Source organism: Larus michahellis, chromosome 9 (assembly GCF_964199755.1).
Source record: "Larus michahellis chromosome 9, bLarMic1.1, whole genome shotgun sequence".
NCBI lineage: Eukaryota > Metazoa > Chordata > Aves > Charadriiformes > Laridae > Larus > Larus michahellis.
In genome coordinates this window covers 15791692-15935870 of record NC_133904.1, presented here as the reverse complement: position 1 = coordinate 15935870, position 144179 = coordinate 15791692, and the positions used below count along the sequence as shown (strand labels likewise).

At 38.1% G+C, this 144179-nt stretch overlaps 2 protein-coding genes and 1 long non-coding RNA gene across 7 annotated transcripts in view; 1 reads left to right on the top strand and 2 right to left on the bottom strand.

Moving 5' to 3' along the window:
- The window catches only part of MYZAP (myocardial zonula adherens protein), a 63706-nt gene extending 30875 nt beyond the window's left edge, over positions 1-32831 (bottom strand). Inside the window, exons 1-11 of the mRNA XM_074601594.1 lie at positions 32653-32831; positions 26405-26494; positions 21627-21722; positions 16076-16234; positions 13337-13429; positions 10757-10870; positions 9727-9879; positions 6702-6827; positions 5695-5823; positions 4344-4429; positions 1383-1488 (exon numbers count right to left, since the gene is read on the bottom strand). Coding sequence (XP_074457695.1) covers positions 1383-1488; positions 4344-4429; positions 5695-5823; positions 6702-6827; positions 9727-9879; positions 10757-10870; positions 13337-13429; positions 16076-16234; positions 21627-21722; positions 26405-26494; positions 32653-32736 — 1236 coding nt within the window. The 5' untranslated portion in view covers positions 32737-32831. The remainder of the gene's footprint in view (positions 1-1382; positions 1489-4343; positions 4430-5694; positions 5824-6701; positions 6828-9726; positions 9880-10756; positions 10871-13336; positions 13430-16075; positions 16235-21626; positions 21723-26404; positions 26495-32652) is intronic.
- An 18243-nt stretch (positions 32832-51074) lies between these two features.
- CGNL1 (cingulin like 1) lies at positions 51075-117696 on the bottom strand. 5 transcript variants are annotated; one of them, XM_074601862.1, is made up of 20 exons: positions 117553-117664; positions 101711-101847; positions 99258-100857; positions 98637-98731; positions 97524-97617; positions 96403-96504; positions 95535-95683; positions 94883-95018; positions 92715-92927; positions 77904-78110; positions 77477-77581; positions 70981-71133; positions 70151-70321; positions 64628-64789; positions 64084-64173; positions 58263-58346; positions 56109-56233; positions 55436-55544; positions 54342-54505; positions 51075-53736 (listed from the first exon to the last, which is right to left on the bottom strand). In XM_074601862.1, exons 3-20 carry the CDS (start codon positions 100836-100838, stop codon positions 53589-53591), a joined length of 3888 nt encoding a protein of 1295 aa, XP_074457963.1. In that variant the 5' UTR covers positions 100839-100857; positions 101711-101847; positions 117553-117664; the 3' UTR covers positions 51075-53588. The 5 variants fall into 5 exon arrangements, with proteins under 5 accessions (XP_074457963.1, XP_074457964.1, XP_074457962.1 ...); XM_074601863.1 differs by lacking the exon at positions 101711-101847 and having other exon boundaries at positions 117595-117696; XM_074601861.1 differs by lacking the exon at positions 101711-101847 and having other exon boundaries at positions 117553-117676.
- Positions 117697-142640: 24944 nt separating this feature from the next.
- LOC141748972 (uncharacterized) overlaps positions 142641-144179 on the top strand; it is a 9073-nt gene continuing 7534 nt past the window's right edge. Inside the window, exons 1-2 of the long non-coding RNA XR_012589178.1 lie at positions 142641-142754; positions 143105-143191. This is a non-coding gene — a long non-coding RNA (uncharacterized LOC141748972). The remainder of the gene's footprint in view (positions 142755-143104; positions 143192-144179) is intronic.

The window sequence follows — 144179 nt, the reverse complement described above, 5'->3', positions numbered from 1 at the left end:
TAGAGGTCAAGTTATATCCAATTGTTTAAAATATATTTAGTAATAAAAGGCAAAATTTAGGCCACTATCCTCTTAGATATTACTAGAATGATCTGGGTTGCCACATGTATCACAAAGTGACAAGTCCTTTAGAACTTTTGGTTAGAACAAAAAAAGCTTCTAATATGATGGTTGTCTTACAGGGATACAAAACAGATTAAATAATTGTTCCCATAATCCATTAATTAGATGGATTGGATTATTAGATTTGAGTAGTTTTCCTCAATAGGATACCATGGTGTAAAGATTGTTAGCTCAGTTTTAGACCACCTGCTGTAACACTTGAAAATAGTGAGAATGGCAAGCTGAACTAGAAACAAAACCTCAATACTTCGTATCAGTCTTCTATACTGATGATACAACAGAAGAACTTTAATGCAGAGAGACAGGTACTTTTGCATCCCTCTGCATAAAAGACACTTAGTATCACACATTTGATCATACAGCAGGACTATATCAGAATCTTATAAAATAAAACAGATATAGTTTAGTATGTATACAAATATGGGGTGGTTATATATATATATATTAAAAAAAAAAACCACCTTGATAAAAGTGGAAAAACTCCATGTGTAATCAGAAGTCCTATAATAGCACATTGTGAATGCAGAATGAATACCTTAGATTAGAATGGTTTCCAAACATTTGATTTTGTGAATGTGTGATGTCCAAATACAAATAAAAGGTATTTCATGAATGCCTATCCTCTGTACAATAGCAAGGCTCAGCGTAATAGTGCTGTCAGTCTGCTTTGTAAAGCTCCAATTTAAACTCAATTTACCTGTTTCCCATGTCATTCTTTCATCCACTTGGAGAAACAGAAATGTTTGCAATCATAGCTTTCTGACTGCTAAACAGTTTCTTGGCACGTAGGTACCCTGTAACTTAAAGCAACTTCCCAGCAGAAAGCCCCTTAAAATTTTACAGGAAGTTATATCAGCTATGATGATGTCCCCAAGACCAGGTAAAAAAAGAGATAAGTGGAAAAAACCTGTGTTTGCCCACCTATTTCTATGAGAAACCACATTTAAAAAGTGTCTTCCACTTCTGTATAGGAAGGAGACCTTTAACAACTAGTCTGCGTTGCTTCTGCAGTTACCCTCTGAATGCTTCAAATTAAGTTGTATGTTGTATTTCCGGGACTACCATGAAGAGTCCCAGAATTAGTGTCAGCCTAAACATCCCAGTATATAATCCCCAGCCACTGGATTAAACTGCTGTTACCTGGTCTTTCTACTTCACTAGCTCCACATACTTAACTCATCTTCCGTTGTGTCTTTGGATTATGTACTAAAAGAATCAAGTGTTCCCAAAAGACTCAGAATTGTTTTACTAGACCTCACCTCCTCAACCATGTGCTTGACTTTCTTCTGTTGGCAGTGAACCATATCATCCAGATGTTTGATTCGCTCTCTTAGGCTAGCTGCTACCTCCTCCAAATGCTGTGACCTGGCAAAACATGGAAGAATTAAACATGTAAGCGGGGAGCTCTCTGCAGTATGAGCAAAACAAGAACAACGCCCACAATCCCACCACAAATCAGACTAGGTTAAGAGGCAGGCACATCAGATTCTACTGACAGATGTCAGTTTGTCCAAAGTACATTTTAGTGGCAGTCTTCTAGTCAAAGTGGCTGTCTCCGCCCAAATTAACTCACCTTTGTCTTGCATGCTGGCATGCTTACTCAGAGCCTGAAGTGCTGACAATTAAACAATGTGACAAAGCTCATCTCCGTAAGATGTCTGTTTTTCCTTGAAGGGAAAGGCATTTAGACACCTCGATCTTTATCATCAGAAAGACATATTTATCCTGACTTATTACCACCTGTAAACTTTTTGGAAATACATACTAAATCAAAGCCAGGAAGCACATCTGCTGGCGTCCTTTTAAAAGTTCTCCTACGACAGGGAAGCCCTGAGTCAAGGATTTGGCACAGTTGCCAGCAGTAGCAGAATGCTAACTGGAGTAGTATTAACTCATCAACAGCCAGCAGGAATTGTTGTGGATGTTTTAAGTTTGCATGTATGACTCTCTAGACAGATTCTGCATTTCTTCAAATCCGTTTAACACAGAAATTGAACGCCCACAGAACTCCTGCCACAAGCTGGTTTGACAGCTTGCCAGAAAAGCAGTTTTAGAATATGCAAAGAAACAGGAGGGAACGTTTTTAATAAGTTTTTGGCACATTGGCCATGGGAGCCTCCATTTTTATCTGGACAATTCTTGAAATTCTTCAAAGAATGCAACTGCTTGCTTACAAAATAAACTTCTGTACTCCTAGATTCAGGACTAGACAGAATTTGAGAAGTGGAGGAGGAGAATCAAAAACAAAAAGGCTTTTTTTCATCTTGGTCTGTGCACAGCAGAAGAAACAGTTGAAGCTGCAAATAGAACAACCATTCTAAGGCAAAGCAGCAGATGGCAAACTGTATGACACGATTCCAATAAATGACTGAATTGTATGCCGTTTCCCCCCAGGAAGAGTCCCTATTAACAGTGAAGTACTCTACAGAACTGTAACTGCAGCACTTTGACAAGGACTCACAAAATCAAGACATTGCTGCAGGTTTTTCAAGCCTGCATGATAAGGTCTCACAAAACCACAATTTACATTTTGATTGCAATTGTAACACGTATTTGGTCTCTCACGGAAAGATTCAGAATTTTAAGCACTGATAGCAACGAAGCACTGGAACAGAGGTCCTTCCTCAGGTGGAGCTCAAGAGTCTGGTCAGGTACAGACAGGTAAAGAGAACTTAAGAACAGACTTCAGCATCTGAACACAGATTCACTGGTTGCATTGCAGAGATTGCAGCTGTGTGCTTGCTTGCATTGCATGAATTCCTGTCTGAACATTGCTTTTACCCTTTTCACTGCAGCATAACTTTTCATGCCGAGTGGTCAGGGCAGGATTCACTGAAGTGAGGAGAGTATCTGTTATCCAGAGCTAAAGGAAGAAAGCAGTTATCTTTCATCTCCATATTCTACGTTGTACATGACATCTGTTCACTTTAAGTTATTATTTTAACAGGCTGCTGTGAAAAGCCATTATTACCCTGAAACCGGATAAACTGGTCACAGATCAATACAACTAGGCAGCGAGATGCTCTCGGCAGGGACTTCCTTTTATGTTCATGCTTCCTACAGAACAGCAGGATGCCAAAACCTTAAAACCGAATTTCTGGGTGCCACAGAAATACAAGTAGTAATCAAGTACAATTAGTCGGTCTCTGCTTGTAATTCGTCTTTACCCACTCAAGTAGTGTCATATAAACCTTTGAGTGGCGGATGCAATTTTCAGTTACGTTATTTCAGTGCTGGATAGATTTCTTTTGAAACTTTGCCTCTGCCTTTGCTTGAAGCTTTCTTTTGCCTGGTCATCGTGTTTTGTCAGTCTCAAAGAAGTAGTAATGGATGCAGATGCCACCTGTGGGCAGGAACAGCACACCCAGGTGCCACCACACCACTCGATCTTTCTTCTAAGCCTCATGCTTTAGAGAACAACCATTCACAGAGGTCTCACTGCCAATAACATCACCCTCACTTTCCCCAAATAACTTCATAGCTTATTTCTGCACTGTGATGCTACGTGACAGATTTCTTCCACGCCTTCATTTTGTTCACATGCATATGTTAATGTGTAGACCTGCCCCTCCAAGCCTCAGATATATTCAAGGCCAGGCTGGATAAGGCTTTGAGCAGCCTGGTCTAGTGGGAGGTGTCCCTGCCCATGGCAGGGCGGTTGGAACTAGATGATCTTTAAGGTCCCTTCCAACCTGAACCATTCAATGATTCTATGATATATTCCCTGCTTTCCCTCTTTTATACAAAAAAGACACCTCTGGCAGTTATATGCAAAGCTCTTGCTGCCTTCAAGAGTTCAACTTTTTGAAGGAGATGTCCTACAGCTTAATACGGGATACAGAATGTCTTTTCTTTTAAAACTGTGTTGGGCAGTCAAGAAGGAGGTAATGAAAGTATTCATAGTCAGGATCATATTGTGCTGAATTTGGGAATGAAGACCTAAAAAAAATGCAATCCTCCAATATGTCACAGCTTGTTCCATCTAAAATGTACTCTGCGTGATTGCAAACAATTCTTCAAGAAAGATGCATAGTGGGTTTTGTTGCAAAAATTAATCCTCTTGATACTTTATATGTAAATAAACTTACATTCAGATGGACAATCCCTTCCAGACTGCTGTTTTAAAGTTAGAAAAAGTAAAACTCAGGTGTCTTCAAAAACAAACTCACCCTAAAGTTTCCTAGCAATACTAGAAATTCCACAGACAAGACATATCTCACCTTTCACTGTCAGAGTTGTTATCAGATTTTGCTCCAGATATTTGTATTTCATTTAGTTCGAGTTGTTTTTGCAGCTGGTGACGCTCCTAAACAAGAAATATTATTCTTCAGTTCTCCACGTGTCAAAATGTAAAGGCTTCACAAAGCATACTTCATTGCAATTCAAAAGATCATTTGTGAAATTAGAATAGAAACTGATTAAACAAAATCCATACATTTCCTATAACTGAGGAGCACAGAACGCATAATAATAAAATCAAATTCCCAGCTCTGCATGGAAATAAGATCAGAGTTTTCAATTTCCTATTCAAAGAAGTAAGGTTGTACTTGCACCGGAATTTTTTTAATAAAAAGATGAGTCATCACAATCTTTACCTACATAAATGTCAAATTTTTCATGTTATGCGTCCAAAACAAAAAATCTCTCGATCCAAAGCTGAGACAAAAGATATTGCTCTATTTTATTCCCCAAAATATTCCTGTGTATTTTCAGGTGTCCATCAGCACAGTGCTCATGAAGATCTGGGAGGATTTTTTTTACAATAGTTCTACCAGTGTCATAAGAGGTAAAGATCTCAAAACATTTCTGCTTTCAGAGCTTTAAAAGTAAATTGTCAAAAACCTGCTCTCAATTACGGTTTGGTAGGGAATGTTTAACCAGGGAGAAGAATAATTAAAAGTTTTTTAATGCTAACAGGAAAGGAAGAACCTAAGTTTTGGATTAAAAGGCAGTAAAACTCGATTTTTTTTCTTTTCTCCTCAAAATATTCTGAGTCATAATTTAAATAAGATATATATCTGCATGGAAGATTAAGTGGCTGCTACATAGCCACAACAAACGCTCAAAACATTTTAGTCTGAAGCTTTCAGTTTAGCATTTCATCCACATGTGGAGAAATACAGAGATACAATTCCAATCAGGACTATAAACAGCTAACTAGTAAGGTCTATTCCAAACTAAATCACATTTTAATGGACCTACCAACAGCATTTCTAAGAGACTTTGGATCATTTATGATTGCTACTTCATTTGGCTTAGGAGACCTTGCACACTGAAGGAAGACTGAATGGTCTTTTTAAACTCTTCCTTTAAAATAATGGTTAATTTACTAAATAAATTTTGACACCTTAGGCAGCTCTGACTGTAAAGACCACTAGAAAGATAGAACCACCACTTAATCACAGTGTTTCTACCATAGTCCAGGTCCATTTACTTAAATCGATACAATAACTAAGATGCAAACAGTGGTGGTATGTCACTGAGCAGGGGACTGAGCAGCAGGAAAAAAAGAAGTTTCCTCCACGCATTTCTGCATTTCCTTTCAAGGCAGCGATCAGCTAAGTCTCATACCTCTTCCATGCGCTCAATCAGCCGGTCCAGCTCACCAATTCTCTGGTCTTTTTCCTGTATGCTTGTTTCTGTAATCTGCATTTTCTTATTTGCCTCTTCAATAGCCTTGAGAAGCCGATTTGTTTCCTCCTTCAAATAAGAGGATTTACAGTCACATTAAGATCCAATTTATTAACGAGGAATTACTTTTTTTTTTTAAGCCACAGAGCCATGCTAATAGCTTTTAAGCAGAGCTCAAAGCTTTTCTCTACACCTGCCCAGAAATGTGGAAGAGCTGTGACCCTAAATGTGAACTGTAGACAACAAAAGATTTGGGAGACTTTGAAGTGCATAGGTATTTGTAAAGCATCACTATGAAAAATCTGAGATCAACTTTTACCCATTCCTTAGATATTTGTTTTCCCTCCTGGGGATGCTGTGAAGAGCGTAAACAGCATAAAAAACATAAATATGCTGTTGCAGAATATAGCATTTTGAACACCAAAGTTTGCCATGTTCAGCTTTGTACTTTTCTCACATATAAAACAGTATGAATGGAAAGAGACTGGGGAAATCTACCTTCAGTCTCAGTTATTATCTGTCTTTACCAGTTAGGAAAGTGCAATGACTGACTGCTCATAGAAAGGTTTTACTTGAGAGTGGAGGGAAACCAGGGGACAGGAAGAGTTCTGGCTCCAGCAGCATCCAGTGAAGTTGCTCCCCCTCCCCTTCTTAAGCTACCACTAAAACTGGACACTGTATTTTCCTTTTTTTTTTTTTTAAATCAGAAGTTAAAAAACCCAACTTACACCATTTCAAATTTTAAACTCTACATTATCATAACTGTTACTGTGTTTGAACACATTATTTTCTCAGCCCTACAACCCCAAAAACTTGGAAAGCTTAGTATCTGTGGCATGACTAGTCACAGAGGTAGGAGCGAAGGAACACATGTCACTCTGGAGTATGAAGTGACTGAGAAACAACACCCAAGCTAAGCACTGCTCTTACAGACTGGCTATACGTACTAGGAGGATTTCTTTTTCAGCTTTATGTTTTTGTTCCTCTTCTCGCATTTTTTCCTCATACTGACTGTACAGTTTTCTTGTCATCTCTCTCATGACTTCAGCATTGGCTTCCTGTGATGATTCCACCTATGAGAGGGGAAAGTTGACCCATCAGTCAGTACAGTACTGCTGGCGGCAGGAAAAACAGAGTTCACATGATGTGAGAATAACACTTTGAACTTCAGCTTTACCTTGTTAAGAATTTGACATGGCTGAAGCAGATTTTCATTTGCATCAAGACTATTTACAACATCCTTACAATATATATGTCATTTGACTCTGTAGAAGTTACCGTTTCATCAAGTTTCACGTTGTCTGAATGTAACTAGTCATTGCTTATCCATGACCAGGCTATGCCTCTTCACTGAGCCCTCCATAACAGCCTCTAAAACACTTGATTTGCTTCCCCATTGAAAATATATCGTCTCCCTCTATTTTACAGAGATGGTCTAGACTCAACTCCTGTTTCTAAATGACCATGAGCACTCAAAGCAATAATTACTTTAAGCTGGACCTAATATGTGTTGTTAACTAGATGACACAGCTGTACCCTCCCTCCTCTCTCTTGCTTTTTCACATACTGCTCTTTGTGTAGGCACAAGAACTGGGGTGACCTGGAGCAAAGCAGATCAGGGAACAATCAGACATAAAATCAATATATTCAGGGGTGTGGAAGGGTTAATTTTTAACCACAGGACCAGAAACTTTACTACTGCTACAGGGAAGAGGGCAGGAATGGTAATTCAGAGACAGGATTTCCCCCTTCTGTTGGCTCTGTGAACCACACCCTCAGGGATTAAACACCCCATACGACGTTCACAGTTTAAACCCATCTACTCTGTAAAACCACAATAAAAACAAAGTAAAATAGCTAGTCCAGGACTCCGTTCTCTTACTAGCGTTGCTATAAATCAGACAAGGTTATAGTGAAATGCCGTGGGTGCTACAAAAAGGTCAGGAAGAGGAGGAATATACTGTCACATCTGGGAGAAGAACAAAGTGCTGACCACTACAGTTTACACGGCTACAAAATACCCGGTTCTGATGATTAAGGTTTTGGGGCTTGGGTTTTCTTTTCACTTCAAGGACTGAGAGATTTATTCAACCCTTGTGTTTATCTTGCATGGCGAGAACAAACTGTTTTACTACCCCACAGGAGAAAAACCATGTATTTCACCCTTTGAAAAGGGACTGAGCTCTGAAGGACTCCGCTTGTACTGCAGTTGCCCCCTGTGGCGTCTCACCTCGGCCAACACTGGGGCAGAGGTAGTAACCTGCACTTTGTGAGAGGGAGTGGAGTTAAATTAAGTTGCAGTACAACATGAAACCTTCCACATTTCAGGAGGCCTGAAAGAATCGTATCATTCAGAAAAAGCCAACAACCAAACCCCAGAGTCCTTAAGACACATTGAACTGGAATACGATCTCTGGCACTGTCTCTCCATCATTCCTTTGCCTATAGCTTGAGCAATGAGGAGAATAAAAACAAGCACAAAAAGGTAGATGCATCAGGGCATCTGTTCTAGTGCTCTTAAGCAACATCTCCAACCTCAGCTATTGTTATGATTGTATGAATAAACCGAACCTACTTAATAAACTACATGGGCGTGCTCTCCTACACAGAAGATAATCATGGCATATGGTAGTTCCTGCTTTTCAATGGCTAACCTCCCAGATTCCACACCATCCTCTCACATTCACTCCTGGAATAAAATCCCAGATGTCTTGGCATCTTTGATATGCAATTTTATGTTTAACTTTCAAAGAAAGCAATGAGGTATTTTATCCACTAACTTTGTAATAAAACTATGACTTTGAGGGCAAAATTTAAACTTTTTATTCATTAGGGCAGGGCATGTATTGTGCAGACCTTGACATGCTTGAAGATAAACAAATCCTTAAGCATTCAGTCGAACTGGGATTTAACCTGCGGTTCTCTGCCCTTAGAAGCAGACATACCTTTCCCTGACTTGTTGGTGCATGTCCTTAAGATTATAGTAAAGTCCAAATTTCTGTTTGGAAATCTCAATTGCATCAGCTTTGCTTTCTTCTTTTAATTGTTTTTTCCCTCTTTTTATTTCCTGCTGACAGTAGCAGGTACAAAATACAGTTACTGTTATAGCCTGTAAAGCTTCACTATGAGAGGAAATTAGAACATGAATTTTAAATTGAAATACACTTACGTTAATGTTTTCTCTTTTAACCATTCATCACTAAGTATTAATGCAAGTTACTGGAGAGCCAAAATGAAAAATCTTCTCTGACAAAATTAAACATGAATAAACAGCAGTCACCTTAATTTCACAGTGACAAAATTCTGATACAGTACCATATTCAAATTAGTCTATTTTGAGCAGTTTTAAGAGACACAAAGGTTTCCAGAAGAGGTTTCATTGGTTAGGGGTTTTTTGGTTGTTGTTGTTTGGTTGGTTGTTTTTTTAAAATTAGATTGAAGGAATATATTTGGCAGATGAGAGGAGAAAACAGTCAAGCTTTCTGGCATATAAAACCTTCCAGTTTCTGTTTTATTCCCCTGCATTTCTTTGAAAGAAATAGTTTAATTCTCTTTCCAAGACACTTGCTGTTACAGCATGTATCTGCTGACCATATGCTCATAAGACTTAACAGATTACCTATTAAAAATTGTGCAATACCAAATAAACAAATTTAACATCAAGAAATTCCTATAGCCCTGTGTAGAGTCATAGTATTTCTTTACTTACAGCAATGGACATTAATAACCATTTAATGGTTTGAATTGTTCACCTGCCAACATCCCTGAATGGTAATCCCATGTTATGGAAAGACTGACTGCTGCCAGCTGAGACCCTTTGTTATTAAAACAATATTGATTCACAGGAGTATGTCAGCTCTAGGGAATGATGAAGGCATGAAGAACCCTTTACAAGTAAGGCCAAGGAATTCATTTAACACACTCCTAATGCCCTTACTGGGCAATAATTTGGGGGGAGTTTATATACCACACCTTTAATTTCAGTAACTGATTTTCAATTTGTGCTGTTTCCAGTTGCTTTTGCTTCTCTCTCAGCTTTTCCATAGATTGCTCATGTGTATGTTTTAAATTCCTTATTTGTTCCCTTATGTCGGTGTTCTCCAATGTAACATCCACTAGAGTTTTCTAGAAGAGAGAGGCAAACCACATATTAAAAATCACAAATAATTTGGTGAACTAATATAGTAAAAAACTTATGGAACACACAGAACATTTAAGAGTTTCTGGATGTATCAATGCAGTGTGAACAGTTTTGAAAGTTTTAACATTTAAAATTATGGGTTTTGTTGTATTTAGTTTGCTAGAAGAACATGAAGAACATGCTCAGTGAAATCAAGTCCTGTGCCATTATATAAAAAAAAACAAAACAAAAAAAAAGGAACATGGATACATTTCAGTGTGAATGCTACTCCCAGCAATCTTCCTTTCTTCTCCCCAAGGGCCATGCTGTACAGATTAAATGCACTAGACTGAGAAAAATTGAGACACACAAGAAAGCTGGAACATTAAGTTGTTCAACTGAGATATGTGAGAATTCGGAAGTCTTTAAAACAGAAAATTCATTCCCAGCTTCTCCCTCCCCCAACATTTCACAGGTATGTAAAGTCTCACAACTGTTTAGCATCCAAACATGCCACTTCCATTTCTGTTAACCAGTGAAGGTTGAAAAAACTCAGGAGATGTACTGTTTTACACAATACAGAAAACAAATCACATTTTCACCTTAGATATTTTGTAGAGACATGACTAGTGGCATTAGTCTGCTGCTGATCAGTGTCTCTTTATTGTACGCTATTTTTAACAGGTTTTTTAAAAAACATAGGTATTGGAATTTGTTCTTTTTTCCTTAGTTTCCTGAATCAGCTGTCTTAGATATCCAAGACAGTACTTTACGGGCTTTGTTTAGTGTTAGAATCTTATTTGCCATCCATGTTTTATGTGTGTTTTTAAATCCATGTCAGAAAAGGAAGATGTCAGCTGTGAAACAGCTATTAAAATGTACCTGCAAGTCTATTGATGCTGATGTCAAGGAGCTGTTCATTTCACTAAAGCTATCTAAGGCTGCAGCCTGCACTCGCACATGATTCTCTAAGGATTCCTGATGAGCATTTGTCACCTGAGCAAGAAAAAAAAAAAAAAAAAAAAGATTTTATATAGAATAATGATCAAGTTTACCTATTCTTTCAAAGGGAACTACAGAAGCGAAAGACCCCATGGTTAATTTTCACAGTACTAGGATGCTTACAATATACAGGCCTCGAAGCATATTCTTGCACCTCAGAAACAAAAAAACAAAACTTAAAATCCAAATATGCTAACAGAAATAAGGCATAAGTACCAATGTTTATTGCTAGTCTGTAATCACTGTATAAGCTGTTCTTTTGGAAAGGACAAGAGGACACTTAGCAGATATCTATTCGGAAAGTTTGTGTACAGAGTGGGCAGATAGTAAAAAGTCACCGAGTGAGAAGCAGAAGAATGCAAGAAATTAAGAAATCTAGAAAGGTTTGGGTGAAGTGTAGAATAGCCTTAATTAAGAAGGAACTGACTAATAAGGTACGTAAAGAAGCAACATCAAGAAGGCTTAAGGATGAAACAATACGAAGCAGGTAGGAGAAGTCAGAAGAGAGCATTGTTGTGTGAAAATTTGTCGTCTTTATTATGTACAGGCAGGCACTTAAGAACTGGAGGGAAAATAAAAAGGCAGAAAATTACATTATTTAGGAAGAGACCAAAATCCAAACATTGTAAATAATTATGTACCATCCAATAATAAAGAGAAAAAAATGTTACTAATGGAGGCCAGCCCAACTCACATTCTTAGATGGACCAGACTTGTTTCTTGATAAAAACTGAGGAACACTAGGGACGGATACAGAGAACAATGAGTGTTTAGAAATCAAGCCACACACAGATTAGGTCAGCATAGGGAGTAGAAGCCAAGTAGTTACTGTTAACCCTATATAAGCGTGTGCTCATGTAAAAACAAACAAACAAAAGCAGAAATGCTTTGGATGGATTAAGAAAGTTACAAGATAAGAACTTGTGTGAAGAAGCATTACTGCCCAGGGCAGGATATTGGAAGTACAAATTTCAAACAAACTTTATGAACAAAAAGTAGTCCTGGAAATTGATGGGGGGAAAAAAGCATCGTGAGAGATCCAAAGCTGAAGCAAGGAGTATATAAAGGATTTTAAACAAGATCCACAAATAGCATGAAAGATGGCAGTTGTGTAAAACCAAAACCCAAACAGACAAAGAAAGCATGTATTAGAGGTAGAACAACACTTGCGCTTTCTTTCAGGCACTCTAAAGTATTAAAAAAAGCAGGGAGGGCGTCTCATAATGTGCCATTATGTCAGAAGGAGTGCTTCATAAACATTTGCTGCAGAATCATAGAATCACAGAATGGTTCAGGTTGGAAGGGACCTTAAAGATCATCTGCCAGAGCTGGTCAGAAACCCTTAACTGAGAGATGTTCAGACTCATGCAGGATTTCTACTGGCCTGACAGAAGATCTGGAAGTGCAGAATATCACCGCTGCTGTTGAGTAAGGATCAGCAGCACAGAGGACAAAGCTACATCTGATTCAGCATTTGCCTACATGCATACTGGGTGGGAGACTCACCTTGGTGGCATCATTAAGACGATTTAACAGTTTACAGAAATTCAGTTTTCTCTCCCTCCTCCCCTCAAGTCAAGGTGATTTTTGTTGTAGTTTTTTTTTTTTTGAGACTAGTTGCCACAGAATAAAAGTAATTGTTTAACAGCAAGTTCTGATCTTTATACATAATACAGCAGGCAGGGAACTGGCAGCCTCCAAATGATGGCAGAAGGGCCCAAGTCAGGGTCCCAGTCCCTTGAAGTCAGAATAAGTTTAATTGCCAAAGTGTCATCTGAACCAAGGCTGTGAAAATCAATGTTGAATATAAAATCCACAGCAAGTTTTCAGGGAGATTTTTTTGGACCAAACAACTCAGCAGTTTAGTATGAAGGATACTTCTACAGACTGCAGCAACTTTTATTGCTAAAGCAGCATGTCAGAAGGAGGAGAGGTCATCGAATGACCATCAAAAGGTTCAATTAAGAACCAAAAGGTAAGTAATTTTTGGAGACCTGTCAAGTACTTTAATACTAAAGTATATTTCTACTTCTTTTACTACAGTGTTTAAACAGTAAAGTCAGTAAAACAGAGTAAACGGAGTAAAACAGTAAATCTGTTGAAACGACAGCAACTAGGTTGCACATTACTCCTAATTATGTAAGTTTTTTTATTAAATTCACCTGGTAGCTTACTGGTACAAACATCTCCAGTAATTACCAATACACACAGACAATCCTATCAAGATCATTCTTTTATTTCCAAGATGCAGGCAATTAGTAATTCCATAGCAAAAGCAGCCCTGTCCTACTTTACCTTCCTGGATGGAAAAATAAATAAATAAATAAAGTATAGATGTCACATAAAACAATGAACTGGAGTGGTTTGAGAAATTATTTCTGTTCTGATGAAGCAAAAAAAAAAAGTTTCTAGATAACACTTATTCTCATACGCTTTCCCTACAAATGAATGTATACTTACTTTCAGTTCATTTGTAAGCTGCTGTATTTTTCGTTTCATTTCATCATATTCACCATACATTTTCTTTCTTACTTTTTCCAGAGTTGCTCTCACCTGGTATCAGAAAAAAATCAAGTGCCTTTATCAAACTTACTGATCATAGAATCTTCATGGTTGGAAAGGACCTTTGAGATCATCAAGTCCAACTGTACACACACAAAAAAACCCCTATTTATACTAGAACATGGTGGGTTTTTCGATGTCCTTCATTATTACTTTCAGTAATTTCCATTAGTAATCTACCTTTTCATCAACAGCAATTTACTCTTAAGAACAAGACAAAAACTTAAGTCTCAAGATTTGTCTACATAGGGATGATATGATTAAACATCTCTGAATAATTCTAAACGTCTCTGTACTTAAACACTTATATATTAATAATGAATTTCAATTAAATTATTTGTAACTCATTCTAACCTGATTACTAAAGGAATTAAAATTAATTTGAGCATATACTGTTTTCTTTCTGAAAAAAAAAAAAAAAGCATCCACACATGGATTTAATACACCCTCATACTTTTTAAAGGGGTTAATTAGTTTTCCCTGAGTATCCGTTGAAGAGAAACTCTTTAATTTGGCACTTTTAGGCTCATATCTAGTTAAACAATACGTTAGCATAAATTTACCAATGCAATTTCAAATCTGAAGAACAGAGAACTCAATTTGATTTTATTTAAGAACTATGGATGTAAATTATACCTTGCCCTTCAGAAAAAAAAAGAAAAGAAAAAAAAAAGAGCACACTGGAAGCCAGCTTGGGTTTACATGCCATTGCAATCGTGCACAGAACCAATCTTCTCGAGCACACATTGTAAACACTAGTTAAATGTTTGCCTACAGTCTACGTTCCAGCCATGTAATTCAAACTCCTCCCCGCCTCCTTCACCTCTATCAACCACAGCCTGATTGCAGATAATCTAGGGCAGCGAGCTTGCCTCGTCTCTGCTTGGCTTGGGGAAGGAGCGAGGGGAAGACGCTCACAGGGCCTCATACAAGAGGGGATGTTTCTAGCAGCTCCGCAGGGTACCCACTCCCTCCCAGAAGGAGGGACACTGGCCACCAAATCTATGCAAGGAGTAGGCACAAGCCTACCCCAAACTACGCGCTCCCTTTAGGATGAGAAACATGGAAGAAAGCGGTCTCCCGTGCTGCAGCTCAGGAAACCACCCCTCCCCCTGTCCCTACCCACACATCTATACACACACACACTCCCTCCCTCTTGCAAAGTGTAAATTCAACTCAGATACAGAGGAACTGTCAGCAGTTCTGACGTGGCCCATCATTTTTGGTCTATTTAAGTCAGCACATACGTGGCATAGCTGAGGACCCTTGTTAAGACTCTGCTTTTAAAGACGAAACTTATCTGGCAGAGCAAAGTTCACAGTATATTAGCATAGCCGAATACAGCTTGCAGAAGACAGGAGAGCAAGGGGCAGTATGTCTCTTCCCATATCTTTCCCACTTTTTCCTGAAAGGATCAGTACCCTGAACACACATGCAAGACACACAGTTCACCTGGTCTGACACATCCCTCCATGCCACAAGCTGGCCGTGACCAGTAAAGGGCAGGAAGGTGGTCCCAGTCCAGACGATCTGGGCCGGGTACCAGAAAGAGAGCAGCTCGGGGAGCTGGACCTGCTGGGCGCCAACTCGCCCATCCCAACGCCTCTCCAGGAGGGCAGATAAACCACCCAGGCAGGAAACCAGCAGCTCGCGTCCCTCTACTGCACTGCAGCACCGACATACCCTACCTGAGTGCAGGAACTGCAGAGTGGGGAATGCTGGGAGCTAATAAACGGTGAGTAATAAAGGAGAGAAGCAAGTGCTGATAGCTAGAGACCAGGCAGATGTTAAGAGCACACCTAATGACAGTCTCTTACACTGCTGGCTTGACTCAGTGTACCTCCCTGTTGTATCAACTCAGTTTGCGCTTGAATCAGTGTAACATGGTAACCATTGACCAATAGCTGCCTGGGTGGTGAAGGTGGATGGAAGGAGAAGATCAAATTGGTTGCCCTGGGCTAATTAGGGTATTATTGCCAAAACCTGAGAGCCAAGGACTGACAGGCAAAGAGATGCTGAATTTCAAGCCCAGAAACCAGCAGCATCAGAAGTGCCTTTTTTCTTTTTTTTTTTTTCTTTCAGGAGATTGTTCTGCCAATTATGATAAATGAGCATGGACAGAGAAAGTAGTACAAAGTCATCCTTATTAGGCTGACTATTTTAAGCCTGCCCCAAAGTATACCCAAGCGATTTTTACTATGTCACCTAATTTAGAAGCCTTTTCAAAACTGGGGGGTTTAGGGACCAAGGAAGCAAAGGAAGAGAGGAGAGAGATTATCCTTTCAGGTGTCTGCTTGCATAGTTTCTTCTGTATCACATTTGAAATTACAAAGGTTTCAGGACAGGAACCCCAAGATCTTTTTGGCAGTTTGCTGGCCCAGCTGTAGCGCAGTCAGCACACATTAACAAGTATCACTTGGCACAGAGGCCTCTGGTCTGGACCACACAGTTCCCAGGTATACAGCATGCTTTTTTCCAACCTGAATACTAAAAAGGCAAGCTTTTAGCTTCAGAGTAGGTTCCCAATTCAAATTCAGGTGTTGGGGTAGACATCAGTCATCCCATATACACTCACAGCTCTACATGAATATATGGAAAGGATATCTGACAAATTTTTAAGCTGAAAGCATAACTCACTTCTTTAATGTAGTTCATCTCCTCTTTCAGCTGATCAGCTGACCAGCCATAAACCACCATTTCTCTCTTATGGTTGTTGTCAGTTCGGTGCACGACGCCATACACCATCCCATGAGAGAGCTTCCCCGGAGACATGCCATTTGGTACATGGTAGAGCTCCTTAAAAGTAAAAAAGTAAAAAGTTATTTTTAAATCAGTACTAGAAACAAACAAACAAACAAACAAAAATAAGTAGCATAGGGGCAGGAGAGACAGACAACTACAGTGAAAGCACAACAGTACCTAAGAACACTAGTTCCCAAACGTTTGGGGGCCAGACTGTCAACGTTCATGTTTTTGGGAATATCAATGACCAGTTTATAATTGATAGAGATGTTAGGGATGTCTGATTTCCACTGGCTTTAATGGAAGGGTACAGCTGGAGACAACGGACTGGATTTGTGCAAGGAGAAGTAGAGGCGTGTGAGAGAAAAAGTTATCTTGGCCTATTTTCATTCACCAACATATGCTACTTTTCTGCAATCTTCCAGAGCACTGTCAGCTCCCACAGTTTCCTTTAAACCTCTTGCAACCACAGAATTGCCCCTCACTGTCCAAACTCCTTGCAGCAGGAAATATAAAAATTCACAAGTTCAATCAAAAATTTTAGAAAGTTCTCAGAAGAAACTGAAATTAAAACATTTTAGGCAAGGTTCCTTAAACTGAGCTCAGAAAATATCTGTTTATCTTGCAGATAAACAAAGTAGAATTTCAGATTGCATTTAAAGCCAACCAAGGACCTCCAAAACAATCAAACATCCATCTCAGGGCTGCATTTCTCTTACAGGAGTTGTAGAACTGACATTGTAAAAGCCAAAGCAAAGATATGAAACAGCACTCATGGGTGTTCCAGTGTTATTAACTATTGTAGGAGGATAAAATTTTGAAATCAGGTCTTGATAGGTAAAAACAGAAAGGCTTTTCTAAAGTGCCTATGTTTGTTATTTTAATGATCTGCAGAAACTCGTAAAACGTACTTGTAATAACTGTATGTCTTATTTTAAGGCACTCTTTGCAACAGGCTCCTCTTATTCATCTCATCAATACACTTAGTAAGAAAAATATTCATGCAAACAGTAGGAATCATTTCCCTCAGCATGTAAATAAATATCTGCAAGGTCAGATGTATCCACCTGACCTGACTGCTCACCTAGCCTCCCTTCTAACCCACCCAGAGAAACATCCTTCTGTAACAATCATCTGAGATGAGTCAGTCTCCAGAAGAACTAATTTCTCTTCTTGATTACAAAGAATTTAAACAACTAGCTTAGATGAATATATCCACATCATGACTTTTTAAAAAGAAGGGAAAAATATTCTTACCTAACTTTGAATATTTGCAAACTAGGAACATAAAATTAGTGATTATTTCGGAACAGAAAGTCAGAAAGACACAATCTTAGAAACATAGCTGTTACTGCTTAGCTTTGCACATTGTTTTTGAAAGGCCAGTGCTAGGGACAAATCAGTTATAGGCAATTTTACTGAACTTTCTTTCTCACACTAGATATACCAGAATACAGGTAAATTTGAGAATGTTTACTTACACTGACTTTAGAACATGTTTTGTCTTGTTGTTCAGTAATGACACTGTATGAAAACTGACAAACTTTGAGACTGTTTACTAAATTAAGAGCCTAAGCAGTGTCTGAAGACTCCCTTTGACACCAAACAGATGCTGGAAGAGATGATGCTCAGCGTCTTGTACCCATCTGCAGCTGCATCCTAGAGAGTCTCCAGTCCTCACCATGGCAGACTGCGATGATAGCATCAGCTGTCTAACGCAGCCAAACTAACACAACTATGCTGCAATAGTTGTTGTAAAATAAACACTTCTTTGGGTAAGGGAAAAATGAACAAGAAAATCTACTTGCATTAAGAAGAATGTGTAAAGACAGACATTTGTTTTATATGGTGTTCCTCCCACATGGTACGAACAGATTTTCTCAACATTTAAGTCCTACACATCTTCCTTTACCATATCATTAATAGCTTAACCATTCTGATGAAGCTTGGGGGGGGGGTGTGCAGGGCTGGGAGGCGACAATCACAGGTCAGACCCCTGGTAAAGAATGTTTTCGGCAAAGAACAACAAAGCTATAAGGCATCATTTAAAAAGAAAGCCTTAAAACCATTTAATGGAAAAACATTGGGCAACCAGCCCTACCTATACATGATATAATTTTGCACTTCGAAAACATTATATGCAAAGCTTCATATTCTGATAATCAGAACTTTCATAATTATGTATTGTCGGGGTTTGGATGCATACAAACAAAAACCCCACACCTGATTTTTTTGGGAGAAAATACAGAAACGAGGTGGTGACATGACTCAAAACTTTTTTGTGTTTGTTTGCTTCCGGGGTTGTACAGTTTCTTTGAGAGTTTCATCGCAGCTCCTCCCCTGTATCTGGATAAAGGGATTACATACAAGTTTCCATCTTCCTGATAACCAAATGAATAATCACTTTGTTTAGTGGTTACTAAGGCACCAGACACTGAATTCATAAATCCATGTCCTTTACCCATGACCATTCATTTTTTATGAGATGAACAGATGAATACCAGCAACTATCAAGATCCTTTGTGCCTCCAAAACATTAGCAGAATTGTTTGAAGTGCTCTTTGCAGAGTTCTGCATGAAAATTATGACCAAGATCCTCATTTTTAGAATATCATAAACACATTCCTAAGGCATGCTTTGAAGGAATTCCCCCCCCCCCCCTTAAGAAAGGCCTACAAATTCAGAGCAATGGGTTTGCAGCTGGAGAATCACCATGGCACTTACATATTTCACAGGCGAACAGACTTAAATTTACATCATAATAGGCAGTACATGCAGGATTAAGTACGCACAAAGCCAGACTGGTTACATGCCTCTTGCAATAATGCTAAACTTGCCTGTTGTCTATATTTGCACAAGCCTCCCAAGGTGCCTTTGTCACTTCTCTTTCAGATTAAAAGAATCTCCATCATCTGTTGAGTGTTCCAGTTCTACTATGTTCTACTTAAAATACAGCATATTGCTTTTAACTCCTCCTTATTCCTCCTTCGTATCACAATGCCCAGGCAAGCACCTGTTAAAATTTCAGTACAGTTCTTGCTTGATTTAAAGCCGTGTGAACCAACAGCTATACAAATAACTGCTCTCATATTTCTTTAGTCTTTTTCTTTGCTGTTCTATTCCGGCTATGCTTACCTTCTACTCCCCTTTTTGTCTACTTGGTAGCTGTTAATTTCCACTCAACAACCACTTGTTTCAGGGTTCAGCATATGCCCAGACACAAAAAAAAAAAAAAAAAAAAAAAAAAAAAGGCTAACTTGATACAGTCTCCTCTTAGAGGAAGAGTTATAATCAGAAAACTTTCCTCCATACAGGGTTGTTGAGGGGTGGATGGGTTGCTTTTCTTGGTGACTATTTTATTTAATACACCTTTGCCTCTAAAGGAGGTCTTGCTGAATGGCTGAGCTCTCAAACTGCTTCACAGAAATGCATCACCAAGTATGCATCGAGTATACTTTCTGCCACTTTTTCTCCTCCCTTAAGCTACTTCCATCCATCTTTGTTTATTTTTCCCCCTTCAGTGTTTTTTCCTTTTCTGCCTTGTCCTCTGTTCTTCCTCTATCACATCCCATCTCTCCCATGTTTCCTCTTCCACAGATCCTGGATTTTCCACATCCCCAAGGACTACAGAATGTTTTTTTAAGTCAAATACTTTTTGTTGTTTTGCTCTGTGTCCCATATGTAATGGCTCTCAGAACTCAGACATTTTTCTGAAACGGTCCTCGCCAGCCTCCACTCAGGTCTGCAGTGAGGCATCTCAGTGAGGATAACAGAGTAACTAAACGCATGCAAGTATTTAGGAGAAAGTAAATACTGTAAAGCTAACCAGAAAAGTGCTTGAAGCTGGAAGGCTCTGTTAGATTAGTTAACCATTGCTGTTTAAGTTCAAAGTATCAGCCAGCTCCAGAGTACAGGGAAGTTCTTGCTGCCGACCTGCCTATTCAGTTCCTGCACTGGAACAAGCCCCAAACTGTGCTCAAAATCCCTTCTCGTGTGAGCTACTGGACTGAAAAGGCAGGTGTATCTTAAGCAATTTGTGAGTATTTCTATGTACCTATAGTCAGTTATATGACAGTCCAAGGTAACAGCAAGAACACATCATGTTGGTGCACACAAATACTACAGCAGCTTCCAGGAACATGCTTTGTCTATGTTGCAGCAACAGTCATGTTGCACTTGGTGTGATCACACAGCGTATTCTCAAGAAACACAGACTGTGTTTACTTAGTTAATAAATATTTTAAACAGAAGCCTACACCCCAAGGTTGCAAAAGTCTTGATAATTGCCATGCATCCTGTTTGTGTCTCTGTCCAAGGAAGTAGCACAAGTAGCATGAAAGAGGTAAAGCAGAAGCACTATCAAAACAAACCCTAAATATGAGTTGTTAGCTGCTCTTTCTATCATCCATGGTTCTATTGGCATTATGTAAATAATACTGAGGGATGAGTTGCTTCCTAATCTATCTCTACCAGTTTTTGAAATGCCCCAAAGTTGGAAACAGAAGCACAGATGATGTATCTTGAGAAAAAAAGGACATCTAATGTAATGATTAGCTCAATTCTGGGTTTAGTACTCACATGGCCTTAAATTTGTGCTAAATCATGACCTGTTTACCTACACAATCTAAAAACTCATCTTCTAAACAGAACTATATCAGTTAAGTGAAGCTTTATCTCTTCCTCAACTGCCACATTTCAGAGGTTTCCAAAATATCCAGTTATCTTTTCCTTGTTCACTAGTTATAAAAGGAACAAGAACATTCACATTGTTACTTAGGTTACATATTTTCTGTTCAGTAAAATGACAACTTTATGATATTGAGCTCACCAAAGAAAGTTACTGTGCTCTGACAAAAGGTAGCTATGTTTTTGTTTTTTCATACTCCTCTACGGCTCATGAAACTTAGGTTACATTTAGGGATGTTTCACGTGTAAGTAGTATTCAAATAGGGAAAATATGCCAAGGCATAGACATGAGTATTCTTAAATTCATGAACCTAAATAATAAGCATCATTTAACACATTCCAACATTTAAGCTCCTCGAAATGTAGAATTTCTCAAAAACCAGAAGTAGCAGGCATTATCCAAAGTCCTATCTAATCAATGAAATCTGTACACAGAACACCAATGTTTATACACTAAGAACATAAGATACAACAAATACATCAGTAACCACAGAAGTCAGTGGAATTCTTCCCGTGGTTTTCATACAGTGCTGTTTTTAATGAAGGTGTCACTTTATTAGTATACATCAAAAATCAAGCACTCAGTGCTACAGAGGCTGAGAAACAGTGACATCAGCCACCTGTAGCAGCTGAACCACATTTGTTATGACACAACTTGTGCTATGCTGATGGGAGTGGGCTGGCAGCAGCAGATCAGCAGAGAAAACAGGCACTGTCCCAGATTCCACCTGCACAACAGCCCCACGTTCACTGCACTCACATTCTTTGATCCAGGCCTGACAAGTTTCTGCTTGATTCTCTCCATCACATACAGAAGCAAATTCCCTTTATGGCTTCTTGACAGCCCACTTTTTTGCTGGGGAAAAAAAAAAATGTTTGCTATGCTTCGGTATTCCTGCTTAGAAAGCAAAAAGTTTCACCTCTTGATTGCGTTGGCTTTAAAAACATAAAAAAATTAAAGAGTTTGAGGATATATACAGCCAAAGTACCAATTAGAGTTTAAGACTAAACACTGCTCAAACTCTGTTGAAAGCCACAAAGACAGGAAAGTGACACAAATTTCTAGAGTATTATCTCATTTTCATTCTCTTGTCCATGTGTGCAAATGAAGAAGAAAAATTGTCTATACATACCTCCATATTCTGCCCTCAAATGCCTAGCTGTAGCTTCCAAGGGCACTTCCAAATTTAGCCATGACAGTGAAGAAAGGGACTGATGGATAAAAATAAGCCCAATCCCAAAGAGGGACAATACAATTGTCTGGTAGCCCTTTATTATGCAAGACAAGGCAGGCTTCAGGACAGGCAGATTTTGCATACAATCTGATGAGCACACTATTCCTTTGTACTTCATGGTGAAGTAAACAGCCTCACACTACCGTTACCCACTGTCTCTCATTAACAGAGGTAATGGAACAAAATCAGGAAAGTTTCAGCTTCTCTCTACCTAAAGTGCTAACAATTCAGAGCTATTTAGCAGTAGGCTTTTAGCCTGTAAAAAGCAAACCAACCGGCCTCTACTTCTGACTTCAGTTTTCATACGCTTCTTTCAAGGTATTGCAGCCTAAATAAGAATATGAAAATCCATCCTGACACCCTGGAGTGCAAGCTCACTCCCCCTTCAGTTTTTGAGATGCGCTTCTGACTGTGTACTATCTGCCACCCCTTCACAAAAGCCGGGGAGAGGCCATCCTAGTACAGTAACGCCTACAGCAGTTTTCTTGGAACAAAACTGCCCCAGCTCCATCACTTTGTTTTAATCTCTTACACTGGTTCATTTTTATTTCATGGATGTATATCAATAAAAAAGCTAATCTAGAAATAATACACTGGTACGGATTTAATGAAATACAGCACACATTTTCTGCTAAACTCGGACCACAGTGAAAAAGGCTAAGCTAACAGCTACTAACATAACCAGTGAAGAATCAGTTCTGATCTGATACCAAGCTCCAAAACGAGTTATCGGGAGGATGAGCACTAGTAAGAGCTTCTGTGCAATTCACTAGCTGATTTTGCAACTGGAACATCTCTTTCCAGTAATGGGAACATCTCTTCCCATTACTTTACATTACAGAAAAGTAACAAATAGTCAGTAAGCCATGACTATGTCACATTAGGGCAGCTCAAAATCACCTCCTTCTAATGAAAGATTTGAAAGAGGAGATTACAACCTAATGTCACGCCACAGTGTATTTATAGTTTTCTGGCATCCCCTTTGACATAGCAAGGGCTCTGCTCTCCTCCCTCAGCAGCAGCAGGCAGAGGGAAGCGTCCACCTCTCTCCAGCACTTCTCAAACCCAAACAGGCGATTCGGTGCCTGATCTGCCTGAGCGCTCCAGCAAAAACTGTACAATCCCGCAGATTAACCCTGCGGTTCTTTTCTGTAAATCACTCTAATTTATTTTAAATACCAAAAACATTTTCCATGTTCCTATTTTCTTAATCCTCCGCATTTAAAGACAGCACAGAACTCTAGATTCCAACAAGAGATCTGCTGTTAAATTTGATTCTTGGTGGAGCTGTACTTTTTTACCTTAAATTGTAAAGTGCAAGGCAGAAAACTGAAAAGTTCCCCAATTTATCTTTATTATCCCTATTTCCAAGAAGGGGGCACAGTTCTCAGAGGACTGCCTGAGGATTATTTAACATTTGTAAAGCCTGTTATTCTCAAAGTGCTTTAAGCAATTTCATTAACATAGAGTCAGTTGAACACCGGTGGATCAGCAGAGATACCCCATCACTGCTTTTTTTTTTTTTTTAATTAAATTTTTCAGTAAGAGAAAAGTATCACAGCGTGGCTAGTCAAGAGTCCTGCGCGCACTGTAAGTTACTGTGTAACTAAGTCAAATACATAAGGCAATGCATTACATAGACAATAAAAATCTACAGGTAATACATTACTGTCTTGTTTTAGAGACAGCAGGAAAAAACAGTTCATGATCAGTGATTTTTTGTAGCTGCTTCTATACATTATGACGATACAATCTGTAGGGCTATAGCACAATTATTCTTAATTGTTATGAAATTGACTAATTAGATCCCACCTAGCTCTGAACGCTGTATTATGCATTCTAAAAGGACTTTAAATTGTGCAAAAGTAATCAACTTTAGAAAACTACTCAGAACATACAAAAATTAAATTACATACCATCTAAAAAGGACCCATATCTTAAAAATCACTGTGCAATATACTGGAATGTAAAATGAGGCCAACAATGTATTTATTACCTTTCATATCCTCTCCTTAACATTCTCTGTCATAAAGCCCACTTGCATTTACTTGTACTATGGGGCAACTGCAGCGCTCATTAAATACACAGTCCCAAAGAGGGAAAAAATTGGTCTTTTAAGAAAGTCACTACAGATTGTCCAAGCCTTAACCATTCATACTTCTTTCTTATTATTACACTACTCAGCACAGTCAAGTGCATAAGCCATGAGTCAATACCTATCCTCCTCAAAAACAAACTGACATTACTCTTAGGCCAGTCCGAGGGTTTCTGCAATCACATACCAACTGACAAGAGACTGACAGAGTAAGTGGTGGCAGAAGCTACTCTTAAGTGCTACAACTAGTGTTTAATCAATTATGTACAAATTTAATGAAATATGTACAAAATGAATTATTACTATTCAATGGTGGCCCAAATTTAGTTTGCATTAAGGCCCCTTTAATCCATTCTGTAAGTAACATTTATAGATCTTCAAGGACCTATTACTCTGCCAAGGCAGCGTATGAAAAGCTGAGTGTATACAAAATTCCAGCATAAGAAATAATCTGATAAGGAACTTTTATCTTGACCATTTTACTTTGCATTTATTTTTATTGCTTTAAAATGTTTGTCTTCCTGAGTCATTTTACAGTAACTTTTGCTTCTGATTACCACTGAGAAATGATTTCAAATAAATCCTACTGTTGTTTTGCTTACCACTGTCATAGTGCTATTCAGACATTGGGTCTGGTAAACTTATCCAACTTCTTGTTTGATTTTGGTTTATCAAAGTGTAAATGTGCCGGGGCATTTTTAAGGTTGTCTCTGCTGCTTGGGGCTCTCCCTGCCTGTTCCCTTCCGGCTGTTCCCCGTGCTCTCCTCCACCATTGGTCTTCTGATCCCAACGCTGCTGCTGTCCACCCCACAAACGTTGAGTGTTTCTGTTCTCCCCTTACTGTTTTGTAGGGTTGGGTTTAATTTTGGCTGCCAAAGGAGCAAAAAGGGTGAGAAAGCCAGGAGCAGGGAAGTGATGGTGCCTCTGTACTTGGCACTGGTGAGGCCTCACCTCGAGTACTGTGTTCAGTTCTGGGCCCCTCTGTACAAGAGGGACATTGAGGTGCTGGAGCATGTCCAGAGGAGAGCTACCAGGCTGGTGAGGGGTCTGGAGACCAAGTCTTATGAGGAGAGGCTGAGGGAGCTGGGCATGTTTAGCTTGGAGAAGAGCAGACTGAGGGGAGACCTCATTGCCCTCTACAACTACCTGAAAGGAGACTGGAGAGAGGTGGGTGTTGGCCTCTTCTCGCAAGTAAATAATGACAGGACCAGAGGAAATGGTCTGAAGTTGTGGCAGGGGAGGTTTAGGTTAGATATTAGGAGGGATTACTTTACTGCAAGAGTGGTCAGGCACTGGAACAGCCTGCCCAGGGAGGTGGTTGAGTCACCATCCCTAGAGGTATTTAAGAAACGTGTAGATGTGGCACTTCAGGGCATGCTCCAGTGGCAGAGATTGTAGGGGTCTGGGGTTTTTTTGTGTGTGTATGGTTGGCCTCGATGATCTCAATGGTCCTTTCCAACCATGAAGATTCTATGATTCTATGTGGTGAAGTTGTGGAGCCTGTCCAGCTTCCCTTTTTAGTCTCCGTCTTTAAGACAAATTAAACATCATCTGTTGCTCTGAAACAGCTCTTAAAGAACACGTTCTGCACCAAAGCTGCTGCAAGATATTTTTTTGGGTGCACGCCACTTACTTCTACAAACTGCCATTCTGAGCCCTTTTACACACATGACCTTCAAATCACTTTCACTTCACAACAATACTGAATTATTTTTTTATTTCTTATTAGTACATCAGTCATTACCAAAATCAGCCAACACAGCAAAACATCTACGTCCCAGGCAAGCCAGCTCCCATACGCATTAAGGCTCAAATCTAGCCCACTGTTAAGCCTACGTGAAACGTAAAATCCCCTTCAAGTGAGGATCAAGGTCCTGTGTAATGCAAGATCCTGCTCTTGATAGCAGTTTCCTACTCTTTAATATATAAATATTAAATAATCAAGACTTAAAGGTACCTCGGTCAAAAACCACCTACAATCTCTGTTGCTGTTCCTCTGCTCCCATCCCATTTTACATGCAGTTTTGCTATCACCAACTCCCAGGCTCAGGCTCAAAGCTCACAGCTGACCTGCTCATCTTCCACATGTTCTTCAGTCTTCCAAGATGACTGGGCTTTGGGCTCCCAAAAGAACTAGTATCAGCTTCTGTGGATAGCAATATTTACTCCTTGTTTACACAGAATTTAACTTTGATTCTTAAAACTTACATTTTTCTTTCTTTCCGGTTCCTTCATGCCCTGTTCAGGCTGTGAGCTTTCATCAGGTGGTACCGTTAAGCGTAACCTACAGACATTCATCTGAAAGAAAAACAAAGGCTTGTTTTTAGCTTTAAGCATTACAAAAAACTACTTTAATAATTTGCTTTACAGAATGAACTGTACTAACATTCAAGTTTTAATTTACTATTTTATACCTTCTACCTTTTGTCATAGCTGACAAAAGATTATTTTTTAAAGGTTGGAGGGGTTTTTAGCTGGCAAGAAATAATTCAAGGGCATCCCCATAATTACATACTTGAAATAGCAGAAATCCATTTCAATCAACAATATGCTTTTATGTACTCATAAATGACATTGAGAGCTGAGGTAACAGAACAATGAACATCATCTTCTAGCTTCTCAGTTTCGTTTGCAGATTTGGCATACTTTTAATCTTCAAAAGGGCTTATTTAAAAACACAAAGTGTATTCTGGAGTAAATGCCTCTTTTCCGTTCAGTATATATCCAAGTATTTGATCCAAGGATACCTCGGTACTGCAGTTCCACCGAATGCGAACAGGAGTATTATTGAAATCTGATACATACAAGTCATTTGTAAAAAATAAGCTTCAAAATGCTTCAGAGAAAGTTTAAGAGGTATTGGTTCCTATCTGATTTCAGAAAAGCTATTCTCTTGCTGAGGAAACAGGCAAAGGCGGCTGATACCTTCCTATGCCCAGTTGCCGTTCACCTTGCTTTTGGCTGAGAGATCTTTGGTGCAATATTTTTAACGCAACACATTTCGTACAAGGAACTTGGTTAAAACTTTCAGTCTTAGTCCTATTCATGAGACATTTTTGTGGAAAACAACTACAAGTCCTAAACAGCGCATAGTAAATGATGAAATGAGAAATATTTCTGTCCAAATTGGAAGCTGCAGAATACCTTCCTGTGAAATCCCAGCTGCCTGTTGACAACAAACAGGCTCTTAAAGCTCTTTCTCAAAATGTTTAAAATATGTCTTTCATGATTACTGTGGGCCATCACTACTGTTCTTCGATAGCCCAGCATGTCATCTGATCTAGATCTCTCGAGTTTTTCCTAACTACTTACCTCCAGTCATGCTGAATGTGTACCTTCTCTCTGAAATAAACCTCTCCATCGCACTTGCCCAAGCTCACAGCTCATATCTTGGCCATTACAGCACTTCCTTTTGCCTTGAAAATGGCAATCGTGTTCTGCCCACAGACATTCAGAGAACAGCAACAAAGTCCTTTTCATAGACTCCAAATTTTACCATTTTATAGTTCATTTCTTCCAACTGTCTCATATCAGTTAAGGTAACTTGACTTTGCTTTCAGGGCTCTTTACGACACAACCTCCTCAGAGCACAACTGTTCAGCATCATCACACGGATTCCCCTTTTTCCCTGTTTCCAAACAACGGACCTTTTTCAACTTTTCAAACAAGCATTAACTTTTTCCTCTTGCCACGCAAAAGCAATTGGAAGAACTATCTGCAAATATCTGCAGCAACTTCACTATTTTTCTTCCAGTCATTCTTTAAATATGTTGAGATGAGAAATGAACAGTGTTCAGACCACTGATATGCTGTCAACTCTGTTAAAAAAATGCTACTTTGTACTGCTTTGCATCTTCTTCTCTCAGTTTGGTCTTTTAGGTCTGCAAGGCCTACCAATAAGGAAGAGTGTCCTGAGATACAGATAACGTTCCTATAAAAAATGTGAGCTGTGTCTATATTATAAAGAAGAAGAAAAAAGAAAATGTCATCTATAGTAAGATCAAGGTGAAATATAACCTACTCTTTAGGCACAACTGTGGAGGCTACTTTTTATGCAGTGAGCTCCCCACCATTAATTCATCATTCAGCGGTACGCTAGCAAATCTAGACCAAGAAGCCACAGAGGAAGTGACATAAAACCCCCAAAACTTATAATAAAAGCAGGTTATGCTTTCATACTTGCTAAAGAATTCTGAAACAATGAAATGCATTTAAAAATTATGAATCCTTGCACATTGGCTTTCGACACTGATTGACTGCTGTGTTTGTTCTTCTGAGAACACCAGAGTTTCCCCGTATACTGCAGAAGCTGGAGGTGCTTCCTGCTTACAAGTTAGTTATAGAGATATATTAATAATAAACTCCTCAACTTTGGAGCTCATTGCTTCATAGAGTAATTAATACCACCTTTTCTCACCTATTTCATTTCCATCTTCCCCTGCTCTTTTTCCCCCATTAACTTAGCAAGGCTCTTTCCTCTTAAAACATGCCTGTTTACAAGAAGGGAAACAGAGTCTGGCATTCCTCCATGTAGGCAAACAAAGAAAGCCCAGACCCATAAATAGGAAATAGAACTGAATTTGTGCTGTGCAGGAAGTGATAGACGAGGCCAACTTTTTCTTACGGTGACTTCAAATGAAGGAAAACTGGACTAGAAGGAATGAAAGGATTATTAGGAGGAAACATGAAAAAAATACCTCAGATAAAAAGAAACATAATGACTGGCAACTCAAAGCTAGGAGAAATGGAGTTGTGTGTGATTCTCTGAAGATGGCAAATGCCTTGCCTGTTAGTCAGTATGGAACTAATTATAGCCAGCATACTTGGAGAGTCACAGTGCAGTGATTGTAAATAAGTAATTATCCCTGTACCTGTATACCAGTTAGTGAATCACAACTGCCTGTCACATTACAGCAATTGATGTGTTACAGGGTCACTATGAAGGAAATAACAGAAGCCCAGTACAGATGGCAGTCAAATAACAACAACTAGGTTGGAAATGTAAATTATACAATAAATATATAATTAATATAACAGTAGTTTGTTGAGACTAAAACCACTGTGCAACCAAAGGGTTGTACATTTCACATTTCCTTCTCTATTACTCCTCTGAATCACTTTTCTTTCCCCCCTCACTTCCTCATTTCCACACTAGTTCCTTACTTTTATAACACCTCAAATCAGTATTGTATTTTTGGCAGTATTTCTGACAGAAAACAAAGTTTTAATGCTTTACTGTTGCATGCAAATGCCAAACAGAGGGTGGCATTGGCAATCATCTAAGGATTCCAGCCTTGAAGTCATGCCCACTGAGGCCTGTACAGAAGTGACAAAGTACCACCCAATTCCTCACTGGGACAAACTTATACAGGCTGTACTCTTGCTATTGTTTATACAATAGGACTTCCTCAGCATCCCTGGGGAAACAGCAGCAAACATATAGCCATTCACTGCTGCTCCTCCTGGGCCACAAATGACGCACTCTACCTTAGGACAAAACTACAGGCCAATCTGTTAAAACTCAAGAACGCTATAGAGATTGGAAGGGAAAAACAACAGGCGCCGCTTTTTCCCTCTAACCTCCAGAAGCAATTATGAATACTGTACCTATACTGGTCTTGCTATGCAGTGCTTCCTGAATGAACACACTACCATTTGTCAGCAAGTTTACTTGACCAAACGAAAGAGCAAGGCTGACATGGAAATCGCAGGAGCCCTCCTCCAACAGCGAAACACTGCTGCAGTGATGCCTTAAAATGGAAATGAGATCGCAACAGGAAGAGCGTCAACTCAGTGCTAAACAGTGGCAGAATAATGTACAACTGAGGATGAAGGAGTAATTTCCAGAAACAAACAGGGTTATGCAAAGAGAAAGTGGGGAGGAGAATGGAAGAGAACTCCCCTAGCAGGGAAAAGGCTGTGATTCAATTTCCTTCAACTGCTGCCTGACAGTAAGAACAAGTGAAGAAAAACAGGGACAGACACAGCCACCCTACTGTTATGTCATTGACATTGTAACTTTGTCACCGTAACTTTTAAAAAGAAATACTGGGTAGAAGAAGAACCAGGTGTCAGGCTTTCTAGACTACCAGATTTTAGTTTGATTTGCAGCATCTGTAGCTTTGGCAAGCCAACAATATAAGTAATTATGCCAATATTTTATGTTCACTCCTGGCTTTTTGACACCAACAACCCAGGAACAGTATTTCCAAAGTCCAACTGACATCATTTGTGAAACAAATACACAGACAGGAAACCAAAGACTGACAGGTTCAGCCCAGCACAATACCAGACAGCAAAAGTTTGCTGAGTGCAATGGAAATTAACAGGTGAAGACATGCTCTTTGCCAAATTTCTAAAAGGCTAGTAGGACAGCGTAGATGACAGCTACTGCAATATGGCACTTAAGAAAAAAGCCAATCTAGGTTAGCTAAAAATGTTAAGAATTCATGGCCCAGATCCACAATCCACATTCATGTTCACCATCCTACTCAAATCACCAGGGTGCAACTTAAAACAAATTCAGTTTGAGTACTGCTCCTCAGCCTCCTCTTCCCCCCTTCTAAAAAACAAAGCCCCCAGAAAGGCATTGATCATAATTAAGTATGTACTGAAATAATTACAGAGCTAGCATTAAGATAACAAGCACTATTTTTGTAGAATAACCGAAGTTACTAGTAGAGCAATAGAAAAATACAAGCTGTTCTACTAACAACCAGTCCCGATCTAAGATTTTTACAGTACCCCCCCAGGGAACATGTGGTTCAATATTGATGTAGCTTCAAATCAACTTAGAGTCAACATCACCAGAATTTAATATTGTTGATCTTTCTAATGTTTGATAATAAAATGGTTTGGGGATAACACGTCTATTGAGTAACTATCTGCTAACCTACCAGCTCAATGGCCAAAAATCACTCCCTTTGCCTGAGACCCAGTGTTAGTTTTAGACTTTTGAAGGTGAAAGCAGAAAAGCGAGTGTTTAATTTCAGTCAGTCCTAAAAAGCAAAGAAGAAAATACTTTCTTTAGTCGTTTATCTGTTGATTAGCTTGCTCCATTTATGAAATCTCTGCTATGAGATTCCCCACACAATTAAAGGGCACTTTTCCTGTGACCACAGGCACACAGGAATGTGACACACATCTTTCATTTATTCAGCAGTTACTCTGTCTTACTCTCCTCTTTTGACAATTCATGGTAAGGGATTCATATTTCACTAAAAAAAAAGGAACAGCAGCTTCCCAGTGGGTTTTATTTGTAAATCAGGATTTTACCAGTTTCCTTAAGGGAATGCACCAAGTCAAGTTAATTTTCCGTCATCCCTGAGAAATACATCGTGGCAATGAAAATAAGAAAAATATCACTTAAACACAAATTCTCTTAGCTTTAACTTCTTTAAGAAATACTGAAACAGGAAAACTCAGTGAGAACACGGAAGACATATAGTGAACATAACTATGATTTCAAAATAGTCTTAATTTTTCCACATACACGATCAATTTCATTTTTATGAAGGCCAGAGTTTTTCTGGGCAAGAGCCTGACCTTCCTGTTATCACGTAAAATATAGCAACATGATATTCTTTGTTGTTTCAATTATGAACTCATATTTTCGGAGTATCAAAATAATCACTAAGTAATTCAAGCAGCAGCAAGATCACACGATTGTATTTTGTTGTAAGGACAAGCTTATCAATTATTTCAACTTATTTCTTCACACATGGAATGTGCACTCAGAACGATAGCAATGGGGTTACAGCAGCAAAAAAGGGCTATTTAAAGCAGGGCGGCTGTAGAGACATTCCTGTCATACCTGCCAGAGTTTTAACAACTTTTTAGAAGTCTTTTCCAACAGATTAGTATGGCATTATTATTTAGCATCACTGTTTAGATTTATTTATGAGAATTAAAAAAAAAAAAAAATCAGTCAATTGTATTTCTGTATTTGAGGATCTGATTATAAAAATAAGCTACTATTGCCATCTAAATCGTTACAGTGAGCTTCCTCCTGAGAGAGAGTCCGGAGAGGCAAGTTCTCATTTGTAAATATCAAGGCAGATTTGAAGAGGCGGGGGGGAGAGAATCTCCAACACAAGCACACCTTCCTCGCAGGTTTCCAGAAGAGCAGCCAGGCACTAGCACTAACAAAAGCCTCGCAGGACACCCCAAAAGCTCTTTAATTTCCCAGCTCCTACTACGAACGCGCAAAAAAGATGTCCTCACGCACCGCAAACTTCACCTGAAAACACCGAAAATAAGCAAAAAAGCAAAAAAAAAAAAAAAAATGGAAAGAAAAAAGGCTCTGCAGGTAAACTATACGGGGGGAGGGGTGCTGTCAAACCGCCCCTTCACCCCACTCCACAGCCCGCGGGACCGACCTCCCTCCCGGCTGTCGTGTCCGTCCCGTCCCGTCCCGTCCCCCCCTCCTCCCCGCCGCTCCGCACTACCCCGCGAACCTTCCGCCGGGCGCGGCCGTCGCTGCCGGCCGACCTCCGGGGGGTGGTGGCGGTGAGGGTGAGCCCCGAGCTGTAGCGCAGCATCCCCGCCCGGGCGACCAGCGCTGACTGCGGTTGCCTTTGGCCGGCGGAACCGCTCCGCCCCCGCGCACATGGCCGCGGAGCTGCCCCGGCGGGGGGCGGGCCGGGGAGGGGGAAGCGGAGCCTCCGCAGGAGGCTCCGCTTCCCCCTCCCCGGCCCGTCCCCCGCGGAATTTGCGTTCCCGGAGCCAGCTTGCAGGCGTGGATTTCAGCATTCCCGATGTTTTAGGGAGCACAACCTTCATCCGCAGCCTTGCGCCTCTGTCACCAAGCGGCGCGTTCCTCGGGCATCAAAGGATATGCTTTTGTTTGAAAGAAAGCGCAGAACAAACATCTGTAATAGCGTTTTTGAAGTAGATTCTCCTCTGTCTCTGTGTAATTAACTTGAACAAGGCCAGACTGGACGGGGCTTGGAGCAACCTGGTTTACCCTGAGGTGTCGCTACACAGGGCAGGGGGGTTAGAACTTAGATGATTTTTAAGGTCCCTTCCAACTCTAACCATTCTATGAAAACACAGTTATGGCTATGTAATGTCTTTGCCCGTTACGATGGTAATGATCATGCTGGTTCCCGATTTGGAGAATGCTGAAAAGAGGGAAGTAATTTGCATTGGAAAGAATGGAACTGCACCGAACTACCAGTGTCTCACCCTCTGTATACAATGCGTCCATTCTCTTCTGTCTGTCGGTTCTCTGTTCCCAGGGCAAGATACCGAGCTATCAACATGACAAGGATCTGAGGAAGAGAGGACGACAGCATTGCCCAGGCCAAAAGGAATGAATGAAGGGTCTGCATTTAGCATTCAGCATATTTTTCTGTTGTTTTCCCAGCTACTATTCTCTTTTCCACATGAGGAGGTAATATAGCCCACGGCAAATGAGCTAGAACAACCACTTGTATTTGTGTTTCTCTAAACTGAAGATCGGCTGCAAGTTACATGATTATTTTTTTGTGTGTGATGGTGTCTTGTGCCTGCAAACAATTGCATCTCCATATGAATTATCCACTGTCTTAACTCATGGTTGTAATGTTGCTTTCAGAGTGGGTTTGCAGGTGGAGAATAGGTTTATCTTCAACAACATGAACATATTTCTTCTCAAGTATGTCGCCTACCCACTGGGCTCCCTTAGCAGTGGTCATTAGTTGTTCCTCGTGAGCAGAAATGTCTCAATTTAAATTCTGGTATGCAGCCAGCTGGTGGCCTTTGTGGTTTCAGCTGGGAAGGAGTTCATATACCGGTGAGATTCTCCTGGTTAGTAAGAAGTTGTGCCTTCTGGACTTCATTCCCCTCTGGGAAAAGGTGCATATACAAGGCTGTCTAGTCAGTGCAAGACACAAGCAGATCTGCTTTTCTAAGAACAGAGACAGAGATTAAACTTGTGCCACACTATGGGAAAGGACCTCCCTTCCCATACACTACAGCATGAGAGAGTAAGGCACCATAATCTGATTTCTGGGAGAATTTGCATGGTCTGAATCAACTTTGAGAATTTTGATAATTCCCCCTGTCAGCAAGCTGCACAAGTGTAGTAAGAAGTCCAGTTTGTTTTCAGCCTTGCTAGTTGGCTGTGCACCCACCTGCAGTCTCTTCAGCCCTTGGGCAGGCTGTGTGGTCCTATGTGCATAGTAAGCATTTGAAAATACTGTATAATCTCTAAGCTCTGCCAAAGCTGAGATAAACATGTAGAAATGAGACTCAAAAAGAAAAAAAGAGGGGAAAAAAAAAATCAACAAATACCTGTCTGCATGAAAGCAACATTTGGAATGACTTTTTCTCCATCCCCAAAGCTCTGATACGCTACAGGGATTATGGAGCCAGCTGCTAGTATTGAGTGAACACCTGGTACCTCCAGGTAGGAGAAAGGAAGCTCAAGAGAAGACATTGCAGCAATAAAAGACATACACAGAAGGGCTGCAAAAAAGCTCAAAGTTATAGAATTATTTTTGTATGCAGACAGGATGAACAGATTTGAGGTTTTCAGCTTGCACAAAAGGAAATGTTGGGGAACGGACAACAAAGGCATAGAAGATCATGACTGGTATGTAGGAGTGAATGGGGAATGGCTATTCATTATTTCCTACCCTTGGGAACAATGGATTTGAAGTAAACCAGGCACCCCATCTACATGCAAAAAAAAAATTATGGCAGAGGATACTCTGATTATGAAAAGTACAAGTTCTCTAAAAAGGAGATGGATAAATTCATGGAAGACAAGCTAGGAGGGCTATAAAACTACTGATTCAGGAGGTGCTTGAATTGTGGGTTTGCTTTCTTGACAGCTCTCCTGTGACAGGACCTGTGACCACTATCTTTTCAGCCTCGATATGACAGACTGCCCACCCGTAGTGGTAAAAGTGACAGGCTTCTAACAAGCAACAGTTCTCTGCTCTGAAAGGAGCTCCTGTGCCCAGCATATGTCCTTGCCTGGGGCAAGCTCTGCATATATTTCTGGTTGCCGCTCATTATTCCACATTTGCCATTCTCTCTCATCCCCAATGGAGACTTAAGCCAAGAAGAGACAATTCGTAGAGTCGCTCCCTCTTTCACTCCCTGAAAGATCAGGGAGAAAAGTCTGCTTGGTTTCAGCTTGTCCCTGTTTGCCAGGACCCGTGACCTTACCTCCCTGGCTCTGATGCAGTCTGAAGTAGATTTGCCACAGTTTACAGCTCTTTTTCCCTGCAAGGGTCATAGTACGCTGTTGTGAGCATTTCATGCTGTCTGTGGTTTGCACATGGCACTGGGTTACAGAAACAGGATGGGGGAATAGAAAGTAAGTCACTACTTACTTTCTGGGTGAATAAGTTTGACTAAAACAAGAGTATTCTACTAATTTTTACAGTTGGACAGACTACACAAGAGGTATACAGGGTCATACAGACTGCTCATAGACAATATACAATGTAGTGGCAGAACATAATCTGACCAGGCTGCTGAGCTTTCAGTTCAAAACCTGACAGCGCTTTGTGAATGCAATGATCCAAAGGCACAGCAGGTTAATTACAAGATGACACTATAGTATGAATATCTGGAGCAATAGTTGTTGTGAAACAGCTAATATAATTACCCAGAAATTGCAAGAAATTCAAAGTGTAGGCACCTTCTTCATTATTTTGCAGGCTACATTGGTCCCCACCACCAACGTTACTGAAATCTTTTTCCCAGGAGGACCAAAGATCTTATGCTGTGGGAAAAATGAAACAGGATGTCACAGAATCAACAGGCCTCTACGTGAAAAGCCCTTGGTCACAAGCTGGGCGACAGAGCATACAATACATGGAGTAGGAAGTAGGTCTGCCATCACTAAATAGCAGATCGTAAAAGAATTTCTGCAGGAGCAGGTAGCCTGGTCTTACCTTAACATATCGCCTAAATGTGGGCAAGATAAAAGGCTGATTCTTTTTCATCAAAATCTCCTCTCCATCTTGAGGCTAACTGCTGACAGAGTCCAGAGGAAGAAGAAAAGTTCCACTAACACTTGATCAACTGGAATATTAATCCTGTGGGATTTGGGAATAATTGCAGAGTTACAAATTGAACAAGAACTCACACCTGTGGTCATTAAGGTTATAAAGTCCCATTTGTATTGCCACAAAAATGAGGTGTTATAATTAACTTCTAATAGCCTTCACTTTCCAGGGGGATTAAAATCTATTCTGCCTTCATCATCCCTAAGGCATGAAACCCATTTATAGCAGAGATTATCAAATGGACAGATGCACGTGAAATATTTCAGAAGCAGACTCAGTACGACCTGTGGGCTTCATCACCTATTTTTCCTCAGAGCTGTTTCCTTTTGCTGCTAGCTTTCACCCTTGTATTCTACAGACACACACTTAGCTCAGCATGGTGTCTCTCAAGCTCTCTCTTTTGGGCATTACAGCTAGCATGAAAATTTTAGCCTGCTAACAGCTTGTTAGGCGACGCATAACAGGAACTGAGCCCGCAAATTCAGTAGTCATAGGTCCCCTTATATGCAATATACAAACCAATATATAATATTGTACAGTTCTTGTCTTGAGCAATATTTCATCTTTGCTGCATTTAGAGCTACTATGGTTTATAGTTGCCCTTTTGAAGCAACATAACACATGCAGCTATCTGAACGTCCAGCTTGGTTTAGCTATAAGCATCATACCTCTTCTCAAACCAATCAATACAACTGTTTGCTGTCAGTTAACATTCTTGGTACATTGCTAATACAGGATTACTACAGAAACTCAGAGCCTCCCCTGCTCATCTCACGTATACAAATCTATAATTAGGAATTTCCACACCAGGAGTCTGAAATGCAGAATATGCCCTTAGTACCCATTTTATGTGATTATTTCAGTTGTGGCTGAATTGAATTATTCCAGTTATGGTTGAATAAAAGAAGGAAGTTCCTGGAGTTACCTGCAATAACAGCTTGATTCCATCTTTATTGATAATGTAAAGTCACAGACTATAATTGCAATAAATGTTTCTTTTAATGTTTTCCCCTTTTAATTGTTGGCCTACTTTCTACTTAATGTGCATCTTCCTGTTGAGGTTCTCAAAGTACTTTTTAACTATATATCAATAAAGTCACAAAATGCTAGATAGTTCAATAAATAATATAATGCAACATGCACTACCATTTCCCCTAGAAGAGACAGAAAGGATGAAAGAGAATGGGTTAGTCACTCAAAGCCCTTTCTGGGCAAGAATACAGTGCAAGTTCATCGAAGCCAATCAGATAATGATAATAGTAAGAGGATTCTGCCATGTACCTTTATGCATATATACGTATGTCAGCGTATTTCACACACTTTGTGCACTTAGCAGTTAGAAAAAAAATGAGGATTACATCTGGTAGCAATGATTTGCAGACTCAAGACTGTTAAAAAGCAACTTATAGTGAATAAAAATTACTGCTAAGATTTTAAAGAAGGCTGCAAAGCCCTAGAAGGGCATGTTTTTCAGGAAAAATAGATATTTTTAGCCTTATTTGCAAGGGCTTTTGATTGAGCATGTCTATAAGTCATAATATTTACACAGCTATAGTCATGGCTTTTATTTTATTAAATAAAAAATAAAAGCTTGGACTTTACCAAAATCAACTGAGAGATATGAAATATATTGAGACAAATATAGGACAGTTTCACTTAACATGAATATGTGGCCGCATATGAATTGGAAAACAGCACTATCATTTTTCAATCACAAACACTCGGGGATTTAGATGGCATCACTTCAGATTTTGCTGAAGCACACAGGGCATCAATCCAGTTCTGATTCAGCAGAAAGAGTACCACCCCTTGATTCATCTTCACCATTTCCTCTTTCAGGTAGGTCTCCCATTCGGTTAACAACTGGGTCACAGCCCATAGCAATGTGGCCTGAAACACACGTGCGATGCTAGAAGCCTGTCATTCATTCTTCAGCGGTAGGTTGCAGTTTAGTCAGTCCGTGCAGACAGGACAGTTCAGCATAAATGTCATGTAAAAATAACACAGCACAGGAGCAGCAGCATTGTTCACACAGGGGTGTGACTTGGCCAGTCACATAATTGAACTGGTTAAGGTAGGCAGGAGGGTAGAAAACAGGCACACCCCACCGCAGTTACATTGTTAGGTAGCTGCACATAAAATCATATTCCACTCCCTGGAGATAGTATCGAAGGATAGATCTCTTGCAAAAGACTGATTTCAGTATAGTCAATGTGGCAGAACATAAGGAAATTTTAGAGGCAGAAATAAATTGTGAAGTGCAAGTTCTTCTGTAAGTATAAGAAATTGACATATTTCAGGGAGCGGGAGCATTAAGGCCAGGCAATCACTGCATGTATTGGACTGACCTCTTTTAGCTTACAAAGGGGAACTCAAGACACCTTTCACCTTTATTTCTCCCCAGAAAAGGAAAGATAGAAGAGGAAGAAGGGGAAAAACTGTATTCTGCTTCAGCCCTATTTTATGATAGAAGCAGAACAGCAAGTTCTTCCGGGCAGAAGATGATGGAACATTTTTCTAACCAACAAAGCAACCAGGCAGTTGTCTAAAACATCTGCACAGATGCTACTGAAGTTCTTGGTTGTCTGGCTTCCCCCTTGTTTTAGATCTAGTTTAGGGCCTCCATCTCAGAATGGTACACATGGGCATTTAGCAGTTCTGGGAATTTCCCAGCCCAGCACCTGTTCATACACACAGCTGGGATGGGGAGCTGCGCATAAAAGTTGTGAAGTACAAGTGGAAAATCTGGTTCTATTGTTTATTTTCTTTCTACATACTAAAAAGAAGTTTATTGGAAGTCATATAAAAAATCTTATCCTGTCACCAAGAATTGTCTCATTTCCTCCGTGCATAAATCATTACAATAATAGGAAAAGAAGTAAAGTTATAATCAATACAGAAGATATCATTGGGCGTAACTGAAGTAAAATTATTAGGAGGGAGTGCAGGGAGGACTAAGTAGTTAAGGGTACTTACTAATAGCTCAACACAATGACTAAATATTACTTAGGGAAATGCCCCTCTAACGATAGACCCAGTCCTAGGAAGGAAATGGATGCACACACCTAACCACTTATATATTTGGTCGCACACTGTATCTCTGAATCTGGATGGCCACTCCCCAGATTTCCAGTGTGTCATCCTTCAGGTCACTTCAGCCCAGGAGGAGGAGTATGTTTTTCCTTCACCTGCATGTGGTGCATCGTCCAGTTAGCATGGGTTCCGATCACAGAGCAAGAGATTTCAACTATCCCAGGAAGGCATTTTCAAGAAATATTACAGACTTTGAAATAGATCAAACAGGTATCAGTGACTTGGACAGTAGAGCAGGATTTCCTGACATTCTGCCTGCGTGATGATAATGTGAAAGCTAAATAAATCTGTGGCTTTTGAGTGACAAAGGCTAGTCTACAAAAGGAAATAAACCAGCTGTCAAGATCACTCATAATTCAGAAATTAAAGTTTCTACTATGAAATCAATTTGTTTCTGCAGTGGAACTATTCCCATCAGGTTTCTCTCTACAGAGAAAACCACAACAAAAAGTAGCGAGTACTTGATCAAAAGACCTTTGAAATGACTTGAAAGACCCATCCACTTCCACTGGGTTGTGACTTATGACATAAATTTATTCCAATCAGGAGATTTGGATGGCGGAAGTTTCCATAAAATTCTTCTGCTTTCCCTGCATTTCAGAATGTGCCTAAAATTTACTATGCCTAATAAACTACTTGAATCCAAGGGAAATGCGGGAAAAAAAATACACAGAAAGCCATGCACAGTGACGATATTATGACAACTCCATTTTATCATACTCTTTCTATTCAATTGCCTGTCCCTGTCTGTACTGCTTCTGACGTGCCTTTATAAAAAGATTTCAAACCATGTCTGTTGATGAAGTCTTTAGTTGCCCAAATTAATTTTAATAATATATATTTAACTTTATAGATATACATTTCTAAAAGGTGTTATTAGCATTAACTTGTAAACTGAATTTCCCTGAATGATTAACTGCTATTCTTTCTCTTTCTCATAACTTCACCATGATTAGGCATTTTGCTGCACTTCTGGCCTATCCAGATTACTTCTTCGAGAAATTTATTTATTATAGGTTAATAATAGAGCACCATTCCCACATCTGGAAACCTTTGAGAGGAGTTACGCAAAAGCTTGAAAAGCTACCAGGGTGGCTGGACTGAGTAACACAGAGGATTCCATTAGGCCTCCTCGAGTCAGCCTAATAGGGCTCATACCTATAGCTTGCTTGGGCAGAATCTCATCTTCACCTGGCAGGGGGAAACAGAAATGGCACATCTCAAGAGATGTGTTTAAATTCTTCCCTGTTGCAGATTTTTTTTTTTCATAAGTATTTCAGCATGGGAAGTGAGCACTATAGGGCGGCTTCTGCAAGGGGTGTTCTTTTCCCATTAGCTTTGTCTAACTCACAAAGTTTCTATTAAATGCACGCATACACAGTTGCATGCATGACATTTGATTAACACTGTCTTTTAGTTGGTACAACTTGATCTTGCTGATTTTAGAACTGCAGTGTACTTCTAATGTAAGCAGAGAAAGCAGATATAAGAGCGGTATGGATACTAATGAATGCTTAGAACAGACCTGTCTGGAACAGCTATTCTCCCTGCTCCAGAACAAGAAGAGAAAGACAGAAGGAAAAAAAAAAATTACTAAAAGACAATTGCCCTACTTCTGCTTTCATTTTTACTAGCATCTGTCTGAGAATAACTGAGAAGTAAACGGAGGTGCTCTGGATATTAATGTGGGTTAATAGAATTAAAGTAGTACAAAGGAAATATCTCATTGCTTTTTATAATTAACCTGGAGATCCATTGCTGCCGCAGGTCACTGAACAACGAAGTTACTAGCATTGAAGGAAGAGGTACATACAAATATGTATACAGGATCAGGTTTGGTCAGACAAAATGGTGAACTGGCTAGCGTGAAATCAGCCAGAGCTATCAGTCGGGTTTATCCCACAGCTAGCAATGATCAGAGAGAGACTGACAGTAATCTGTGACACAACTGACACTAGACATGGGGGGAAGGAAAGGAGGGGATTTGCCTTCCTCTGGGGCCCTGGGAATTGGCCACTGATGAAAACAGGATGTTAGACCATCCCTCTGCCCCTGGAAATTTCTATCTTCCTACCTTTTAGAGAAATATTTACCAAATGATTAATATAGTAACAAAAGGCCCAATCCTCCTCCCTCTAAAATCAACAGCAAAATTCCCAGTAATTTCTACACACATTGCACAGAAGCTATATTATCTTAATACATTAATAGCATGCAGTGGATACATTGAAAATATCTGATGGTTGTTCATTTTCTAGCTCATTTCATTTGAGTAGGCCATTTGGGAGAGTAACAAACACTTCAGAAACCTTCAATCTGCTGTCCTATGTCACATAATGTGCTATTGCTAAAGCATTAGAATGAAAAGTACACCAAAAAATTCTGTCAGCAGACAGGCTAATAAGCTCTTAAGGAGGAATTTTGGTACATTTCCCACTTCTCCTCATATGACTGGAGTTACAGAGTCTCTATGAATTTTGGCGTTCTCCTGGGTTAATATACATGTTTAGTGGTTTGATGAATTAACAAGAGAAAATACTTAGACGAAAAGATCCTGTAGAATTCAACATTGGACAAAAATCATTGAAGTGCCCTCCAGAATTGTATTCCTGCTGAGCATTTCTGTCCCTGTCCTCAGGGAGACAATGTTGAAGCAGGTTTCTCAAGAGAATATTGTTTTCCTTTCCTTGGCTTATGCAAGGGACAGTGGCCAATGTGGTCAATAAATTGCAACGGAAGATGAGTATAACTAGAACACTTTCTGGGTCCTACCCAGTTGGCCAAATCTTCCTGTTTAACACTATGTCTTTTCTACACAAATCTGCTGTAACCATGAAGAGGACCTCACCTGCAGATTCGGAATCATTTCCGTATAAAGGCGATGCTCTGACGGCAATGGAAGGATCTAGAAAAATAATCAGTTGGAACATATTTAGATATTTGGCTGAAGTTCCTGATGGAAATCTAACATTAACTTCAACATCTCTAGGTTGGATTTTTGCAGTGCAAGACAACGACACAAACACACATACAAATGAACGCCAGCATTAAGGATACCGGAAATAAGGTGGGGGTTTTTTTGCATCCTGGCTACTGGCCCACATTCACAGATTTCTTGAGTGCATATTGTCAACCACATACCTTTAAGATTGTTTGGAATCTATTTTGCATTGCCAAAATAGCACTGCTTGCATAGTTCAAATGTCTTTTGTTTGTTTCCCCCATCTACAGAACCTATACAATTTCTTCAGTTTTTAACCTTTTGTGGCTGATGTTTTTATTTATTAATTTTCTATTAATACTGCAGGTGTTTGGCATAGTTTCCATGTATCCCATCAAATTCTCTGGAAAATTTTCAGCCTGTGGTTAGATTGCTCTTTGTCTGACAGTACAGAAATAGCTGCAGTATAGAGGTCAGATTCCTTGGCTACCTTTAAGTTAGCATGTTTGGGTACCAGCAACCTCTTTGCATCAGCAACACAAAGGTTATAATTCACTGACTTACCCTTTTACGTAGATATAACTTGAATGCCAATGTTTCTGTAGCCACATATGGTCTAGACACTTATAATTGCTTTGGCTGAATTTTTAGCTGTCTTTTGGTACATACCATCTGATCATTTCAATGTAAAACCTTCCAAAAAGATTAGGTTTTCCCTGTGTAGAAATTCCGAGGTTTCCCTTGGGCTAGACCGGTATGATTTTGTACAGAGCTTGGTGATACAAAGTGGGGAACCTGTCCAAGTAGTCTTGTTAACCTATAAAATTTTACAGATTCCTGGTGACGTGGCTAGTGTAGGCCACCAGTAAATAAACCACACGTTTCACCACAGTTCACTCTGTCCTGTGTGAATTCTGGAAAAGTCAAGGGCCTACACTGGGAAATGGTGACTGCTCAAAACTCACTAGTCTGCAGATGTCATATTCTGCACCTCACAAACAGTATCTTTGCAGCTGGGCTGGCCACTGGTGTTGATCCGTATTCCAGTACGCAAATATCAAATAGATCACATTTTCAGTGAGAGATACTAGGATCTTATCAAGTCAGATGAAGAAAAGGGAAACTTCTGAGAAAAATCACAACAAGAAGCATAAACAGTCCGGTCCCCTAACAAAAGCATGAACATACCTGCTCATACTTTTCTTACGCTGCTGACATCTTCCTAGGTCAGTGGAGTTAGGTGGAATGAACCCAAGTGTAAAGAGGTATTGAAAATCATTTGTTTGAGAATATGTTAAAATGTTGAGGCAAAAGACAACTTTGTTTCTGATAAATTCTTTCTGTCAAGTCATAGTCCAGCCATAGTCACAAACTGCTTCATATTGCCTTCCTGATCATCACTGAGTATTATGCAGAGTAGTACAAATGCCCAGACTGGATCAGAGCTGCTGTCTATCTTCTCTGTCAGTGGCCAGGATTTCCTGTTTCAGAAAGATATGTAAGAACTTCACAGGAGACAGATGCTAATTATCCTCCCACTCCCTCCAAATATCTCCCTGGATTTCTAATCATTAGAGACCGGCTTACTTCCTGAACTATAGGTTTAGCAACTCCTGCTGACACATTTTCATGAATAATGGGTATTTTTACTAGCTATGAACTTTTGTTTCCTGCTAAATTATCACCATCAGCACCAGTGTGTCTATGCTGTATAAAAAAGTACCAATTTTGATTCTCCTTGCTGCCTTCTGGTGATTGTCTCCTGGTTACAGTGTTACAAAACAGTAAAGAGTAGGTGTTATCTATGCTTTTTCTGTCCTTCATAAATTAATTTCTCTAGACTCAGGACCATTCAGTTTTCTGTCTTCTTACTGTCATGCTATAGTATCTGAGTACTTTTTACAGCAGTAGTACCTTTATAGGAAACCACCATACCCCTTCTCACATTAGTCACTTCATGTACCTTCACATCTTGAATGCTATTTTGACTGTGGTTCTATGCTGAAAAGGATCTTTGCTGAGCAGCAGCTCACTTTCTGTACAGACTACTTCTTCATCAACCTGGCTGTTCTGTATCATATTTCATCGCTGGAGAACTGATATCTGAGGAAGATTAAACAATTTCCCCCATCGTGCAAGAAACTTGCTCTGGCAGGAACTCAATCTCAAGATTCCAAAGCTTGGAGATACCCTTTAGCTTGTCAGTCTCTCTTTTAGGATGGTTTATATGTGAACCTTCTTTGCAGAGGGAGCATCACCATTGGCTCCACACCAGTTGCTGCCTGGGAAAACAAAACAAAAGGTGCACTATTAAGGCGTAATTAACACAAGTCAACAGGGAGGGTGCAATACCTCAGCTGCAATGACAGCCACAGCAGGACTTCCTGGCTGCTTAGCAGTGCAGAGGGATGAATTTTGCCATCCCCATTATACTGAAGGATTCCATCAACAAAATAAGGCAGTAGTGCCACTGGGCAATTTATCACCCCCGCGGGAAGCGGTCACCAGCTTCATGGATATAAGCATAAGATTCTTTGCAACAAATCCTGTATTTTGGCAAAATGCATACAGTCATGGTATACAGAGGACATCGCGTCATTAAACACAATTCACGATGTATTAAAACATACCTGCAAAATGGGATTAAGGGACAAAGGCCGGGGCACCCCCACGCCTACGGCCACCAGCACCCCCGCTCTCTGCTGCCACCTGCGGGCGCGCTCCCCGGGCGCCTCTGGGGAGAAGAACGACTTGTTCGAGGCATATTAGTCATGACTGCAGTTCCCACGTTCAAGATTTTCAAACGTTTTCCATGGAAAAGTAGTCCTTCTCTCGCAGAAAACTTGCACCAGCTTTCCCTTTTTGTGCCCCCCCCCCCCCTTTTTTGTTTTCTTTTTTTTAATCAAGGGCCAGAAATGTCAAGCTCTGCTAAGCACAGGAAAGTTTCAGAGGAGCAGCAAAGTTAATGGGTATCAATCTCCCTTTCCCCATCCGTATTACCTCTAAATTTGTAAAAAATTATAAAGGTGATGAGAACAACTGCACTGACTAGATAAAGTGCCAATCAAAGTTTAAACTGTGCTGCTTTTATCTGATTCTCTGCCCTCAGTTGCAGAGCATCCTCAAAGGGCCTCACAGCTGGTCTCTGGCAGCCGTGCACACTCACGTTCGTGCTCAGCAGCATGTCACTGCAGTTTGTGCAGAGGGTATCACCAGTATGCTCTGTGGCTGGTTGGTATCTTTATATTCTTGAGGAGAAAAGCTAAAATGACAAGACTTATAAAAGTTTGTGGAATCAAAGCTCAATTACCCGATATCTGATTCTCTAGGCTTGGCAGGTATTGAAGGTACAGGCCTATTTAATCATTCAGTGTGGAGACCCACTCTATCCAGGAGTTACTCATCATGACTGAAGAGATCTAGGCAGACTCCCCGCCCCACTGAATTTCCAGGTATGCAGTTCCCTTCTGTCACCTGCACTGCCCTTCAGATGCAACTGCTAACGTCACTCCTTTGGTGGCACATTGACATCTACAGATGCTGCAGTTTACAGACAGGGTCCTGAGGCTTGTGTCATCCCCGTTTGAGTCATAAGCACCTGCCTTTCCTGGAAACAGCATTGTGAAGCTTTACACTAAAAGCCCTCCAGGTGAATACAAACACATTGCAACAAGAGGCTAGGTAAGCAGTAATTGCACAAGTACAAAAAGCTCATTATTTTGTTCAAATAAACTGAACGATAGGTGTTTAATGTCATGCCCACGGTGCGTCATGACATTTCCTGTACTACCAGCCTGGCGACATCACCACAGCAGACTGCAGATACTGCCTGCCTCTCACTTTACTTGTAGACACAAGGTAAGCTAAAAATGTAAGTGAAATAAAATCACATATGTTTAGTCAAGAATTCATCCACAAGACAGAAGACCTAATAGACTCCTAGAGAACAAAACCAGGAGAGAAACCTTCCCAGGCTGTTTTGTTGCAGGTTTTTGACCAAAAGAAAAAACAAAACAACAAAACCCAAAACTCCACATTTGCCCAAAAAAGCCAAATGTCTCAACAGCCACCAATCAAACAGCTAGACCTTTCTGTCAGCACCTGGGAACCTGTGTTTGCTGTGAATATGCTAATGTTAACTCAATGTTTTCCAGACATCTGGTGGTCAGGACTCCTCACTTCTCTGCCCTGGTACATTTAATGCCATGCATTGCGTTTTCTAACAGAGTGTCTGCACTTGTCACTGATGAAGGAAGGACCACAGCTGGGAAGCACAAGAGAAACTGTCAGCCAGGTACTATGTTAGAAAGCAGCCCACAGCATAGCACAAATTGGTAGTCCTGAGATACCAACCTGTGCCTTGGCAGGGCGGTAAGTAGCTGGCTCAGCAAGGACGGTGCTGGGGCTTGCTTCATGGTAGTTGTCACAGGACGACAGGTCTGATGAAAATCCTGTTTTGTCTTTGAAAAAATACTTTCATGGGATCTATATACACGCCTTTAAATGGAACCTGTTTAATTTTAAAAATAAATAGTTGAGTTTTGAGTATTTGAGCGTTTTGAGTCAGTTTGTTATATAGACACAAGCTTACAGCTGCCTTTCTCCTGCCATGAATATGAAGGAGAAGACAGCAATAGCAATAGGGACATAAGGAGAAAGGAGGTTGATTAAGTAGATGGCGGTTTGCCTTCTGCCATCGCCACTCCATATGAATACTACCAGTGTGGTACATGCATACAGAAGGCTTATCGTGCACACCTACAAAGACTCCTTTCCTCTCATACAGGTAGCACTTGTAGTGACCCTATTTCTTACTCATTCTTTTCTCTTCTGTGCTTATCCCACAATGCTTATTAAATTCAGCCCATCTGAAAAGGTTTCCTAGCCAAGGGATGCCAGGCAAACTAAAGAGATGAATTCTATTGAGCTGTATTGGCTCTACTGGCTTGGACATCCAGATAAATATTTATCCTTATGCGGTATCACATACAGCACCACACAGGCTGCAGTCTTTCATTGTGACTGTTAGTCAGGAAGTTCACAGTTGGGAAGAGACATTTTGATCTGAATTTTGGATTTGATCTTATCTTTAAAATAGCTGGATACCACACACAATATGTACTGAAATAGCAAGGCACAGTGAGCTGTGTTTAAAGTAAACACAGCCCAACTCAGGAAGCTTCCTTTCTTTGGTTGGCTGATGTTACAGTTTTACATAGTTTTATTGGACTTTATTTTTTCCTTCCCTCTTTTCATTGCTATTCTACCTATTACACAATAAACCATTTTCTTATTTGAAGAAAAACAAATTTGAAACTTCCCATAAAGCAAGGAAATCTAGAATTAAGGCTGTCGTTCTGCAGCAAAGACACTCCGCAGAGCCTGCTGGTTACTGCAGAGCCAGCACAAGACCTTCAATCTCAGATGTGTGGCAGGTAAAACAGCTCCCCGCTTGGAAAGCATTGCAGCATATCCCAGGCTGCAGGGCAAGGGGCTAAACACAGCACAGAAAGCAGATATATTGAAAAATCAGATTCTCATCATTTCCTCCTAACATTTTTATCCAGGAAGTTTCAACAGCAGACACAGTATCAAGTTTTCAAGGTCTAGTTTTGTGCTCCGTTTTCCAGGCATGTTGACAAACTGTGAAGAGGTCAAGGACTGAAGCAGCAGCTCAAATGGATTAGAAACCAGGCTCCTGGTTCCCAGTGCTCTACTTCCAGCTGTTAGACTGCCCCATCTTCTCTGGATGGTTCAGCTTCCTTTATTCTTCTTTTGGTAACATGTTTAAAAGACAAATTAAGAGGCGTGTTGGGACTCTGTCAAAAAGCTCTTTTACGCAGCAGATATCCAAGAAAATGCCAGAACTCAGATGAAGGTGGTCTGCACTGAGAAGGATTTACAGTAACCACAGTGTGACCATAGCCACTGAACTTGTTTATCAATTTTAAACAGTTGGGATTATGTCTTCAGGCAGGCATCAAAATCAGCTGATACCACACTTGCAGTGATGCAAACCCACCTCTCTCTGCCTTCAGAGAGCGTTGTGTGTGCAGATATATTTATTTGCTGTTGCACGCTCTAGTCACGAATACGCAATAAGTCCTTTTTCCTTAAATAGTATTTGCTGTACTTTAACCAAAAGACTTGAAGAACAAAATTAAAAGTGTACCAATCTCGATCTCATCTGTAGTACAGAAATCACATGCCAGCAGCCTCAGCCAAGTCAAGTTTCAGGTCTCCGTCCTTATCTCCCAGGAGAATAAAGGCCAGGCTGGGCTGAGAATAGACAGCTCTGTGGGTGTGAGAGGTGAACTTTTAGTCAACAGCTCAGCACTCCTGTGCACAGTCGAACTGCTTTCTGGGAAAGTAAATTTCGTTTCTGGCACAGATTAAGTTTTCCCAGGGACGAATCCCAAACAGTCTCATCTCCCTTTCCACTCCAAGGGCAGCAATGTTTTCTTTCTCTCTCACAAAAACCCACAGAATTAAACACATCTTGACAAAAAGCCAAATCCAAGGGAAAACACAGAACTACACACACAATTTCTTTCCGGAAAAAGGATAAGATAAAAAGTGACTCACACAAAATAGGTGCTTCCGATACTGGCAGGCATGTGAGTATCCAAGGTTTGAAAATGCTGAAAGCATTTCTGCAAAACAGAACTACCTGTGCTGCACAGGGGTATGCAGTTAATCAGTCTCCATTAACGCTGCATCCGCAGAAATATCTGAAACATATGCTGCTCCTTTTTCAGCACTATCATTTGTCTCAGCTGGACTCTCTTGAGAGTCTTTCCTGCGAACACATACAGGAAATAGCCATTTCCTAGCACAACTTCAATGTGTTCCCTACCATCCTGATCTTGAACCTTTACAGTCTTTCCCTGGAAATAAAATCTTGCATCCATCCCAGCCCAAGTTAGGTATTTGTAGGTTTAAGATGGCTTAACATTCAGTGCCAGGCTCTTTAAGAGGAGTGAAGAGGTGGTCAAAATCAAATGAAGTGGATCCTGCATTGATCTTTCTTACTGTCTGTATTTTTTCCCTTACTTCACATTATGCCACTGGTAGGTTTCATCCCAGCCACACTGCATGCAACCATAGTAAAAGGACTGCTTGAAACTAGGTAAAATAGATTTGTAATCTAATATATATAAAACATTGTTCAGAAAGCCCATTCAGCTGAAGAAGCAGAAGTACACAGAAAGCACAGAAAAACTCAAGTTACCTGTAATGAGTTGCCTCTCTGCATGCACATATAAGCGTTCCTACAGTTTTCCTTTTGGCAATGTGGAGAGCTTAAACTTTCATCATCCACCTGTGCTCAGAATTTAATCTTTTTATTGCCTGTTCTGCTAATGGCATGAAGCTTCAGGATCCAATTAAAACAGCAAATTGTTATTAGAAGTGGAGAAAAGATCAAATGTTCCCTCTTACACAAAATATACAGTCTGTGCTGACCTCACATGAGGTTCATTCGTGCTAACCATTACAGGGCTGTCACACACCTACTGTGGCAGATGACCGCAATTCGCTTCTGCATTTACTAAGTCTTTCCTTTTTTACATGTTAAAAGAAAAACCTATATATAATACAAAACCAATCTTTTATTCATTTCTATATCTTCTTCTCAATAGCCCAGTGCCTCACGAACAAATTTTGAAACAACAATTGAAATTATCCCCACTATTACAATGTAGTAGGGTCAGAGGCTTAAATATGTGACCTAATAAGCACCTTATGTAAAAAAGAACAAATTAAATGTATTTTAAACCCTGGCAATCTTTAAACAATGTTGCTCTTTCAGCAAAGTCTTTGAACATTTTGCAATATTTGAAGAAATTAAGCAGCTGAAATGTGTAGCTCTACTCATACGATAGGATGCTCCAGTAAGCTAAAAGCATCAACATTGAATTACTGAAATATGCTGCATGATCTAGAAAAAAAAAAAAAAGCTGAATCTACTGCACTGTGTAGCTCACTCAGCAAAGCACACAGCTGGTCTGTAAAAAACGCACATGGCTTCTGGAATAGTTTAGAAAATCAGCTATAAATCAGAACAGATTATTTAATCAGGAAAAGGGAAACAATTAAGTTGAGAAGAATGAGGATAAATCAGAGGAATAGGCAAATTAATCAACAAGTTATAGTCTCATCGCCAAGAGATTACATTTTGGGGAGAAACCTGCCTAATGACTGAACAATAAAAAAAAGTATTTGCATAGTACAGGGTTTTCCTTAAATAAAATACAGTGCAGGGAACCAGGTACAGCAGACAGCAAATGACGGCTTTTCCTTTTTCTTTCTCCATACAGTAAAAACACACGACATCCAAAAGACCCTAACGCTTTCATGAAAAGAGATGCCTTCCAAACTCAAAGTCATTAAAATCCATTATATGTGAAGAATATCTTTAATTTTATTACTTGGCCAGTGAATGAGTCTATGGAGGACAGGAGGGTTTTGTTCACTTGAATTAGTTTTAAACTTACGTATTTTGCATTATATAGCTATTGCCATTGTAGAAGTTAACTTGTATTTTCCTATCTACAAAAGTAGGCTCAGAAAACCAAGAGCCTCTGCCAGACCATAACAGATTAGTGAAAATTTTCAAAACAGAACTTGGATTTGATTCCCAAAACAAAGAATTATAAATTAATAAATGACCATATAAGTCCTCTTAAGGAACAAGTTGTCAGGAATTGAATATGGCAATATTAATCTTACACAGCTTTGAAGAACATTATATTTAGGTAGAATAGAATTTTAGCGGGAACAAGCTAGCGTGTATCGAGAAACAAAGCTACAACTGTTTTGTGAATGAGTTGAAATACCCTTTTCAACATCTTAAGATTTTCTTTTATTTCAGTCATATCATTTCAGAACTCTAAACAGGAAATGCCATTTCCGAGTCTAAATGAACAAATTAAAGATCAGTTCTTTTTATGAAGACACATAGAGGAAGGGAGGTCTAATAAGGAGGATCACTCCCACTAGGAGTCTGCAACAACGCGTCTCCCTCCTCCTAACTTATAAGTTCAAATGAGAAAAGGTGTCTTCTAGATATTTACACCCACCACCTGCTTCACCAAGTTACAAAGAAAGCAGCTATCCAAAAAGAAGAAAATGCAGAAACCTGTTTACAGCATCAGTATTTCCCAGATAACTATTTTTGTTATATTTTAAACACAAGCATCTTCCACGTGAAATTCAATTGTCATATCAATCTAAGTGCACATACAAAGTAGAACTGAAAGAGCTGTCTGGCTGTTTATTTTAAGTGAAAATTATTTATTTTTTTACAGTTTAGTGTAACTGGAGGTAGATGCATTATTAAGTGATTTTCTTCCAGTGGTCTGAAATAATAGTCACCTATGAACATTAGGACAGAGTACTGGAGATTGGAATCAGCTGTTTAAAGTTAAGCCTACATAAACATGCAAATGAAACAACAAAAAATAGATCACAGCAGGTCATATGATGATTGTCAATACAGTATAGTGCAGATCTTCTTGGAGGAATGGCAGTTTCTATGTTGTGAAAACAGTAAAGCTAGTACTGCAAAAAAAATTATATGCTACTTGAAAAGATATACAAAATTCAGAGTATACAACTATGCTGTTCCTATTACTTCCTGTATACCTCAAACCATCAAAATCAAGTTGGAGGGAATTACATGGCAAAAGAATCTGTAATCTGCTATGCATGAATATATTTCTGATCCCGCAGGCAGGACTTTCATTTCGTATAATTGTATGAAAACGGATACTGCCATTGTCAGAACTTTTGCCTTAACCAAGCCTATCAGCCTCACTTTCAGAGCTGTTAAATTTGTCCTCTTCAGCAGATGCCTTTGTGGGAGTAAGGGAAGCTCCCAGCAACTCCAGGTTAAAGTATTTTCACAATTATGCTACTATTTGGGCCATTCAATGAAGAAGTCCTCACTGACCCATAACTGGGGACAAATACTAATAATCAGATAGAACTTAGCTATGGTTTATCAACAAAATTATGTAGTAGTGCCCTTTCCTTCGAATTCTAGATTTGCAAAGGAGCAAAAACAGTCTGGTGTAATATAAATGGCAAAAAAAATAGTTTTGTATTTTCAGCAATAAATGGAAAATGCTTTTTAAATAAAATCTGCAATTTTTTCTTTTAAATTTCCCACAAAGTTTGTTGAACAGATGGATCACCCAAAATGCAGATAGTTCTGTAAACCGAAATCTAACATACATCTGCATATATGACCATACACTGCACTACATCACAAACAGATGCTCAAGAACAGGTTAGAAAGAAGTATCAGATGCTTTGTGTTTCCTTGGTGCAATTTCTTGCTAGGTGCACAAGATTTTGGGATCAATTAAAGAATAAAGTTAAGCATGTACTTAATTCAAAGACTACAAGTAATTTTACTGGAATGAGGGGGGCTCCTTAGAGACTTTTAAGATAAGCCTGTCCTGATGCCCTCAAATGAGTAGGCTTCTAACATTCTGCCCCTGGCAGTATGGAGCCCATTTCAGGAAATGAAAGATGCCAAGTAGTAACTAACTCGTTCTCACCCTTCCCTACTAAGAACAGAAAGCTTCCCAAACGAAGCTTACGGGAAAGCTGTAAGCAAGCCTCACTCATCATGCAGGTATGATGGTCCTTTTAAAGTCAACAGGCAGGATTAACAGTTGATCTCTAATATACAGAATACATACAATGAAACTTGCACTGGTTTTAAAATGGGAATGCGCTTCCTGGCTCAGGAACTGTCAGTCTGCTCTGTAGTGAACAAAAAGTATTCATTTTCATTTGTTTTCTTCTTAGTCAAAACCCAAATACAGCCTTCAGTATAAATTTACGTACTTTACATATGAAGCTGATTTATATAATATTTGAAACTTTACAAAATAGTACTAGTCAATAAAAAGATCAGGTTTAAAATATTTACATTTTATACATCATTTCCCCCTACTTACAATTATTAAATAACCTTCTGTGGTTTCCTTAATTTTAGGGAAAATCTTTTAATAATTACAAACTAATTTTGAATTAGTTTCAAATGGCTTTTTACTTAAAAAGAATTTTAGAAAAATCATATTTCCAATGTGAAACATTATCCTTATGTTTTCAGTAGCAGTTATATATCTATATCCATATTTTATAGCTGGTTTATAATGCAATCCTGTTTTCTATAATAAACAGGGGAGATCTAAATAAGAAAATGGCACAGCATGGATGGAAACATTATATTCCCAACTCTTAAATCCCTTTATGTTATTTGGCTTCTAGAATATCCAGTTTCTTGAAAATTTACATTATTCTTCCAGTACTTTCAAGGAATGACAGATTCAACACTTGTTTATATTTTTGTGTCATCAGCTTTTGAAAAGTTATTTCTTGAAGGAACTTCACAGAGACTATCGCCATCCGTACTGAAATCGTCATCGTCATCGTCATCATCATCATCAGAATCAGCCAACACTTTACTTGGCGACTTCTTCAGTCTACTAAAACAAAAACACAGACATCTTTGCCATTAAAACTGCACATCTACATGCAGAACACTTATGCAAAGCTTAAAACATTGACAGGTAGGATTTATATTTTTAAAGGATGTCAAAGAAACTTGTGCTCCAACAGGCGTGGTTTATGCAAGAGAATGAACATCGATCAATCATATTTTTAAGCACCTTTAACTGAAGTCACAGCAAGGAGAAACTGTAAACTTTGCAGACCAAGACATTCAAAGATGTCTGAGGAAAACTAAACACAGGATAGCTGGTCCTCTCAGTCATTAGCAGGAAATTTTTATTACTACAAATGATAAGGGTGTTTTTCCATTTTTTATTCCCTGCCTCAGTGACTTAATTCAGCAGGCAGATCTTGGAAAGAAGGTTTGGGCACCTAGAGCACCCTGAAATGATTTGGAGAACATTTGTAGAGAAAGAAAATACAGAAGAGTTTCACAGGTCTGTCTCTTAAACTCTATCTGCCAATGACAAACTTGAAGTTTGTTAGAGGAAGCCCTCAGTTCATGGACTACAGGAGCAACAGATCAATGTTGTGAGTGGTGGTGTGATACATAATTATTAGGTCTGACAAACCATCCTACCTTAATTCCTTCTTTGCAGTGTTAAGTTGTCCTTGCAATTGTTCATTCATGTCTAGTTGCTCTTCCAGTTCTCTCTGGAGTTTCTTTTTAGCACTTTCCAGTCTGTCTATTTCTTCTTCAGCTTCTTCAACTTGACGTTTCATTGCTTTCAAACGCAAACTCAACTGAAATATTTACATGTCAGCTGATTAGAAGACTATTTTAATAAAGGAATTTTATTCTTCCAGCATCTATGAGAGGGAGAATAAAGACACGACTTTGCCAGTGTAGTGACACTGTAATCCTATGCTTCAGAAATATTCGAAAGTCAGCATTAGACTTTGAGAAAAGTGATGGGATACAATTTTTTAAGAAGAAAAAACAGCTACAAGCAAACATAGCTTTGGTAGGGTAAGACAGTACTATGTGATAGCAAGAGCCAGTTATCAATATGGGAAGACTGGAGATACCAGTGTGCCTAAGTTACCCAACTTTACCAGACAGATACTATAAAATACATTTTAAAAACCAAGAGGATTTGAAAAGATTGTTCCTTTAACAAATGACTGCAATTTGAAACATACTGTTCAATTTTTAAGCAGAATATTAACTATTTGACTCATGTAGTGAAACAAAAAACATTTTGAGCAAGGAATCAACAAAGACCAGAGGAATGGTAGAGCACATTGCTCTTAGAATATCAATGTATGCTTAATACTTATAGCCTATATTTAATAATAAATAGCTTCTTTCTTTAGAAAAAATTTATGGTGGCAAAACAGAATATATTATCTGTTTGTGTACGTATTTATAGGATCGTATCTTGATGTATATATTTATATGATCATATAGTGCCTGTTGTTGGCTTTATTTCTTAAAATAATTATAGCATTGCTTCTGTAAGTGCTTCATTTTCATAATTTTAGAAATTAATAACAATTTAGTACTAGACAAAAGAACCTGGTGACAATGGGAACTGCAAATCTGACTAAATGGGAGTTCATAAACAACAGTGTAAACAGTATCTAACTATATTCTTCTCATATCTTTTATAAATGATGATTTATGCTAATAGGATTCATATCAGATATTTGCCTACTAATCTTTCCCTCTACCTGGTCCTTTTGATCAGTCAATGAGAGATGTTCATCATCTACTTGCAACATTAACTCCTTCACTTTTCTCTCAAGTCTGCGGTTACTTAGTTGGAAATTAGCTCTATCCCTAGAAAAAACAAAACAAACAAAAGACAGGCTTGTAAAAAAAGGAACTTAAATACTTCCAAATCCTGCTGACATCATTCCGTAGCAAATTTCTAAGAATTACATAAATACTAACGGGCTCTGCTTTGATTTACTGATTCCATGCAACATATAAATAAATTTGTTCAAAAGCATAAACCACTAAGGGGATGTTTTTCTGTCTTCAGAGCAACATTTAGAAAAAAAATACGTTCCTCCAAGATTAAACAATGACGTGAACATGAAAATGGAAGTGTTAAACTATAGTTAGCATTTCTAAGCCTGGTATCGATACCAGATATTTATAAAATAATAGAGGTATGGAACCATCTTAGCACTGTGCCCAGTTTTAAAATTATAAGGCAACTTCCAGCGTGCTTTCATTCAAAAAGAAAATTCACAATACTTGTATGAAACAGTAATCATTTTAATTTGGTGCTTGTGAGAAAAAACAAATCAAGTTAACTGTATTAGAGACTTAGCATTAGCAAGAGGCCATATAACAAACATAAACATGCATGTTTTGATTGTACACAACTAGTTTCACCTCTCCTCATTTTCAAGTCGTTCTTCTAGCTCTGTGATCCTTGCTTCCATTTGAGCAACGAGTCCCTCTTTACTGGATCGGTAAGAACCCTCCAGGTGAAGGATTCGGCTCTTCAAGTCTTTGTTCTATAGTTGGAACATAATTGATTACTACATACGTGCTCATGTTAACAAATATCACCTTAACACAAAATAAATTTCTCCAGACAAACATAAGGTTCTAAGTATATTTTTAATTTAGTAAATATGGAAAAAGAGAGTCAGTGAGATTCTACTGTTTACTACAAAAGTATTTAGCGTTAAGCTTGAGTTAAAGTTTTAGGGTTAAATGGACCTTTGAACTTCAGATTGTTGCAAGTCCCTTCCAACGGCATTTTTTAATATGCCAAAATTCTTCAAGTACCGTTGGATCTGTCTTATTCTCCATACAATTATTTTGTCACATTCTGTATTCTTCCCCTGTAATTCACTCGGGATAAAACAAGCAGACAAAGAAATTACTTGCATCCAGTATTGCTTTACTCTATCAAAGCTGTTACTGTGGGTTTTTCCCCTCTTTCTTATCTTCAATGCTACTCCTACTACATAAATAGTTTGAAAAACTTTGCAAGCTGCAGGATTTGTAAAAGCCAACTTTTTGCTCAGATTTACACTTTAATTTTTATGAGGCTAGGTAATTCGGGTTTTCAATGGGGACCTAGAGATAAAGTTGCCAAAAAAGAAAGAGTAGTTACATGAGGAACAGAAAATAAAAGTTCTTTGTTACAGAACTTCAAACCATGATCTCGGATCTCAAACACTGAAAAAGCTACAATAGGAAAGTCAGAACTAAAGTATAAGGATGGACATGGGATATACCAGTAGGTGGCATTCTTTTTTTCTCAAACAATTAAGATAGGTTCAATTTCACATAATTTAAGGCACCAAATTAGGTGTCTGGTATAAACATGTTCTCTAAATTCCCATTATAATCTGTTTACGTTCTTGAGACTGTCAATAAGACTATGACTTGCTACGATAGCTTTCCTCTGGATCTCAGCTAGAGGCTATGATAGTAATCTTCCTTTCAAAGACCACAGAGATGCATAATAAAATCTTGCAAAAAGCTAGAAGTATTTTTAATGTACTTTCCATCACAGATATTGAAACATGCGTCATATTCCTTCCTAGACAAGAGAGGAGCAGTTCTCTACCAAATCTGTATCTTTTCTTTCAGAGGCATGTCTTCAGACAGAAGAAAGTACTCGACTAAAATCACAACTGCTTAAAATTATGATCTACCTTCAACAGTGTTCCCGAAGTACTGTTAAGACTTTGAAGAATAGCTCCTCCAAAAGCAAAGGATTTACAGCTAAACTGGCTAACAGTGTCTTTGACATTCTACAGTCTTTTCTGTGTATGTGCTTTTTAAAAGTTTCTATACTGATATTTCAGTTTTATTCTAAAACAAGCGTACCGTATCAACTGTCACGTTTCTTTTTTTTAAGGTGTCTGATGCTCCAATGTATAGACAGAATTTGTGTGTTAGAGAGATGCCTGCATTCACTACAACAAAAAAGTCTTATTACATAAACAGATGTATGCACAGTATGAGTGTTTACTATATGAAATACATAAATTGTGACAAACCACAAGCTAAAACAGGGAGTACAGAAAGAAAAAAATACTAAGAGAAGACATAATTCAAGATTATAATTTTGGCTATCAATATTAAGATACTCATAGTTTTTAATTTATTCTTACTAATACTTCCAGCAGCACACCACGGTGGGATAGCAGGGCCTGTTGCAACAGGACACGGGGTAATGGTTTTAAACTAAAAGAGGGTAGATTTAGGCTAGATAAAAGGAAAAAAATTTTCACAATGCGGGTGGTGAAACAGGTTGCCCAGAGAGGCAGTCGATGCCTCATCCCTGGAAACATTCAAGGCCAGGTTGGACGGCGCTCTGAGCAACCTGATCTCATTGAAGATGTCCCTGCTCATGGCAGGGGGACTGGACTAGATGACTCCACTCCAACCCAAACTATTCTATGATTCTATGATAGTGCCAGCTACCAAATACTGTATTCCTTAAATGCTTATTTGAATTTCCTAATGAAGGCAGATACCAAGCCTGTTATCTTGCTAGCGTGATGATATGCCAGCCATAACTACCTGTCTTTCCAGTGAAATTTTGTCACACTCCAAATCTTGTTTTACAGCTCTTTCCTGAAGTAGCTCTGTCCTCATTTGTTCAATCTATTATAGAAAGAAAAGACAGAAATTTTAGTAAAAGATTTAATTTACATTTATCTGTATGATACTGTGTGTATGTATATATACACATACATACATAAAGTACATATATGTATGCAATGAGAATTAGTTTGCTCTTTCTTAGAACTCAAGACATATGCATGATTTCAGATTAAGTTTACAATTACAATCTTGAACAAAATTTTCTGCTTTGGGAAGCCTGCGTTATTCTCAGTGCTTATTATACGCATTTTCCGGCCACACTGGGTATTGTTGATGTTCAGTATATATATTCTGTAGCAGGGAACTGAATTCTAGAATGTTACATGAGAGAGATATCATGTGGCAGGGAACTGAGTTCTGGAACATCACATCAGTCTTCAAACACCTTCTACAGTTGTTTTCTTCATACATAAGTCTGAAGCTCTGAAATGGCACCTTACCTTTAAGCTGCTGACTAGTCTACTTTGAAGTTTCCCTTTATGAAACACAAACTGGTAACTGCAGACAAGTGCCTAGAACTCAGCAAGAAACTCTACCGACAATTACAGTTTTCTATGTCCATGAGAGTAGTAATAGCTCTTTTTCAATGGACTCTGATGCATACTAGATATGAACATTTGTCCCCTCCTCCAGTCCATTTTATGCCTGTCATGCCAGGAGAGCACTGACTTCTGGATTTGGGGAGGGCGTGGGTTTTGTTTTGTTAAAACACAACTTTGGTTGCAGTTTCTTGACTACTTCAGTTGCATATTCAATAACCAAAAGGAAAGTATATTCTCCATATGTAAGAAGTTAAAAAACTACCTGACCAATACAGAATCAAGATAAGAATACAGAATTAGTTTGGTTTATCTCACTATTGGACTTGACTGGAAAAAAAATAACTGAGAATCAAAGAGAAAATCTAAACTGCCTAACAGCTGCTACTGAAACTTTGGGGCTAAAGGAAAAAGCTTGCAGTGCCCAAATACTTTTCTTGCTCTCATTCCGGCCGAGACTGCCCTCAAGGTTTTACAAATGCCTTTGCAGGCACAGCTAATGTTACCGCAGCATTTGTGCTATTCCCTGCGCAATGTTTACAATGATGAATATCACCTGGGGAACCACAGTGAACATCTATGCCAATTACCGTACCTGCAAAAAGACTGACAGAGGTTTCAGTGGCCACAGCATTCTTCCCTGCTTTACACACAGTTACATATGAACTTGCATAAACACACCATCACAGTTAAGTAGCTCTAAGTTACAGATTTATCTCACTAAAGGTCTTTCAAAAGACATTGGGAATTCTCGCATAAAAAAAAAACAAACCAAAAGCAATGCTAAGAATGTGAAGGTTAAACAAGTACAACACATGAAATTTTACCTTAGGGCTTTTCTGTTTTTACCGCATTATAATATTAAAAGATATATTCTTAGCTAATCACATGCTTAAAAAAAGTTGTTTACACTGTTTCTGTAGCTTTTAAGCGAATATATGAATACAAACAATGGTAGCAATGCATGCGGTTGCATATGATATGTCACAGTATGGTTTCAAAACAGTAGAAGGCATTCCTGAAAACTAAGGTTATAACAGTCACTGGACTACGAAATGTTAGCACGTGGCTGTGTTCTCAACAGCTGGGTATTTTCCTAAAAGCTCTCATTGTCACATAGAAGCCTAAGAATAATAAAGGTTTTATATGGTTTTATATGTTATACAGTAGAATATTGGTTTATATATTAATATATTAAAATATTATTTTATATATTAAAATTAGAAACACTCATGTATACAATAGCTGCATTTATTCATTAAATCTATGAAAAAAAGTTATAATGTGAGGGATTACATAGAATTTATTCAGCTGTAATTGCTTTAGCCATGAAGACACACACAGAAAAAATAAAGCAAAATTTGTAGTAAAATGAATGACTAATTAAAAATGCAACTGTTAACCGAAGAAAGGGTTTTTGTTTTATGTAGGGACTTGCTCAATGGACCACTCTAAAGTTCTACTGTGCTCTTACTGTGCTCAAAGGCTGTGACAAATTTGTGCAACCTTCCCAAGATCTCAAATTAAAGAATTATTTAGAGGACAATTAGTAAATTTCCAAGATGACTGCTACTGTTGTTGGACACCTCATGGTAAAAGCAGCCTCACAGAAAAACAGAGGAAGAAAAAGTGAGAGAGAGAAAAAGTACTATATCTGATTAGGATCAGAAAGCTACGTGCAAATATATACAAGAGCTTGTAAAAGGAGAAGGGAGGCAAGACACAATTCTTGCTAGGGGAGATGGAAACTGTTTTCACTTACCTCCTTGCACTTTTCATTAGTAAACATATAATTAACATGCACAGAGGAAAAAAAGCAGTTCTATGCCAAAATGTGCTCAAACTTTTCACTTCTTTCACAGCAGCTAAGATAGACTCTGGGTATGTACCATGCAGAGCTTTCATATATCTAATATATTCCAATTACGTTAAAAGAAGAAACGATTTCTGCAGCTTAAGGCAACAGTTATCACAGCTGGATTTGAAAAATGCCAGCAACAAAGAATTGAGAAAAGCAATAGTATCAGATTTTACAAAGCTTTATTAGACATAACAGCGTTTTGTGCCAGCTGTAGAATTAGAAGCAGATGTTGAATGCATTATTAGTGGAAGCAATTTGATTTCTAATATTTTAGATGCTATCACATTGTTTACCATCTTGCACTAGGTTCACAGCCTATGTTTCTTGTCAATACCTAAGTAGGGAAAAGTAATATATATATACACACAGGTATATGTGTGTGCCTATATAAATACCTACATACACAATTCTCAAGTATTTGATCAAAAAACCGATGCTTAACAAACAAATAAGCTAAAGCCAAACAAACCCCTTTGATCCTTCATAATTGAAAAGCAACCTTAATGTCCACATTTTCATTTGTTTGCTTCCCACACCTGGTGCCAGCTAAAAAGGAAGTATACAGCTATCCATTGGGAACACTTTACCAAAAAGAAGTGAATGATGCAGTCAATGCAATTTTAGCCTTCTATATCTATTCTAAAATTGTCATGGAAACTAACTAGCCCATTTTTCACACTTACTAGAAACAATTCTGAAGTCAATAGACTCATGTTTGTGTTTTCACAGAATACAAGAATTGATGAGGGTATCTTAAGTATTTTTCAATTACGTTTGCAAAAACAAAATGGCAAGAGGTACTTCATTTCACTTGTTTGTGGGAAAAAAAAACCATTACGTACTAAAACGTGCTCTGTCTCTGTTTGCTTTAGACTCAAAGGGCAGCCGAGTGCTCTAGCTTTCTATCCTCTTTTCCAGAGTTGCTAATAACCTATCATTTCAAAACTAACAGGATACAATCCACCTTTCCCCCAAACTTTTTACTGTTTCCACTTTGTTGGGGTACTTCTTGAGAACAAGGTACGGAGGATGAGAACAGTGTCTCATCTAGACATTCCCTGATTCAAAAGGGTGTTTAAATTAAAAAAGGATAACATTTCATGGTAAATGAAATGTGAACTATCAGCCTTACCAATGTTTATTCAAACATTTAGTTTTATGTAAAATAGAACCAGTTGTTTCAATTTGTTTTTACTAGAAATTTCAGTATTATAGTTCATTAACAGTATATTAAAATAACACATTTATAATAATAAAAAAAATTTACAGAAATACAGGTATTACCGAAACCAATCCATTATAATTTCTCATGTCATTATAAATGCTTAGCAGACCCTGAAATACTCTTCAGTAATTTGACTACTTAGTCATTCTGGCATAAAATCAAAACAAAGCAACCTTTGTAACTCATGTGTGAAATGAGAAACTCCAGACCTCAAAATAAACACGTCTTTTACCCATTATGTAACAATTTGGTATTTCAGGTTTCCATTCAGTTAGCAAATTAACTTACTATAGTACCAGCTAGTGCAGCTATGACTAAGGTTCTTTTATCCCAGCCTTACAGAACGGGTACGGACTCTGGTATTAAAGTTTTCCTAATTTAACAATAGCGTGACCTCACATTATTATGGATCCTTTACATTCTATTTCACCCACTGACTCGGAGTCCATACAATATCAATGGAGTAATAGCAAAAAGGCTATTCTGCAACCAAATAGAATCTCAGTAACCTGAGTCCCAAAAAAATAGTAATGGCGCCTTGATGTTTTCAAGGATAAATGAAAGAAAGCTGAGCTCTAACTCACTTTAAAACTCTCCAGCTGTCTCAGTGGAATAGACAGTTTCACTGAAAAGACATAGAAACTAACATTTTACTTTCTGTTCTCCCTCTGAAATTAAAGCTATTCATAAGAATGTCAGCAATTCTTTTTTTTCTAGAGAAAGAAAGAGAAATGAAAATAGAACAGACTATCGTGGGTTGTACCTCAATGCAAACTGTCTTCTGGACTTTTAGGAAATTACTAATGCATTAGTATTTAATGTAAATGTACAGTAGTAGACATGCTATAAGTTACGCATCAGTTTCACATTTTTCAGAATGTAAAACTAAGGCAAAGAACATTGTCGAGGCCATGATATTCCAAGACAGCCATATCACCATATTGCTTTCCATGGACTAATCAAAAACTTGCATACTACTGACTACTTGACCATGGATGCTCTGGTTACTTTTTCACTCATTAGACCCTATTCTCTACTTTTGTGGTTTATTATACATCTTTGTTCCAGGACCTATAATTTCATATGTCAGTTCTTTCAGAAATCTTGAATAATATTATTAAGGCCTCTTTCTTCAGAACAATGAACTCCTAATTCTCTTAGACTTAGTGATTTCCAGCTCAATGGTCTTGCTTCCATTAGCCCACTCCACTTCCCCCCACCTGCACGTTCACTTGTCTTACTGAAGACAGAGGCAAAATATTCATTTATTTGAGGAGGCATACCTGGATTACTTTTTATCTTGATTGATAACTCATCATACAGTTTCCACAACTTTTTCCTTCTACTTATACAGTCAAGAACTTCTTTGTTATTTGTTTGAATTACTATGATAGGTTTCACTTAGCTTGGCAAATCTCACTTTATCTTTACATTTTCTGGCCCATGACATACAACCTCATTAATAAATCTTTCTTCTCCACATTCTAGGCTCTCTACTCATATAACACTTCTGGAACTAACAACTTCTGTTTTTATGTAGAAAATGCTTTCCAACTGTCTTATCTTGGATACACCTAATCAGTTGCTACACTTGTAATGAAAATAAAAGCCTCCTCTCTGTTGAAACTGGCCAGCACCTTGCAGTTCAGCTCACTTCGCTAATTAATGCCACAATTTCCTAAGCTCTTCCTTCTTCGAAATCACGACTCTATTATGCTGGCCTACTTTTCAGTAAGGTTAAAGAATTGTGATCTTTCAATCTAAGATACTTTCTACAACCAGTTTTTCTCTGATAGCCTAAAACTAAGCCCAAGATAGCATCATCTCTGCATGCATCAATGATTACTTGATGAAGCTCACTGCATCAAGAACATCAGAGGATGATTCTGGTCTTCAGTCTTTATATGCAATCTGTGTCAGTTTTCCAGTTAGGAAAACAGGAAAAAATTAGTTTGTGGTGACACGGAGGAGTATCTTTAATCATATTTGTGAACCTTTTTTTTTTATATGAACCCTATTGCTAATCACTGTTTAGTTAATCAATATTGTTTGAGATCCTAGTAACACTTTTTCCTCATCATTATACAAGAGTTGGAAGACTTGTTCAAATACCTGTTCTCTGCATCTACTGATCCTCTCAGACAACAAATCCGAATTAGTCTTTTCTTCATCAAGCTCAAGTTCCAGGTGAGATAACTTGTCCTAAGTGGAACAAATAAAAATAATTTCAACATACTACTTTCCCATTCAGATTGCTACCAGGGCATTCTTCCTTAAACTTCAAGGACTCAAAACTGTCTGAAAGAATAGGCTTGAAAAGTGAAATGCCTCTGAAAACACGTACAGAATCTAGAAAAAGAGATGGCAGTTAGATAAGCTTTTGAAATGAATTGTTTGTCTGACAGAGGTAAAATAGAAGTTTCATTTCCTTGTTTAATCATTCCCACCAATTAAAACGATGAAAGAACAATTGCAATTTAGAACACATCATCCTACAATAAATACGCTAACAGATCACCTTTAGCATATACCAGAATAATTCCTGCAGTAGTACTATGTGGATTTTCATCAAAAACATTAAGTTATTTCGTTTCTTCACAGGCAGAATCCATGTGAAATACCAAATAAGATACCAACACTTTAAAATGTCTCTTACCTCCATTAGTTTGATTTGTCTTGCCCGATCGTCTTTTAAGTGATTTTTGGCTTCCAGCTCATACTCCAAGCCTTTCACAGTCTGTTCTAGCAGTTGAGTTTTTGTTATTGCCTCATCCTGAGCTCTCTGGTGGTCCCTCAAGTTTTCCTCCATAAGACGCATCTGAAACAATAAGATTCTGGTAATACTTTTTATATTGTACTTTCTATAAATTATGTCAGTAAAGGGGACTAACTATAGTCATGACTGATCACACGGAAGCATGACAGGAATTGCATTGAGTTATATTGCTTTTCACAGTAATTTTTGTTTTATCCACAAGATGGCACCAAGAAAATAAATTGGGATTAAATATCAGATCTAAAGGGATGCTTCATAATACAGGTTTTACAGTAACAATTCTATATGGTGGGGCTTTTTTATTTCTTTATTTTTACCCAGTTACATCAAGCCAAAATTTTTACAATTTTCTAAATGGTTACATCTTTGGAACTTTTGCAATATCATTCCTTTCATTTTCAGACTATCAGTACTTTAGCTTTTAAATAATTATGTAGTTTATATATCTGAGGCACTTCAATGAGAGCAATTTACTAACAACATAATTGCTAACATATATATGTATTAGTGTGACTTCTAGATATAGTAGGGCTATCTGCTGAGGACAAAAGTGTACTCAATAAAATTATCTAAAACCTTCACAGTACTTTAAGAAAGAAAAAAAAAAAAGTAGTGAGAGGGGGTTTAGGCAAGACTATGATCATTCCTTATACTTGCAATATGCATATAATATATGATAAGAATTTTTTCTTCAGCATACAATCTTCCATATTCTTCCTCTGATTACTCAAGTGCTTATTTTAGTGATGAAGATAAAATAATGTATTAGTGACTGTCTACAGAGTTTGCTACCTATTGCTAAGTCCTGACAACAAAATGTATATCTGCATGACTTGATAAACAGCTAGTTAAATGCAGACTTCTATACATTAATAGCATTTCATATGCATTTAATGTTTCAGAATGACAGTGAATTGACAGCTTTCAAGATTTGTATCTTTAATGTATCCACAGAGAACTTACAAGAGACGCAGCAATGAAGAACTCTCATACTGCCTTACAAGACTGCTTAATAATTTTTCTGCTAGAAAAAGATGATGATGCTCATGTTGCCATGATCATTACAATCCTTGGCTTCTGATGAGACTCTCAAAAAGAATATTTTGTGCACTATGACACCTACCAGACACCAGGATTTTGGCAGACAACAGACTTTTTCCACTTTGAATGGAAAAACTATCTATTTGTACTTCTTGTTAAACACAAAAGAGATAATAAAGACTTTCAATTGTCCTAAATATTTAGTCTCTCTAGAAAGTCTGCTGTTTAACCTGCCTACCCTATGTTTTCAGATTTTGTTTTCTCTTTTGCAGGTAGTTGCCATACTACATTTTGAAAGCCCTTAGATTTTAAATAATGCCTCATGGAGATGTTCAATTCCACAACTAGTAATATTTTGTCCTTTATATAGTGTTTGGGTTATCTTTTTGTCAAATAATAACAGTTTATTTTGTGCTGTATTTTTTTCTTTGTATTTGTTTTGTAGTTGTAATAGATAACACCAGAAGTATTCTTCATAATAACTGTAAACACAGTGTGCATACATATTTACATACACACACATCTCTCCTATTTAAGCTGTCTATTCCCATCTATTCAACTTAAGAGCCATGTTCTCAATATTCCAGTTTTATCTTTCACATTTTATTATGAGTCTTCATCCCTTTAGAAAGGCTCTCCATCCCTGAATTGAATAAATATAGAAGGAAGACAGAATAATACGTAAGAACTATACTTTCTTCTATTGCTGTTCTTTTAAATTGAATTTAAAACAAGTCTGTTAAGGAGAGAGGGCAGAGTTTGTTAAGGGGAGAGTTCTGAACTGGAAAAAAATCAACCTATTAAAATATTCTACATACAGAAAACATATGTGACCAGTGCGTTCTCATAGCGTTTCCAATTGCAGAACAAGTATATGCAGAACTTTTAAAGGCTGGATTGCCTTTATGGCAGAATTTACATGCTAAGAGGCAGACACTTCAAGACTGTGGTCGATTCTTGGTTGCACAGACACCTTTCTCATTTAAATAGGTGGACTGTTCAGTGGATAAGGAACTGGCTGGATGGTCACATCCAGAGGGTAGCAGTCAATGGCTCAATATCCAGATGGAGAGGGGTGACAAGTGGTGTCCCTCAGGGATCCGTACTCGGACCGGTGCTATTCAGTATCTTCAACAATGATTTAGACAGTGGGATCAAGCAATTTTGACGATGACACCAAGCTGAGTGCTGCGGTCTACAGGCCAGAGGGAAGTGATGATCAGAGAGAAAATTAGGAAGGCAAAAGCCCAGCTGGAGCTCAACTTGGCCACTAACATTAAGGACAACAAAAAAAGCTTTTATAAATACATCAACAAAAAGAAAGCCAGGGAGAATCTCCATCCCTTACTGGATGCAGGGGGGAAAGCTGCAACCAAGGACGAGGAGAAGGCTGAGATACTTAATGCCTTCTTTGCCTCCGTCTTCAATAGTCAGACCAGCTATCCCCAGGGTGCTCAGCCTTCTGAGCTGGAAGATAAGGATGGAGAGCAGAACGACCCACCCATAATCCAGGAGGAAGTAGTCAATGATCTGCTTCTGCACCTAGACTCACATAAGTCTATGGGGCCGGATGGGATTCACCCAGGAGTACTCAGGGAGCTGGCGGGAGAGCTCACCAAGCCTCTCTCCATCATTTATCAACAATCCTGGTCAACAGGGCAGGTACCAGATGACCGGAGGGTCGCTAATGTGACATCCATCTACAAGAAGCGTCGGAAGGAGGATCTGGGGAACTACAGGCCTGTCAGCCTGACCTTGGTACCAGGAAGGATCACGGAGAGGATCATCTTGAGCGAGCTCTCACAGCAAGTGCAGGGCACCAAGGGATCAGGGCCAGCCAGCATGGGTTTAGGAAAGGGAGGTCCTGCTTAACCAACCTGATCTCCTTCTATGACCATGTGACCCGCCTTCTGGGTGCGGGGAAGGCTGTGGACGTTGTCTATCTGGACTTTGGTAAAGCCTTTGACACCGTCCCCCACAGCATTCTCCTGGAGAAGCTGGCGCATCATGGCATAGACAAGTGTACTCTTCACTGGGTTAAAAACTGGCCGGATGGCCATGCCCAGAGAGTTGTCATTAATGGGGTGAAATCCTCTTGGCGGCCCATCACCAGTGGTGTCCCTCAGGGCTCAGTTTTGGGGCCAGATTTGTTTAATATCTTTATCGATGATCTGGATGAGGGGAGTGAGTGCACCCTCAGTAAATTTGCAGATGACACCAAACTAGGTGGGAGTGTTGATCTGCTTGAGGGTAGGAAGGCTCTACAGAGGGACCCGGACAGGCTGGATCAATGGTCCAAGGCCAGCTGTATGAGGTTTAATAAGGCCAAGTGCCGGGTCCTGCATTTCGGTCACAACAACCTCAAGCAACACTACAGGCTTGGGGAAGAGTGGCTGGAAAGCTGCCCAGCAGAAAAGGACCTGGGGGTGCTGGTGGACGGGCAGCTTAACATGAGCCAGCAGTGTGCCCAGGTGGCCAAGAAGGCCAACAGCATTCTGGCTTGTATCAGGAATAGCGTGGCCAGCAGGAGCAGGGAAGTGATGGTGCCTCTGTACTCGGCACTGGTGAGGCCTCACCTCGAGTACTGTGTTCAGTTCTGGGCCCCTCTGTACAAGAGGGACATTGAGGTGCTGGAGCATGTCCAGAGGAGAGCTACCAGGCTGGTGAGGGGTCTGGAGACCAAGTCTTATGAGGAGAGGCTGAGGGAGCTGGGTATGTTTAGCTTGGAGAAGAGGAGACTGAGGGGAGACCTCATTGCCCTCTACAACTACCTGAAAGGAGGCTGTAGAGAGGTGGGTGTTGGCCTCTTCTCACAAGTAAATAATGAGAGGACCAGAGGAAATGGTCTGAAGTTGCGGCAGGGGAGGTTTAGGTTAGATATTAGGAGGAATCACTTTACTGAAAGAGCAGTCAGGCACTGGAACAGCCTGGCCAGGGAGGTGGTTGAGTCACCATCCCTAGAGGTGTTTAAGAAACGTCTAGATGTGGCACTTCAGGGCATGCTCTAGTGGCAGAGACTGTAGGTTTTTTGGTTGGACTCGATGATCTTAAAGGTCCTTTCCAACCATGAAGATTCTATGATTCTATGTAATCCAGAGGGAATTTGACGAGCTAGAGAGGTAGGCCCAAGCAAACCCTATGAAGTTCAACAAGGCCAAGTGCAAGGTCCTACACTTCGGTCAGGACAATACTCATTATCAATACAGGCTGGGGGATGACGTGATAGAGAGCAGCCTTGCAGAAAAGGACTTGGGGGTACTGGTGGATGAAAAGCTAGACATGAGCCAACAATGTGCACTTGCAGCACAGAAGGCCAATCCTGGGCTACATCAAAAGAACCGTGGCCAGCAGACCCAGAGAGGTTATTCTCCCCCTCTACTCTGCTCTCGTGGGACCCCACCTGGAGTACTGTGTCCAGCTCTGGGGCCCTCAGCACAAGAAGGATATGGACCTGTTGGAGTGGGTCCAGAGATGGGCCACGAAGATGATCAAAGGGCTGGAGCACCTCTCCTATGAAGACAGACTTCAAGAGCTGGGGTTGTTCAGCCTGGAGAAGAGAAGGCTCTGGGGAGACCTTATTGCGGCCTTCCAGTACCTGAAGGGGGCCTACAAGAAAGGTGTGGGGGAAGGCTGTTTGCAAGGGCATGTAGCAATAGGACGAGGGACAATGGTTTTAAACTAGAGCAGGGTAGGTTTAGATTAGACATTAGGAAGAAGTTCTTTACAATGAGGGTGGTGAGACACTGGCCCAGGCTGCCCAGAGAGGTGGTGGAGGCCCCATCCCTGGAGACATTCAAGGCCAGGTTTGATGAGGCTCTGAGCAATCTGATCTAGTTGAAGATGTCCCTGCTTACTGTAGGGGGGTTGGACTAGATGACCTTTAAGGGACCCAACACATTCTATGATTCTATGAAATCTGCAACTTGGCTTATACAAAGGAAGAGGAGAATGTATGTCAACTCCTTTAGAGCTAGAATTTTCTTTTTTTTTTTTTTTTTCCTAAATAAGTGCTGGGTTTTTTTTTTCCTAATTCAAGAATAGTTCCACATTCTCAGTTCTTTCAGTAGCAGGCATTAAAAGAGCAGCAGACATCAATAGAATCCTTGTCATATCACTTAAAATAAATGCAGTGTTTGACAAATGAATGTATCTGTCATAAACAGGAAACCCCATTTCCCTGGCAGAAGTAACATGCTAATCGTCACCATCATAAAAAATGAAACTGAAAAGCATGCTGATTGAGATCAGTCTCATGATGAAGTAGACAAAAGTGTGACAGCAAACATTCATTGTCTTGAAAACTATCTGAGCTGAATTCTAGGTCAAAGGTTAGAATTTGTCAGTGAACTTGTGAGTCATTACCTCATCTTGCATTCTCATGGTTGTCAGGCGTGATTTCTCTACCTCAAGGTTTTTCTCTTTTAATTGCCTCTGCAGATCTGCAAGTTCCCTGCGATTTTTCTCCTTGTATTCATCAAGCTGGTTCTGAAGCTCCAGAGTTGATGTTCTTGAGACCTCTACCATTTCAGACATCTGGGAAAAAAGTACATATAATTTTTTTCCTAACATAGTGCTACAAAAGGTTCTATCATGCTTGATACACCAAAAGCTTTTTTTCTCCAGCTTCAATATTCAGCTCAGTATTTTCAAATGGAAAGTTCATCAAACATTCTCAAGCAAATAAATTTCTATGCAGAAATGTGAAAACACAAAACATCAAGATTAATTTCTAATAGTATGTGTAGCAACACTATTCTTTTTGTCTGTCAGCAGTTCTTCCAGCTGACTGACACAATGAACTATACAGTCACACTTGAGTATACCAATATTAAGTTGTACAGTTTACACACAGATGGCAAAATAAGTCTAACGCAGTAGCATTTTCAGAATCAGCTGTAAAACTCTGAAATTCCGCTGTAGCATACATTAGAATTGAACTCAAATCTGCGATCTTGTTTAAACAAAACAGAACTGTTTTACAACAGTATTTTGAGATAGCAGTGTTCTGACCAGTATTCCAGCCCAGAAAGCTTTTATTGATAGTCTCTAAGTTAAAGAGACTAATAGTTCAGTTTGCATTTCATTTCATTTTACACATTTAAAAAATAATAAATCTTTACAATTTGGCAGCTCATTTGCTTCTGTCCGTTAGATATTTAGATTTCTTTAGCCTCTTTGGAGTGAACTCATACCTCCTCCTGTAACTTTTCAACAGTCTTGTTCAGCTGCCATCGTTCATTCTCCATTTCATTCTTTATCTGCTTTAACTGTTCCTTCTGTTGAGTTTCATCTTTTAACTGCTGAGTTAACTGTTGCCGTTCCTGTGAAACACAACGAATGTTCTCCTGCAGTAAGTTAAAAAACATATATAATGAAATGTAGACTGTCTTGGCTAATGCCTTAAAGAAACGTCATATAACACTCAACAATAATAGCACCAGCTGATGTAACAATAAGAAAACTGAAATAAAATAAAAAAATAATTTATAGAGTTACAGTTTGCTAGCATTTACAGGACAAGCATTATTTTAGCGATGCAGTGCTTTATCCTTCCTGTAAATTCCTAAAACACTGTTGCAACATTTGTAGGACCAAATGTAGACCCTTGTCATGATTCTGTTACGTGCAAAGCATACATTTCTCTGCAGTTGCACACATGTCAGCAAATCCTACCTCCTCCATGAGGTTCAATATCCATTTCAGGTGGCACATTTTCCTATTTGCTCCCTTAAAAGTTTTCCTAACAACCAGCTTTCTTCCTAGGTAAAACAAATTAAAAAAAAATACAAATCTGTTCCTACGATGAGATTACCTGCTCTAGGTGAACCTGCTTTGGCAGAGGGGTTGGACTAGATTATCTCCAGAGGTCTCTTCCAACCCCTATCATTCTGTGATTCTGATCCTGCCCCCCCTGCCCCCCATTACCGTGCTTCTATAGCACCCAGAAGCCCTAATCAAGATGATGTCTCATTGTGACAGATGCTGTGCAAACAGAATTTTGCAGCTCCTAGCACAGAAATCCCCTTTCTGAAAGAACTTTTGTCATTAATGTTCAAACCAGACCTTCATTGTCTGGATTAAATTTTGAATGAACTGCAGAGCTATGTTGTATTCTCATCTACCAGGAGCTCCAAATGTTTCTGCTACCACATTCAGGATGTTCAAGAACCTACCACCCTCCAACTTCTCAATACTGTCCATCAGCAGAATAACCGACTGATACTAGTTTGTTCCAGTACAAGAAAAGCACCTTATCTTCCAACTGCATGTTGGGAACTCTCACGTCTTCTTTCTCCCTCCATAATAAAATACCTTAATGACCCTCTCTAAATAGACACTACAAGATTAGAAAAATGGTTTGAGAGGAACCATTAAATTGACTAAAACCGGATTGTGTACAGTTTAATTTGTTCCAACAGAAAAATATAAATAATTAAAATAACGATGAATTGTACAAAGCATTCCAAAACATTGTTTGAATATCTAATACCTACGATGCTTACTTAATTACACTTCAAAAACCTTTAAATGTGAAAACACAATAATATTTCTGTAGGCAATATAGATCAGAATCTCAAAAAATAATTATTCTGTTATAAGAGAAAAGAAAGAACATCTCAAACGTTAGAAGTTACAGATTTCTTTAGATCCTTTGTCTCTTTTACATTCCTGTATAACCTGTTAACAGAAGACATCTCTAATACAAACAGGAGTTATGATGGATGCCTAAGAAATATATACATAATCCTAAAACATGTGGGGGCCTAAGAAGTGTTGTCTTGCAAAGCCTAATTCTACACCAGAATTGGTTTAACTGACACCAAAAGACTATAAGAACCTTGAAAAGGTTCAACTTTAGCACTTCATTTCCATAAGCTGCTGAAGTCTTGGGACTCTGCTAATGTGCCATATTTAAACAGGTTATAAAAACCTCACGTGCGCCCCCCTCCATTAGCTTCTCACAGATCATTTAACTTTATTGTTTGTTTACGCATCCTTGAGAAACAAACCGCACAGATACAGATCAGTGAAGTACACTGTGGCAAAATAATGGCGCCAGCAGGGTGCTGTTCTGCATTTCCCCTGTGCTGCAAGGGGAAGTAAACATCAGAGCAAATCTGGTCACTCTCTTTACTGCAGAGTTATCAATAACAACAAAAAAGCAACCACCAAAAAAAAAAAAAATCAATCACTAATGTGAGAAGAAATTTCATCTACTAACTAGGGCAATTGCCAAAGTAATAACAGGTATGAATAATTATAATATTTAAAGACAATAGTAACAGGGGTCTTGATGCAAGCAGTGGATCACCTCAATTTTCATCAGGTCATGCCAACTTATGCCTGATTTTCAGATACGTAACAGACTGAGATGTCCAAGATTGAAATTTAGCTTTTTCTCCTTTGAGTTATATTCTGGCATCCTGAAAAGAAAAATCTATATTTTTCATGTATTGCATCTCCCCACTTTCATCAACATCTTTTTACTGTTTGTTACTAAAAAGGATGGTAAAACAAAACCTTACTAAAAATTAGAAAGTGTTGTGAAGTTGTAATCGTAATTATTTTAATAAAAAGTGTAATTCCGAGATAACTGGCCTGTTCCAAATTTCAGTTTTGCTGAGTTTTAGTTAGTTCAACATTTAACTGACAGTGGCATGCTGCTTCAGAGTGCCATGGGAACTGAAGTTCAGGTGCTTCATGCTCTCATTCCCCCCCATCTATTAAAATTTCTCATGCCCAAGTCCATTTTGTGACGCATCAGTATCTCTTGAGCCATCTGACGTGCCTTAAGAAAGCCCTAAGAATCACAGGACTAAGCATTCTCTGGACCCCGGAAAGATCCTATCACTCTCCAGCCTCCCCTCCTGGTAGATCACATTTGTTAGTGACTGGAGAAAGCAAAGGCTTCTCTGGGTACATATAAAGCACAAGACTGGAAAAAAATTTTCAGCAGTGCTGTTTCTTACCAAATCAACAATGTGTCATCAGATGGTTCACATGCACAACCATTCTCTTTGGAAAAGTGTTTAATACCTGATTGTTCTCTGGACTTGATGAATTCTACTTGGCTGGAAAATAGTGGTTTTCTTACCCCACCATTCTGCATAATTTTCTTCTCAAAATCTACTTAATAGGCATCTATGTTATGATCTGCATTATTTAGCTAATAACTATGCCAATAGAACTATTTATTCTTCAAATAGTGAAATTACCACTAAAGCATAAAAAGGTCCTTGCTGTTTTGCTAAAACGTAGGCAGCAGCAAACTTGATAATGTAGGTATAGAGTAAAAATATTCCTCATGAAAACTTATCATTGCAACATAAATGATCTTTGTTTTACTAAAAACCCTGCATTACAACAAATACTACTTCATTCTTGTAATATTATTCAGGGGAAATAACATGTCATACGTAGCTTCTCATCAAAAATCATTTTCCTTGGACAACACAAATTAGGATACGGTATTTCCCTTTTCTAGATTAGCTGACAAAAGAGAAAAATACTTATAAAAATCAGCATGCCTAGCATATCATTAATATTTGATATAGACTAATATGTCATACTAGAAACAAAGGAACTTCCACTTATATCACTTTTCTTAATTCAGGTATTGAAAAACATGATGCAATGGAAATTTTGCTATCATCTATCCCAATTCTGCAGATTCCTCAGCGCCTACCCTTTCAATATACTATGCTGAATTTCAATATTTGAAATTTGGCATGTCCTATAGGACAGCTTCAATAGTCAGCTCAAGTATAACCTCTAATTTGAGTCCCCTTCTCACACAAAAATCCTTAAGTACTTTGCAGTGGCATTGGCTGCCCTGGTAGTTACAGTGTAACCACAAGTCAACAGTTTGTCAGTTGCCAATTTACAGTCAATCTCTAGTGACAATTAATTACTTTGTGAAGAAGGTTAAGTGTTATTTCAGCACAAGTGAGGCTACCTCTACAGCAGTATTTCTCAATTTCAGGTTGGTGGACAGACAGTGGTCCAGAAGACAGGGAGCCATAAAATAACAATAGAACACACTCACATTTCCACATACTTGGAAAAGGGAAGAAAACAAAATGGGGGAAAACAAAAGTAGTAACTTGTTTTCATAGTTATCTGTAAGATTACTGCAATACTTCCCTTATTTTTCTAAACAATATTAGTTGAGCCATCTCTTTACAAAATTAATAATTTCCCTAAACTGATCACTGAAAATTAAGAATGTATTTCAACTTACAGTGCTCTGCAACACTAATTCTAGGTGCCTACCATTATTTACCACAATGAAACGATAAGTTTTATATTCTTACACCCAAGGAAAGGATCCTGTATTCTGATTGTTTAATTTAAAAAGCACAGAATACTGGCACTGCCATTCATAATTTTGGTATAATTGATATTTTAAAATATATTGCAGTACCATATATTCTATGGTTAAGGTGCATAATAATTATATTATTTCCTTCCCAAGAGAGTTCTCAAGAAACTTCCAGAAGTCTTCTCAATGTTGCAAAAATATTAAGACATATTTCATTTCTTGAAGCGGTAGACTACACAGAGGAGGCTACCCTAAATCAAAGATTGAAACACAGCATGAGACACTACAAAAAACACTACTTGCCTGACCATCCTTCAAGAAAATTTGAATATATACTGAGGTTGATTTCAGACAAAAGCATTAAAACAAATTGTCTATAATAATTAAGTGTATTCCAGCTGTAACTTTTCTAAGTAGAAATTTGGGACAGAGGAGGAATAGATTTGGCTATGTTTACAGTAACTCTTACAATTCTATTCATATCGTCATTGTCTTCCTTATGCTAGTCCACCATTAAAAGTAATTTGTATTATGTAAAAAGCAAGATGGGCCAGTCAGGAATTAAGTTTCCACTGTGATAAGCATTATTACTGTGCCAAAGTTTGCCATCTAAATTGTCAAAGGTAACACAAGGCCAAATGAGCCTACTGCACAACATTCATTTAAACAAGCAAAAATCTAAAGACAGAAAGGCTGAATTGTTCTAAACAAAGGGGACCGCTGATTACATCCTGACGTCTGTTAGGGCTCATATCTGGTGGACAAGAAGAGTGAAGAATCAGAAACAGGATTAAACTTGGTGTGCCAGAAATTAGACATAAGTTCTGAATAAAATGGCAAGACAGACTCTTCTATTTGTCACCTTTCCTAGATTTCTTTAATTTGAAGACCCAGCCCGGAGGCAGCATTCCTTGGTGTGATGCCCTGAAGGATGCATAAACAGGAAAGAAAGAACACACTTTTAAAACATTTTGACCCAAAGCTAATCAAGATGCAGGAGATGCATACGGTGCATTGATTCAGGAACACCACACCAGACCGCAATAGAAGGGAGTTCTTAGAGAACAGTGCTAAATGCAAGCCAGTGATGAGCAATGGGCCATCTATTGTGATTGTGCAGACTATCAGCAATACTTACAAGCAAATTTTGGAGAATCAGTGAGGTAGAACAGATAAACAGATTTAAAAAGGGAAAAATAACAACCGACCAAAAGCCTCAGATGAAACACTTATTCATGTAGTTACCAGGAACATGAGCTTAAAAACATAATTTTGTAGAAACAAAACTTCCTTAGTCATACTGTTAAAACCTTATATCCTTGAAGCACATTCCATTTTAAAGACGTTGCAGTATTTTCTTGTTGCTGTTATTTTTTTCTTTTTACCATTAATTAACTGAACCATAAGAACATGCCAGTTAATGCAATCTTCCCTTGATTTATAATCTGCTTGTAGCCAAGCTTCATTTTCAGATTTTCAGAACAGTGATGTAAAATTTGTGTTGAAGACAACACGGGAAAGCATCTGCTCCATTAAAAAAGGGCCACTAGCAATATACATGTAGCTCACTTTTGAGTCTGACTTGTTTGATAGAATCACTTAAAAACCTTGCTTCTAGAAGCAAAACAAAGAGAATTCTAAACTATCTGATATTGTAAAAATACATGCTTCTTTGGCACATGTAAAAGGTGAATTACAAAGAGAAAAGATTAGGTTTACAAGTTTTTCAGATACAGAATAAGATGTCAAGAAGAAATGTTTTAAGATTTATACACATATCTTTTCCTGGATACTGAGTAGTAAGGAGCAAGGCGAAAGAGGACTTCATGCAGAGTTTAAGAGGCGGCAAGTCCTAGTGACATGTGTTAAATTTCTCTGGTTTTGTGATGAAATATACCAGTTCCATGCAACATTTGGAAATAAGACAGGTTCATAAAAAATAAAGAGAAGCCAATTTTCCTGATATTTGTCTACTACCAATATTTTTATTTATATTCAAGTGCAGCTTTTTATTCTTTTATATGTAAATACCTACACACAACCAGTGTTGAATGCTCATTCAAAATAATCAATCAGATTTATAAAATCTTAGGCAGTTTATTTTGCTATTTGTGTCCCTGAAGATTTTGCTAGATCCAGGGAAGTAAAAAACAAACAAACAAAAAACCCTGCTATCCCAAGAAAACAATTTTAATTAGATGATGCTATGCTTTCAGGAAACATTTGAAGAGTTCAGTGAAGTCTGGAATTTAAAATGAAGGGTACGTCAAAAAGAGTGAGATGTTACTCTGCAGAAAGCAATGGTGAGCCAGGTAAAGAAACAGGAAATTTAAAATTTATATATTCCAAATTGCTCTTGTTCTTACCTGCATATCTTCTAGCTGGCTTTCCAAAGACCTTTTTAACACTACCAACTCTTTTGCCTCCTTTTCAGCATGTTTCAAAGCTTCTTCTAATTGTTGCTTCTCTTCCTGCAATGATACAATTTGATGCATTCAGAAATAGTGGCAAGGCCTTCAATCTGACAAGTAAACTGAGCTATAAAGTATGTTCACTCTGGCCTATCACTGCTCTCCACAGTTCTAAGCTGTGACTTGCTTTTACACTGGTTTTCACTGGAGAAATCTTCCCTATACATGTCAGCAAACTGCATCCTGCTTCTTGAAAACCTGCTGATTTTGCTTAGCCTTCCCAATGACATTGCTCATCCTCCTCTTTGTCAACTTTTGTTCTACAACGTATCCTTTGCAAACAGGAAGGAGGATACTTAAGGGGCTCATTTTCTCAACTTACCTCGTATCTCTTTATTTTTTCCTTCACTGAATTTTCTTCGCCTTTCATATTATCAATTTGTTTGTGTAACTCTTCAATTTTACTCTCTAGCTCACCAACTGTTCTCTTCAGCTGTTCATTTTCCCCAGTCAGCTCTTTGACTTGATTTTCTATACTATTTCGCACCTCTTGTGCAGCGATTCTTTCACTGGCAAGGACAGCAGCACTCTAGGGAAAACAGATTATGTCATGTTTTAAAAATAGTAATAATTGATGCTGTTTTCCAACAGAAGTGTCATATGGCACCTCAGCAAATACAGCTGGGATATAACATTAAAATGTCAACATTTAAACTTAAGTTTCTATACATTACAAACATGTATTTTTATTATTCATATTACTGTGGGAGAACACACAAGGAGCGTTTTTTTTTCCTCAGGCATACCTAAAAGTATGCTTAAAGTAACAACACCTGAACAGTCTCATGCTTGCCATCACATATTTTCACCTCAACATCTTTCTTTTTACTGCCTAAAAATACTTGCATTACAAAATCCCACTGCTAGGTAATTCCAAGTAATCTAAAAAGCTTAACAGACATCAAAAGCCACAGGGACCTTTAAGGAAGAACATATTGATGAAGAGTGTCTTCCATAGCAACACAAAATTTAGGCTGTCTCACCCACGGCTTATTCCAAGCACTAACATACAATACTCTACATCCATGCAACTATTTGTGGGACTGCAGAGTAAATCAACTTTGGGAACAGTATCAACTGTTAATATATATATACACATACATATAAATATAAAGAGATCTTGACACCAAAAGAAAAAAAAAAAGGGAGACTGGAAGTGGTATTGGTGCAGCTATACCTGCAAATCATACAGCCATGCTCGGGGCTGCGCTTATTTAGTAGAAGTTCTGCTTGGTTTCCAGTTCTGCCCAAGGATGGAAGGAGTTTAGTCACTGAGTTCAACTCATATTCAAAAAGATGTATTTTGTATTTTTTCAGAAACTTGTTAATAAACTACTCATCACAATTTATCCTATGTGGTGATAGATTTATTTTTTTTTGTCAGAGCAACTGGCTGCAGCATGTAACTTTTCAGAGCTAATCATCACCTTAGTCTCACCACTTACACTCTCTAAAACACCCTACGATTTATTGTGGAAACCATGAGTGGAAGTACGTGTCTATACTGTTATACTATTCATACTTTTATACTATAACACAGACCAGGTATGTACTTGTAAACATGTAACTTTACTTGTAAACATTTAATTTTACTCTGGAGTAAAGAGCTGGAAGGATTTAATCTTTGCTCTTCGTTGACTTGTCAGCCAGAATGCCCTCCAAAGAACACAAAAGAATACGAGATATAATTTGTGGTTCTTGCTCTGGGGCATTCAGGGTCTGATACAAAGCAAAACTCTGTACAAAGATCTGGTTCTCATGTATAGGCCCATTGCTTCCACATTAAGAGCTTAAGCAACAGTAGGAACACCAGAACAGGCGTACGAGTCAATCTAGACCAGTATTCTCTCCAGTGGCCATTGCTGATGTTTATGGACAAAAAGAAGAAGAATAACGATGCGGCAAATCTTTCCCCATTACACGCTCCCAGCACTCACTGTTTTTCCTCCATGAATGTATAATTCATTAATTTCTCTAATCCTTTTTGAATCCATTTATACCTTTGGCCTCTACATTGTCTGGTGACAATAGGTAATTACATATTAATTACTGAAGGATAATGTTTTTGCATGTGAAATTGTGTTTATCTGGGTGAGAACAGAAGAAATTCTACAGAGCAGTTTGGTAAGAAACTATTTTGTGAATATTTTATGAAAGCATGAAAATCACTTTTCAGTTATGCTGGTTTTGATTTTAGTTCCCAATTTTTGCCTCCCCACCCCCAAAAGGAATAAGGAAAGTTATATAAAAAGCTGTTTACAAAGTACACCCCTCACTAGACTGTTTTCTAGCAAGCAACAGCTTTAAAATCATGCAAATTAGTTTGATAAAGCGGTAACTCAGAAAACACTCAGACTGTCTACAGGGTCAATGAACTTATACAAAAACTGGCAGCATAAGCAGGCTGACAAGTTCTGGTCTTTTGAAAATACTGAAAAAACTTGTTCTTCTAAGTACACGACTAGTTCAAAGTTCTGAAATAAATCTCCATTGATGCTTCAAGTTCTCATATACTGAGATTATATTTTTATTTTTGCTTTTTGCATACAGCAAAGTTTTACTAATTAGCAAGCACTCCACCAGTGGCTCCTTTTTGTCTCATTTCCCGTTTCTGGAGCTGAGTGAAAGCAGCTGAGGCATGCTGGGGAGTTCAGGGAAAAGAATGTTGATTTGTCTGTTCTTTTTCATCCAACCGCCTACACAGGGCTGCAGAGTAAGAAAGGACTGCAGCAGACCAACACCGTACCTGAAGATTCTACTACCTCATCTGTCATGGTTTGCTCTACTTTTCCAATACAGGAAGCATTATTTACTTAGAAGTACATGCACACACACACACAAAATCAAACAAAGCCTCCAGATCTACATATATATATATATATAACCTAACAGGCTCAAAATTATGTTCAACCTACACTGATGCAGTCATATCTAGAGACCTGCTCCAGCCTACCTTTTGCTGTACGTATCTTAGGATACTGTTCCAGCCACTAAAATTAAATTAAATTGGTATTCTATCTCCTTTTTCACTATGTATTTCAGTAAGTTAGCAAGATGCTAGGTGACTATATATAAAAGGTAGAGAAGCATAAAGAGCGAGTTGCAAGCATTATCTTTATTAACCCAATTTAAAATCCTGGAAATAAATAGGGTACATAAGCAAAAACTACCTAAAGTTCAGGCTGCCTGAATGACCAGCACTTAACCAGATCTCCACAGGTCTCTGATGACCTTGGCATCATTACAAGGGTTACCCCATCACATGAACAAACTGTTCCCAAACAAATTTTCTAACATGCTAAGTACAAAATTCCTTTATTTCATCTGGAAGGGGTAGTATGTCTTAAAAAATAACATCAATAAATATATACACTCACACACACTTTTTCAAGATGGTAGGAACTCTCTTAGTATACACAGGGAGCTTTACTGTGTTGTAGTTGGAGAATGGGCATTTTTCTTACATATCTTCTGGGGAGAGTAGGAGAAATTTTCTTCTCAATGCACATTTCACTGTACACTATTGTTTCAACACCTTTTCAACTTGTTTCAGATAAGACTGAAAAGAAACACAGGAGTATCTATCCTGCCAGTTTACCTTATGTAATTGTACTATACACATAAGGCATGACAGATCACCTTCAGGATATCACTCAGAATGATATTAGAAAAAAACAATACACAAGTTTCTTCAATTTGATAGGGAAATTTAAACAAAGTCAAACCCCACAACTACAATTTAGATGTTCTTTGAGTAGAAAATGCACACACAGCATCACTTCTCCAAGAGTTGAATTACACAGCTAGGTTTAGATAGAAAAATAGCCTATATTAATTTATCCCCAGTGTAATTAATTGCATGCAGAACTCTTCACTGGCATAAACAAAGCTTCTGGATTATAATAGCTTTTGGCAATACATACCATATCCTGTAGCATATCGCCACAGAAAGTTAGGGTATCAAAAAACTCTGCGCCTTTTCCCTTCTCCTGTTCTCCACTGTTAGTCTTATTTGGCACCCCATGTTGCCTTCTACCAGCTCTTCTCTTGGGAAGACAGGTAAACATGATAGAAAAGAGCCTAGGTATCATTAGAAAGGACATGCAAAGGAATCAAGCACTGAAATGTAGATCTGACAGACCTTGTAGTGACACCATCAGGGGAGAACGCGGTGGAGAAAGATCCCTATCCATATATTGAGCAATTACATAAGGTTCAGGCCAGCAGCTATCAAATCATACATGGACACCTGCTGAAGCAGAAATAGATTGCTGCGTCCTTTGACTATGGAACCCTACCACACAGGCAGCGCACTCAACCAGCCCCAAGCAACCAGAAGGCAGTATTACTCACGTAGAGACCATACGTTAAATCTACCACTCTATCATTAGAGTTGGACCACTATATTCTACGTAAAATTCCCCTAAGAAAACATTCCAGTCAGTAGAAGATACGAAAACCACTGCACTGAAATTACAGAGAAATTACTATGTACATTGATAAATTCTGAATGCCAATTATTGCATTTCACAGGTTAAAACTGGAAGTGGCAACAGCATAGATAGTTTAAACTGTACAACAGATGGTATTTGCTAACAGCCAGCGGTAATCCTATTCTTTTTGGTTCTGTCTACATGAGCAAGAAGGCACAGCTTTCATTTAAAATTCAGTGACTGGCTCACACATTCAAAACAGGAGTTGAAAGCTGTTTGCAAAAGCATTGAATTAGAGTGGGTTAGAGTGATGAGGATGAAAGCAGAAAAACTGAACACTACAGGGGTACTAAGTACAAATGAGGAAAAAAGCCAGACAGGGAGAACTCAGATGTACAGATTGTGCTTTGGATCATATCCTTCATTCCACGCATAACTTATTTGTAATGGTGCTGTACATAAACAGCGTGAGTTAACAAAAGGTCCTTAAAGCTTAGACACTACATCAATTAATGACTCCTGTTGGTACCCATTCATAAATCCTTTACATTGCTACATTTAATATTAGGGGATGTTGGTAATGTTTTGGCAATCATTTTAACTAAGTTTATATAAATTTAACCCATGGTAACGGAACTGGGTAAAGGTCACAAAGTAATGATTTAAGCTGAATATGAAACATTAACAAACATGTTGTTAATATAACATGATCTTTAGTTCACAGAATTGTGGATCAACCTCTTCTGAGAGCTGAAATGAGATTATATACGTAGACATACAGAGCAGATAACAGATAAAACTGGTTAAACAAGATTCTTGAAAACAAGAGCTGGAATGAAATTCTGTATATTCAGACATATTTACCATAAAAAAAAACAACAAAACAAAACAAACAAACCACAAAAACCCCCAAACCTCCCAAAAAAGAGGGAAAAAAATTGTATCAAGCATTGAAGTGGGCTCTTTGATTCTCAACATATCTCAATTCCAAGACTGCAGTTTCTTCCCTATGATATATAAAATATTTGTTTCTTTTTATTCACACTTGCTAGTTGTGGCAGTATGTTTTAGTAAACCAAGTTTTTACAATATTATATTATGGATTTATATTTATGTAAAGTAAAAACCCTATAGCATTTTCCTTGTTATATTTGTTTGCCTGCATTTGCTTTGTCTTTCCTTCCAATTTGTCTGTCTTCAGTTTGTCTTCCAGGGCATTCAGTGCCTTCTATTCCCAGATTTCCATCCCTTCAATCTCTGAAGGAATAATACCTTTCTCTTAATACCCACATCCTTGCAGACTTCTTAAACATGCTCATACCTTCTTCTCATTTATTATTTTTTAATACATTATGCTTTCTCAAATTTTACCATGTTAAAACTCATTATTTAAGACTGAGCAAATCTTATCAGTAGACTTAAGATACAGAGATTTGCTAAAAGGAGCTGAAAAGGGGTTGCAAATTTCTGAAAAAAAGCTGAAAAAAGAAAATGAAGCCTGTCTAGAAGAAAACATATCTGTAATGATGAGGTCCCACAATTCAAAGTCCTCTGTGACTACTTGAAGATGAGCTCCTGCATTCTTACACTGTCATTGTGCCATACTGCAAATGTAGTAGCTTTACTTATTAGCCCAGCAGCAGACTCAAACCACCATGAATAAAACAAGTTATCAAATCCTAAAAGAAAGGTCCACCGCAAAAAATCAGTTTCTGACCACAAAAAAAAGATCATACATGCAGGAAAATAATCTATGGTGGTCAATAACCACTGATTTTTTTTAAATAGTTCTCATACATTTTAATTCTGAAGCTTAAAGGATTAGTCAATCAGCTTGAGAACAAGTCAAGAGTCTACAGTGAAACAGGCTGTAGAAATAAAGGAGTGCTGCAGAAATGAGTGACAGAGTAAGAGAAAAGATAGTTTCACAGCTAAGGTACTCAAATACAGCCCTAGAGAATCCGGACTCTATTCTTGTCTCTGCCAAAGAGCTTCTGAGGCAAGGTCACTCAACCAAAACTTTCCAGAGGGGATCAACAACCGCATGCTCCTTAATTTCCTTGATGCTTGATTTGAGACATAAGGGTTTGGTTTCCAAAGTCTTGAGTGCACAGTTGCAACTGAAGTCAGCAAAAATTGTACCCTAGATATATCATGGACTATATAATGGTTAATCTTATGTTAACCTAGGCACCTCAATTTGAACATGCACAACTAATGGATCCTTTAGACAATAATCTCTCTACCTCTTACTTTCCTAGACTTAATATGGGGAATAACGTTACTCATAAACTTGCAGCTATGCTGTGAAAAGGAATTAAAGCTTGTGAAATAATCAATATAATTCTTTCTTCAGAAGTTTTTAATAGTACGTACTGAGTGCAGGAACAGACCAAAGTCTGAAAGACATTGGTAAATGAAATATTCTAACATTGTGTTTAACTGAGTACAAAGCTATTTTTAACTCTTAACAGATGGATGAGAAGAAAGTGGAGAATGCATGCATGTATATATGTGTACTATTTGATTTGTTACATACACCCAATTTATAAATTTTAACCTAGCGCAGGTCTGCTTATATGAGCCCACATACTTACAGATGCTGAGTTCATATGCATGTGGCATTTACTCTTCAGCTTTGGGCCTAAGGAAGTTATTCTCCAGAAGGGAACTTCAGCAGTGAAATTCAATTCCCTCACTTCTCATCCTGCTCCTTCAGGCGTTTTGCCTAACAAGAAATGAATCTAATAAAGTCTGGGTTTGTGTCCTTGCATATAGTTGTATACGTGTCCAGAAATATTTAAAAATATATTAAAATTAATCAAGACCAGGTTTAAATAAAGCAATAAATACTGTTCAAACTCCTTTGGTGCAGAAATCTCGGTAAAGCAAATACTTTTATATGCTACTCTACTCTCAATTTTGGTGCAAGCAGTGAACCGATTTAAAGTATGGGAGATGAAGCTCAGTTAGTACAAAAGGCTTCAAAATCCTTTCCACTACCCATTATTGCGTAAACTCAAAGCAACTGGACAGAACACACAAACAGGGTCCTCCAGATGCAAATGAAATATTCTATTCCAACCCGAATACAGCAAAAAACCTCTTGGATAGGAATGCAGAAAATGTTCTATGGCTCCACACCTTTTTTTTACCACACCCTCAACACTGGCAAAGAAATGAGAGTGGTTGTGTAACTGATTATTAAAAAATGGTTTTGGCTGACTTCAGTGATTCAGCTGGTGAAATTCCCCTTTGGCAGTGACTATACAGTACGGGACCTTTAGAGTCCTTTTAAAAAATACAGGAAGAGCTAATGCGAGGGGAAGCTAAGTATCTCATTCACAGTTTATTAGTATTGTTAAACTTTGGCTAGATTCTACATTTATTCAGCACAACTCAGACAGTTTTTCTAAAAGCCTTCACATTTCCTTTCAGAATCAAGTTCAGCTGAGTAAAACTGAATTCAACCAATTAACTGTTTGTTCTTTAATTGCCATACTTTAAATACAAATCTAAAGAATAAATCTCCATTCCAAATGAGCTAGAGCACAAATAGACATTTTTTTAATGAAAGTAACACACTTTCAAATAGTCTTTCCATACTCATACTTGTGGAATCAAAGCAAATGACATGATAATCTTCCAAAACCTTCTGAATAGAAGGGAATTGTGTGGCTGCTCACTTCATTCTGTTCCTGGTGTAGAACATTTAAGGTATCAAGGAAGACACTGTCTGCTAAAACCAACTCTGAAGTCTCATGGGCCACCTTTTCAGGTTGATGCTAGACTAGTTGTTTAACTTCTTGAACTACAAGTAAAAAGTTTCATGTGGCTTCAGGGATTCAGATCTACCCCGCTCCCTCACACAATCCTGAGGGGATAGCAGTGATGGAGATATCAAATCCCTTTCTATTGTCTTTTCCTCTCCTTTTTGTATATAAACAAAACATGTTTAAATAAAACAACTAGACACTGATTTCCCTAGGTAACATGCAGGTGATTTCCAAAGAAAGAAAAAACCAAAACCAACCTATACGCAAAGACTGACACCCAAGGACAAATGACAAACACCCTGAGTCTCAACATAGGGACAGCCCTTTAATTGTAATCCTTATTAGCTCTTCAGTCAAGAGAGCTTCTGAAATCAGTATTATTCAGGTATAGTCATCTAGCATTCAAAGCTCATGAATGCAAATAACAGGTCTCTATTTCTGTTTGTAGTTCTGGTATTTTTCCCCACTGTGTACCTTTAGGCAATTGTAACTTCAGACACTATTTCTCAAAGCAGTTGGAAGCCCTGGGATGAATGACACAGTAACACTGGATAGCATGGATAATAAGATCTCATACCTCTAAAAAAGGAATGTGAGAACTCCTTAAAAGCAAAAATAGAGTGTTAGGCTACCAACTCCCCTGCCTGCCCCCCACCCCAACCAAACAAAAACCCCCAAGCTTCTTGAAAGAGACTAAACAGCTTTACTTACTGCTTTTCTACCTTACGCTGATTATATTAATTCTTTCCATTATCTCAAAATGAGGCCTAGCCTACTTTAACACATGGCTATGCCTTTGGAAGTTAACTATCATTAGTTACCTATTAAAAGGGTCAGTGTTTTTTTATCTCTCAGTGAGGTATGCTGCAACTAACCTGAATCCTCAGCTCTACTTCAAGAGATTATTCAGTAAGCAACTGCACAAATTTACAAGCAAGTCAGACTGTCTTTCCTTCCACTTCAACCAGAGCTATTCTATTAACTGGTTAAAAATCATTCACTTATGACAGTTTGGAGACAAGACTTGTTTTCTTGCAAGGCCATTTTCACTGATCTAAACAGTATCATATCCTTAATATTATTTCCAAAACTATTTAGGTTTTCATTTATGAGATGTAATGAAAGATTTAAATGTCTACCTTTTAAAATGGAGAATTTACCTCTTTTTTTACACAGAGCATATTAAACAAAATTTCCCAATATAGGCACGACCTAACATTTAAACAGTTATAAAATCCAGAGCCAGGGAAGTATTAACCTCTCAACCAGTAGCTATATCAATGTCATATTATCCTCCCAGCTATGTACCATGACATGCTGAGACTGGCTTATACTAACAGTTTTTTCAAGGTCAGAAGTTGTTGCAAAGACTAGAGTAAAATATTAACTAGTTCTGTGTTCATATTGTACCCTACTGAATTGACTTACACAGTCAAACACTTCACACACATACACTAACATACACTTTCATAAGACAAACCACCTGAACATACATATAGTGTCTTGTACTGATAAGGATTAGAGATCCTTCTGATAGTATTAGAGATGCATCTGACTGCACAGGCTCTTGCCCACTTTCAGAAACAAAACAAAAAAAAACCCCACAAACAACTCCCCCTTCCCAACCCAGGCTAAGTTAAATAGTCCTGCTGAATAAGGCTCGCAATGGTGAAATGACTATTACAGATAAAACAGATAGCTGGTTGGGTTTTTTTGTCTTGTTTAGATGTGGTCAAATCCAACTTAAATAGAACTTTGCAGGACAGTTTTTCTCAGAGGCTTTCTTGACTCTACATACAGTATAAAAACCACTCAGTTGTAGTTTCATGGTACTGTCTGCATCCAAACACACACATGTCCCCACTAAATAAATGGAGGAGTAAATTGTATGGAAATGAAAGACCAGAGGAGCTGGAGCATAAAAGGTTGCTTTTAGCACCAAAGACAAAATCACCAAATTACTTCTTCAGTGAGCTTTAGAGGCATGTTTTTATTCTTGTTGACAACACAGCTAATATTCCATAATTTGTTTGGTATTATATTAAATGGGTGTCTGAAAATATGCATGATGCTATTACCAAACAACTTCCTTTCCATGCACAGAACGGACACTTACAGCAAAACAAATCAAATCTGTCTCCCAGATTTTCCATATACAGTTTTAAAATATGTGTTTCCAATAATGATGTCTATTTAAGTAGCACCCGCAGCCTTCCTTCCACTGTCACGCTTCGGTCTGTGCACCATCCCTCTCTTTACCCCAGTCCATCTGTGTTTGTAGGACCACACTGGGAATCAATCAAAAACATACCAGGATTTTAGAAGGCTGGTAAAGGAGGGCAGAAAATGAAAGGGGGGGCAGGGGGAGTCAGGTCATGAAAGAGGAAACATTGACTTGGACCAGTCACTCCACTATTCTTTCATTAGATTAGTTACCAACCAGCTTCTACAACTGAAACAAAAAAAAGTGTTATTTCAGCATGGCAAAGGCTGCCTCAGGCAAGCAGAGGAAAGAAAAAACCCACCAGTGGCATCTGAAATCCTGGTTCATCTTCTCTAAATCTTTTCCAGTTGTTGTGTATCTTGTTTGAGGTGAACAGGCTAGGCTCAGACACAGCATTCATGATGCACATTCAGATGACTTATGGACATACGTATACAAGAGTATAATGACATTCTTATGCCCAAGTAATTCCTATAATATAATTTGTTTCTTTTACTGCTATCAAGACGATGTTTTTGTAGAGCTATTTATTATAACCCCAAGATTTCACCTTAGAGGGGCACAAGTTAGTTAGGATCCTATTGTTATTTTCCATATATATAATTTTACAGTTATATAAATTAAATTTGTCTCTCACTTTATGTACCAAAGTGTCTTTGCGATGCTTCACAATCAGTTATGTCTTCACTTTACGCTGAGTAACTTGGGTAACCACTGTTTGGTTGTTGTACAACATTATTCCAAAATAGGTTCTCAGAGTATACTAAGTTTAGTTATGTTTCATTTTACATTTAAACTATATATGCCAAGCCATTTCTACAAGAAAGGCATACACAGTACATACCAGTATCATTTACAATGCTAGAGTGGTTTTTGTTAAGTTTCTCTATGTGGAACATTTTTATTAGCTTTGAAGAAGAAATATATTATCAGATTAGGTAGAGAAAGGTATAATATTCTCTTTCACTTCAGAGTTATTACAGGTCTGTGCTAGATTCACCTAAATTCACAATCAATTCATACAAATGGGAAAAGAATAAAACCAAAGCCTATTCTCATCTGCAATGCTCAAAATTTTATATTGTTTTCTTATTTTAAAGGAAGACACTTTTAGTTCATAAAATGTGCAGAAGGAAACCACTGTCTTTTGTTGTTCCTACTGCTTACTCTGGTAAAATTCCTTCTTCTCTTTAATCATATCACGTGTCTTAATACATACATTACAGTTAAAGCTTACATGACCACAAACTTCATTGCGTTCTTAAATGTGTTGATAAATGAATCAGCTTCTAAACTCTGAGTGTCTGTTTTATCATTTTGAGGACAAGGCCAGAAGCCTGATGAACCGTAAATAAATCAGTCAAGGTCAGGCTTAGATAAGCCTCTTCATAATGGGATGATTACAGCTTTTTCTGAACGACAAAATTTGTGCAGACTGCTTCTCAAAACAGACATAAATTTGGGTGCTGCACAGTTTACAACTGCACTCCCAAGTTGACACAATTTCAGTGGAATTTGAACAGTACTAGCTGCAATTTGCTACAACCTTTTACCTACAGTATTACATTCCAAAAGCTATTTCCAAATTTTACTGAAACAGTGGCACTTCATCTACAGTGACAGAGCACTTATGGTTAAGTAGTACAATTCTGGCCTCTTGTGTTGTAGGGTCAGATTAAATAATATAAATTTTTGTACTACATTAAAACATAAAAAAATTCATATTCATTTCTGCTCTAGCACTGGTGGTGACAGAGAAATCCATTTTTAATTAGAAAGATGTTTATTATTAAATTAAAGGTAATTATTACCCCACAGAGATATGTTATAGAGAAGTGAAACTTTTACTATTGTTAAATGGAAAAAGTATGGTCTCAGCAATGAAGTTAAGAACAATCACAGCCATCTCAAGACCACCACAAGCAAAAGATATAATAGAAAAATGAGTTTAAAAGGTAAACTGTAGCAAAAAAATTAATATCTTCATATCTGCAGCTTTATCTAATGATCTCTGTTTAAAAAAACCAAGAAAACCCCAACCTACCACCACATCAGTGAGCCTGAGAACAGAATCGCACATAACATAATAACCCCGCTCTGTTCTTCCATCACATAACCTTGAGTATGTTTCTAACATGATTTCAAAACAGTTCTATGTGCTATTCTAATCACACCAACTAAACGCACTCAACATTACTTGCCAACCTACCTGAAGTCTCCGGCAGCTGAAAAATTCTGTTGATTTAACACTGGCACAAAAATTACTTCCTTTCTCCCTGCAAAAATTTCCTTCGGCCTAATACCTATCACAAAACACCTTTTTCAGTGTACCAATTTGAATGATATAGAAGAAACATATGAACTAACAACCTTTTACATACAGACTCCAATATACCCTGATCTATCAAACATCATTATCCATATTTTCTGTATGGTAAACCACTGTTACAGCATTTACACACCAGTTTTCCTCATTAAATACAACAGAATGGCCCTTTCCACTAATCTTTGATGTGAATTTCTTGTATCCCTCCAGCCAATATAAATCTTTCCAGCTTGCAATAATATTTAAAAAAATATTTAACAGTCAAGCAGCTTCAATTGTATAACACATGATTTTCACACACACTGTTGGGTATTCTAGATTAACTATAAAACCAATAATTAATATCATAAGTAAGATCACAGCAGATCACTCATCTAACTCCCTGCAGAGACTGGCTATACTTCCCTGATAGATGATATATCAAACTCAACAACTAATCTCAGCCAGCAGGCATAGCAATAATGCTAAGCTTCAAAAAAAAAAAAAAAAAAATCATTAAGGGTACTAATACCAGCCAGATTGGGGGGGGACACCAACACACAAACACAAAAAAAGCCCACATTCCAATTAAGCACGATAAAAGTTTTACTTAAAATAAAACCAACAAAAATCACTTGAAGTAAAATTGGAAGAGGATAACTGGTGCTTAGAGCAACACTAATTAATTAAATTTCACTTTTGAACCTCTTATTAAATTTACTATTAGATAGACTATGTCACGCAAGTAAATAAATGCTATTTATAACTATCTCTAAGCCACAGCAACCTAGTCATAGAGCCATTTCCCAGACTGTGTTATTGTTATGCCAAACAGACTACTCTTTCATTTCTTGTCAGTCGTAATTACAGTTCCATAATTGAAATACAGTGAATTACCATGCAGTAGCTCTGAAAGATGGTTCACTGAGGTTAAGCTGTCACTACAATTATTGTATAATAAAAAATGATAATTTAAATGTTCTACTTTTCTCTCAAAGAAAAAAATGAATTCACAGTTCAAGCAGCTCAGATGAGTCAAATATCTTCATGATGATGTAAACAACGAGAAACAACACATTTAAGTAAAGCCCAACAATCTCAAGTAGAAGTCCTAGGCTGCATAAACAAACCAGTGTATATAAACTTTTCTAACCATTGAAGAAAACTGCACATTTAAAAACAATCCTTTAAAAGAATACTCTTTATCAGAATTCAATCATACAATATCTATCCATCATCTTCCATACATGCTCCTATTTTGCTCATAAACATATAAAGCTTGGGAAACTTCTTTCACGTTTCAAGCTTAATTTTAATGCAGTTCTACATTATGTTTTTGGCCACGACTAGTAGGATAACCACAACTCATCTAACACCAACGAGGTACGGGTAAAAGATAAAAATTAGCATGGACATTTCTAAGCATAAAACTGGGCCTACAAAATTTTGACTTACATTGGTTAAGCACAGTTTGCCTTTAGACATTTTCTCAAATATTTGACAGAAATAAAATGAGGGAAGAGGATATGAAAAAGACACAAATAACTGGCATTGTAAAATCGTAAAAATAACACTTAAAATTTTATAAGAGCTGTTCCCTTACAAAAAAAAAAAATCTTTCAATAAATTCTTAGCTGCTGTTTCTACAAAGATAACTTCACAAAGGACATCTTCTGGAAAACAGTAACAGATAATGCACAGCTGAAAACTCTTCCTCTTCTCCCCCTCACAAAGACTTCCTACTGATGCTGGAAGAGGCAATTCGTTCAGTTCTGTTTTCCTCCTGCCTGCTTCCAGACACCCACTCCCTGCTGTTTCCCTTGTGCTGGCACTCATTTGACCATTCAGTAAACAAGATAAGCTCAATAAATGAAAAGGACACAAAATAAAACAACAAACCCTAGTAGTAAGTAGTTCAAGGAACAAGATGGGACAATGTAACTAGGGAAAAGGAGGTGACACAAGTAGCTGAAGGTAAGAAAAGTAGGCTGCAAAGAACTGTGGAGAACTGCTAGAAGCTCCAAAACTGTAATTTCAACAGCATCACTGGCAAAGCACACTGACAGTCTTCACGGCATCCTTAAAGTTTCAGTGATTCCATTTAACCCAAGACAACCAAATGGTCCTCTGTAGTATACACCGATCTCCCTTTTAAAGTTTGCAATGAAGCAAACATAGTAAATAACTGCTTGAAGAAACAGCCACAATTTCAGCTGTGACAAACAATCAAAACATTATATAAGTGTATGGAATAGAACTTATCAGCAGCAGCTAAGAATCTCCTAGCCCAAATCTACCTATTTATTTTGCTAAGGAAATATTAGTATCTGAAAGCATCTAGTATGGGACATCTGTGGCGCATATGATTTTTCCCTGCAAAGATTAATTATTTCACCTCTGTTGCTTTCTCCAGGCTCTGTTGTAGATTGAGCAATTCTTTATTGTGTTGTTCTTTAAGTTTATCCATCTCCATGTCATGGCTAGATACTTCTTCTTTTAGTGCTCCTTTTAAAGCCGTAAGCTCTCTCTCCCTCTTTCTCAAAATCTCTTCTTGTTGATCTTTTGCTATTAATACTTCTTGCAGATCCTGCTTCATTTGCATCAGCTCCTAAAGAACAAAATTAAACACAATTGCATGACAAATAGCTCCAATGGATGTTCTGTTTGTGTTGCAGAGAAGCAAAGCATCCAAGTGTAAGCTCCCCAAGGCCAACTTCATTTCGTATGACTGATGTATTTTTTTCAGCTTTTATAGTAAGCTAAAAATGTAATAAACCCTAAGGTTATTAGAACTGTAACAAATGCCTGATGTTTTATATAATGGGTCAACATATCTGATGCTGCAAAACTATGAAAAAATGTTGATGGTGTATGTTATGTTGTCTGTAAATAAAGCAGGAGTCAAACTAAGGGTGCAATTTAACAACTCCTTCAGTTCTACCTTCTGAAGCAAAGAGGCAGACAGGAACAAAGAAAAACCTTTTGTTTCCCACACTGCAAGAGAAGTGAACCCAATGATAATTCATTGTTGTCTTTTCTGCTGGGAAGAATAAAGTTGCTTCTGCAAGTGCTAAAGACAAAACGTGCTTTCCAACTGAGTCCATGCCTTTACACCCTTCCTCCTCCCACCATGTTTCCCCTAGAAGTCATTTCCCCTTTCCAAATTGCTGGTAAGGAAGTGGATAGTCAGTGAATATGAAGAATAAACACACACACTTATGTATACAAACACAGAATAAAACAACAGCAACAATCAAAAATGGACATCTTTAAATATTATCTAATTGGGTATTTCTCAAGCTGTGAATAATCGCACTTTCAAAAAGAATGCAAACTTCCCCTGCACTGAAGCAGGATCAGTACATCCTCTGTCCTTAAAAACCTACAATGAAAGTGATTCTACTGTCACCTCAGACAGCCATATTCCACTGTTTCTTTATCCATATTGATAGAAAACGTTTTCCAACAAATCAAATCTCTGCAGCTAAATCTCTTATTTCTTACTCTGTCTCCACACAACGTAGAAAAAGTGACCACTATCTCCATTATAGCAACATTATATAAGATGTGCTTTTGACTCTTCCCTCACTCCTCCATTCAGATTAAAGTCCTTCTTCATAGGTAATGTTTTTCAATGCTATCACCATCATCCCAGATATTCCCCTACTTATGTACAACTTTCATCTCTGCAGTGCCTGAGGTTTATGACAGTAACTTAAGAGAGTAATCAAATCTCATCTGCACAAAACAAGGTAGTTATTCCACTCAGCATGTCTTGCATACAAACATCTTTAATATTCCTGAGATCTACTGTCTATGCTTTTGCTCCCTGTTTTGCATTTTAACATTTAGCTTACATTTCTTCAGCTAGTTCTTTGCACTAGGATTGAGAGAAGTGACTTGTTTTGGTACTACAAATATTAAGATAATTCTGAATTCTTATCTTCCTCTTGAACCATTATGCACTGACACACCCTTACCAACAAATTTAATAAGCAATTTTCTCTATTTCATCATCAGTATATTACTATAACCAGGCTATAATCAATTGCTCTCTCATCCCCAGGTGACAAAAAACCCGTAACTCTTTTGTTCCTCTTCAGACTGTATCTCTTGTCTCCCTGGTCCCGTCAATAGGGGGTCAACAATTTAGAGATTGCTTTCGTGAGTTCTTTTCATTTTCTTAGATGAATCTCATCTGGCCTTGCTAGTATGTACACCTTCTTTAAACTGATCTTCCCTGTTCTGACCCAAACTCCTATTTAATCATTAAAACTGACTGCGATTATTACCTGGTAATAGTGGATAACTGAGCTGTCCCTCAACCATTATGCTATTTGTTCTCCTATTCTGTAAAACAATGGTACTTAGACTTTGTATTCCATTTACCGTTAATGTAGTTACTACAACATGCTTTCTTAGGTCACCTAATAACGGTATATTGTTTTAGATTAACAGAATGGAAAAGCTAAGGCATGTATTTCTTCTACATGTATCTTGGTTCCCACTTTTTATGCAATTCTTTTGATTTTGTCATCCTTCTTCTGGTACTTTATAACTAACCTCAATCAGAACCTCTTTCTCCCCTTCATCAGTATGTTTAGCGTTATCCAGTTCATCATGCATCTCAGACAGCTGGTCTTGAAGATCTCTGATCTCAGTCTGGTGTTGCTCCTGCTCCATCTTCACTTGAAAAAGCCTCATCAGGAAAAATTAGACAGGATTTTTTAATTTGTAGAAACCCTAATTTGTTCTTTCAAGTACTAAAAAGGTACAAGTATCTATTCCCATATTCCCCACAAGGGAATGGGATACAACACAGCAGAAAAATGAAATGTTAGAGGGGTAAAAAATGAGAACTCTTTTAAGTAGATATGTAAGTGGAAAGTTGTATTTTGATTTAAACCTGGTACTATATTCTTGACTAAAGCACTCGAGTGTTTCCGCATTTTAAAGACCTGAATTATATATTATGACCATGAAATATTAAAAAGCAATTTGCACTAAGAGGAAGACTGTAAATTCAACAATCTTTCTTTTCCTTCCAGATAGTACAAAAACATGCCATTTTTAAATGGTAGAAACATTTCCTACAATAACAAATGTCACTCTGTCTAATGCCATTAACATATTCTGAAGACACAGGTACTTTTAATCTAAAAGGTTTAAGAAAAGGTACAAATTCCAATTAATAACTTTTCTAGAAGTAACTCACTCTTCTAGGTTTTCTCTGAGTTCCTTCTCGCTTTCTTCCAGCTGCTTTTTTAAGGCTTCTTTTTCACATATACTTTCATCAAGTTGCAACTGAAGATCTTTCAGGCTTGCCCGTGTAGCATCTCTCTCTTCTTTGGAATTTTGCTGATTCTGAATTTTGTACACCAGAAGTTAAGCAAGATACTAAACTAAACATAAATAAATTAAAGGCTCTTTTTTATTGTATGAAAGAAGCCATTTCAAGACTTTGATATTTTTCACTTGTAGAAGTGCTTATTAATTTATGAATATTAAAAGCTTGGAATGTTTATTAGAGCACACAAAGCACTGCTTTTTGATTTGTATTAGAAATGTGAGAACTGAAAACTCCTCAGTACTATCTAATCAGTTTCAAGAATACTGATTCTTATCATAGACTCAAAATGCAAACTGAAAGAAGCCAGCTGTCCTTCTCATGTCTTCAGAGCGTGGCTGTACTTAATTACTTTGAATTCAGCACTGCAAAAATAATGCTGTAACTAATAAACAGCAGGTAATGAGTTATACAGTTTGTCTCTCACTGCACATGTATCTCACTGCAGTTGACAGATTAACATTTACCTCTGAAGATACCCAAGAAATTTTATGTGCATATGCCTGACATTTTATTTTTGCTCCAAACTCCTCAAATACTAAGAAAGACTTCTTAAAGAGGGTAATTATGCTATGAGCAACTACACTTAAAATAAAAAGTCTTCTGTAAAAGCACAGGTATATCTGGATTAAAAAGAATACGAAGCAAAAAAGATTCAGATGGTTGATCAGTTGTCACTTACTTAGAAAAGTATATTTGAAATAGTCAAATGTTTTATAACAACAAAGTATCCTACCCGAATTTCTAGATCCAGTTTTTTCTCTAATTCTTCCACTTTCCTTTCAAGCTCTGCTTTTTGTTCCACCAATGCTTTTACTTCAGCTGAAGAATCCGAAACCTGCAATTAAATAGAGATGTATATTCCCACAAAGCCAAGATGTTCTTTGACAATTGTTTTTTAAAATCTAAAGCAAGTCTAATAAAGTGTAGCATCAACTGCCTGAGCTCACCAGGGACTTTTCACATGGGTCAAGCCAAGCTAACGTTTTCAAAGGAACCATGATTTGATTTTCATAAAACTTCTTGGTAATTGCTCAAGGAATGTTGCCAATAATACAGAAAAAACACAAACCTAAAGAAAAATTCAAATTAGGCAACACATGAAATAAATCATGAGTACTTGGGGCCAAATTTGACTGAGATATCACCAATTACACAAAATGGACATCAAAAGAATTCATGCGTATATGTCAAGACAGATTTTCAAACACTGTTTTTCGGTAGTTTCTTAAGATGTGTTTCACATTTTCATTTTGACTAATTATAGCCCAGGACAAAATAATCATCAAAAGTAATCACTTAATCCTTCTTATGCCAGCACTGGGCATTTCTTCACTTTGCTTTAGAAATGAAAAAATAGTGCACCACGTAGCAGGAAACAAAAACTTTTCAGTAGGCAGATCGTCAAATGCTGTTATTGTAATATGGCTTTTAAACAATATCCTAGACTACTGCTTTTCTAAATTACAAATTAAAAAACTCTCTTCACTTGTATATCTATTTCCATCACTATAATGAGAAGATGGTCCACCATTATTTTTTTAAAGCTACGTATGTTACCTTTTTCTTCAATCCAACAGCCTTTTGATATTTATGCTAAGTTTGCATATCTCTCCTTCTTAAGCATAGAAGCAAAATGTAGAAGCTCTCACGGTAGACTCCTTTACATTCTTTTTTAATTGTTAACATGAAGATTTCTCATAAATCACCTCAATGTATGATTAAAATTAAGCCATAGTACTGAGGAACTACAAGAATAGTTTAATTGAAGTCAGTGAGGGGACTCAAACTTTTAAAGCCCTGTTTGAACACTCTATCACTATAAAACAAGCCAAAGCAACTTAAAAAATTGTTTACCTGTGTCCTTCCAGCAGCTCTTGACTTTAAAGTCTGAATTTTCTCAAAAACTAAGTTGACTTTCCTCTTTGTTGCATCGTCATTATCAGCACTTCTAAAACACAGACAGTAGAAGTAAGCAACAACATGATCAAAGGTACTATTTTGTTAACATCAAAACAAATTCAGAGTGTCCAAACTACTGAAAATCACCATAAAAGAAAAAAATCTAATATGAACCAGTCAGAAATTATCTTCACTATGATTTCATTAAAACCTTTAAAGAGAGGCATATTCGGAATGTTTTCTAAAAAAAACCAAAATAAACAAACAAAAAAACCCCAAAAAACACCATCAAACCAAATACACCAAAGAAACAAGAACACCAAAAACCCCACTAAAACTCATAACACACAGCCCCTTCACTTCGCCCCCCCCAAATAAATCATTGAACTCTTTAATTGCAACTCTCTTGTACAAAAGTATAGCTGTGGAAAGACATGTATTCAGCATGTATATTATTCAGACATAGTGAAATTAGAAATAATTAGTATTAGGTTTTTCAAGTCCTGACTACTGCACCATAAAATAGCACTCCAACAGCTCCCAGAACCTGCTACATCAGGAATATAAAGAAACGTAACTGCATCATGTATATTTTAATTCATTTCTCCTTCCTTCATCTTTCAATGAGTTATCATTAGAAAATACCAAGTAGAAGAGTTACAGGTGGACAAACGATTAAATGCAGAGCAACAAGACAGCTTCTGTCAAACCTTAAGAGATAACACTTTGTTGTTGTTGTTGTTTAAAAAATCCACAAGCTTAAACTCCCATGAGGTATGATGAACTCCATATCGCATGAAGTTTAAGTCCAGAAGTATTTTGAAGACAAAACATACTCTAATTCACAACTATCAAGTACATTTAATCAAATCCTGTACAATACCTTACCCAAGTCCTGATTGCCTGGGTATTTTGAGATCCTATAATGCCTGAAAGGGCACAGAATTATGAAACAGACATTTAATTTAGTTATAGCTTTGATTTTATAGTTTCGCATTTTAAATGTAATAGAAAATAAACACTGAGAAAATACAATCTCCTCTCCAAAAGTTAGCTCTGTTTACTAACCCTTCCTTTAGGTAATTGTAAAGTATCTGTTTAGCAGTCTCTTCATTCGTTTGTTGTGCAAGTTCTTGCTGCCCTTTCAAGAGATCAGGAGTTGCCTAAAAGGACAAGATAAAATGTCAAAAAATATAATCCTGTGAGGGTTGTAAATACAACCTGGACAACTGAAGTTCTCCATTCTATTCTATCATGAAAAAAATTATGAACTCTGGACCTAAAGTTCACAAAGATCCATTGGAGTTTTCTCTTAGTGCAAGAAGAAAGCATACTCCACACCAAAAGAAAGAAAACATAATTTTGCATGGAGTTACATACATTTCAGCATTCTACTTTTGTCCATTTATGTTTAAGAATCATCATAACATCACTTACAATAATCTTCTTTGTCCCCACCATGTTCTTTCACCCATACAAGAATAAACTGTTTTACAAGCCCTGTTTTCTATACCTGCAACTACAGGAATAATTTCTGTATTTACATTTCTCCAGAACAACTCTGCTATCCCATTTGCAAGTATTGTGTGATGGGAGTTTGTTCTAATGAAGAGCACAAAAAATGCATTTAACAATATGGCAGTTTTAGTATGCCAGAGTGCAAAACACAACAAGTAAATTCAAAATTACCTGTATATTAGGGATGGATGAAAATGTTTTTACAGAAATCTTCTTGGTTCCTGAATCAGGTGGAATTGTGATTCGGTTTGGCAACAACAAAGTAGAAGTTACTGTTCTAACTTCCTCTCTCTTATTCTGTCCTGGGAGTGTACATGACCTAAACATCAAGCTCTCAGTATCAGCTCCGTTTTGTTTATGGTACTGCAAAGAATTGAAATTGCTGTTCTGAGTGTCTTTATCAGGCATTTGCAGTTTTCCAATACTTCGAGCAGAAATCTTTATCTCTTTCGAAGGTGACTTTTGATCTCTGGATAACTGCTTGTGAAGGCAAACTTTAGATGGTCTCAGCAAGTGCTCTGTTGACTTACCCAAGCTTTTACTGAATTCACCTAAATAATCTGAATTTACATCAAGCCCTAATGACAAGGCACTATCAACGCTTCTTGATCTTTTACGATCATCTGGATGAATTCTATTCCTTTTTCCTGACCTACCTCTTCTGTGAGGATCAACTTTCTTATCAAACTTTTCAATTAGTTGATCCACTCCTGGAAGTGAACCAGTATCAATATCACGGCCAGTTCCAGGCAAAAATGGGATATATCTTCTGTTTTCATGCCGATTAACGTTGTCTGCATAGATGGCATACTCTTGGTCATCAAGTAAAAATCTGTATAAGGAATTTGCAGAAGTGGGAGTAGCTGATGAGGATGATGATCTTCGTGAGTCATCCAATACTGTCCCAGCTGAATCTTGTCTGCGGAAGGGAAGAACATCTGGTCTAGGTTTTCTTGTCTCCGGATAAGCAGTGGGACTAACACATGGGGATCCTCCTGCAGACGAAAATGATTCTGAAACACGCACTTCATTGGGGCTGATCGTGCTACTAGGACAATCTGACAGTTGCTTATTTTGGTCTTCTACTGATCTGTTCAAACGTATCTTTTTTGAATTTGCTTTGGTTGGCTCTGCAAGATGTGTATTTGTTTTCTGTAGGGACACTACTTTAGATGAGGAAATCCAAGGCTTTGCTTCGGTTTTATCTTCATCTGCAAAAGATTCAGATTTACTGCACACAGCAGATTGGTATTTATCCAAGTTCAAGTTATTTTTTTCAGGATCATAAGGCTGCAAAAGTTCAGGATGTCTTTGAAAGTTCAACAAATTGGAGGATTTCATTGTTCCATCTTTAAAATCTGATATTCCATTTTCCTCTTCATCCAGATTGGTTATCTTTAGGCTTTTAAGCATACAGGGTTGCATGTGCTGTGTTCCAGGAAACTTTGGGTGTTCACCGTTTTTGTCCTCCAACTTAAAAGCAATATTGGAGTCTGTGGCTGGCTTGCTTACACTCTGAGAAATGACCTGCTGTTCTTTTCCAGGAGGTGGATTTTCTGACAAACATCCTTCTGTATTGTTTAGTACTATGTAAGGATGTCCATCAATTCCTTGGACTCTAATACTGACACCGTAAGACCCCGTCCTAGAATTTTGTGCATTTCTAGTTTTTTGAGTCTCCTCACTTGCGAGTTCAAGAGTGACTTCATAGTCCTGCTGCACGTGCTTAAAACCAGCAAAATATGGCTCCATGATTATCAGAGGATTATAGCTGAAGAAAAATTTTAAAAAGTCATTGCTTTAAGTTGTTGTTTTAAGTACTTTAGATTATTTCATTAATTACTTTATTCCACCATTCAATGTGACTATCAAGACTAACAGTAACATGCAGAGAAATCAACATACAAGCTACACAAAGCGCAAAGTGAATGCATTGTGACACAAAGATAAATGTCTGACTGACCGATTCTGGATCAATGTAAGGTTATGTTATGACTGTAAATGTTAAGAAATAACAATTAATATTACCTACGCAGAATTGGTGCCAGTTGCTTTGGAATCAAATGACTTCAAATATAATCAATTCTAGTACAATTGTTTTCAGTCAAAGCAGCTTTTATTTTGGGTATCTCCACTATATTTACTGAAAGACTGTATCCTTCACCAACCAATGATCATTTTATAGCCAGCAGTTAGTACCAGGCATATTAACATTTAAACATAAGCCCAGGAGAACAAAGCACAACCAGTTAGTTTTAGGTAACTAAAGCACTGCAAGGATGGTCAATAACCTTATGCCTTTGATTTGTGCTTTTATGTACGTGGTTTTCAATGTTTGTTTCTAAAGACATATGAAAATAAACTTTTTAATTGATTATCTCATTGTCATCCCTAAAAATAAACTTTCCTACAGATTAATTTAACAATCCTCCAATTGTGGGCTTGTTCCAGAAAACTCCAGTTGCTATTTTAAAACAGGTACTATACTGAGCAAGAGAAATGGAAAAATACTGCTAGTATTTCCAAGGCTGAGAGTACCTTTTTCAGAAGCAACAGAATGCTAACTCCATGCCTGTATGTGCCAAAACTGTTTCAGTTCTAGAAAACAATAAATTAAACCCTACCTGCACTTTTAATGTTAAATGCCATTCTTTCTTTCTGTAAGAGCTGGTTTTGTGGGTAGTTTTACTTTACTATCTGTTGCATATTATGAGCCAACTGTCTAGTGGCAGAGGCAATGCAGTGACAGTAAGAGCCGTGTCTATAAAAGAACAGAACAGAAGACTGTGTCAGACTGATGCAAAACCTGCAGAGAATAAACTTTTGAACTGAGCTGGAGAGTTGAGTAATCACTGAAGCCTGACAAAACCAAGATAACTAAATGATGGTGAATAATCATCAAGAGGAAACCCAAACAACAGGAAAAATAAACCTCTACACCCAGTTCCACTCCTGTGTATCTCAGCATGAACCATCTCCCTCAGATATTCTAATCAACAACAGAATTATCATTTTTTCCTGACAGTGAATTAAAAAGTTTGGCTCAGTATTCATAGTATGTTAGTTTCCACACAATCCTTCCTTCTAGCAGGACAGCTCCCCTCAAAATCTCTTCCTCTCCCTAAAACCCAACTCCAGTCCCTCCTCAACAGTAGGCTTACTTCATCTGAAGGAATCAGCGTATCTTTCTCTAAATGCAATGCTAGATACAACATGATTATTTTAATGAAGAAAAAAAAGCTGTCTTACTGTCGAAGTAATTCCTTAAATATTAAAAGATTTGGTGAACTAGTTAAATTAACCAGAAATTAATTCAGGGGTTAAATTCACTTAGTAAAGGGAAGTAAACAGACACTACAAATTCGATCTACATTTAAGACTTTCTGGAATAGGAAGAGAAACAGAAGAAGGGAAAAGCAAAGATGAGCCAGAGAATGCTAAGGGAAGTGGAAAAATGAAGGAGCAAGATCAATGGAAGGAACAGCAAGGACCTATACATTCATTATCTTGGGCCTCCATTCTATGTATTTCCCCATAATTTTTTACCTTCTTTTCTGAACACTTATAACATCTCACATTAATTACACTGTTTCAATGTATAAACCGAGACAAAAATGACAAAGTAAAAATATCAGAAGCTGATTCTAATCACCCAGAATCAATGAAGAGATCTCCATTAATTTAGTGGGTTTTGCCCAGGGTGCTGAAATCAGCTTCTGAGCTGCACTGATGGTGGCTGAGAAAGCAAAGAAGGAAAAACGGAGAGCACTGCAGGGAGTTGTAACTTAGAATATACACTATAAAGGAACCAGACTCCACTAATCTAATGAATGGTTGCTGGATGTGGGAAAGAAAGCAGGCTCTCCACTTTGTTCTTCAAACTGTTGAGTGGGTCCAGCTACACTCATCAATATCTCAAAATTGTTCTTTGTTTGCTCAAGGCAACAAAAAAGAAATATTTTTAAAGTTTAAAAGTTGTTTTCAAATAAAGTAAGCATTTTGACGCTTTTATGCTTTCCATTTTTATATTACGGTTATATGATGTTGATGATCTGAAGTCAGTACTATGGGTATGTAATGAAATAATAAAATTTAAATAATTTCAAGTTTTAGCAAAATTAACATTATTAAATGAAGTTTCTCAGACTTCTAAATCAAATCTGCATGATTGTCTAGGGAAAAAGACATGAATTTGTAACTGAAAATTACTAACAAAGAGACTTCAAACAGCCCATGAAAAAAGCAACATAATTCTATGTCTTCTAAAGAGCAAGCGTTTAAAGTGTCACAATTAATGCTTTCAGGAAATACAAATGATTCAGAACTCTAACTTTATAAAAAAGAAATCTAGTTGGCAGAATACAGTGTGCTGATACTACTTTGAGTAAGTTAAAATCACTCATGCCATATTTGCACGTGACCATGGAAGTGAAAAAACACCATGACTTACACATAGTTGGTAGCATGCACCTGCAGTAGGTGAATGCATCTTTAAAAAGGGTCTTTAAAAAGGGTCTCCAAGTAGCAATTCTGGCAAGATTAGAAATGGTGACAATAAATTTAGACAAATTACTTAGTATATGAAAATTTACACTACACTTTAAAGCTGCATGTATTATCAGAGCTATAAAAAGGGTAAAGTTCATCGGAATTTGCCAATAGTGGTAACATTTAACAAATACAAGAAAAAGGGGTCAATAAAAATAAACCTAAAACTTAGAAAAAAAGGATTCAAATCGATCAGCATAAAGAATAGATAAGCAATAAATTACAATACGTCATATTCAGGGAGACTGCAAAAGCTGCTCTTTCAAACATGTTGCAAAGTTGCTAAAAATATTAAATAACCAGAAAAAAAATATCAAAAACCACCACAACACAAAAAAGCAACTACAAAACATCAAAACCCCTAGTGTATAGTGGAGAGAGTATTTAGGTTAATAATCTACCTTAAGTTAACCATTAATGTATTTACTTTGCCTCTAAAACTATAAAGAAATAAATTTATTTGTCTTCTTCATGTGCATTATACTAATAAAACACTTAGTTTTACTATACAAAAGGATAAAACCTTGTAGAAATGAAAGTGCTAAAACACTTTTTAAAATAAAACATTTTTTCTTTCTGGAACTGTGAAAAAAATATATATATATAAATCCTCATTACTTTCACAAGAAAATAAGACAGGTGGCCTTACCATTCAAATAGGCTTTACTCAGAGTTCCTATTTTATAGGGTGTCAAGCCACAACATATAATACTCTCGTGAACTACATAATATAAAAAAGTTATTTTACAATACACGAAAACACAGGTTTTGTAATATTGTAAACATTTTTAAATTAAAAAAAAAAGCATTGCTGGTTTTCCTCACACAAGGCCTTTCTGCTGAAAACCTAAAATCTCTAATGATGTTAATTGTTCGATTACAGTTACAGTCATATTTCTACACACACGTTGTAGTCGGTATCTCAGGCTTTGGCAGGCTTACAGCAATAGATTAAGATGAGAGGTCTGAAGCTGTTCCTCTCCCATCTGTCTGCCCCACTCCTCTGATGGACATCACCACATCAAAACTGAGAACATCTGAACACTCTGATGGCTGAATATATACCTCAGCCACAAAAATTGGCAGACTGGCACAATCAGGTAAATGCAGTCAGCCCTGTGTTCCATACTATTACTGACTGAAATTCTGACATCTGATACAGTGGAGGAGCTGACAGCTGGACGCACTGACAGATACAACTGTCCAGTTTTAATCCTTTAAGTCCACTGAAGTCCTCAAATGTTATGACAGAACACTTTGTTTACTCTTAAGCTTACAAAAAGAGGTTAGATATTTTAATAGTAGTTAGGAAGAGATTCTCCCTATTTGTGGAGCTGCTTGTTGTTTCCTTGTAGTTACTCATAAAAAAGAGAAGCTTTTTTTTTAAACGAGGGTGATATAAATTCTAATTTCAGGTTTTCTGCCAAACTAATACTTTTAATTTTAAATAATACTGTCTTGCTAGCAATTCTATTCGCTGTCTCAGAGGAGTTTAAAAATATAGTTCTCAGAAAACAGAAGCAATGATTCTGCATAAATTCTTAATTAGGTAGAAATTCTATTATTTTATAAAATCAGTTCTTACCTCCTATTTGTGAAGCAAATATTATCACAACAGCATATATAAATTAATCAGGACATAAGAAATAAATACTTTAATAAATTATTTTATTTTTTATATATGTGTAGTCCCTGTGTATTCACATTCAGTTTCATCAGGCTACAGGATCAAGTTCTTAAAAAAGTTCCAAATATGTTGGTTTGAAAGATGCTTACTTCACTTTAATGTTGTATGTTACCCACTGACTTAAAAAATGTAGGCCATAACACACTAAGCCCAAAAGCAACAGCTCTAGCACCCTGTTATCTCGGCTTGTACAATCCTCCCTGCTCCTTTCGTGAGCCAGCAGCCATACAGCCACCCGGCCTTACTCATCCAGCAAAAAAATGAGCAAGTCAGGCACCAGGGAATGATGGGATCGCCTATTTTGGCAGCAACATGGCCTTGGACTGCTTGAGGCAATCACAAAATTCCAAACCAAATTTGTGTTTTAACTCCATTTTCAGGGACAGAAACCTTTAAAAACTTCTGCAAACAAACAAAATTGGCACTCAAAGCTGTTCGAACCTTTCAGTTTGGGGATTTCTTTTTAAAATAAGCCTTCATAAACGTGTTTAAACACTCACTTTAAATACTGGCCTCCAGTGGGTATGAAAGTCCCGTGTTTTATCATTACTCAGAAGTGGTTTCATTTTTCTGAACAACTTATTTTTGCCAAAAATAGAAACTGTGACTTTTTTGTTTATGAAGAGAACTTGTCAGCAGAGGTTCTCATGTCTGAAAATCCAGTACTCTGCATGTTCTTCTGTAGCAGTTTGCTCTTCAGTGGTGATATGATACTTTACAAAGAACCACAAAAAAGGAATAGTGAAGGTTTAACAGGTCAAAAACTTTTTTATTTTAGAATGCCTCCAAAACATTTCCTTTCACAGCTATTTTAAAGCTAGCTACCAGGAGCTATTTGAGACCCACCTTACAAAAAAGAAAACCCCTGTAATTTGGAACCCTGACTGGTCTCTCTGCCAACATGAGCAGAAAAGAGTGTCTTTGAGAAACATACTCATGTGCCAGACATGGCTGTTCTTTTCAGCAGCTCTGCAGCCTTCCTAACATTACAGCATCACAAAGGCACGGAATTGTGTCCACTCATCCATTTCAGTTCTTTAGCCAAATCTACAAGACAGATTTATCAAAAAAAAACACCTTCCCAACCCTGTTAAATGCCATGCTCTGCATATCAAGCTTGTTCTTCTGTACCCTGGCCACCCATCTGCAATAAAGCACCTCACGCTTTCTGCTTCCAGCATGCGAGCCAACCAGCTGCACTGGACAGACGGGGCTCCTGAGATATGGAATACAGGCAGAGATGCTGACCAGCATGTGTGGGGACACACTGTCCCACCAGTGGATATGTTCCCTGCCCTCCTTAAAGAGCCACGGCTCCTTCACAGGTATTGCCTCATATTACGTGTATGCTCATTTTGCATACATCTAGTGAAAGAATATGGAAAAATAAAAAGGATCAGACTTTTCCTATGGCACTAGAACTCCTCTCTGGCTGTCTTGATGATAGAAAAACAGGAACTCCCTCATATTCAGTATCATAATCCTGAGACTCCTAAGACTAAATAAAATGAAGAATTTTCATTACAGGAAGATTAGGGCATACCACATTATCTGCCCTTCGGAGGCATGAACTTTTAGAATTCTGAAAATTTCAAGCTATTAAAGGCTAACTTATCAAATTACATTTGATACCATGGAAGTTATTCCCAAATTTTCTCACTATACAAAAAAACAGTCACTACCCATACTATCTAATCACTGCCTTTTTTCAAAAAAGAAGGATATTACAGTTTATGGATGTTTACTCCAGATTTTTCACACATGCACAGCAAAATGCCAGGAAGGAACTATGAAATTTGTCCTCCAGCTTTACGTAACACCAAGCTTGCTCTCCAAGCTAAATAATGGATTCTCTGTGCAGCTGACTATTCAGAAAGTACCAGCAATATCACATGAAGACAAAGTGGGTGTTAGGTCAATAATAAATAACAGTGCTATGGAAAAAAAGACAGGAAATAACTTTAGGAGAGAAGAGGAAGGAAAACTTACATACTGTGAGGGTAAAGAAAAGGAAGCAGACAGGATAATTCATGGAAAGACCAAAACTGTAATGTTTTTACACTTGGTGGAACACAATCTCATAAACATAAAAGCATGAGGGGAAACTTCATCACTGTCAATCCTACCAGCAATCTGAGGCTTCTGCAAAAGGCAAACGGGCCTGGGTTGCTGTCCCTTTCAGTCTATATGGAAGATATCTCTGGGGTAGGTGAGTTTACTTGATCTCCTGCTTACAGGACAGCAGAAGGGAGAAAAGTGAAATTTTAATGTTCCAGATATGGGACTGTAAAAAGGGACAGTAAATCTAATGTAAGAGCAAACTGACACTGCCCAGCAACAGAAAGACATCTGAAACAACAAGTTTGCCATCTGACCAGTAGATTCCTTATCCACATTTAATATTTTTTTCCTACTTGAGGTATATTTTTTGTGTCTATAAAATTGTATTTGTATCATATCTGGCAGTCATTCCTCACAATTATTAGAAAGAAAATTATGATAGTTACAGAACACAGTAAAACCTCCACAGCAATTTCTTCTTGTCCCTGTACTGTCTGTAAACTGCCACTCCCTGTCTAGTGGTCAAAATTCAGAACTTTCAAAAGGCCTATGCAGAGGATTTTCTACAATATATTATGTCATAATTCAGCATATGCAGGCTCTCTCCAGGCAGCAGTGGGGTGGGAGGGGGAGGGAAATTACCCCAAGAGGGATTTATTTTATTATTGGTCAGCTTTTTTCATGTCAGCATCAAAAACCTAACTAAAATTTCTTCAAATGAAGAACTGGAAAACAGACCACTGGGTTTTAAAATATTCATTCCCTTTGAAAGCAGCCAAAAGCTTCATGTCCCACCTCTTCTTCCTACCTGTTGTAATGAAAGAGACTGTGAAAAATTCTATGCTTGAAAAAAATTCATGAGTTGCTGGGAACCTAAGCCATATGGCATATATTATTCCCAAGTCCATACACCAGTGTTACACCACAAAGACTTATGCTTGGTATCACAGACAGAAGACCAAATCGAGGTCTCTCTTCAGCCTCCAAGACAGGCCTGACCTATTATTATAGCCAGAATTAACCTTACATATTTCATAAAGAATAAGATAGCAATTTATTTTCTTCTGAAAACACTACAAATAAATGAACTGCACAAGCTATTTGTAAACTTAGTACTAGATCCAATCCACCACCTTAGATACAATCCTAATGCAGTCCCTGCATGCATCTATATTACTAACTGGTGCAGTGTAAAAGACAAGGACCAGGTTTTGATCTGCTGCATTCTATTATAGTCCCAGGACTGCACACCCAACACTGCATTGTTACCTGCAATGAAATTCATACCTATTGCCAGTCCAAGGTGTGCATGGTGCCCATGTAGAAAAGCAAATGCTGGCAGACTGCACACCCACACTGCAAGTGGGTCACTCAAGCCTGCTTTGAAAGCAGTAATTCCAGCCTCTGCACTAGGAGCCACGTTGGTCTGTGCCTTCCTAAATGCAGCATCGTTGGGTTTTGTTTTGTTTTGTTTTCCTTTGACCAAGTTGTGATTAAATATGGTAGTCATATAGCTTTGAGTGCATAATGAAAAATGAAGTCCAGCCAGGAGCGCTGACCCATAGAGGAGTCTAAGGACAGAAGGAAGCATGCCATCACAGTAATACCTTTTAGTAGTATTTTCAACATTTCTGAATCAATTACTTTCATTTTTGTTCTGTGAAAAATATCATTCTCTGTTCTGATTTCAGACGGCAGTTTAGGGATGACAGGTTATAATTTCCTGCAGGATGAATATTCCAAATAACACTTTTCTTCCATAATTGTTAGTGGAAGCAAACAGACATGCTTAGGTTAGCATGGATTACACACATAATTTTATCAATTTCTCCTGAAACGCAGTATAGCAAAGAGGATGGGTCTGGATTTGCTGCCTTAGAGATGAGGACTTCAGTTTCAGTTCTGCCCAAATATTAAACAACCTTTCAGATGCTCAGCCAAGAAAACAGAATATTAATAGTGACCCTTTCAAGGTGTCCAGGTTTGAGGAATAGAACAGTATTTAATAAAGAATGTAAGAAGAGGGAACCATTAACAGCAGTTAGAGCAAAAGATACTGTTTGCCTGCTTCCGGCTTAGTTCATACTCCCGCTGGCTGAAAAATGTTGTGTGTGAGGAAGTCTCAGTGTCTCAAATGTAAAACATCTTGTTAGTCTCCTATGAAAGTATGTGACAGATCAGCCAAATGCTTGAGCTGTGTGACAACTAGCAGGTTTTGTTGGGTTGTTGGTTTTTTTTTTTTTTTTTTTCAAATGGGAAATCTGCTTCAATGGCTGTTAAGTCAACAACAAGACATTTTGGCAGATCCTCAGGTCTCATAAATTGTCGAAGTTTGACTGAAGACAAGTATATAATATATATCCCATTTTCTTAACCTGCTATGTATGAATTCATGTAGTCATAATTTTACAGGCTTTATCCTCAGAGGAAATATGGCATGACCTACTAACCTTGCTTACCAAGTGGAAATTAAAGCCTTCATTTTTGTTAATGATAAAAATATAAAGAAACTGCCAAATTTATCATGTAATATTCTAAACTAATACCACTGCAATAAATATTTTGTATCATTATTAAAAAACTCTCTTTTTCTCTCTTGAAGTAATTAATTTCCAGATTCCGACAAATGACAAACAAAAGGGAATCAGAGACAAAAAGCACATTAAAAATATGCTAAACCAGAAGTCAACCTGTATCTGAAACACAGTTCCAAGTAACTAATTCGTGTCATCTGTCTCAACTAGTCCCAGGTCCTGTATACTGTGATACTAGTTAAGTCACTGGAAGAAGATGGAGAGTTACATTTGTTTATTAATACTTACGTTGGTACGAGCTTTATGTGGACACCAATACCTGCATATGTGTACTTATACCACTATACTGTTTCTTCTCCCACACAGGCTCATATACACCTGTACAAGCTCTTTTTTCCCCTAACACAGAATGTGGTCTGCTGGGGTTATCTACTTGCACTTTAATTATCTTGACACCATTGCAGTACAATTAACATTTATAAACTTCAAATACAAAAAGCAAGCAAACAACAAAACCTTATAAATACTTATCTCAGACTTAATTATATACATGTGATATGACCATACTCAATTTTCCCTCATTTTTATGACAACTTGCAAAGGATAAGGCTAAAAAAAAAAAAAAAGCTAATAAAGTCACAAAGAGGAAATTTTATTTTACATACTCTCTTCTAGTTTATCAAATTCTAAATGTTCGTATCTGTTCTAGTATTGACAGAAACAACAGCTGAGTGACACAAGGCTACTTAAGAGATTCTAAAAGCAGTTTGTGATTTCAAATACAATAGCTGGTTTGTATCCAAATATCTGATATGGTTACGCTCACTCCACAAGAGATTCTATGTTGTTTCTCTACATTTTCCTCCAATTGTCAGTGGTAGAAATATTGCATTTTGTTCCAAAGGAAATTTTCTTAATACACCCCAATGATATAATTATTGTTTAAATAGAAGACAGTATCCTGTTCATGTTTTTAGAGGCTCTGGTAAAAATCTCAAGTTTGTTAAAATAAAGAGTCTCTCAAAGAAATGGAAACAGACTTAGGGCAACCTTTGTTAAAAAGTTTTGCCAGTGCTTCAAGAACACAGAATTATTTATATTATTATCTAAAATCAATAAATAAATAAGGTTCCTGTGAGAAATAAGTTCCAGTCCGAATGAAATCGGCTCAGGCAGAATCCTCTGAGAAGTACATTTTTATTCATGTTCTTGCAAGAGTGGGTGACCTAGCAAGTAGGCACCCTTTCAGTTCTTGAAACACACCTTTTTATTTCCTAATCCCAGCCGAATTTTTCCCTCCCCTGTCTCCCATTGGTTAGGTACTCCAGGGTTCACAGTCTGTCCGAGGCACATAAAATTCTTCCCGGATGTCCTGCCTCTGTTTACTTCTCTTTATGCTACACCTAAAGGGATTATCTGACTAGTTTATTTCTTTCCTTTTTGGTAAAAAAATTGCTCAATGTCATTAGCCCTGGTTAAATGTTTGAACTACCCTTCTAGACACTAATCCAGTATGAATCAGTTTGTCCTTTTGTCTGTGTGATAAGAGATGTTCTACAAGCCTTTGCTGGAGTCTCTTTGTCTTAGTCATTCTCTTATCATGTCACCTCTCATGGAAACGGCTTTTCTCTTCTGCAAAAGCAATACCTGCCTTTCTTATAGTTCCCCTCCTCCAAAAATTATTCCTTGGCTTTCAGTATTCCCACCCTAAAAATATATAATCTTGTCTACAGAAATTACAGTTACAGCAACACCACAGATGCAACCAGCATAACCTTGATTATGTAAGTATAGTTTATTCCTAAATAAAATTAAGGATGAGCTATATGAGTACAATTGCATGCAGAGACTAAAGTCTCATCTATATGAAGACACACAGAAAAGGGTTAACCTCTATGGAGATGCAAGTATTTAAGTACTAAAACGACATGTAAAATAGACTTCAGGAGTTGTATTTACACAGCCAACATAAGGCCACAGCTTCATGTGTATTCAAGCTGGTTACTGCTCCCATTTTTCTATTGTTAAACTTCATCTTAATTACATTGTATTCTTTAAACACTTGGCTTTGCACCCATCTAGTTTCTTTCAACTAACTCAACCATGCATTTTAAAATTTAAATACCCAGTCAGAACTGCGGGCCCTGAGCCCAGCCACCACGAGACAACAAGATGATATCATCATGCTCAGTCTGAGAGACAGAGCTGAGTAGAGAATAAAGAGGCCAGATAACTCCAGAGGAAAGGACTGCTCACCAGGAGATGCATCACTTAGGAGGGCTTATGAGGCCTGTGCAGCCAAAGCTGCCTGGTGTGGACCCTGCTCATACACTGAGCACAGGTTTAACCAGCTCCCACAAGCTGCCACTCTTCTCACCTTCACGCTAGAATAGCACAATTACTGGGGGGAAATGAGAGATGTAGGGCTCCCTCTTTATGAGGCTTGAAGCGTTTGTGGAATTATAATGTAACATTACATGCCAATTGTTCTTGTAAATAAAGGCCGCTACTGATGAACATTTGTCCCTGCATATATCAGCTAAAGGTGTGCAAATGACCGTATGAAGGCATACCCCAACTCATTACCAGTTTCAACAAGGCCTAACAAAATATTCAGGGTTTGACTGACATCACTGAAAACATTCCCCCATCTCTATACAAAAGCTCAAAATTTACCTGCCACTTCTGCGTTATGCTTTATGTTGAAATAGATGAAAAATCATTACCCACTTTTGAGGGGTTTTATGTACGTAAAATACATCTTCCATTCTAATAAACCTCAACAGCTCTTAGAGATCTCTTTCAATAGAATTTAAAATAGAGTCGAAACATTCCTAATGGCTGGTAATTACTTAGAAGGTTTCTATAAGTGTCTGTGAGACTTTATGTACACATACACAGAAATACATAGACACAGAGGCATATGAGTGTGTAAGCACAGGCAACCTAGCAAGTAAGTCTCCCTTTCATAGTGTACTTACATAGTTTCCACATTGACATTTTAGCTACGTTAAAATTGTGTGTGTAATGTGCATATAACTAAAAAATTACAAACTTCTGCAAATGCTTGGAGTCAAACTCTTGTCACGCTTAGACTGCTGAGAGTCATGCAGCTCTCTGAATGGTAGGAATACTCGTAGCATGCCTGGAAACCCTCACAGAAAAGAGCTGTTGTGGTAATAATTGAGCCATCTTCCAGGCTTACCAACCTCCCTGATATTTTCTTTAAATCAAAGTGCTTTCTGAGACATTTCTCCAGTCACCTTTATTCCTCATTATTCTCTGTCTTTACCAAAATCAAGTAGAATGTGAAAAGGTTATTATAGCATATTAATTTTTCATCTGATACTGTCAATCTGGTTAATGCAAAAAATGGATCCATTTAATTTAAACCAGAGTTTGTTTGGCTAAAAAATTAGAGGCATTGATGGAAAAACTATACTATGTACTTAAAATGTTTGGCTATGGCTTTTGTCATCCGCTCTATTTCACATAAAACAGAAGGTTATACGCCTTTGGATAAACTTCAAGGAGGCTGCCAGCTCTGTTGGCAGAGATGGCACAAGGTCACAGCAAATACACTGAGCTCTAATCCCAAACAGTGGTGACTCCATGACTACCGCTTCACTAAATCTTTAGCACATGCATTCCTAACACGTTATTTCTCAGGTTTAAACATTACATTTTCATACTTGGTTATAATGAAAAACATTACCATTTAGATTCAACTCTACTCAGAGAGTCAAGGCCAAAGCAGTTTCTGAAATGTGTTAACATTTCCAGGTAAACATGCCTGGAATAAATACTCCATGAACACATGAAGTACCTTCCACCACACAATAAGCTGGTAACGTAGCATTCATAGTGGGAGGATTCTCTATTCTTTTGACAGGTAAGGACAGAAATGACAAAACCAACCTTTTTGGGGGTTTTGCACATCCTAACAGACCCTGCTGTGGCAGGGCGGTTGGATTAGATGATCTCCAAAGGTCCCTTCCAACCCTATGATTCTATACCAACACAGCATTCAAGACATTTTAAAAAACCCTGTAAACTGCCAAACCAAAGTTGAGGACACATCCAGTCAGTACCATCTTTCTCAGTGTGCAGTTTGTTGAAACCTAGCAACAAAACTGGAGAAATCCTAACATCTTCACCTCATCCTGGCCATTCAAGCCAAAGATGTTAATCTCTATGTTGTAAAGATGTAGTTCTTTATAAAGCCTGGCTCACTGAACTGATCAGGTAGAAGATAACCTCCTCCTACCCCAAAAAAGGAAGGAGAAGTAGGGCAGACAAAAGAAAGAAGACACAAATTTTTTAAGTCTGCTTTATCTGCGTACATGGGCAGTAGGTAGCTCCATTATTTCTGCTGCTGTTCAGAGTTGCATAGAGAGAGTACGAAAGTGGGAAAAATGGCCCATTATTTTAGCATTCATTGCCATTTCTCAGAAATCTATAAGCATCAGTAATCTTGAACAGATTGTTGACAGTTCCCCTCTATCAACACAGGTAGACACTGCCATAGGCTGAACATTGTTTTACATCATCAGGCTCACGCGCTTGATATTAATACCCATATTTTCAGGTTATCAACACAGTAAAAAAGGCCAGATAATAATGGCATCATCATCGTCACTATGATTTCAAAAAGCAGAAAAGGTGAAACAGCAGGCTGCAGAATGAAACTGTGCTGGTCTACTTTTGTTTAATTTCTGACATCAGCAGAATTATTTGACCTCAAAATACTTAAGTAGCTATTTGCAAATAATAACCTGCCCACTATGGTCCACGTGGAATAAACTCCTTGCACATATGTTCATCTCGCATAGCTCCGTGACAAAATATTTAAAAATTCAAGTTTGAGGTTATGCCATTTCACCTACACATTTCAGATGACATTGCAGAGCCTAGACAAACCAGTTTCACCAATACTCCCAGAAAGATCAACTTCCTATTACACAAGGTAAACCAGAAGAAGGAACAGAATACTGTCACCAGTTCTTTTTTTCAGCTTTGTAATCCTTTTATTGAGGTAAAATTCCTTACACAGGAAACACCACAGACCATTTTTGTAGTCACTTAAATTTCACATGCCACATACAGACCCTGTCAGGGGAACCTAAGCGCATTCTCAGACATTTTACTAGTGACAGTGAGATCTAATAATGCAATTAACAGAAATTAAAATAAGCTGGTTTGCTTGGAAGCAATTCAGGCAGCCTAATCAGTCGTGTCATTTATTAGATTTAAAAGCAAAACACAACTAAGTCAGATACTGAGAATAAAAACAGTTGTGTGATACAGCCACGGAGAAGACAGGCTCTTTGGAATAACACCACAAATTCTGTAATTAAAGAGGTTAGGAATGATAAGTCCCCCCTTTTCATTACTGTCATAACGTTACTGACATTTGCTAAAATAATCCTTTCTAGTGTGTATTTGCACTGAAGTGGAATTTGGAAACGGTTAATGTCAGTTGCAACTCAAGGTGTACATACATCAACTAGGAATTCTTTTCCAATGATTAATACCTTTTAAAAACATCTCTAAAATGTAAATACGTATATGTAAAAATATCAGTCCCTTTATAAGATACTTTATTTGAAGCACTGCATTTTTTTTAGCTCAGATATATTTAAAAAAAATTGATGTGAATATTAAAATGAAAAAAATTTCTAGTAATAACAATTATTTTCTCTTATGTGGAAGATTAGCTTAATATCCTAAGAAAAATTTTAATAACAGTTAGAAATGTTGCTTTATAATTTTACGGAGTTTTCTGTTTAAAAAGTATAGCTAACTCTCAAAATTAATAACATACAATAAAAAGCAGTATAATTGCCTTTCACAATACAACAAACTTCATCTCCTTTGTAAAACATGCTGCTTGCTACACTACTAATGGTACATTCCAATACTGTATGAAAAATTTTCATTTCCATTTCTAATCTTTTCTCAAAAGACCAGAGTTCAAACTAACACACTAATTATTAAAAAAAAAAAAAAGCTTATAGCAACTTGGCATACTTTTATATCAATCAGCAGTAACCACATGTGGCTTAGTATATACTGTAAGTATAAGCTAATTTATTCTGGGTCTAACGAGAAAAAATGAGACAATTCAATTACAATGGCATTTCTAGAAAATATAACTACTCAAACAAGTTGCTGCAAAGCACCTTGAAAAAGTAATCAGCAGTTTGGTTTTGCCATTTTAATTATATTTTTATAAGTTTTACAGTTTTGTTAAAACCAACTTTATAACGACATCCTTAATTATAAGACATGTGACAGTCAGCTGTCAGAATGAGGATCAGACACTAAATTTATCAAATTCATATGTCCTAGGGGGTTTCTGATTCATCTACAGGATTCATTTTATATGAATGCCCGCAAGTTAAACACAGTGTAGATATTCAGATAAAAAAAAAAAACAACTTTCAAGGATAGGTTTCCACTATTACTACTTTGATAATTATTCAGACTACATTGCAGTGATTTTTCAAAAGTATTTACATGCTAAAGAGAAAAACAGGAGAAAGATAAAAGCTGTATGTAACAACTACTCTTATACAGTATGTTGTACATACATCTGTATGTAACAACTGCAGATGCTAATCCAAACTCACCACAAAAGTTTTATGGCAGCACTGATCTCCCCATAAAGTTGTCATCATATGGCAGGGATATAAATTATATCAGATGCAAAGTTAATTGGGAAAAAGAATAAATGGCTGAACTGCCATTCTGAGCTTTTCCCATGGAAAAGAACACACACAATGTGGACACACCCTTTCGCTAATTCGTGGAATAAAAGGGAGATGAAGAAGTCAGAGTGCCCTCAGCTCAGGAATGCCAGGAATCCCCGGAGGAATGCCTGCGGGCCGCCGGCCGCGGCGCCCCCGACGCTCCGCGCTCCCGGGGTGCTGGGGGACGGTGGGGGGGACGCTCCCCGCCGTCCCGCCCAGGGCTCCCGGCCCCGGGGGGCGCCCGGCCCTCAGCGGCCCCGGCACTGCGAGCTCACCTGAAACCAACCCCCGCTGCGGGGCAGCCGCCGCCGCCACACGCACTCGGGTAAAAGAACCCCCGCTCTTTACAACCGCGAGAGAAAACTAAGAAATTTACAGATTTTAACGGAGTCTGTTTTCCCGGCAACTCCCTCTCCCCTCCGCTGGCAGCGCTCCCCTCTCCGCCGTTCAGCGCGCCCGCCCCGGGGGCGGCGGAGCCGCCGCTCGCCAGCGCAGCCCCGAGGAGCGCTCGGGGGAAGGCCTGCCCCGGCACGACCAACGCTCCGCCGGCCTCCCCGCGCAGGGATAGCCGCGTTGTTCCCTCCTCACGCCCGGGAGGACTCGGCGTCCTTGGCCTTTGGAAAGGAGCGTGTTTAACGGAGCGAGATGGAGGAGGAAAGACGGCGACCCAGGGCGCCTCGGCGCGGGGAGCCATCTCCACAGCCCCGGCAGCCCCAGCGGCACCACACGGCGACGTCGCCCTGTGCCCACCGCGCTCCCGGCAGGTCAGACCCACCGCCCTGCACCCGCCCGGCCATCTCGTCAGGGAGATGTAGGCGACGTGGTGCCCCCCACCCTCGACTCCCAGACGTCCCGTCGCCACCGTCCGCCGCCGCTCTCCTCACCCGTCCCGAGCCGCCTCGCCCTCTGAGGGGGATCCCCCTCACCTCCGCGCCGCTCTCGCCGCCAGCCGCGCTCGCCACCGGAGCTGAGGGCGGACTGCCCGCCCCCTCCAGCGGGGGAGGGGGGTGCCGGGGCCGGGCCCGGGCCCTGCCGGGGAGGAGCCAGGCGGGGGGCGCTCCCTCAGGTGAGCAGGGGGCGCTTTCCCGCCCGCGGCCCTTAGGCTCCCTGAGGGGGGGCGCGGCGCGCGCCGTCTCCTCAGGCTGGAGCCCCCCCCCACCCCCGACAGGCGCCTGTAAACGGCAAACTGAGGGGAAAACGCCCAGCTCCTCCTTCGCTCAGCCTGTGGCGAAGGGTGCCAGGGCGAGAGGGGGTGGCTGGAGCGGTCCTCTGAAGAGGCAGCCCAGCCCCGGGCCCAGGTTCTGTCAGGTCGAGGCCGCTCGACAGTCGGGGTTGTTTTCCCTCCCGAGCGCGGCCCGTCGGCGTGCGGAGGCGGCGGGAAGAGCTGAGGCAGCAGAAGGACGGGGCAGGGCGGGCGCGGTTTGGAACCTGTAGCAGAGGTAAGAGGGAAGGAGCGAGGAGCCGGGCCGCGGCCCACAGGGCAGCGAGTCCGCGCTGCTCCAGGAGCAACATCAGGAGCGCCTCTGGGCTGCCTTCAGCCTTTTGGGTGATTTTCACGTCTTCGGCTAGACTGGAAACATCCCAAACAGGTGTCTGCAGATTTCCAGAACATTCTACAGAGATAGTGAGAACTGAAGGGCTGCCATTCTGCAGCATGGCTCTCTCCCCTGACCCAGGTGCGAAGGAAAGCTAGGTGCTCAGGGCTCGAGGTTTACAAGTGTCATACAAAAGAATACAGTGGCTGTAAGCGTCTCACAGGAACTGGGCCTCAGTTAATTTCTTCCACCCTCAGAAATTTGTTCTCAAGATTCGAACCACCTAGAACAAGCAGCATTGGCAGGAAAGAAAAGGTTATAGTGAATATACAGGGGAAAAAAACACAACAAAATACGATAGTTGGACGTCTAGAACGAAGAAATGCAGGGCAGTGAACACACAAAGGAAAAAAATAGTATACAAGCCATGTAAGCCACTTACAGAGCTGTTTTACAGGAGGACTATGGATAGGCACACATCCTCTTTTCAAATCCAGCTGTGCTGGAGGTCACGGCTCCTCAAATTCCTGTGAGAGCTGCTGTGCTACCTGTTACACATCTGTCAAAACAAGCCTAGTTAGCAAACACTGTTGTATGGAGTTGTATTGTGTTTAACTCCACAGATTTTCTGTAGAGAATGCCGCCATCTTAATTAGGATGCATAAACAGAAGAGGTTCAACCAGAAAACTAACTGTTCCCGATACAACATCAATATTGACACTTCTGGGGCACTGTATCCAGTTTTAGGTTCCCTGTTGGGGAAAAAAAACCAAGTTAACATTCACACGAATCTACTGTACATCAGAAAATTAAGTGCATTCTTAGAATTTTAAAAAGTATGTATTTCTGTAGTATTCTAAGTCAGTATTCCGTCATAAGGATCTATTGACAGCTGCAGGAAACAGTCAAAAGCAAAACAAGGAGACAGAAGTAGTGACTGACAGCAGTAGCTTGTGATAAAATACTATACTGATGGTTAATCAGTAGAAAGAATTGTAAACTGCAGAAACTGGACAAATTATAAGCAGTTCTGTAAAGCCAGATAGTGAGGTGTTTTCAAACATCTAACAATGTTTTCCTTTGCTGAAAGGATGGAAGTGTTAGGTGTGACAGGGGCTATAAAGTCTTCTGTTGTGGACAAATGCACCTCTACATAATGTACTAAATTCATTCTCCCTCAAAATGGTTGTTGAGAGGAAAGTCATACATGCATAGATTTTTCTGCTCTTGGTATTAAATTGACTTGTCAGAAAAATGGTCATGAGACAGAACAGCTCGAAATTGTGTTGCCATCTTGATCTTTTACATATTTTGCCATTTAACATTTGGTTTTCATATACTTTTTTTTTTTTCACATAACCAGAGGCCATGACTAATCTTGGAGCTGTTTAACTAAAAGATTTATATAGTTTGCTTAGCTCCTTTCACTGTAGTTTTCGGAAAGCACATGAAATTTACTCCCCACCCCCTCTAACTGGTAAAACTGAGAAACAAGGATTGGAAAAGAAACAAAGTAATTGAACTATTATTCTCTCAGAGTTACATGTGCTAGGTGGCAAAGTTTTCAGTTGAACTCACAGACATGCATATATGTGGCTGTATTTTATTGCAATTAAAGTGTGAAGAAATATGCTGATAGTTTGTTCAGCCTCATACTGCAGTTTTGTAATGTGAAGGAATTGAACTTAATAGGAAACAAAATGCTTCATTAAAGAGGTGTATACACCTATAATTTTCAGGTTATTGTTAGAAGTTAATTAAGACAGGTGTTAATCAATGATGTTATACAATAATACATTTCCATTGCATTTAGAAGCAAACCAGAAAAAAACCATGAGATTCATTTCTTGCTAAAACAACCAGCCTATGATGACTAGTAGTCATTATTATATAGTCTATAATGAAGTTTTTTCATGATGTATTACCTATCAGGTAACAGCTCAGGAGGCAATTCAATTGATATCTGGCATGCTCAGCATTAAACTTCTTAGAAAACTATTCACTTGTTCTTTATTGAGTTTCAGAAAAATTGTTTCATATGATAATTAGGACAAGGCATTTTTCTTTCTTTTTTTTTCTTTTATTTTTTTTGTATTAAAGAAAAAAAAAGAAAGCCAGGTGAGAAAAAGGTGGGACCAGCACAATTGCTAAAACTCTTGTATTGGCTGTGAGCATCCCAGACTGAAAAGGAGAGCTTTGACTAGATTTTGACTCAAAGTTCTATCCTACACTTCATGATCCTTTGAGGAAAGTTTAATTTGAGCCTTTAAATTTTCATGAAAACTGTAGTTTAAATCAAACATTTTGTCAAACAGTTTCTTACAGATCTTTGGCATATTCTGAACATGAGTTTTAGAAGTACTTGGTATAATAATGCTACGAACATCAAGACTTTGTTCACTAAGACCCATAGTCCGGCTGGAATACTGCAAAAATACAAAGCTGACCAGTGAGGTAAGAATTTTTTGAAGGAATGCATACAAACACAGCAATAAGCTAAAATTGCACTGAAGGCAGAATTAGGTCATACACAGAATATCATCTCAGTGCAGGCTACCATTTCCTTTCCCACCCCATATCCACCTACTTTTCTCTTCCTCTCCTTTAAATGAAGGCTTTGGTCCTTGTTTACAAAACTGGCTCGACACTATGATTAATGTCTCTCTGTCCAGGCAAGGTATTATAAGGCAGTTGTGAAATACAATACAAAATGGAGTATGCAGCTAATGCAAAAGCAAACAGTAATGCCCTAGCAGTTTGTGCTGTAGATTAATTCCAGCTGCTAGCTACTCCAGCACACCTCGGGTACTGAATAGCACTCTCTAAATTCCTCCCTCCTTTTGCATTGAGTCAGACTGTATTGAAAGTTTGGTTTATTAGTGCTATGCTTGGCTCCTAGCAAGATTCATCTCTATCTATTCAACTGCACATTGAACTGAATTTTGACACTTTATTATAGTCTTCTGATTTCCTTACAGGAAAGGATGTGATCCAATAATCAGTGGGGAAAAAAAAAATCTTTCTCACAGTATAAAATTACTTTGAAACACTGTTTCTGACTCCTCTTTTACAATATATATTGCAAATTTTCTCAAATTATTATAAAGACTAGATGATTTACTTAAGATATAACAAAATTATCCCTGTTATTACTGTATTCAGTAAGGTATTGAATGGACATTTTTATCTATTTTTTACTTCAAGAAACATAATCTTCAAAATTCAGGTCTTCTTTCTAATCTCTACTGTTATTTTCACTGACTTGTTTTCTCAAAACATTTTATCTTAAGCAGAATGTTTACAGATTTGATTCTAAAATTGTATCTGTGTATCAACCATTTTAAGAAACTTAACAAGGCACTTTTGATTTATATTAGCATGAGAAAGTACCCTTTTATTAAAATCAGGCCATTTTGGTTATCATAGAACACCAAGGAATAGTTCTTTTATAAATATTCCCTTTACTGTGGTGTAAATTTTCTCTTTGAGGAGGATTTGGGTTATTTGTTGAAATTTAATTTTACACTCTTACCAGATTTACCAGATGCTTTTTTAGGTAGGACCTCTGTTTTTTCCTCAAAAGACAGCTAACCAGAAAGGGAGACCCTTCATTTTCCACCTTTCTTATTTTTTCCCCCTCTTTTCGCAGTGGCCTTTCTGCCTGTCTTCCTTTTCCTCTCTCTCTCTCCTTTTTTCTTTTTGGGGGTAGCCCCTGTCTTTTACATTTGTCATCTCTTCTTCTCCCCTTTCTCTCTTCTCCCATATACAGCTGTCAAACACACAGGGTACTGCTGATAGAACCCAGAGCACTGGGTTCCCTCTATCTCTAACTCAGGCATGCAATGTAGAGGGGTGTGTAACAGTATTCTAAAAAAGCCTGAATAATCCCAGCCATTAGGGTGGCTATTCAAGAACATATTTATATTGCAGGAGAATAAGATGTGGTAAATGAAAAGTATAAAATGACAGACAAAATTGTAGAACAAGAGATTAATGTTTTCAGATGTCTTCAACAGGGGAGAATACCTGTTTTTACTCTATGTTAGCTAATCCATGGTAAGGAAAAAGTTAGGTGGTGAAGATTTAAAATGTAGCTTTTCTTCTATAGAATTTAATTTTAGTTAGCTCAAGTTTACAAATACTCTTTCTACTGAATGTAAGACCGTACAATTATTAATCTAACTTACGTACATAGAAATCAAGAGTGAGATACAATATTCAGAGGTGCAAGGTGAGATGAAGAGTAGATACCATTGACTTTAAAAGCTGTTAAGGGGAAAATACACACAACACAAAGTTTGATCACACACAATATGATAGCTTCAATATTAATTTAACAAATAATGTATAGTCTAGTAATTAAGTGAATAATCAGTACTGATATTAACTTAGTTGAAGATTTTGGACACTGTTCTATATCTAGCCACCATAAGACTTTCTGACCTCCCATTCTTCTCCTTGGACAACTTTTGGCTATATCCACATTTCTTGCTTCACCTTTACAACAGAGTCTTGGCTCCTACTAGCCTTATTCAAGTAATCCTAGCAATGACAAAAGAAGTTTTTCCAAGAGCCTACAGAAATCCGAGGTACTATGAAGTGCATCTACATTGAAGTGCCAGAAACCATTGTAACTATTATCTGCTCTGCTGTGGTCTGTGTAGCTTCTCATGGTCAAGGCCAGTCTGCTGGGATTCAGCAGTGCCCATGCTGCAGGAAAAAACTGGTTTTTTGGGAGTAACATAGACTGAGTCTCTATTTTGCACAAGTATGTAAAGTTAGTAATTTGTTGGCGTTGTCAATATATTTACTTGAAGAAACCTTAAAGGGTCCATTGTTTCAGTCATTGTGAACGTAAACATTGATGAATTTATCACAGAAATGGTAAGGAAGTTAAATGGCTCCTGTGCTTTTTAAGCATGTAACTTAAGAACTATTGCTCTTATCTATTTTCCAATAACACCCTCAGTATTAGGACATTGTACTAGGCATTGTAGAGCTCCATGCAGAGAGAGATCCATACCAAAAAATGCTTTACCATCTAAGCAGACAAAAGATTTAATCACAAAAAAGAATACAGAATGTGCTATGCTGAAACCAAAACATATATTTTGTCAAGATAATGCAGAAACTTTCTGAGTCACTTAACAATTCTGCCTCTCATCCTGAAATAACATGCAGATGTATAATGTTAAGCAAATGTAAGCATTTTTTATGTATTTAAAGTTTAGCCTAACACATAAATATTTGCATAATTAAGGTCTAAATTCTTAAAATTGGCATCCAAAGGTTACATCCTGGAGACAGAATATATTCTGTCTGCCTCAGAAATATTAATTTCAAATCGTGTTTTACCTTTATTTAAGTAGCTTTCTTTTGTTTAGAATGTATATCAAATATTATCTTGGTTTAGTGTACGCAGGCATTTTAACACATATCTAGTGTACCAAGGAAGACAGCACATAAGAACAAAATTAATATTTTCAGGTTTTAAAATGTACTGTTGATCAAAAATAGAAGAAAAAGTTTTATTTAGTTTAATGTATCAATTAATCCTTCTAGTCATGTGAGGATTTGCAAACATTGCATCTTTTATTTAGTTTTCTTAAAAATATGTGTGTGTCTTATGAGAATTAAGGCCAATATCCAGTAAAGAATTTAGGCTATTAAATCCCACCAAAATAAAATTATCTCAATTCAGAGGTGAAATGTTAAATATATTCTTGGGTTTAGACCCAGGTAACTTTTGGAACACAGATAAAATCATCAGTATCCCATGTAAAAATTAACTTTTTTTTTTCTTCACATAGGCATGTATGGATATCTTAATTATTGGTTGGTCGGGGTTTTTCTTCCTGCTTTTGGACAGCGATAAGGGAACTTTTCCAAGCCTATGGAAGTTTAAAGCAGTATCTGATCCAAAACCTTTCTCCTAACTTAATGTTGGTAGCCAGTATACTTTTATGATGTTGTGCAATAGCACCACCTGGTGGCTCCACTCATTTTAACCGTTCTGATCCTTTGACAAACATACCTGAGTAGCTTGAAAATAAGACCGGGAAAAAAGGATTATGTTTAATATTCTTAGGATTGCTTTTATCTTTAGCCACTTTTCTTAATAAGGTGAGTCAATATAACTTAAATAGTTTTGTGAAGGAATATTTTAGAAGAGATACAAACATTTAAGTATTGTCCCATGCAAGAAACTTTAAGGATTGACTTAAAAAGTTATTAATCCTTCCGCTTTAAAGGCAAGGCATCACTCCTGATTCACCAGCAGTATCGTATCTACTGATGCACTAAAGACTTAAGAAAATATCTATATCTTTGCAAATCTAGGCAAGACCCAGTAGGGCAGGTTTTAGAGAACTGGAATTTCCAATCTTTATAGGTTTGGTTTGTCAGGACTGATGCAGAAAAATGCTTAAGCATGTGCTTAACTTAAAATGTCTTCTTCAATTCTACTCATTTCAATGTGACATAAACAGTTATTCAAAATTAAACATGGAAAAATATTCAAGGCTGAACATAACACTTGGAGACCAAAGCAGGGAAAAGGGAAGGAAAATGAAGAGTCATCTGGAAATCCTTTGCTTTATATTTTTCAAAGGCGGGGGGGGGAAGGTAGCAGACAGACATGCAACTTTTTTTACTCATTTGAAAGGGTGGAAACCATAGCAGAATAAAGTCAACTCTTTCCTAACTGAAAAAATATATCCAGTATATATTTTAAAAAATAAATGACCTATAAAAAAAGTTACACTGCAATAACAACAAATTATGCTACCATACTGTCAGATTCACCGGGTCAGGAGCCAGTAGAAGAGTCTGCATGAAACTGAGAGGTTGCTGAAAAGAAGTAGTGCATGAAGATCTCAGAGGCACGCTACCCTGTCTCTCCTCACTTTGAAGCTCCAGGAAGGAACTGTCATGTGCTTTATGGGAACTGCTAACCAAAACTCAAAATCAATCAAGACATAAGCGTTTACATTGTAGAATGTACATACGTATAATAAGCATTTCATGGAGAATTAAATTTTTTAAAATTTTTCATCTCCACTTGTGAACTAAGTACTTATTTTGCACAACTCTTACAAAAAGTATTCTGAGAACTAAAACCAAGAACAAACAAACAAAAAAAATGAACTAATGGAAACTAGTTTATCCTGGCGTTTACCGTGGTTTATTTCTTTCTTTTGAAAATAACAAACACTGTCTTGTCCTGGGTTTCCATTCAGATCCCACAACCATCCATTGTCTTAAGGGAAGTAGTTTACAGCCCAATTATGAGTCAGCCCAGAATAATTAAGATATTTTAAATCCTCAAATATGGAGGCTTCAGTGATGAAATAGGATCTGTCTTTGGCACTCACACGAAGTCTGCTCATCTTTACTGGGGCTTAAAGCACTCACAGAGATATGTTCATACAGATTTTACACTATCCTGGTAAACTAAACTGATACTCCAATTTTCAGTTAATGCTGTTTTCTTTAGGTAGAAGAGTTTTTCTTGGTTAGATAGTGTTTTGTGACTGTAGAGGGTGCTCTTAAAATACTGGTGGTGGGAGTAATACATGACTGTTTCTGTAAAGCCTATCAGTGTTAGGATGTTTATATTTAGGAAAGAAAGTTGTTGTACAGCTAGTGTGTTTTATTTTGGATGTGGGCAAGAATCACTATCCACATTTGTATCGAAGTACATCACTGGAAACTTTTCTGGATCTAGTTTATTTTTGCAAGTATGTTTCTGCCAAACAGCGATAGTATCTTCTGAGAAAACTATTGATGCTGTCTAAAACAAGTTGAAAGAAATACTAAATAGAGTGTATTTTTAGTCACAAGGCCATTCAGAGTTGGATAAGAGCTTATTGTTCTAAAGAAGTCATTTGAATAGTCACAAAAATTCTTTAGTTACATGAAGTTGATGCTCCCACATTGTGCTATCTGGAATTCTGTTGGGAAGGATTTAACTTTATTTTACTTTGGTTTGTCTGTAGTCTGATTGCTCTGCCATACTCCCAAACTATCTGTTTTTTTACACTTTTCTAACTGAATTAGATCCTAGATACAATAGATTAAATCAAACTTTGTCCAGCTATGGTTTTGCCTCAACCACACAATATATATTTTTTTTTTTAATATAAAATTATGTGTTCCCCTCAGTACAGCCAAGAAGTGATTGAGTTAATTCTGTATGCTTGAGAAATATTACCTCTTTCCAGAGAGGGTAGAGCCTCTAAGCCTCAAAAAGATAAGAATTTTATTTTAATAATCAGAACTGCAATAAGCCCATTTTAGAGCAGTGTGAAGAGAGTTAACATTTCTGAGGTCAGGACCTTTCCTGTGAGACCACAACCAGGCTACAGGCTTCTGCCAGCACTGCTCTGTCAGTCCTGGATGTGATGAGGTGTGATCTTTGACATAACTGTGTCAAAAAAAGCCTATACCGTAGCATACACTTAAACCAGCAAAACTACACTTTCTCTTGAATAGGTTGTTATGCTGGGAGGAGATGTAAACTTTTCCTAACAATGATTACTCTGCTTCTTATACTGGATTTGGATACTTATTATGAGAAGGTACTCTTAGACGTGAACTCAAATAATAAGAACTTTCACCAGTCATCAGTCATTTGAGATCCAGACATCATATAAAATTACCCCTATTTCAGACCAGGTCTACAAAAGGTGTTTATTATATATTAGAGCATCACAAAGGCAGTGACTCTTTGCCACACTTTTGTAACAGCTCTACTGTAGGCCCAGTTTAGAGCATAGAAGTCAGTGCAGCTTGCTTTGTCTGGGGAAGCCCTCTGAGCTTTTTTGGCTAACTTCAGCAGCACCTATTCTAAGGAGACTTTCTTCAGTCTTTAATAGTGGCCAATCTGGGTGTAATCTATCAACTTTGGTCATTTCTGTGGTGGACCCTCTTTCGCCGAAGTATGGAAAGAGGCGATGTGCTTCATTCTGGGTTGAAGATTCCACTATGCAGCAAAACATCACAGTACCAAAGCCTCTAACCTGTAGCCACTTACAAAAATTCCCCAACACATTCTAAATTGAATCCACCTTTACTGGTTCCCTTTTTAAAACATACTCTACAATTCTAGAAAGTCCTAAAAGCTCAGAAAAAAAATAATCTCGCATTGTACAGTACTTGCATATTTCAAGCAGTGAAAGCTGTAAATGATGCACATGTTGAAATGACAATAAGACAAATGGAAGCTTTCATTGGGAAAATGCAAACCAGGAGACAGATAGCTTGTTTTGCTTTAGGCAAAGCATGAATGCAAACATTTAAACTGGAGAAACTCCCCTTTCCTTCTGTGGCCCCTCTGAGCCATTACATTAATTACTTGGAACTATTTACCTACTTCCCTTCATTTAGGCCCCAGGTGCAGACACTCTGGAAACTGAAAATTATTTTCATTCTTTTCACTAGAGTGAAAAAACAGTATATGGAAACATTCATCTTTTCCTCTCTGAAATCCAGGAATGTGAGGAGAGATGGCATTCTAAAATATATTTTGGGCTTGCTTGGTTTTTAACACCCCATAATAAAACGTGAGTGTGGTAGGGGTGTCAGTGATGTTTCTTTTTCAGAATACAATGAAAATATTTGTTTAGTTTTGTTGCAATAGCAGGGGCAGCTGGCAGTGTTTGCACTTATGTGCCTTCTAACACTTCACTGAAGAGATACCCCTAATCTTTGAAGAAAGACAAATATCTCATTTTGCAAATGTGCTGACCTTTGCTTATGCAGTGGCTCTGACAGCCTTCTTTTGTGATCAGAATGTTAGCCTGTCTTTGAAATGTGTCCTTAAATTATGACCGGCCAGATCCAGGCATGCACTTTTCCATATGTGAAGCTAGAGAATTAACAGAGGTATTAAATGGTTAGAAAATAAACAATCAATCACATTAGAAAATAAAAAAAATTTAAAAAAAATCATAGCAGAGGCTCAAAACCTGAATTTCTAAATTGGCAGCAAAGAGGATCAGTCTCTATATCTGCAATTCTTTTTGGCGAGATAACCATGTCTCAAAGCTCTTGCTTAGAGTTTCATTTCCAGTTTTCCTCTTGGGGAAAAATGAATTAAACCTTTTCTTGTGCTCTTACTGAGAGGTTCTTCTGCTCTTGATTATTTTGGAATACAAACAATAGACTGTGGGACACTGACTGTATAGATACCTTTAAATAATGATTAACAAAATCTATGGCTATTTGCACAAAGTGCGTTCAACTTCTCCCTTCCCAATAAAGAGTATCAGGCAATCCCAGGGTAGCCCAGGTCATCAAATGGGTGGCTACTGAGTCTGGCTCCCCCTGTTACAGCTGCCTGGCAGTGGGCCCACCCTCAGGAACAGCCAGCTGGGTCTGCTGTGCATTTCAGCTTCCTCCAAGTTTGCATGTGAACCTGTGAAGCAGCTGAGTTTATTTTGCCTGATCGTCTTATTTGTTGTCAATCCAGAGAGTTTTTCCATTGCCATGACTGCTGATGATGCAGTCAGTTTGCACTTGGAGTTTTCAGCATGGCCTCTCTGCTCTGTCATTTCTGCTGGTCTGCACTGGCTCTTCAAAAGATCAGATCTGTTTCACAGATTTTGTTAGTTTTCAAGTCAGTTCAGCACTTCACTGTTCTGATCCTATTGCATGTCCAGATGCACAAGTTTCTTTTTGCAGTCTGCTAGCTTGTGGCCCCTAGCAGACTCAGTCTATGAGAAAGGTGAATCCTTCCTCTACTTTCTTTTGTATTCCAACTGTATACCTGTGAAACTATACAAGCTATTAGGGTGACTCTTCATTTAGAAGATCTTGTTAGGGCATAGACACCTCTGTTCATCATAAATAATATATATTTACGGCTCAAGTTTGATATAACTCCCTCATACTGTGACCAATAACAATGCAAACAAAAGCAACCTGTCTACGTTCATCTTCTGATGTCAAAAGAAGGGTATGAGTAGAATCTGCCATAAAAACAAACAAAAAAAGGTCTTTGAATTCTAGGGTGTAAATCCGTGCATTCAAGGATTTTCAGAGGCAATCTTAGAAGTAATTCACTGTTAAAAGTAGGAGAGAATAAAAATAAAGAATAAAAAAAATAAATAAAGATAAATAAAATCAAAATAAAAAGATTATTTCCCAGAACATTTATCTGTCTTTAAATTAAAAATATGATGTATGCAGAAACTTTCTTTCTGTTCCCAACTAATAATCAAGTATTTTTCTGGGAAAAAAGTTATTAGGCCCGGTGAATATAAGAAGAAGATATTGTAATTCATTTAACTATTTAGTGATATTTTTAATTTCATTAGATTAATTAATATCCAGTTGCATTTAGTTACCTAAATGAGGGAAGGAGATATTTTGTAAACCCCTATTTTATTATCTGATCTTTTTTATTCTATGCTGTTTTCTTATTCAATAGCACAGCACTAAAAACATTTGTAGTGATATTCATTGCTTTACATGAGCTCATAGTCTTAGTTACTTACAGTCTCAGCTCAGTAGCACGAGTTTTCACAAATCTGTCATATGAAAGTCTCTCCAAATTGTTTTTAATCACTCTCGACTTCTGGACCTTTTCTGTGATTGCAGTATCCTTACTGAGATGTGAATTTGAATGAGGAAAAATGGTCCATTCCCAGACTTCCATATTCAGGAGAGATGAATTTAAGACCTTATCATGAGTCAGTGGGGGCCTCTCTAATCTGGGTTAGTGGTAAATGCAAGGGAGATCATTACTCCAGCTTCAACCACTCCTCTCAGATTTAAGCAATGGTACTCACAGGCATAGGAAAAGACATTCAGCTGTTTGAACAGCTATTTCTGTTCACTGCTGAAAGAATCAGGTGCAATCACTCCTACTGGCTAGGTGGTATAGCCACCACTTAGTCACACAAGCCATTGCCATCATCACATTTTTACATTGCATACTTGCTTGAAAAGCACTAGCAAATTTCATTCCAATGCTCTTCCAAACCACACTAGTTAAGAGAGTCATCTCATTCAGTATGAATTATTTTGTATTCAGCTGGACTCAAATTCATCAGCTTTAATAGGTTCTTTGTGACCTTCACAAATCCTGTTGCAGCTTGTCAGGAACTTCTTCCATGAGCATAGTCCATGTCAGCAGTTAGCACACTAAAATTTGCTGGCAGGTAAATTTATTATGACTGAAGCCTAGTTGGGATGGCATCTGAGCTCATGTCCAACTTAGGTGGGAAGAATTACTCACATATTTGAAGCTACTGATACTATTCCTGCATTAGTACCTTCTTGAAATAGGGCCTCTATCACCTGTAAGGACGAGCAGCTGCTGAGTTGAAAAAAATGTAAACAAATCTTCTGGTATGGAAATCCATTTTATATTCCCTACTCAATGTCTAATACTCAACTGATTCTACCTGTACTGCACTCACACATTCTGATTCTAATTCTTGTTAAATATGGTGTCTGAAAACTCGGTCAGAATTAGTATGGAAGTATATAAAGTAAATATCTCTGGGAAAGAGAAATAATTTTAAATTGTAATGCTGTGCTTGAGAATTATGATTACATTAAGCATGAATTCTGTGTGATTCATGATTATTCCAGCTATTTCTGATTTTTGCTTCAAATGGAATTGAGCTGATTGTGAAGTATGTTACTGAATTCTTCTGTTTGTTTAAAAAGGAAGTTGGAATTTTTGAGGGACATAGTGTTATCACTGTCATAGTATTTGAGGGCGGGGAGCTAAAGAGCCTGAGAGGCGCTTTCCCATAAATACAGTATTCTTCAGGCACAAAGACTTGGGAAGGAAACAATTCCTTCTAATTAGGAAAGTAATTTTAAGCAGAAAAAGATGTAAAAGCTTAAGGACTGTTCTTGTCAGAGAGATGTTTCTGAGAAGAATTAGGGCAATAGAGGATTATTGTTTTGTTAAGCCTTTGATTGAGATCTCAGACTTTCATCAGTTCTGTAGCAATGCAAGCAAGAGATCTAAGGCTCAAACACCACTCCAGAAAAGAGATCTTGGAGAAATAAAATAAAATAAAAAACCCAACCCAGACAAGGTTTTAGCTTTTGGGTATTTATAACTCCCAGTTGAGAGCCAAGGGGAAGTTTTTCTGTCATCACCCTGTTTCTTTTAAAAACAGAGGCGAAAAAATTTTGCTTTTGATTTCTCAAAAAAATAGTGTTATTTGAAAAATTCCAGACCAGAGCATGAAAGATCCTTTAGAGGAAAACTCCAGAGTTGTTGTTTAGAGGCTGCCCCGAGTATAATCAAGATTAAAGCCTTTAATGAAGGCAAAGCTTACTTATCTGATCAGATCCTAGCATAATGGTCTAGCATGTGATATTATTCTGTGTAAGTTACATAACTTTTTGTTTAAGAGCATACTTTACCTTCAGCAGCACAAACATTTTTAACCTGTTCAGATCCTGGAGAAATGCAGATTTGACAAAATAAAAAAAAAAAAAAGAATATTTGTTAGCAGAAGAAAATCAAACCTTTCTGTGACTTGGTTAAGATGAAAGCAAGACAGGAAACTAATAAAGAGGATCAGAGAACCTGGAAATAAATGTTGACAGGCTTGTGCACTGGCAGTTTAAAATCACATACTATTAAGCATTAGCTTTCTGCTTAAGTGTTTGCCCACAAGATTGCCTTTCCCTAGTAAAGGCTAGAGATTACCCACAACTCATTTGTGTTTGCAGGTTTTCTGTGAGTATGTGTGGGTACATTCTACCATTTATCAGCCACAATGCACTGAGGTCACAAGTCCCCTGCCTCATTAAAAGACAGTGAGCCAATTGAAAAACAACTCCCTTCTCCCTTCGCGCATCTGAACATATGGTGCAGCAGTAGTATGCTTAATTTTGGAACAGTCAGATCTGGGAAGAAGCTAAGCAGTTAGGCAAAAAGTAGTTAATAAAACTTTGGATATACAGAGTCATATAGTTTTCCTGTTTTGACAATAGAATTGGTGGACTACAGCTTCAAGCTTTTTAGGGTTTCTCACACACTGAGAAATAAATATTAAAAGTCACAATATTAAACATTTTACTGGAACAACTAAAACAGAAGCCTGAGCCTATTCCATTGTGGAAATATCTCAGAGCTTCACAAAATCATGAACTTAATATAGGGTGTTGGTGTACTTGGCGTACCATCATGTAGGAGCATTGTATCATCAGGGTGTTTGTTACTGTCAGAAAACATAATGACAAAAGAGAAGGTGGTTGCTTGACTCCTTATGTGTCTAATATAGTGTGATCTAATATGTCACAGTAAACAGTTGTTTATAAGTTTCACAATCAGGCTTTTAACATTTGCTATTCCACAGACATACTCTGAGTATGGGTGGCGCTGGTTGGTGTCATGCAATCAGTTGCACCTTTTGCACTGACACGAAAATATGGTGCTAATTCCTGCAGTTCAGACTGCTTTTTGCTAAGACAGACTTTTTATATATATATATTTACATATAAGAATTAAACTTCTCACTAATCTCTGTGCATCCTTTTGCACAGGGAAGCTGCTACTTTATCTTGAGCAAACTATCATTCTGTACAGCCTTTTCCAGGCTAAGGAACTTTCATTCAGCTTTAAAAAGAAAATAGTCACTAAAAATTTTATACGTGAATGAGACCTTAAGAGTTGTGTTCAAAATGGTCCTCCAGAGAACACAGTGAAAACAATCTCTTGGGGCAGCAATGGAGAAGCTTCCATCAGCATTGAGCATGGAAATATTCATTGCTTCTGTAGCCAAGTAAATGCTCACTACACCATATAGACAACCAAAATAAAATTACTTTTGGTTTTCTTTATTATCCACACACCTCCCCCCCCCCCAAGATGTCACATAGCCTCTGAATATTAAATTGATTCTGGTTAACCAGAATACAGTAAAGTTAGCCAACATGGAATGCAACTTCATTGCCAAAAGAAAGGACACTCTTCTACTGCGTAATGCCATGGTCTTATACTGATGTAAGTAATATAGTAGAATGGATAGCAGCACTTTTCTCTCTGCTGTGAGTTCAAACTTTTGCATGAGAAAAAGGCCAGAGGAGAACATTTAAACAGTACTCCTTGAAACTAACCTCCCTTTCTGTGTCAGATATATAAGCTAATTACTTTTTTTGTGATATTCTTAACTAACAAGCTGTAACGAGGCTTCGGAAAGCTCTTCCTATCATATTTGCACAATGAAACCATAATACCCAACAAGGAAGTGTTTCTGCAGTCAGAAGGAGAGAGAAAAAAAAAAAAAAAGACAACATTGAGGTAGAATAAAGGAAATAGATATTTTTCTCCCTCTTTAGCAGCTGTATGGATTGCTGGTATGGAAAGAGAGTGACACATTCAGTTACTTCCTTCCACAACACAAGAAGCAGCAGAGTAAGTCGATTTTGTTGTCCAACTCCAGAAACAGATATGATTGGAACTTCTATGCACACAGGCATGAGTGCATATGCAGACATGTTGCTTATTTCCACATGCTCATACCCACCACTGCTTAAACTGTAAGCAGTTCAAGCACACCTCCAGAGCCAGGGTTATGTTTTGTCACCAGAAGGGCTGTGATAATGCATGATTAGTCCAAATCCCTGAGAAGAGGCAAGACAGCGGGGACTACTAAGTTTGGCACCACTGGATTGTAGTGATCAAGTAGTGCACTGGAATAGGGAGACACCTGGAAGCCATTTCCTGCTTGTGAACTGATCTCCCTCCCCCTTCCTCTCAAAGATAAGTATACGCAATGTGGCATAAAAAACAGAGTTTTTTCAGATTTGTAATGTCAGGAAGGTTTGCTTTAAAGGCACAAATCCAGGTCTTTCCTTACATATAAAACTTCAAAAGACCAATTTTTTCCCTCTGATGCTTTCCCCCCACCCCTCCCCCCCAATCTCTTCTAACTTCAAATTTTTCTAACTCTGAAAAAGTCTTTGCAATTTTATTTTGAAACTGGCAAATGAACTTTAACAGACTAGAGACTGCTTAGGTACTGGCCTGAGCTTTCACGCTGCCAATGCCAAAAGCCACTGATTGTTGCTTTCTAGCCACGCCTCACTAACATACAACAGGTTAAGATTTCCACACCCTCCCACTCTTAAATACTTGAAGTTTTCTTGGCTGTGCAAAGTAGGCGCATATTTTATCCATGAGAATGCCTTTTAGCAGCATCTCTTTTGTTAGTTAGGTTTCTCTTGTGCATTGTAATTCTTGCCAGGAGACATCTCCTGACTGTTTTTTGTTGTCTCTGGAAGCATTTAGTTTGTCAGAATGGTCTCTATGTTTTAGCTGTTGGGTAAGGTGTTGGTCCCCCCAAAATCAACAGGAGTCACCAAATTCTAAGATGCCAGAATTTTTCACCTCCTGTCATTAAAAACACTTAAGACTAGAAGCATACAATGCTTTGGCAATTTGAAAATGCTCCAGCCTTTCTTGATATTTTGTATGGAACTGTTGGTCTTAGAAATAGTAATAGCAGAGGTGGAACACTCTTATATTTCTGACTCAAGTTTACATACAACCTCCAAATAATTAATTTTCTTTTTGCTGAAAGAAATCTCAGTTTTCATAACTGAGGTCTAGAATTTTTTTAAAATAAATTTTAAAAAAAAAGAGATAGCCAAATGTTAGGAGGCCAATAAAAATGATTTTATGAAGTCTCACACAAGATGTCACTCATAAATATTCTTCAAGGTTTTGAGAAAGTTCCTTTTTACCTAAAGGCATTTGTTTTAACATACAATTCATTAGCATTATGGTATCATATTGTTGAAGGAGTTGTAAGATTTTAATAACTGATTTTCATCTTTTAACCAGTGATCTATAACTGCAAAGTCTGAATGCAGGCTTAGCCTCCAAGTCTTGCTGGGGAAGGTAGGAATTTATAGAAGAGTCACACTCTCACTCTTTAGAAAATAAATGGTAACATGAAGTATAAGTGGTCAGAGTACAACAAGTAAAGGAGGCAAACATGATACTACAACCAGCACGGCAGAGACCTCACCAGCCAGGGCCCTGTCCCACAATACCAGAGCAAGAGAGCCAGGAAGGCTCAGGGAAGGCAGCAGGGGTTAAGCAAAAGCCCAAATACCAGGCAAGTTTGCAGTGGTAAGGCAGGTCCAACATCAAGGCAGGTAGGCAGTCTGCAGGTCAGGAATCATCAGGCAGGACCATAGCACAGGCAGAGCTAAGGTGAAGCTGAGAAGTCAGCCCAGCTCAGGATCTGATCAGTAAGGTCCATGGCTAGGCAGAGACACACCTAAGGCATAGCTCAGCCAGGAGCTGAATGCCTAGGGCTGAGCTTAAATGAAGCCCCCACACCCACGGGCAGGGGTGTGGGTGGAGGTCCCAGGTGAGGCTGGTCAGGGCCATTAAATCCTGTTGGTGCACTCAGGCCTGCTAACATACACCAGTAGAACATCCAATCTTGTATTTTCATGTATAAGCAAGAAGAGAAGAGAATTATGATTGTGGTTTGACCTGTGCTGCATTTTCTGACCCCTGAGTGCCTGATTTCTCAACCACAATATTACAGTAATGCTATGTCTGCCCATAGTTTATATAAACACAGAGTATGTTAAACAACTGACTTATGATGTGATACTTTTGTTTCCACTGAATTCTAGACCATCTGTGTACTAAAACATTTCTAGACTTGGAAAGATCTGATCTATTCAGTTCCTTCACTAAGTAGTTACAGATACTCATGGAGTATTCTTATGTATGTACTTTGACATTTATATTTCATTCATTTTTTCACTGCAGTTAAGCATCTGTTGGATCCCAAGGCTTGGTTGATACTTCTGTACTTTTGAAATGTCTTCTTTGCTCACCTTAAACCTTTAAAATTCTCTATTTATGTGCTTTAATTTATGAAAATTAATGCAAGCTTTTTTCCCATGGCTTAGAGTTGCTGTAGCAGTTTCAGGTGATTTCTGAGAAACAGTTTGGTCCATGTCTGTTGATAAACAATGTTTTCTTTTTTATCTGTCCTAGCTGAGGTAATACATACTGCTATCTCATATTCTGTGACACAGAGCAGGAGGTCAGCAGCATTGCTGATACAATTGGAAGATACAATTCTAACAGGCACTTTGTACTTCTTGGAATAACTCCTGATCAGTGTGTAAAGTGTCCAGTTGGCTAACTCTATCCCTCACTTGATAATTAACAAAATGCCTGATTCTCCTATTGGCAGAGAGAAGATTCAAAGCATACCAACTTCTACCAAGCTCTCTTTGGGGAAGTTCAGGCAGAAAGGATCCATTTCAGTGCCTCACATAAAGGGATTTGATCCCAGCAGATTGTTTCAGTAGCTACTGAAACTGCATCACAGTCATTTGCTTCCCTAGTTCTTGCTGGCCAGGACTAGAAGCAGGAGAGAAGCCACAGGTTTTGTTCCAGGTGAAAAGAGTGAATATGTGAGAAGTTAAGAGAACCTGTGCTGGGTCAATCCAAAAGCCCATCTAGCTCAGTATCCTATTTTGAACAATGGTCAAGAGTGGGTGCCTTGCAAGAGGGAAATGCTTTTCAACTTTTCCTTGCAAAAATTATTTCCTCCACGCCTCTTCTTCAGAGGATCACAGTGGGCAGGGCAACTGCATAAAAGCTAGTAATTCATGTTTTATGCAAGATAAAAGGAACCCAGATCTTGCTGATAATAAACAAACAGTGGTGTCGGCTTCAGTGCCAGTTATCTTTGCTGAGGATATTACCTAAAATCTTTACACAGAAAGAATAGCCTAAATTTAGACGTTACTCCAGTAGCCATATCAGACTTCATAATCTGTCTACTTTTGATGTCTTCTAGCAGATCATAGCACTGCTCTGTTTCTAGTCTGATGCTTTGTTTTGATTTTAATAACCTAATATGAATTAAAATAGCAGGTGCACAGCAACACCTTTTTAGAATGAGGTGTGCTTGATGCTAATAAGCACGTTTAGCCAAGACTTTGCTGAGCCATGGCTTTCATCTCAGTCCATGCAATACACATATAATAAAAAACAATTAACCCCTTAGCTTCTTGCTAAAGGATTGTGAAAAACATGTATAAAATATCAACACAAAAATTATAAGTCAGTGAAGTTATGGGAGATCATTGGGAAAAGAAAAGATTCAGTGTGGTCACTTGAATAATATCACTATACTTTGTATTTTTAATAATAAAGCTAGACATGGTCTGATAATAGACTGTTGCATCAAAAAAGAACCAGACACTACAGAGAAGGATTTCTGCACAACATAAAAATGAAAGAAATATGAGAGCATGGACACAAGCAAACTGCAGTTTGCATCTAGTGGGAAATTGAGGGCTCATTGAATGAAAGGGTTAATGAAGGGATTACAGGAATGAACTCCAGGCATCCAGTGGATTCAACTCCTCTAGATTGTTGGGACAACGAGAAAAAACTGTATATCTTTGTCTCTTGTAATTGCTTTGTTCATTACCCTCCTAAATCCCCAAAACAAACAACAAACAAGCCAAGCCCTCCTGTCACACAGACATAGTCTTGCTATTACAAAGATACCACTTGTAAACAACACTCTTGTCTATTTCTCTGCTTTTTAACATTTTATCCTCTTACCAGGTTGAAGGTCAACAGAACTCACAATGAAAATATTGTAATTTGTTTCCCTAGCAAACTAATACTTCACTGGAGACACATACTGTATAAGACTGTGATAGTGCAGTCTTCATATTTAACCTGAGTCCAATTTAGAATTCTGCAAAGACAGCTCAGTTGGACCCAATGATCTTAAGGGTCTTTTCCAACCTAAATGATTCTATGATTCTGTTATAGGTTTCTGCTACAATAGGTTCAATGTATCATTTAGTTTCTCTTCTGGCTTCTGGGGCAAACACTATACACTCCAAATTTCTCTCACGCTATCAAATTGGGGAAATCTTTTTGCATTCCTCTCCAGAAGTTCACCAGTACCAGCTACCAGCCATTTCAGAGATTAGTAGCCAAGTTCCTAATTTATTCTTCAGCTTGTTCCTGTCTACAGGCCTAAGGATCCTCCCACAGAACCATTACAGTTAGACAAGCAAAGCAAGCTGATAATCAGAACATGAAGTGGAGCACAAAGAAAAAATGCTGTGTGGACCTTAGCCACTGGGACCTCTTTCTGGAAAGTGAGTCCAGCACGGGGAGTTGTGCTGTATAGATTGCGTCCAGCAATGCAGACATATTGTGTACAGTGGCAAGATTGCAACTTGTCGAACTACTGCCACAGGAGAAGTGTCTCAGGTCCTTTGTGATGGAGATGTTTTCTGGAGATTAGTCAGATGTCTGTTAATTTTCAAACATCTCAGAAAACCATCTCAACAAAGGAAGGAATGATTTAACGTCTAGGAATGGAGCAGGAAAGAGTGTTAATTATCCTTGATAAAGTATAATTCCACTACAGGAAGAATATATAGGAGTATTTTTGCTATTATCTTAAATTAGACAATACAAAATATAAATTCCCTGCATCATTGAAGTTTCCAATCTCCCCATGGCTTCAGTACTTGAACAATATTCTGAATCATCAGACTCTGTACCTTCTGATAGAAAACACCAGCAAAATGGTAGAGCTTAAAGAGAAAGCCAACCCAGATGAGAGACTGACAGGGATTTCTAGAAGATTTCTAGAAGATGCTTATTAAATTCTATTTTTTTTAAATATTGTTGATCTTGAATATGACTTAGTGTTAGCGGTATAATTGCATTCATTCCCAGCAAGGAAAAATAATTGCTTAAGTGAACACTTCCCCAAGAGTTTTCTTCTTTGGCAATAAGATGTCTTGATTTAGTTTCAGTTTGGACGAAGCTGTTAATAGGCTGCATACTACAGAAGTGTCTATGAATCTAGTAAATTCAGATGCACTGCATGCATATTTTACATGGGTAAACTCATGTATTTGAAGTCAGTGAGCTTAAACTGTGCATCATAATTAGAGGAATGAGCCTCAGGTTGCGTTGTCAAAACATTCTTTAATTGCTGGATTAGGATTATTGGATTAGAAGATTAGATAGGATGCCTGGACATCTTAATTTGGAGCATCTAGTAAAGTAAGGCTCCTCATGAATCAGAGTTACAATGTATCTATAAACATCACAGTTTATATAAATTGCTGTACTGTTCAAAAAAATTTTCATGCTAGTACAATAGCATACTAACTATGTTTTCTCTGATCTCCTTTTCTAAAACATTTTTTAATTTTAAGGAATTTATTAACTTTTCTCCATGAGAATCAATTGCCAATATTCATGTAGCCATGGGTGCTATAGTCACTCTGAACATGGTCTGTGAATCACTAAGCTTCCTTGCCCATATGTTACTAAAGGAATCCTGATACCGACCAGACACTGCATGGCATTCACCTTGCAGTGTATGTTTATTACTTAATTACATTATAATCAGTAAGCACAGATACAAATTTTATGTCATTCTTACATTTACAAGACGTACTCTGTTGTAAAAGCATTCTGCTTTGGTTAAACAGTGTCTCTGAGTCCCAAAGAACATGATGGACTACAAGCTCTCCTCTTTTTTTCTCAGTGCAATAGCAGATTCATTAGCAAGTGCAGAGTCTTCACACGTGGCACACAGAAAGTTGTTCTGTCATTCTAGCTTATCTCACTTCCAGGGGAGACTTAGTACTTCACTACGAAAAGTTTCTGCAATGAAGATTTCACCAGCTGCTAGTGCTCTCCCTGCTTGGTCCAACATGTCGTATACCGCACATATAGCTATGAAAACGACAAGAAGGATTGTCTATATGCTGTATATGGGCGTGTGTACAAGTAAAGAAGTAACGGCACAATGATAAATAGATTATCAAATAGGGAGGGAAACTTTGGGCCCTGGTTCAAATCCCTCTTAAGAAAAATGCTATGAAGTTGGTCATGTCAATATTGAGCAAAATGTCTGGTAACTTCTGCTGGGTGTTCTGAAGCTATAGGTTTAGAGTCCAGATTTTCAAATGGGATAGTTAATATAATAGTACTATGTTGCTCTTTGCTGAGATGGTTTCATAAGTATTAGGAAGATGACTTTTAATTCGTATATTAAAGAATTTCAAAAATTATTAATAGTACTCTGCCACCAAGTTTTGTGAAGCAAACAAAAGAGGAATTCTGTTCACAAGCAATACGGAGACAGCTGTGCTAGTCATATTCCCAAGCCGTTAACAGAATAGTTGTCAGCACTTCAAAGGATCATATTCCCATATCACTTAGTATTTGTACTGCTAAAATGACAGCATCCAAAATAAAAGCCAAAACACTGAAGTGTCCTGGTATTATGAAGATCATGACTGTCTGAACAGAAGGATCAATATGGGAAGGTGTAAATCATATTCTTATTTTCTGGAGTAAAATAAAATAAAATAAAAAAACCCAAACAAACAAACAATCCATGCCCACACCCACACCACTTTGGTACAATTTTGGCATCTTTTAAAATCGACTGGTATTTTTGTCACTGATTTCCACAAGGCCAGAACCGTGCCTTTTTGGTCTGACAGTCTTGTCAGGATTTAACATACCTGAATTAGCAGAATTACATGTAGTGATAGCTTTCATATTTTCAAATTGAAACTGTAGGAACAAAAAAGATAACGGGTTATCACTTCCTTCTTTGGTGACAGAGCTCTATCAAAAATCCATTGTTTTACTAAATTCTCACTGTTTCAAAAATTTCTGTCTGAGGTAGCACAGAACTCACCATCTTCCTTTAAAATAGTGATCTGTGTTCTGTTTAACAGAGTGACCGATATAAAATTGTTACACTATCAGGTAGCATAAAATAAGGAACTAAATAGCTTAACAGATGATCAGCAGGATACATTTTTTTTCTCTGTTGTGGGTGCCTGCTCACTAGTGGAACTGAAAAGAAAGTGCCTGCAAAAGCCCCTTCCATGCCCAAAGTGAAAAGGCAGTTTGACTAACTCTCGTCTAAGAGTCAGAAGCAGGGGAGTCTCTATCAGTGACAAGAAAGGGAGCTGTAACATAGGGCAGGCCTTTTGCCAGCATGTCCTCTCAACCTGCTAGCAGGGATTGCAATCTTCAGGTTCTATTTTCCCACATTTTACACCAGTGTAACTATATTATCTTTAAAGAATATTCCCCACATGCACCAATTTAAGTTTGAGCAGAGAGTCCAGCCTTTCTTTAACTACACATCCTCCTGAAGCACTTATTTCTGTGAGATGTTGGAGCCAAACACATATACAAAAAGCTAGAACGCATAGCCTGTAAACAGGGAGAGAAGTGGATATGAATCACTTCCCACCCCCATGCCCACACCGTGTCCTTAAGTATAGCTATAAACTGGAGGCCTTGAAATCAGGAGAATTCTCTGGCCTGTTCTCAATTGCTCTCACAGGTAGTATTATCCCCAAAGAGCACGATACCAACCACACTTGATTTGGGGGTCAGTAGAACCACTGCTAACTTTATGTCAAACCTTTTTGTATGCCACTGGCTCTAAAAAGCCAGTTGGCTTTTTTGGCTTCTTTGTCTCTTAAAAGATATACAAGATATAGTTCTAAAGGTTTTTATTTTCTCAGAGATTTACAGAAAGAGATAAAAGTGTAGAAGGTTACAGTAAGTGTGTGAATCCTGCCATTTAGATTATAGAAAGATTTTTGTAATCAAAAATATCCTTGCCAGAAACAGTTTCAGGTTTCTTTGGTATTTAGAAATCCTTTGCTAAACAAAGTAAAAATGAATGATAAACAAAATCAAGTTTCCTTTGAGCCTGATGTTCTTGCAGCTGCACTCCACTTTTAAGGGTAACCCATTAGCAATTAATTTAGAATGACACTGGCAAGCAGTCCCCAGACTTTAATTAATATCTTTTTGACAAGCTCATAATCTTTCTAGTTAATAAAGTTTCCCTTAAATTAGTTTAACTCTGATTTCACTTATCGTTGTAAGCAATTGGCATCAAATCTAGGATACTTTACAGTACTTTCTCATTTAAAATGCTTTTAAAAAGAGAATTTATAGTTACATTTTACAGAGTAAAAACAGCATTTGATGAAGGTCACCCTCAATCTAGTGGCAGAGCTGGAAAGAAAATCTAGGTTCCTGAATGCCCTTCTATTGTTTGATGGATTAAGCAATGGTGCTGTCTCCTGTCTCAGTATCTTGCAAGGAAAGGATTAAATTCTGATTCCAAGTTACATCATTGATTCTCTTCCTTTATGCCAGTATCAAGATCTTAGAAAGTAATAGTACAATATTGTAACTAGTGTGAATTACTGTGACAGACAGTGAATTACTGTCTGTAAAAGTTACTTAAATAATAACTGTCAGTACAGGACAACTTAGGGGTCAACTTGCCATTTAAATTTGTGCTCTAAATATATGTGTCTACTTGTGAAAACTTTGCCCTTAAAATGCTGTGTCAGTTTTACCCATATGTCTCAAATACAGAACTAATCCACATGAGGACATTATGCAGCCACATTATTGTGTCCTGGAGACATAACAGGAGATAATACTGTGAATTGGAAAAGATGCTGAGATAAAATCTCCTTTGACCTCTTGGTAAGTCAACAAGTTTTATATGAAAGTTCTGAAATGGGCTATACATGTCCCTGTTGCGTACGTGTATTGTGAGGAAAAAAAAAAATTCTTTACTCACCTGAACCCATTTTCTTATGTAGATGCTGTAATGAGGTAATTTTTTATATGTAAGATCACCTCAACCTTTCTTTCTACTTTGCTTACAAAATAAACTAAGAGGTGCACAAGAGAGTGTCAGGCTTTGAGTCTGATAGGTTTTCTCAGAATTTAGAAAACTCCAACTACCAGAGTGTAAAGTCTTAAACTGATTACACCTAAAAAGAAAGGTGATCTTTTCATTTTAAAGCTAATCAATGTTTTGTATCTAACAGACAACTGTAAGAAATATGTGTCTAAGCATTGGATGACTCTACTGTGACTTACTGCCAAGGGAGATTGAAGTAGGATCATTTTTGAAGGTAATTTTTGCCAAGTAAAGACATAACAGTTTTTATTTGGTGATTCACGGGGATGGCTTCTTTTAATTTTACTTTTCTTAGTAAAAATTTCTTCTTTAATTTTTACTTATTTCATGTAAGATGAAGAATGAGGTGAAAAATGGGTATGAAAAAAACAGGATTTGCTTATTAGTCTCCTCCATCTCAAATAAATGTAAAAGTCTCATTTACAAATCTCTCTCATTAACAAGAACTAAGATAATCAAGATGGCTGAGAAAGGTCAGTGATGCTATGCAACTTAATTGGGATACAGAGACCAGAAGACATATCACCATCTCTAGAAGTCGTGAGTAGTCTGTCTGTGCACTCTGAAAGTATCTGTCTAGGACATGTAAAACTGAAAAAACCATGTCCCACACACCCTCTAGAACAGTTTTAGCAGCAATAGGCATCAGCTTGTACCATGACCTTAAAATACTAACTTTGCACAAGGGTGTTATTTTAGGTTGCTTCTTTGTTCTTTGTTTTTTCCTCTTAAGTCAACACTGGGAAAAAAAAAAGACATGAGACAGATATTAGCTAGCAAGGAAAAGTGCAAAAAATGTTTTCAGTCAGTAGGATATTCCTCATCTGAATTTCTACAATTTTTCCTTGAGCGCTTGCTGCTGATGTCAGTATCAGCGTGCTGAAGCAGAGGACTTATTGCTCTGACAACTCCTATGTCTCTGTGGCAATGATAATTCCATTCCAGAAGCCACAAATTAGAAAATGGTTTCTTACAATGAAACACCAAACGAAACACAACATGATCTTCCTCCTTTCTCATGCGTGTTAACTGTAAAAAGTCTCTTTGTCCGGAATGTGGCTCTGATTACATTTCTCTATCCAAAAATAAACATGGTGCAAAAGAAAAGGATATAGGGAGGGGGGAAGCCTGTCAATGGGCCACCCTCAGGAAAACCTCACAAGATCTACTGTCTGTCTGTGCAAGCCATGGAAGAGCTAAGG

Bases quoted from the DNA above. Each gene is read 5' to 3' on its own strand.
- CGNL1 (XM_074601863.1), bottom strand. From the start codon at position 100,838: ATGGAGCCATATTTTGCTGGTTTTAAGCACGTGCAGCAGGACTATGAA. The intron at 70,322-70,980 runs GTATGAGTTCAC...CTTTTTTCCCAG, and splicing joins TTGAAAAGTTACAGGAGGAG to ATGTCTGAAATGGTAGAGGT. The intron at 53,737-54,341 runs GTAGGATGGTTT...TTTTTGTTTTAG, and splicing joins ACTGCAAAGAAGGAATTAAG to TAGACTGAAGAAGTCGCCAA.